Source organism: Puma concolor, chromosome D2 (assembly GCF_028749965.1).
Source record: "Puma concolor isolate L17-30 chromosome D2, mPumCon1.1.hap2, whole genome shotgun sequence".
NCBI lineage: Eukaryota > Metazoa > Chordata > Mammalia > Carnivora > Felidae > Puma > Puma concolor.
In genome coordinates, this window is record NC_141677.1 from 18635832 (window position 1) to 18759437 (window position 123606).

General features: G+C 44.0%; 3 protein-coding genes and 1 long non-coding RNA gene across 5 annotated transcripts; 3 read left to right on the forward strand and 1 right to left on the reverse strand.

The window, feature by feature from the left end:
* Positions 1–4323: 4323 nt before the first annotated feature.
* Positions 4324–7059, reverse strand: LOC147575818 (uncharacterized). Its single transcript, XR_015241593.1, has 2 exons — positions 6497–7059; positions 4324–5311 (listed from the first exon to the last, which is right to left on the reverse strand). It is a non-coding gene; the product is annotated as an uncharacterized LOC147575818 (long non-coding RNA).
* Positions 7060–7201: 142 nt separating this feature from the next.
* Positions 7202–41886, forward strand: ABCB10 (ATP binding cassette subfamily B member 10). Of its 2 annotated transcripts, none has more exons than XM_086679714.1 (13): positions 7202–7932; positions 17704–17904; positions 18762–18964; positions 23238–23372; positions 24425–24571; positions 25592–25727; positions 30915–31010; positions 32389–32595; positions 34632–34711; positions 36196–36376; positions 37803–37846; positions 39530–39564; positions 40014–41886. In XM_086679714.1, the coding sequence occupies exons 1-13, from the start codon at positions 7416–7418 to the stop codon at positions 40231–40233; spliced, it is 2202 nt and encodes a 733-aa protein (XP_086535840.1). In that variant the 5' UTR covers positions 7202–7415; the 3' UTR covers positions 40234–41886. The 2 variants fall into 2 exon arrangements, with proteins under 2 accessions (XP_086535840.1, XP_086535839.1); XM_086679713.1 differs by having other exon boundaries at positions 7206–7932; positions 32386–32595.
* A 4544-nt stretch (positions 41887–46430) lies between these two features.
* NUP133 (nucleoporin 133) lies at positions 46431–104290 on the forward strand. The gene is made up of 26 exons (XM_086679715.1): positions 46431–46690; positions 49239–49357; positions 51362–51465; positions 52810–52917; positions 54561–54695; positions 55566–55736; positions 57603–57758; positions 58068–58138; positions 64243–64390; positions 66182–66329; positions 67489–67646; positions 71200–71291; positions 72903–73066; positions 74304–74398; positions 79409–79633; positions 82394–82516; positions 83097–83193; positions 83877–84128; positions 84779–84912; positions 87461–87619; positions 88452–88587; positions 93077–93195; positions 94183–94263; positions 95532–95596; positions 96861–96949; positions 102333–104290. Exons 1-26 carry the CDS (start codon positions 46509–46511, stop codon positions 102467–102469), a joined length of 3468 nt encoding a protein of 1155 aa, XP_086535841.1. The 5' UTR covers positions 46431–46508; the 3' UTR covers positions 102470–104290.
* Positions 104291–109134: 4844 nt separating this feature from the next.
* Positions 109135–112075, forward strand: ACTA1 (actin alpha 1, skeletal muscle). The gene is made up of 7 exons (XM_086679716.1): positions 109135–109292; positions 110156–110296; positions 110421–110745; positions 110858–111019; positions 111116–111307; positions 111408–111589; positions 111673–112075. The coding sequence occupies exons 2-7, from the start codon at positions 110168–110170 to the stop codon at positions 111814–111816; spliced, it is 1134 nt and encodes a 377-aa protein (XP_086535842.1). The 5' UTR covers positions 109135–109292; positions 110156–110167; the 3' UTR covers positions 111817–112075.
* The last annotated feature ends 11531 nt before the right edge of the window (positions 112076–123606 follow it).

Below are 123606 nucleotides of genomic sequence, written 5' to 3' on the forward strand. Positions count from 1 at the left end.
GCTATTTGTTCCCTTTTCTTTTGATTGTTTTGCTGCTTCTTTCCAATGCTGCTCTTTAGATTTTTTATTTAAAACATTTTTCCTTGGGTACTTATCCATTTAGTCAATTCTTTTTTTTTTTTAATTAAAAAAATTTTTTTTAAGTTTTATTTATTTTAAGAGACAGGATGAAAAGGGGAGGCGCAGACAGAGGAAGAGAGAGAATCCCAAGCAGGATCTGTGCTGTCAGTGGGGAGCCTGATGTGGGGCTCAAACTCATGAACCATGAGTTCGTGACCTGAGCCAAAACCAAGAATTGGGCGCTTAACCGACTGAGCCACCCAGGCGCCCCCTTCATAAAATTTATTTTTTAATATTTATTTTTGAGAGCCGCCTGGGTGGCTCAGTCAGTGAAGCGTCTGAGTGCAGCTCAGGTCATGATCTTGTGGTTCATGAGTTCGAGCCCCGCGTCAGGCTCTGTGCTGACAGCTCAGAGCCTAGAGCCTGCTTCAGATTCTGTGTCTCCCTGTCTCTCTCTGTCCTTCCCCCACTGGCGCGCTCTCTCAAAAATAAATAAACATTAAAAATACTTAAAAATAAATAAATAATAAATATTTAAGACAGCTCCAGGGGACAGGGAAGAGGATCCAAAGTGGTCTCTGTGCTGACAGTAGAGAGCCCAACACAGGGCTTGAACTCACGAAATGTGAGATAACGACCTGAACTGAAGTCAGACGCTTAACCAACTGAACCACCCAGGTGCCCCAGAATCTGGCTCATTTTTTAGTTCTTTTCTTTTGGTCACTGGTTTGGCCCACAAGAACTTTCTCCCCACCCTGCTGCCCCGCTCCATATTTTCATCTTTAAATTCTCCTTCGCTCTCATGACCTTAGGCCAATTTGAGACCCTTACATCACCCTCTTCTCTTGTTTTCACAGTTTTTTAGGAGTCCTCCTGCCCCAGGTATGTTCAAAGCCTTGTGACAGACCTGGACAGATAGCTCTGGTAGAAACTGGTGTTGATTTTTCTATGTAATGGCAATATGAGGTCTGTAATTACATTATAGGTGTGAGATTTGTGTGTCTTTATTTGTTCTTTTTGTTACTCCATAGAGTTTTGGGGAGCAGGTATGAGAAGCTTCATATTTAATCGGCTTCAATTACCAGACGTTTTCCCTGGCTGCTTTATTTTTTTTTTTAGATCCTAAATTCACTTCAGCAAGTTTAGAAATTGCTTTTCATGGGTTTAGTTGGAATTATGTTAGATCTATAAATTAACGTGAGAAAACCAACTTGGCTGCTAGGCATGTGCTTTGGAAACTGATTGCCAGAATTCAAATCCTACTCTGCCATCTACTATTTGTGTGATTTGGGGCAAAATGCCTCGCCTCTGGGGGCCACAGCTTCTTCATTTGTTTAAAAACAAAAACAAAAAACAAAACAAGGGATGCCTGGGTGGCTCAGTCGGTTAAGCATCCAACTCCTGATTTCGGCTCAGGTCAGGATCTCATGGATCATGAGCTCGAGCCCCGTGTTGGGCTCTGCATTGCAGGGAGCCTGCTTGGGATTCTCTCTTCCTCTCTCTCATCCCCTTTCCCTTAAACTAAATAAGCAAACATTAAAAAAAAAAAAAAAAAAGACCCACCCCCTAAAAATGTAGTGCGATTATGTGTATAAATTGCTTAACATAGAACCTGGTACATATCGAGTAGTATTCAGTCTACATATCCAGGAAAATATTGCATTTCTTCATTTTATTTAAGTCTTATTTCTACCTAAGCACAGCTTTATTATTGCCTTCACATTTGTCTTGTACATTCTTTTTAATTTCTTAGGTGTTTTACCTTTTTATTGCAATTATGAATGCCATTTTTTGGCAGTGAATTCTCTACCTTCATACCCAGGAAAACCTATTTTTTGCCAATGTTGGGTTCAACTGTCTTGTAGAATTCTCTTGTCGCTTCATTATATTTTCAGTTGACTCTCTTTGGTTTTTTTAAGTAAAGAAGGATATAATTTGCCTGTAATGACAATTTCATCTTTCTCTTGTCCATAACTACACCTCGCTTATTTTTGTCTCTTGCATTGGGTAGGACCTCCAGCACCACATTTCACAATAGCGGTGATAAGTGGCATCTATGCTTTATTTCTGGTTTAGATAAGATGGTCTCTGTTGGTTCACTAGTAAGTATGATGTTACCTAATGGCTTGATCGAGATGCTTTTTCTCAGGGCACTGATTGTGCAATGTGGCAGTTCTATTCTTATCATGTTAGTTTAGTAATAATGTGTTTTTTCTAAGTCTTTTAATATTCTGTCGGATATGATTTGCCGTGGTTTTATTAAGGATTTATATGTTGATATTTTCCTGTGTTTTGCTTTTGGTGGTGATCTTTGTTAGATGTAAATATTAAGGCTAATGAATTTCATAAAATGGATTAAGAAGTCTATCTTTTTCTTATGCTTCGGAATAGTTTATATACCAGGGGAAACATTTATTCTTGAAAAATTTGAAAGAAGCCTTCGACACAAGTATTTGTAAAACTAAGCAAAAATAAAAAATAAAAATAAATAGCCCTCAACACAAGAGTTTATAAAGATAAGAAAAATAAATTTTAAATGTTTCCTCTTTTTTCTACATAGGAGGCTATCTCTTATTGTTTTCTTAATTTTTTAATAAATACTTTTAGCATATTTTTTAAAAAGCTTTGAATTTTTTTTTTTTTTTTTTTTTTTTTTTTTTTTTTTTTTTGAGAGAGAGAGAGCGTGAGCAGGTGAGGGGCAGAGAGAGAGGAGACACAGAATGCAAAGCAGGCTCCAGGCTCTGACCTGTCAGCACAGAGCCTGATTCAGGACTCAAACCCACAGACCGTGAGATCATGACCTGAGCCAAAGCTGGATGCTTATGCGACTGAGCCACCCAGGTGGCATATTTTTTAATAGACATTGGAAAATCCAAAAAGACACATACCCTAATACCCTGGCCATTCACTTCTCCAAAGAGAAAACCACTGTTCCTTGTGTATCCTTGCAAAGATACTCTGTTAATATATGAGTGTGTGTGTGAGTATATATATTTTTATTTTTTACTCAAATAGAGCATACTATACATGCAGCTCTGCACCTTGTTTTTTTCGTTGTATGTCTTACGGTATGGTTCCAAATTGGCACATGTAGAGTTGCCTCATCCTTCCTAAAGATTGCATGGCCTTCCACTGCCTGGATGTACCCCAATTTATTTAACTGATGCCTAATGCTAGACTATAGTTTCTAGGCTTTAAAAAAATTTTTTTTAATGTTTATTTTTTTAAGAGAGAGAGAGGGAGAAAATAGGGGAGAGGGAGAGAGAGAGAGGGAGACACAGAATCTGAAGCAGGCTCCAGGCTCTGAGCTGTGAACACAGAGCCCGATGTGGGGCTTGAACCCATGAGCTATAAAACCCATGAGCTATAAGATCATGACCTGAGTTGAAGTCGGAAGCTTAACCCATTGAGCCACCCAGGCGCCCCCCCCTTCTTTAAATTACTTTTCCAGTCTTTTGCTATTATAAACAATACTGCAATGAATCTTTGTATAAGTTTATCATTCCATACATGTGAGAGTGTATATAGAATTTAAATTCCTAGAAGTGACACACCCATTGGAATGGCTAAAATCCCAAACAGTGATAACACCAAATTCTGGCAAGGATGTGGAGGAACAGAAGCTCTCATTCATTGCTGGTGGGGATGTGAAACAATGCAGCCACTTTGGAAGACAGTTTGGCAGTTTCTTACAACACCAAACGTACAATCCAGCGATCTCTCTCCTTTGTGTTTACCAAGAAGAGGTAAAAACTTTTGTTTGTATAAAAACCTGCACGTGGATGTTTATAGCATCTTTCTTCCTAATTGCCAAAACTTGGAAGGAACCAAGACTTCCTTCTGTAGGTAACTGGATAAACTTCAGTACAGACGAGGGATTAGTATTCAGGGCTGGAAAGAAATAAGCTATCAAGCCATGGAATGACATGGAAGAAACTCAAAGGCCATTACTAACTGAAAGGAGCCAATCCGAAAGGCTACATACTGTACATTGGACATTCTGGAAAAAGGCAAAACTATGAAGACAGTAAAAAAGATCAGTGCTTCCTGGGGCGAGGGGGAAGGAGGGATGGATAGGCAAAGCAGAGGATTTTTAGGCAGTGAAACAATTCTGTATGATGTTGTAATGGTGGATACGTGTCCTTATACATTCATCCAAATGTACAACACCAAGAGTGAATCCTAATGTTAACTATGGACATCCATCAGTGGACTCTGGTGAGGGTGTTGTTGGGGGCGGGGGGAGGCTGTGCTCGTGTCAAGGCACGGGGCAGGTGGGAAATTCTGTATCTTCCTTTCAATTTTGTCGTGAACCTAAAACTGCTCTGAAAAATAGTCTATTTTTAAAAATCCTGGAAGTGACATTGTGCGATCAAAGGATATATGTATTTACATTGTTAATAGATATAGCAAGTGCTTTCGTGGAGCAATTGACATTTTTCACCAACATGTGGACCCCTCACCCTCATCAAGGCAATGCAGCAAAACTTTTTGATCTTTATTCAAATGATTGAGGAGAATCATGGTATCTGCTTGTCATTTTAGTTTTCATGTCTCCTATTATAAATCAGATAGGGACACCTGGGTGGCTGAGTTGGCTAAGCGTCCAACTGTTGGGTTTCAGCTCAGGTCACGATCTCAGGGTTGATGAGTTCGAGCCCCGTGTCGGCTCTGGGCTGACAGCTCAGAGTCTGGAGCCTGCTTCGGATTCTGTGTCTCCCTCTCTCTCTGCCCCTCCCCTGCTCGTGCGCTCTCTCTCTCTCAAAAATAAGTATTTTTTAAAAATTGATACCCTACTCCTACTCCAATATGGCTTCATCTTACTTTAATTTACTATATCTGCGACCACTCTGTTTCCAAATAAGGTCACATTCTGAGATACCAGGAGTTAGGATTTCAACATATCTTTTTTGGAGGAACACAATTCAACCCATAACAACCTCCCTCTAGAGTCTCTGGGGAGGGGGTGAGAGAGAACGTAAAAGCGAAAGATGCCGTAACCTTCTGCTTACACTGCATTCAGCCTGCCTGAGTCATATTGCTGAGATAGTTACAGCCTCAGCCTTCACTCTAAGCACACAATGCAGATGAGTTACCAAAAACTTCAATCTGGACTTCAGAGGAATTTACAAAACACTTCTGCCCCATGTACATTGCACCCCTTCCTGGTTCATGCTTGAGGGAACTGTATGTAGGCTCATCTTTCAGCCATTGCCTCGCCACTCCAGTCCTTGACTGGATAACCTGCAAGCTTGAATTAAGAGAAAAAGAAATGTACAAAGAAAGGTCAAATGACAGCCCCACCTCCATCCTTATCAGATCAGAGACCTCACACCAGGAAGATTTTTGTTTGCTTCTTGTACTGCCCATGGGGGCGGGGCAGGGCAGGGGTCCTGCTGTCCACCTGAGCTCCCTGTTCGCCCTTTGAGAGGTACAGGAACCCACAGGTGGAACTGTTCTCGAAGTAATTCCACTGCTCTCAAGTTTCCGTCAAAAGACATCCTTTTTGAATTCAACACCTGTTGCCCACTAAACCTATTAAGAGTCTATTCATGGAAGGCCAGATTTTACTGCTTGGTTCAACCACACCTCTACCAAGAGCCCTTTCTGTCTGTCATTGGTCAGGATTTGGACTTTTGTTTGTTGTCTCAGGATTAAGGCACAGGCTTTTCTTGCTTTTCTATGGTGTTTTATACTATACCCTGCATCCTAGAATTTAGACACCGATGAGAGGCTAACCTAAGTCATGGTTAACTTGGGTGGGGATTCCATGCTCCCCTGGGTCTAAGAGGTTGGAATTTAGAGGAAGGCATGCTTCCTGCTCACTTCCTGCTCATCAGGGCATTTGAAGCACTATTTAATTCCACACCACCTTTCTATGATCAGTACTTCCTCTCAAAAGTCCTACACTCCTTACCTACCCAGGGCACCCCAAGTAGGGTGAGGTAAGTGAGGCACTCTCCTGGGGGTGAAACTTAAAGGGGCCTAAAAAGTGTCCGTAATCAAGATAACACTTTCATCCAAAAATAGAAAGAATAATTGGCAAAGTAGGCCAGCTGCTAACTGCCTAATTTTGTAAATAAGGTTTTTAGGGGTGGGATTAACGTGGGAGGAGAGAGGCAGGATTGTGCAAATGCAGAAATGCATTTGAAATTTTGATACATTGCTCGTGGTGGATTTTTTTGCATTAATTTTGATTTTAAAAAATATTGCATTAAAATATTCATCTTGATTATGGAGCTTTAGGGTTTTTTTTTTCTCGAATCCATACATTTTGCGATTGAAGCACGTGTCTCTCACTAGCCTTACCCTCGTATCGGCTTTGTAAAATTACCAGTCAACAAAAACTCAATCCACCTTCTTCAGCCACGCCTCATACATGTTAGAGAATCAGGCTGGACCCATCCCTAATCCCCCAGCGTACAGATGCCTGCACCTTGAAGTCTCCTTGCGTCCCAGTGGGTTTTAAGATCCTCTCCTCTGGCTTTCCTTGCACGTGCATTAAAATACTACATTGCATTTAGATTGGTCTTCTGCACTCTCAGCAGCCGGGGTGTCTCGACCATGTGTTTTTGCACTTCGGCTCAGGTTAGGAAATGATCTCTTCCTTTCCTCAAAGTTATCCAATTTCACGGCTCGCCAACCACCTCCTCCAACCACGACGCCTTCCATAACCGCGCTGACCTGCAGCGGTGTCCTCTCCAGCAACGTTCTGCGTCTCGGTCCGTGCTCGGCCCTGGGACGTAGGGTGACAGGACCGGCCCCAGCCAGGGTCGCCGGGGCCGCGGACCCTCCCCGAGCCCAGACCAGCTCGCTGTCGGGCCGCCGCATCCCTTCACCGGTCATCGTGTAATCCGGTCTGCGCGCTCCGCCGAGTCGTCCGGCGTGAGAAAGGGCTCGCAGGTTTTTACGGAAAGGGACTGAGAAGCGCGAAAAAGCTCCCCGCACGATAGTGCGCAGGCGCAGCAGCGCCCGACGCTTTCTTCAGCCCCGTCTTTGGCGCCGGCGGCTCCGCGCCCCGCGCTCGGCAGCCCGGTGGGGGGCGCTGCGGGGAAGGACCCCCGAGGCGGGAGGGGGCTCCTTGGAGGGGGTGTGGTGCGGCGCCCGGGTCGCCGCCCTCGGGGGCGGGCACCCGTGCGGGCGGAGGGCCGCGGCTAGGAAGGGCATGGGGCGGGCGCGACCCGGGGCGTGCGCGGGGGCCGGGGGCCCGAGGAGAAGGGTGACGGCGGGTGACAACGGGCGGGGCTGCGGGCGGCGCCGCGTTCACGCCCTCTGCTCGGCCGGGCCGGGAGGGTCCTCGGCCTCTGTGCGCGCCGGGCCGGGCAGGCTGAGGCGCACGGGGCGGACGCGGCGCCATGCACGGCCCGCCTGCTTGGCCGCTGCGGCTGCTCGTGTGGCGAAGCCCGGCCGCCAGAACGTGGGCCCCGGGCGCCCGTGTCCCGGGGCCCCGGCCGCAGTTGACGGGCCTTTGGCCGGCGCGGCCTTGGGGCGCGGGGCCGCGGCTCCTCGGGGATGCCGGAGCCGCGCGAGGCCCGCGCCGCTGGACTAGCGGCTACCCGGGCGGGGGTCCCCGCGGCCCCGGGGGCGGAGCAGGCCTCGCGCGGCTCCTGGGACTGTGGGCGCGGCCCCCCGGCGCCTGCAGGTGCTGGGGGCTCGCCGGGCCCGGCGCTGCGCGGCTCCCGCGAGCCGGGCTCCCGGGCGGCCCAGCACTGGCCGCCCGGGTCGGGGACGAGGCCAGGCAGCGCGGGCCGGCTTTGCCTGCGGCCGCGGCGACTCCCGGAGACGACTCGCGAATGCGCTCCGCGGCGGCCAGGCGCTCGGATGCCCGGAAACTTCTGGGGCTGGCGTATCCGGAGCGCGGGAGGCTGGCAGGTAGGGCTTTTTCTCCGTCCGTTCTCTTCCCAACGCTGGTCAGCACCCCTTACAAAGCGCGTGGTCCCGCGACCGCCGAGAGGGGACACCGCGGGGGCTGCAGAGAGACCCTGGGCCACTTGTAACACTGGGTGTAAGCACGGGCTGGCTTCTTACCTGGGGATCTCCACCAAGAAGGGCTGGGTGGAGCGCTCACCTCCCGGTAGCACTGTCGAGCGTTCAGGTTGGCCGAGTTGTGTTTTATGTTTCTCAGCTTGACACATGATACGAGTGGAGCAGTATTTCATTATTGGAACCTTTGGGTCTGTTCTGCTTTGGAATTGCCAGTATTCTCAGAACGGGCCGCGTCCCTCCACCCCCCCCCCCTTCATTGTAAAATTTATTCTAGCCAAAAATATACCTATTTTGTATTATACACTGATACTACTTAAAAACATTTTTTGCCTTAGACAAGTTTATTAAACAGCATTTTTTTTTTTTTTTTTTTTTTTTTTTTTTTTGCTGTGTGAAGTAAAACAGTCTAAACCTTTCAGATTTGTCTCGTGCTTCTTGCCTCCCTCAATGGTAAGCAGGAAGTTACTAGCTCTTCAAAAACAATCAAACACTGCCTACCATCAGTGATCTGTAAACTCCAGAAACTTTGAGCAAACTATAGACCAAACCCCAACTAAATCGTAATTGAGTAATTTTTTAAAGAAATAAAAGTGAATGTTTTTAAATGTGTATTTTTTTAATTATTTTTTTTCAACGTTTATTTATTTTTGGGACAGAGAGAGACAGAGCATGAACGGGAGAGGGGCAGAGAGAGAGGGAGACACAGAATCGGAAGCAGGCTCCAGGCTCTGAGCCATCAGCCCAGAGCCCGACGCGGGGCTCGAACTCACGGACCGCGAGATCGTGACCTGGCTGAAGTCGGACGCTTAACCGACTGCGCCACCCAGGCGCCCCTAAATGTGTATTTTTTTGAGAGAGAGAGCGTGAGCCGGGGGAGGGACAGAGAGGGGGACAGAAGATCTGAAGCAGGCTTCTTGCTGTCTGCACAGAGCCTGACTTGGGGCTGAACCCACTGACTGAGGGATCACGACCTGAGCCAAAGTCAGACACTCAGCTGACTGAGCCACCCAGGCGCCGCAAAATGAATGTTTCAGAACGATTTTCTATAGCTCCTCGTTTTTAACCATAATTCGGGAAATGTTGGCCTTTTAAGATTTAAAAGTTTCTGAGATTCCCCTAAATCCTCATTTCTTTAATAAATATTTATTGAGCCCCCTCAGTGTCTGGTGGGCCATGGGTTGCATGGGTGAGCAGAAAGAAACACAGTTCCTGTTCCTCCTAGGGCTTTCAGCTTAGTGGGGAAGAAACATAAATGAAATAATCATATGACTGGAGAGAAAACTGCAACCGTGATGAGGGCTTGGGATCGAGGCCTGTGAGGTTGTCAGATGCAGCCCTTGAAACAGTGAGAATCCCACACGCTTTGCCGCAAATCCCCTGCTTTAGAAAAGATTTTCCAAGAGAGTCATTTGCAATGTAGGGCAGGTTGGTGCTATGGAGGAGGGCAGATAGGGAGAGAATGTTTCTCTTCTTACTGTTGAAGCTTAGGGGAATTCTTGGTATCACTGAGGTAGAAAGAATTTATGTCATGGCTCACTTGATTGTATGTAGATTTTGATGGAAATAAAGATCTTTTACTCTATTAAAAGAACATTTTGAGACTGGAAGATCCCACTGGACTGTGAGCTGCTTGAGAATGGCGCTGGGTCTAATTCTGTCTAGTTCTTAGCATGTGTGCTGCCTAGAGCAGGGGCTCCGAGTGCCTGAGGTGGAAGAATAAATAATGGTACAACCAGGCCCAGATTGAGGCCCAAACGTAGAGACCCTGAACCCTACAGGGTGTGTCTGCCATTCCCATATGCAACTCAGAGTGAGTGCTAGGAAAACCAGGGGTGTTTAAAGTTTATTTATTTATTAAGAGAGAGAGCGTGCGAGGGAGTGGGAGAAGGGCAGAGAACGAGGGAGAGAGAGAAGCCCCAGCAGGCTCCACGCTGTCAGCACAGAGCCCCACGTGGGGCTCAATCTCACAAACCGTGAGATGACCCGCGCCGGAACCAAGAGTTGGACACGTAACCGGCTGAGCCCCCCGGTGCCCGGTTTTGTTTTATTTCTGAGATATTAGGCGCTGAGAAGGTTTTTTAGGTGTCAGGCTTTGCTGGTGCCCACATGGGCTCGGCACCATGGGTAGCGTAGCCCTGCATCTCGTGTGCCCATCATCCCTGGACCTTCTTACTCTGTTCCCACATGTCCCACCACGCTGGTATGTGGAGAAGTAAAGCAAGAGCTGTGCCGCCTTTTATTATAAGAAGAGCTAGTTTGGGGCGCCTGGGTGGCTCAGTCGGTTGAGCGTCCGACTTCAGCTCGGGTCATGATCTCACAGTTCGTGAGTTCAAGCCCCACGTCGGGCTCTGTGCTGACAGCTCAGAGCCTGGACCCTGCTTCAGATTCTGTGTCTCCCTCTCTCTCTGACCCTCTCCTGCTCATGCTCTGTCTCTCTCTGTCTCAAAAATAAATAAAACATTTAAAAAATTAAAAAAAAAAAAGAAGAGCTGTTTTGATCTGCCTCGCTGAATAATTGTGAACATTTAATCCGAGAAAGGCTGAGGTTGGTTCACTAATTCTTCTAAACAGACAATCAGCATGTGTTGTACCTTATAAGGAAATCTGATGAAAAACCCTTACTAGGACATACGGTTTCCTTAAAAGTCATTGTGTATGATATATTGAAGCCAATCTGGATGTTGGCATTTGTGGGATTAAAAGGAAGTGGGGTGTCATGTCGTCATTAATTTGTAACTTATCATCATAAGGGCAGCCTCAGATGTTGGCACAGCTCTTCGAAATGCTACAGATAAAGAGCTGTGTGCGTGTGTGCGCACGCATGTGTGTATTATAATCAAGAGACCAAAAAAAAAAAAAAAAAAACCCGAGTTGCAGAGAAGGAATTCCAATGTTAACGTGCTGGTTTTTAGGAAAACAAACGCAAACGTCCTTTTTTAACAATTCAGCCATACATCTGATTAACGACATTTTCCTCTGTCTTCAGCAGTTTGCTGAGTATGCCACCTGAAGTGCGTGACCGGGAAAGTTGGATCTTAAGTAATTTGTGTCAGAAACTGTAAAATCAGGGTCTGCCATTTGAACTGTTTCCAGATGTGTGTGTGCAGAGAGCGGTCGTAGCGTCACCCACACCCCCCCCCCCCGGTCTTCTAGAGGCACTGCAGCCCCACACCCGCCCCTGTGCCCCCTCCCCTGCTACCCACTTGCTAGAGGAATCTGCAGCCCATCTTCCTACAGCTGTGGCCCACAGCGGTGCTCTCCGGTCTCACTGATAACTCTTCCTCTTATCCCCTTGGCCAGAAGGAGTCTTCAAAGATACAGGGGCTCACTGAGGAGCCCCTAGTGGACTGCTGGGATAAGAAGTCATTTGTCAGAGCCCCTTGCTGCGCCTGGCAGATAGAGGGGGGCGGTGGAGGGCTCTGACCATCCCATTGAGTTAGGGGCAGGGAGCACTGCGTGAGCTGATCTCAGCAGTGAGGTGTGTGGGCCGTTGGGGTCCTGTGGGGTCGTGACCACAGTGCCAACCTGGAGGTGCACACAGAGACACCTTGCCAGGCAGGTTCCCGGTTACACTGTGCAAGATACACCACACCCCTCCACCCACACTGTTCAGTTGAGGCCTCTGTGGAGGACCTGGGAGGGTGCCTCTCACTTAAAATACTGATAAGGGCTGTGTGCTTTGAGATTAGGGCCATTCTGAGAACCCCATGCCCACCGGGAGCTTTTGCTGAATGTATAAGTTATATTTTATGAAGTGACCAAAAACAATGAAGTGATAAAGCCAGTGAATACGGTAAACAAGGAGCGGATGAGCCGTGCTGAGAGCGACTATTCCCTGAAGTCCCCAGTCAGGACAGAGGCTCTGACAAGGACAGTACTAACTGGCACATGAGGCTACACCTTTGAAATGGGGACTGCTCCAGAAAGCGGGGGATGTTTGTTTGCTCTGGAGACACCATATATCAGAGAACACCTTAACGTTCTGTAGCTGTGCTATGAAACGTGTTAGCATTGATTTAAGTGGAAAGTGCATACCAGTTTTAAAAGAACTTGGTATGAAGAAAAAAAAAAGTGAAGTATCATTGTAGGGTTCGCTATTATTTTTATGTAGATTACATGTTGCTTAATAACTTGGATATATTGGATCAAGTGTGTTGTTAAAATTAATCTTACCCACTCCCTTTTACTCTTTTAATGTGGCGATTAGAAGATTTAAAATTACATAGGTGGCTCAGTCGGTTAAGCGTCCGACTTCAGCTCAGGTCATGATCTCGCGGTCCATGAGTTCGAGCCCCACGTCAGGCTTTGTGCTGACAGCTCAGAGCCTGGAGCACCTGCTTCGGATTCTGGGTCTCCCTCTCTCTCTGCCCCTCCCCCACTCGTGCTCTGTCTCTGTCTCTCTCTCTCTCTCAAAAATAAATAAACATTAAAAAAATAATAAAATTACATGGGTGGCCGTCGTGTCCCCTGAGCAGAGAGTACTGGAGGCAAAGGCAGTCCCCCCCGCCCCCCAATTGCAAATATGACCCAGATGCCTCAGTCTTCAGCACGTGCTGACAGTCTGGAAGGTCTTTGTTCTGCGTGAACCTAAGAAGTTTCCTAAATGCTCTGCTTCCTGCTAGTCCGCCAGCCCCTCGCGTCTTCACTTCCTTCCCCGTCCAGTTTAGATGCCAGGCTTCTTCACCTCACCCTCGAACCTGGAGTATCTTCTCCTTTGTTCCCCATGGTACCCACCTTGCATCCACGGAAATGTCTCCCAGATGCCTGAAAACTCAACATGTCCAAAGTCCAAAGTTGCCTTCCTCCCCCAAACTGCCTTTTCTGCTGCCGCTTCTCTCAGAGAGTGGGCTGCTGTGTGAACCCCTTTGCCAAAGCCAGGGACGTTCTTGACTCCTTGTGATGGGGACAACGGAAGTGCCATCTACTATGTATTGTTTGCTAGATATCGGGCACCGTACCAGATGCTTTACATGTATGTACTGAATTTTCTCCTTGTGGTATCTCTATGAAAGAGGTATTATTTTTATTGCCGTTTTACAGATGAAGAAACTGAGGCACAGAGAGGTTGAGTGACTCACTGAAGGTCCAACAGCTAGATGGCAGAGCTAGGTCTCAGTTTAGAACCTACCCTCCTAACACGCTTCCCAAATCCGGTCAATTCTCGGGTCCTCTGGAGCCTCGTTCCTAAAAACATCTGCAGTCCTTGTCACCTTCCTTGTCCCCTCTGTCCCCACCCTAGTTCCCCCAGGCCCCCTTGCCTGAAACCCTGGAACACCACACCGTAAGCGGTCTCCGTCTGCGGTCATGCTGGCCTCCAGTTCTCTCCTTTCACTCTGCAGCCAGAGCGGGACATTTAAAATTCAAAGCTGCCTGTAGCACTCGCCCGCCTAAAGCCCTCTGACAGCCTGCCATACTGCAAATTCCCTGTTCCGCTTCACAATCTGGAGCCCCCCACCTCTCCACTTTGTTTCTCAGGGCTGCTTTTGTGTCACGAGGTCCCTATTCCAGCTCTGTCCTGCAGCCATTCTGCTGCTTCCTGGCCTGCCCCAACCCCAGGCTCATGCCGATTCCTCTGCTTGGAATGTAGGAAGAAGAGGAAGGCTTTGTGTCAGAACAGGGTTCTGTACTATATGAACTGGGTGACCTTGGGCAAGCGCCCTCACCTCTTTGCTGGAGTTGCCTCTAAAATAATGAGGATAAGAGGGGTGCTGGGAAGATTCAAGGAGATAATGCCTATCAGAGGCTTCAGATCGTGGTGGGGGCTCGTTTTTGTGCTTCGTCTTTAGTCCTGGAACGACACTGGGGATAGCTGTACCGGCCTGATGGTCAGATGCGTCGCTGAAAGATTGGTTCTATGTCCAGCAGCTGGTGGTCATGCTGTAGAGCTTCTTCCACCCACCCCAAAACCTCTGTGCTTTCATGAGTAAACTCTGCATTTTAGGATTTCTTCCCTCCTCCCTTTGAAGGATATTTCACTTTTTGGATGCCGTGGTTCAGTAGAACGAGGATAACCTTCAGGAAGATACCTGAAGAAATCTGTCAAGAGATACATAACAGTTGCTGGGGTCCCATCAGGCAAGAGGCTTAACCATGGAAAACAGTTGAAGAATTTCAGAAGGGTTGCAGTGTCCTTGGCATGTTGGGTTTAGGGAGGAATCTGGAATGATAGTTCTGGTTCAAATCTAAATTATTCACTAATGTCAAAGACAGTTGTAGGGAAGACGTCCATTAAAAAGAATCCAGCTAACTGAAAGCTAAAAAAAATCTTTTATTTTACTTTTGTCTACGTTCATTTACTTTTATCTATTTTATTTTACTTTTGTGTCCTGCATTGTAGGAGAAGGACACAAATGGCAATAAAACAGGCTGATAATCTTTTTTTTTTTTTAATTAAAAGGAAAAAGGGGATATCCTGGAATGAGTTTGGATTCAACTAAATTCTTTCCTCTTTGTAATTGTTATTATGACTGTGTCAGAACTAGGGTTCAGAATCTAAATCATGGGGCATTTCATTCACGAACTCCAGATTCTGATTTGGAATCATCAATTTGAATTAAAAGACGGGAGGAGGAAGGGGGAAATGGACCCTTCTGGCACTTCACATGCATTGCACCCGTGGAGGCGTTTGCCAGAGCGAAAGAGCAGACTGGAGAGACTAGCTAGCTACTGATGACAGATGAAACAGAAAGGCCTCTCGGGTTAATCCCTCGTTCCTCAGGACACCTCTCTCCGGAGCACACCAGCTCCCTGAGGTTGTGCTGGGCAGAATCCCTAGTAAACATTCTCTGTGCCTGGTGGGCTTTCAGTCCCTCTGGGCTCTTGTCGTCAGGAGCGTGGCATTTTGAAACAAGACCCCAGGTCTTGCATCAAAATGAAACGGCCCTTGACCAGGTTCACATTATTCAGTTAAACTGTGGTTGTGCGGTATGAAGCCAGACACAGGAACTTTCTGGCTCTGTGCAAAGAATCATTTCCATGTGGACTTTCCGAGGCACCAGATATTCCGTTCCTAGTTAGGCTCACTGAGGCACTTTGATGTGATAGACTTTTATGCCTTCTTTGCCCCAGTTCAGTTTTTTTTATTCATCCAGCAGATGTTTATTGAACTTCTCCTGTGTCTCTGTCCCCGTAGGCGGTGGGAGTATAGCAGTGGACAAAACAGACAAAAATCTTTTAGGTCCCAGTGGAGAGTAGACAGTAAACAAGTGACACTTTTGGTTTAGAATGCCAGAAGGTGGCAAGTGCTAGCAGAAGAAGGAAGAGGGAGTGATGCAGGCAGTGTTTGGGTATTTGTATTTTAACGAAGGTTGTCAGAAGGTCGTCCGCTAAGGTCTTCTCCAGAACAGGATGTCAGGAGGCCTCGAGGAAGGAAGAGAGCCATTGTGGGAAATGTTCCCTCCCTAAATGCCTCCCCTTTCTCCTAGCGCTCTGCCAGCCAACTAACCGTTGGCACTGAGTCTGCTCTTTGCTCTTTTTTAAACCTAAACAAATATTTTTGATTGAAGTCTAGTTGATGTGCAAAGTTATATTCGTTCCAGGTGTAATATATTGAATCATCAATTCTGCCCTTTACTCCGTGCCCACCGCGATAAATGTAGTCGCCATCTGTCACCAAACAGCATTTAGTACTGTATTCTTGACTGTATTCCTCAGACTGTACTCTGCATCTCTGTGGCTTATTTATTTTATAACTGGAAGCTTGTTCCAGTTCATCTCCTATATCTATCTCTCTCTCTTTTTTTTTAATTTTTTGTTTAACGTTTATTCATTTTTGAGAGACAGGCAGAGACAGAGTATGAGCGGGGAAGGGGCAGAGAGAGAGGACACAGAATCTGAAGCCGGCTCCAGGCTCTGAGCTGTCAGCACAGAGCCCGACACGGGGCTCGAACTCATGAACCGCGAGATCATGACCTGAGCCGAAGGCGGACGCTCAACCAACTGAGCCACCCAGGCACCCCTGTATCTGTCACTTAATACTGTCTCCCACCTTTCCTCTGGTAATCTCCAGTTCTCTGTATTTAAGAGTCTAAAATATTTTGTTTGTCCATTCGTTTTGTTTTTTATGCTCCAAATGTAAGTGAAGTCACATGCTGTTTGTCTTTCTTTGTCTGACTTACCTTACTCAGCCTAATACCCACTCGGTCTATCCATATTAGAGGAAATGGCAAGCCCTCATGCTTTTTTATGGCAGAGTAATATTCCACTGTGTGTGTGTGCGCGCGCACGCGCGTATACCACACTATCCATTCATCTGTGGATGGACACTTGGTATTGTAAATAATACAATCTATATTCTTTTTATTGAGGTTACGTGAAAGTAATACCTTTAACTGCAGTGGTTAGCATTAGACAAAACACCAAGAGAAGCAATTGCTACTTGCAGGGTGTGAGAGCTCCCATCTCCTGGGGTTCCGTCCGTGTCGTGTTCATCTAGGAGCCTCGCCATGACTTTAAGGTGGTGGTACTAGGTGGGTTCCTAATAGGACCAAGCTCAAAGTACACAGTAGCACATACCCTGCCCCCCAGTCACCCTGGTCTTAAGAAGGAACTTTTGTTGCCTGCGTCTGATTACTCTCCTGGAGTTGTCCTGTGTGTACGTAAACTTCGAAACCAACAAGAAAACGTTAACATCTGGGTCCTGGGCTGTTTTCACTAACATTGTAGCTTGGTGACGTCAATACCTATAGAGTCGCCCCCTTCTTTTTAATAACTGTGTAACACTCAGAAAATAAATGCTCCTTTATTGATCTAACTTGTTCCCCATTTGTGGATGTTCCGCTGGTATAAGTGATGCTGTAACGAATGTCTGTGAGGGTACATGTTTTGCATACACTTAGGGGAGTCTACCTAGAAGTTAGAATCTTAGAGGCAGAATTGCTGGATCAAAGGGAATGTACGCTCACATTTTAACCGATGTGATCGCATCACTCTCCGTTGCATTTGTGCCACTTTGCACACCCACTAACATTGCAAATGCCTCTTTTCCTACAGCTTCTTCCAGCACGGTGTGTTATCGATCTCTGATTTTTTGCCAATCCAGTAGATGAAAACTGGAATACCTTTGTAGTGTAGATTTGCACTCCCTTATTAGGAACGCACTCACCTGTCTTATGTGTTGTTCCTGGTTGGGTTGTCTCGGTATCTTCCTTTTCCGTCAAGACTCTATCCCACTGGTTTTTAGACGGATGAACAATTGTGTTATTATCTATTGTCCTATCATGCCAGTACTCTGGTGCTTTATTCCCCAAAGCAGTAAGATTAAGAGGGAACATACCACATGTGTCATGGATGACAGCAACTGCTTCCCAAAGGTTATTTAAAGTTTTGAAATTCTACACATAATTCAGAGATCTACCTGCGTTGCTTGAATTCCTGGCAAAGAAGACACGATCAAACCTGGGTAAAAGCACAAGTCATCTTCTCTGGCTACTTGGGGATGCTCAGTCACCCTCCTCACTCTGTCCCTGGAAGCTCCTCGGTTCTTGCCTTTAGTCAAGGGCCCGGGAGCTGAAAGAAGGAAACCCGCAGCACCTGCTCTGCGCAAGCTCTGAGAAGCGCACGCTCTGAACAGCTGCTGCGGGCAAGACGCTTGGTGAATTCGGCGCCCCGCCCCTCGCCGAAGCACCCCCGGGCCTGAGAACTTCCTGTGTTTTCTAGCCGCAGTTGGGTTTCTGGCCATGTCCAGTGTCATCACCATGTCCGCTCCCTTCTTCCTGGGGAGGATCATCGATGTCATTTACACAAACCCCACCGTGGACTACAGCTATACCCTGACCCGCCTCTGCCTGGCGCTCAGCGGCGTGTTCCTGTGCGGTGCTGCTGCAAACACTGTTCGCGTCTACCTCATGCAGACTTCAGGTAAAAGGGCCCTCACCTTGCCGAGCGAGGCGTTCCAGAGGATTCGCACTGGGGCTCACGTGGGGTTTCGTGCGCTCCGGGCCCCCTGTTCCTCTTTTCCCACAGTCCCGTCCAGCGGGGACAAAGCCCCATGTCTGGCCAGACGTGGGAGCTACGAATATTTTTCGATCCGGCGCTCACTTCTCAGCTCCCCTGGTACGTGGGTGGAAGGGAGGGAAGCCGCCTGTCTTACGGGAGGCACGGCCCGTGGGCAGGAGGCTGGAGTTCTGAGCCTTCTCCAGGGAGCTGTGGAAATCTTGCATGCTCTGTGTTTGTGTTTCCCCTCCAGTGGGCACTGGGGCGATGGTGTTTTACAGCCTTTCCGTGACGAGGCCTGGCTGTTAACAGGCCGGTGACAACCACAGAAATCACAGAGCCCGGGGTGCCCGACTCTTCCGCCGGCTGCTCGCCACTTAGCTCATAAAACGCTCTGCAGATGATTAACCGGCCCTTGCCGTTGCCGAGCTCAGTACAGAAAAGGATTGCCAAGGGGGAACAGAATCAGCTTTGGGGAAGTTAGCGTAGGAAGCCTCATTTGTAAATAGTACTGTTTAAAATGTCTCTCAGCGATCAGCGATCCTCTGTTTTATCCCCGGATCCCCTCCTGCGCATCCACGGTCTCCGCACGGTTCCTGAGGCAGAAAGAGTGCTCGTTACCAGTGTGTGCGTGTCAGTGTGCCGGGGCTCAGGGGGGCCAGTTGCCGGCAGGTGGACGCAGGGCCCCAGACGTGCTGGGAGGAGGTTGACGACAGCCGCCCGAGCCGCTGCCTGTTAGCTGGCTCGACCCAAGCTGATGCCGTTCTTGTTTGCTTTTGCAGGTCAGCGCATTGTGAATAGGTTGAGGGCTTCGTTATTCTCCTCTCTTCTGAGGCAGGAGGTTGCTTTCTTCGACAAGACTCGCACTGGAGAATTGATTAACCGCCTCTCCTCGGACACCGCACTCCTGGGGCGCTCAATTACCGAAAACCTGTCGGATGGGCTCAGGGCCGGGGCCCAGGCTTCCATTGGCATTGGCATGATGGTACGTCGGCCTGGCTGGCATCGGCGCCTTCTGGTCAGGGCTTTGGCCTGTGCCGGGCCTCTCAGTCAGGGGATGAGCTCTAGCTGAGCTGTTCTCATCGCCCCGTAAGCCACTTAGCCAGGAGCGCTGCCACAGAGGCACGGGGGATGTGGGGCTCGCTTCCTCCTGTGCGGCCTCCTGCACCCTTCATTTCTCCAGGATGACTCCTTACCTGGAGCGTGCACCATTAACATTTAGGAAAGATTGCATTATTGCCTGGGTTTTCTAAGAATGTGTGAAAGAATGTTGCTGAAAAAAGCAACAGGCAGAAGGAGCGCTTTGAGCGCCAAGCTGTGTGTTAGAGGAAAGGTAAGTAAGTTACATTCCACCCGCCTTCCCCCGGCCCCCACCAAAAAATGCAGTAGAGCTGCTATTGCTCTCTTGATAAGACCAAGGGATGGTTTCCTTTCCTCTTCGTAAGGAAGACGATAAACTCTATCCTGTACACGAGTGGGTCTGTACTCCACTGAAGTGAGCTCTCTCCACTCCCGCAGCCCCTTTCCCTGCCTTAACCGGGTGGCTTGAGCACCGTCGTCTGTTTGCCTCGCTTCTTCAAACCCTGTTTCTGTTCAGACCTGTGCTGCTGGCCGCTAGAATGTAACGCAAACTACATAGGTCATTTTAAACTTTCTAGTAGCCACGGTTTATTATTATTTTTAAATGTTATTTATTTATTTTGAGAGAGAGAGAGAAAATAAATGTTATTTATTTACTTTGAGAGAGAGAGAGAGAGAGTGCGAGCAGGGAGAGGCAGAGAGAGAGGGAGAGAGAATCCCAAGCAGGCTCTGTGCTGTCGGCGCAGACCCCAAAGCAGGGCTCGATCTCACGCACCGTGAGATCCTGACCCGAGCTGAAGTCAAGACTCTGACACTTAACTGATCGAGCCACCCAGGCACCCCTCTAGTAGACACATTTTATTTTTTTTTATTTTTTTTTTTTTAATTTTTTTTTTCAACGTTTTTTTATTTATTTTTGGGACAGAGAGAGACAGAACATGAACGGGGGAGGGGCAGAGAGAGAGGGAGACACAGAATCGGAAACAGGCTCCAGGCTCTGAGCCATCAGCCCAGAGCCCGACGCGGGGCTCGAACTCACGGACCGCGAGATCGTGACCTGGCTGAAGTCGGACGCTCAACCGACTGCGCCACCCAGGCGCCCTGACACATTTTAAAAAGCAGAAAGAAATGATTTTTTAAATGTTTATTTGTTATTCTTAAGAGAGGGCGAGAGTGAGAGCAAGCAGGGGAGGGGCAGAGAGAGAGGGAGACAGAGAATCGGAAGCAGACTTTCCACTGTCCGCGCAGAACCCGACGTGGGGTTCGAACTCACAAACTGTGCGCCGAAGTCAGATGCTTAACTGACTGGGCCACCCAGATGCCCCCAAGATGAGATTAATTTTAATAATGTATTTTACTTAATCCAGTATAACAAAGCATCAGTTCCACATGTAATTTTTCTAACAATCATTAATCTGATATTTAATATTATTTTTTCATGTTAAGATTTCAAAATCCAATGTGTATTTTATACTCATGGAGCATCTCAATCCGGATGCTAAATTTTCATTGGAAATATTTCAGCTGTATTTAGATTTCCTAACGTTTGCCATTGAAAAGGTAGATTGACATGCCAGAACTTGACCTAAACTTGACCAATAACAATAGAAATGAAATATTGGTTTTTAAGTTTAAATTTTAGTGAAAGCTAAACAAACTTAGGGATTCAGTTTCTCAGTCACACTGGCTGCGTTTGCAGTGATCAGTGGCCATGTGGCCCTATCGTTGTGAGCAGTGCAGTCCTAGATCCCCAGAGTGAAGATTCTAATTGATCCCATCTCCCAGGTGGAGCAGCTTGGGTTTTTGTCCTCTTTGCGTCCACGCAGCGTTCAGTCCAGAGCAGAAGGACGTACTGCCAACCTGAGCCGGTAAGATCTGGTTTATGAAATGAAAAGCCGCTGTGAAATCCCGTGTTTTCTCAAGAAGACCCATCCTGCACTAACGCATCATTCCTAAATATCGATAGTTCTGGGGCTCAGGAAAAGCTGGGAACCTCTTCCTGCAACAGTTTCAGACAGTTCAGAATAAGTCCAATGGCTAATCCGAAGGGGCCTTAGTCTGCTCAGGCTGTCTTAACAAAGTACCATAGAGCGGGTGACATAACCGACAGAGATTTACTTCTTACAATTCTAGAGGTTGGAGTCCAAGGTCAAGGTGCTGGCCAAGTTGGTTCGTTGTGAGTCTCTTCTATTGGCTTGGCTTGTAGGTGGCCGCCATCTTGACATGTGCTCTCATGGCCTTTCCTCAGTGCTTGCGTGCAGGTTCTTAGGGGTCTCTTTTCTTAAGGACCCTGATCTCATCAGGGCCCCACCCTCATGACCTCATTTCACTTTAATTACTTCCTTAGAAGCCCCATCTCCAAATATAGCCACACTAGGGTTAAGGCTTCAGCATATAAATTTTGGGGGGGCACCAACATTCAGCCTCATGAGTTGGCATCACCTGGGACCTGGTTTTTAGCCCTGGAGGAACAAAAGTAGCCTTAGTTTCTCACAAGCTCCCTGGACCTGACCTCTGATAAGTCTGCTGACAAGAACCTAGTAATGTCTATACCAGACTGCAAGTTTAGTAGTTTACATTACGGGATCTTCCTTCCTACAGTAAGATGTGTGTTCCTGGGGCGCCTGGGTGGCTCAGTCGGTTGAGTGTCCGACTTCGGCTCAGGTCAGGGCCTTGCAGTTTGTGAGTTCGAGCCCCGTGTCGGGCTCTGTGCCGACAGCTGAGAGCCTGGAGCCTGCTTTAGAGTCTGTGTCTCCCTCTCTCTGCCCCTTCCCCACTCGTGCTCTGTCTCTCTCTGTCTCTCAAAAATGAATAAACGTTAAAAAAAAAAATGTGTGTTCCTGCTCTTCCAAATGCTCCTTTTTGGTGACAGGACCCTGCATTAGGCTTCAAAGACTTATTACCAAGCACGGAACCAGAGCAGAGAGAGGTGGGTGGTGCCGAGACATTCTGATGGCTATTCCGGCCCCACCGCAGAGGACGCCCCATGCAGTTGGTTTGCTTGAGCTCTGTCGGATTCAGGCGCCGGAACTGTGAGGCCTGCCTTGATTGCATCCCTGCCCCTGAGCATGGCCTGCAGGTGACCTGCTGGACTGCACGGCCTGTGTGCTCAGGGTGGATGGGTCCACAAGTGGTCAAAGGTGCCCACCACCTTCCTGCCTCAGGGCCTTTGGGCACTTGCCCTTGTAAGACCCTATTACACCTGCAGTTATCCTCTGTGTGTCTCTCTCTTTTACCCATCTGCTATCTAGCTGTCACTCTGATAAAACTCCACATGGATCAGCTGTCTCCCAGGTGCCTGGAATAGTGTGAGCTCTCTGTAGGCGTTCAGTAACGGGCTGTTGAATGAACGATTGGCTGATCCATTTATCACTGTACGTTTCGGTCTGCGACTTTTCCTTAGCGTTTTAAGAAAGCCTCATGCCGACTATACTATTTCCCATGCAGATGAGATTTGGCAGATTTTAACCATTTGTTGAAGAGACGCTGGTACCATTGAAAATCCAATCACCGAACTGCAGGGTTGGCAGGAGCCCCATTATGTTATGTCTCTAGAAGTTGATTATTTCCTCCTTGAGCAGCTCCAGTTGCTAGAAACTTCTTATGTTGAGTCCACATCCCTCCTGCCGAGACTTCGGTCCTCTGAGCCCTGGAAACAGCTCCAACTCTTCTTCCACTTGTTAGTCCTACTTTCACCTGATCGTCGATTGATACGGGGTTTTGTGGTGTCTTTGCCGTCTTGGCCATTTCAGTGCGACGTTGCTCTGGTCATTCAGTGCCTTAGAGGGGACCCAGACTTGAATACAGAATTCCTGGTGTGGTCTGGCCAGCGTGGAGCAGCCCGGGCCTCCTTCCTTCACTCCTGTCCTGCCTTCCCCCCCTCTCTCGTTGGACAGCATGGTCTAAGGTGCACACAGCACTGTACCGGCTGTGGTCCAGCACTGGACGGTAAAATATTTCCATCCTTTCTTCAGCAGCTTTGTCCGTATTACCCCTGTGTGGTGTGCTCAGTACTCAGGGGGTTTTATGAAGCTTGAAGGTGTCTGAATAACACACACACACACACACACACACACACACACACACACACACACACACACACCTGTAGTAGGTAATGAAAGTGTCTTGCTGCTCTGTGTAACAAACACCTAACACCTTTTGGCTTTTGTTTTTGACAGTTTTATGTCTCACCTCAACTGGCCACTTTTGTTTTGAGTGTGGTGCCTCCAATATCCGTCCTTGCTGTGATTTATGGACGTTACCTACAGAAGCTAACCAAAGTTATGCAGGATTCCCTGGCACAGACCACTCAGGTAAAAGCCCCTCCCTTACGTGGTCTCCGCTTGGAGGAGATGTGCTTCTGCTTTTCAAAAAAGTACTTCACTTTTCCTTAAGGGAGCCCTCAAGAAGGCTAGAAACCCAGACTAGGTTTCTATGGGCTAGAATCCTATAGATTCTATCCTTCTAGAATAGGCTAGAATCCTAGAAACCTAAAACACTCTGCCTTCTAGACTAGATTACTACCCACACCTTGAAGTAGATCCCACTTGACTAAACATTGTGTGAACTCTTTAGTTCTTTACCATCACTGTTTCTTATAGGATCACAAAGCTCATTATATTTTGAAAATAATGTCTGCGTGACGCTTTGTCCTTCGTTAATTGAGAAGTGAAGCTTTGCAATGCTATCCAGTATTGCATTTTTTAAAAACTAAACATAGCTGGTACATTTTCATGTTACAAAAAACATGGGTGTTTATAATTGAAAACTTGAAAATATCAAGAGAAAAAATAACACATAAAACTCTACCTCTCAGAATGAATGGTATTAACATTTTGGAGTCTATCCTTTTTACCTACCTTTTTCTCTGTATAAAAATATATTTCACAGGGCACCCGGGTGGCTCAGTCGGTTAAGCATCCAACTCTTAATTTCGACTCACAATCTCACAGTTTCGTGAGTTCGAGCCCCGCGCTGGTCTCTGCACTGACCACACACAGCCTACTTGGGATTCTTTCTGTATCTACTCTCTCTCTCGCTCCCTCTCTCTCTCTCTTTCTCTCTCTCTCTCTCTGCCCCTACCCTGCTCGTACTCTCTCTGTCTCTCTCAAAATAAGTCAACTTTAAAAATATATATATATTTCAGCATCTATTAGCCCCTGTTTGCCTTTCTATCTACATATATATGGCGTGTAAATGTGTAAATATAACAAAAATATATTTGTTTCCAAAAATAAAATTGTTCATATACTCTGCTTTGTAATCTATTTTTAATGTCTTAAAAATGAGAGCCCCATTTTAACTTTGCTCTAGAAATCTTGAAATGTGACTTTCCTCCCCTGAAATGTATTTATTATTCTCCCAGCTAGCTGAGGAAAGTATTGGAAATATAAGAACTGTTCGAGCTTTTGGGAAAGAAATAACAGAAATAGAGAAATACACCAGCAAAGTGGACCACGTGATGCAGTTAGCAAGGAAAGAGGCGTTTGCTCGGGCTGGCTTCTTTGGAGCAGTAAGTAGATCATTTTGAAAAGAGTGCAAAGGACAGATGTTACGACTGAAACAGATTTGTATTCCCTTGACTTTGCCGTAAATAGAAAATAATTCTACTCCACTTCAAGATTAGGTCTGAGAGTTCATTTTTGTGAAAGAAGAGGAAACCACTGCATGTGACTAAGCGGCGGTGGGTGAGGAGACCAACACGCGTGGGGGCAGGCAGATCCCCAACATGGCCCAGACCAGCCACGTCCGCCTCACCGGGGAACTGTCTAGAAGTGTAGACCCTCAGCTGCACCCCAGGCCTACAAATCCAATGCTCTGGGGCTGCGCCCAGCAACAATCTGTTTTAACAGGCCTCCAGGTCGCTTCTGATGCAGGCAGTTTGAGACCCGCTGGGGATTAACCAAAATAACTTCAGTGTGTTTCAAGAAAAAAGTATGACAGAAATGATCGCATTGATCACAATGAACTCAAATACAACACTGAACTAGAAACTCACCGTGAGCGGGAAATCTATACCATGTTCAAATGGGAAAGAACTTCAGAGGCGATTCAATAATGGTCATGATTTAGGGACACAGAGGAAACGGGCCCAGATGAGGCAGCATTACCAAAGACCATGTACCTAACAAAGCTCAAGGCAGATCAGAGACAGGACTCCAACTTCTTGTCTAGCCTTTGCTCAGGGCATCACATTAAGATACATAAATGCATATGCTTGCTGTGCATTCGTCTTGTTAGGGAGGGAGTCCTTAATGTTGTGTTTTCCTTTGCAAACCGAGTCCATTGAGTAAAATAGGAATCTGCTGGGTGACTTAGCTTCTAGGTTTTCACGTTGATGAGATCACTTCCTTCAATACTGTGATCTTTCCAAAGTAGTTTTTTATTTGAAATTCAGATTAAAACTTAGTGTTCTGGGAAAACCTTGTTGTGATAGTTAAATGCAAAAAAGAAACTATAGGCCATATTTACACTTTTTGCATTTAGGTTTCTGGCTCCTACCTGAGGTGTCTTCATTTTCTTCATTTGACAGACGGGGCTCTCCGGGAACCTGATTGTGCTTTCTGTCCTGTACAAAGGAGGGCTGCTGATGGGCAGTGCCCACATGACCGTGGGTGAACTCTCTTCCTTCCTAATGTATGCTTTCTGGGTTGGATTAAGCATTGGAGGTATATAATTTAAATAGGCTTGGGAGTTACAAATTAAAACTCAGCTTATTGTCTCTGCGGTAACAATTTAACTTTGCCATTGCACCACCTCTCGTCAGTTAACTTCAACTGAGAAAAACATTTCCTAGAATGTTAGTCCAAATTGCCTCTGAAAGAAGACGTAAAGATACGGACGCGATCTTGCCATGTAGGTGAGCAGTTCCTTGGCTGGGAAGGTGAGGATTTTCATAGGCCTCTCGTGGCTCATTGAGCTCAGGGTCATACTGGAGCCGTATTTTCCAACTTGCATGCTAACACGGCTTGCTGGCTCTGGTCCTAGGAGGTGGGACCAGCAGGCGGGGGCTCTGGGACCTAGGAGGTGGAAGGAAGGACAGTGCTGAACAGGTGCGCACACAAAACCCACGGTTCCTGTGGCTCTGGTAGTTACCCGACCGACAGATCACCGTGAAATAAAATTCCTTTTGTACCAAGTCAACCACATTCAAAGCCGATGAACAGTCGTAAGTATAAATCAGAAAGTGCGTGAAGCAGAGTCGCTTGCCTTGGTCAAGAATCTCTCGAAGTTCAGCTTCTGTTGTTGAATCCTGGCCAAAGGGAAGCAAGTTCTTGGAGACAGAGCTGTGTGAAGTCTATGAAAGTTTTCTTTCCTGTACCTCGCCTGCATGCCCAGCCAACAGGGGACAAATGGTTTCCTGCCTTTTGTTTTCCTCCTTCCCTGAAAACTGAGATAGAAAGGTTAGATAAATAGCTTGAGGTCTGGCCAGCGGAACTCTGGTATCCCACCGTGGCATCTCCACCCAAGACGTTTCTTGTCAGGGTTAAAGCTAGAGGCTTTTCCTTAGACGTTGGCAGGCAAGTGAGGATATTTTCTGGACTGAGATTTTGAGAGATCCCTGAAAAGAGCATGTTAGTTCTGCGGGCTGCTCTGGAAGAAAAACCTGATTCAGACCGGTCAGGGTGCTAAGTGACTTGGGAAGTGAGAGGGTCGGTTCTCGAGGACCCGGTGAGGTGGGGTTGCTCTCCTCTCTACCCCTGGGATGAGCCTGCTGGGCCACAGGGTCTCACACCTGGGTGGTCGTGTTCCTTCAGTCTTCTGTCCTGCCCGAGAGTGGATTTACCTTCTACCACTTACCCTCTCTGCGGCCTTTCTTTCACATCCCACGCTTGACCGCAGTCTGCTGTCCTCCCCAGCCTCCCCCAATCTTCTGTTTTCTGCCACAAGCTGCTTTGATCTTTCTTAGTCCCTCCGCTCCTCGCACCTGCTTTTCTCCAAAATTCTTGACCCGACAGAAGCTACCGCTGTTTTGGGGTCTTCACTGCCTTCCTTTTTGTCCGGACAAGTTCGCAGCTGTGTCTTGTACAGGAGTAGGTGGGAAACACCGTGTACCGGGTGACTGACCGGGAGTTAATTCCCTCCCCCAGTTACGGAAGCTGCTGCTGAGGCTTTGTCTGTGCTCGAGGTTTGAGGGTAACTTTGCTTTCTGAACCACAGGCTGTCCCGTGACTCTGGTCACTGCCTGGTACAATACGTGCCATGTGGGGCTGGAGGGGGGAGAAAAGGTGCGGGTAGATGGGTGGGGATCTGTGACCACACGGTGTCCCCACATTTACAACCTAGATAGGTACTTAAGGCTGTAGGAACTTGATTCAAGAAGCTGAAACAGATTTTAAAGGTTTTTGTGAAGCTCACTGTTGAAAATAATCGCATGATGAATCTGTAAGCAAGAAATCCTATTTTGTTTATTAGAATGTATTTAATAATTAAATGTTAAAGAATGTTTAGATGTTTTCTGCTTAGAATAGCATACTGAAAAACAAATACAACAAATTCTACGTATATTTGAGAGAGGATCAGAAGGGCTGTTTGAAGAAAAGCATGTTTGTTTGTTTTGTGCCAGGGAATGCCCTTACATCTACCTAGCGAACCCCAATATCTCGTTTCTTATTTATTTCTATTGAGGTGAAATTCACCTAACGTACCGTGAACCGTTTTAAAGTCTACAGTCCGGTGGTATTTTGTACATTCACAGTGTTGTGCAACCACCGCCTCCCCTTGGTTCCGAAATATCTTCGTCACCCCCCACACCCCCAGCCCAAAAAGAAAATCCCATACTCGTTAAGCAGTCGGTTTCCATATCCCTCCCTCCCCCAGCCCCTGGCAACCACAGTTTGCTTTGTGTCTTCCCGTCTTTACTGGAGTTCGCATAAAAGGAATCACACAATATGCGGCCTTGTATGTTTGGCTCGTTTCACTCAGCACGTTTTCAGAATTCGCTCACATTGTAGCGTGCTTTGGTCCTTCCTTCCTTTTCACGGCTGACTAATACTCCGTTGTATGGGTGGACCGCGTGTTGTGTATCCGGGGCCATTTTGCTTTGTTTTTATTTTCACTATGTTGAACTACCTCCAACCCCTTCCCTCCTTTTTCCTTTTTTCTTTTTTTTTTTCTTTTTTATTAATAGAAAATTTGTTAGAGGGATTTTAGGCTCACAACAAGATTAAGCAGAGAGTATAGGGAGTTCCCACATGTTCCCTGCCCCTACGCGAGCACAGCCTCCCCGTCAGCATCCCCCACTAGAGTGACACATTTGTTATCATTGACAAAGCAACACCGACAGGTGATTATCACCCAAAGTCCAAAGTCCATCGTTCACATTACGTTCACTGGTGTTGTATATCCCATGGGTTGGAACATGCATCCATCATTACAGTATCATACAGAATACTTTCACCGCCCTAAAAGTCCTCTGTGCTCTGCCTGTTCCTCCCTTCCCTTAACCCCCGGTGACCACTGATCTTTTTATTGTCTCCACACTTTCACCTCTTCCAGAGGGTCATCTAGTTCAGATAGGCATCTTTCATTTCGTAGGTGGCATTTAGTGTTCCTCTGTGTCCTTTCAGGACTTGATCGCTCGTTTGGTTTTAGCACGGACTAATATTGCATCGTCCGACGTACCACGGTTTCTTTACCCAACCCACATTCTGAACGACATCTCGATTGCTTCCAGGTTTTGGCAATTATGAATAAAGATGCTCTAAAGATCCACAGGCAGGTTTTTGTGCCGACGTGAGTTTTCCCCCTCTGTGGGTAAACCCAAAGGAGTGAGATTGCTGGGTCGTAGGCAAGAGTAGGTTCGGTGTAAGGAACTGCCTTCCAAAGTGGCTGTGCTATCTTGCATTCCCACCAGCAGTGAATGAGAGCTCCCAATGCTCTTCGTCCTCACCAGCTTTAGGTGTTGTCAGAATCTTGGGTTTTCGTCCTTCCGTTAGGTGTGCAGAAGTATCTCGTTCTATTTGCATTTCCCCGATGACATGTGATGTCACCTGTAGATCTTTACTGAGGTCTTTGGGTTCAGGTCTTCTGCCCATTTTTTCATCGGGTTGTTTTCTTACTGTCGAGTATGAAGAGTTCTTTGTACATCGTGGATACCTTTGTCAGCTGGGTCTTTTACAAATATTTTCTCCCAGTCTGTGGCTTGTCTTCTCATTCTCTCTGGAGAGCACAAGTTTTTGATTTTAATGAAGTCTAATTTGTCAGTTCTTTCTTTCATGGATCATGGGTTTGGTGTTGTATCTACAAAGTCATCACCAAGCCCAGAGTCATCTAGGATTTGTCCTATGTTAACTTCTAAGAGTTTTATAGTTTTGTTTTTTACGTTGAAGTCTGTGATCCATTTTGAGTAATTTTTGTGAAGGGCATGAGGTCTGTGTCTAGATTCTTTTTTTTTTTTTTTGCATGTGGATGTCCAGTTTTTCCAGCACCACTTGTTAAGACCATCCTTTCTTTATTGAATTGCCTTTGCTCATTTGTCAAAGATCAGTGAACGATATTTATCTGGATCTATTTCTGCCCGGTGCACTTTTAATTCAACACGAAGAGTTTAATCCACTGTATCTTGCACAGATTTCCACAAAAAATGCACAAAAATACCTTAGAAAGAATAGCTGAATTGCATTTTTGTGGTATCCTTACCGCATGTTACAAGTATATGTTCTTGCGGTTGGCATGGCCTAGCGTACTTGGAGTTTGTTTGCTTTAAGTCATTAATTCATTCACACTTCAAAGGTGACTTTGGGGTACCTAGGTGTCTCAGTCGGTAAAGCATCCGGTTCTTCATCTCAGCTCAGGTATTGATCTCGGGGTCTGAGTTCAGGCCCCGTGTTGGGTTCCGCGCTGCGTGGGGAGCTTATTTAAAAAACAAACAGGGGCGCCTGGGTGGCGCAGTCGATTAAGCGTCCGACTTCAGCCAGGTCACGATCTCGCGGTCCGTGAGTTCGAGCCCCGCGTCGGGCTCTGGGCTGATGGCTCAGAGCCTGGAGCCTGTTTCCGATTCTGTGTCTCCCTCTCTCTCTGCCCCTCCCCCGTTCATGCTCTGTCTCTCTCTGTCCCAAAAATAAATAAACGTTGAAAAAAAAAAAAAAAACAACAACAACAAAAAAAAAACAAACGTGGGGCGCCTGGGTGGCTCCGTCAGTTAAGCGTCCGACCTTGGCTCAGGTCATGATCTCACGGTCCGTGAGTTCGAGCCCCGCATCGGGCTCTGTGCTGACAGCTCGGAGCCTGGAGCCTGCTTCAGATTCTGTGTCTCCCTCTCTCTCTGACCCTCCCCCATTCATGCTCTGTCTCTCTCTCTCTCTCAAAAATAAATGAACATTAAAACAAACAAAAACAAAGGTGACTTTAAAAAGAGATTGTTGGAAAATTTAACATTTCTAAATTCCTTTTCAGTTTTTAGCCTAGTAAAAGTTGTATTTGTCGAGTGCTTGAAATGGGGTTTGATTTTTCAGATATGAATTTAAAATGAATATTGGGATGTTTTATATTCCTTTTAAGTAAGCATTATATTCTATTTGTATTGCTGTTTTTTCACTAGGTAGCTTTTCTCTGTAATGTTGTGATTTTAATTCAGTGGTTGATTACTGTGGCTATATGCATTTGTAAATTCCCAATCAAACATGAAATCTGTATTAGAAATCAGTAAAATCGGAGGAGGAGAAGCTGAAGGCAAACAAGGGTATGAGACAGAGGGAATTTTGAGTACAGATTCCCAGGCAGTTGCCTCAAATCCTGTTTGAAAGTGAACAGATGTTATATTAAAAGCAAGTTACCCTTACTGTTTGCAGAGGGCTGTAGCAGATGGTTGTTTCCTGGCATTGGTGATGAGTATGTTTGCTTCTTGTCCTTAGGGCTGAGCTCTTTCTACTCGGAGCTGATGAAAGGGCTGGGTGCCGGGGGACGCCTTTGGGAGCTCCTCGAGAGAAAGCCTGAGCTGCCTTTTGACGGTGGGTATCCCACGGGTTTGTTCTTTGCTGGGATTAGACAAATGTTGCTTTGGGGGTGCCTGGGTGGCTCAGTTGGCTGAGCATCCAACTTCTGATTTCAGCTCAGGTCATGATCTCGCAGTTCATGAGTCTGAACCCCCTCCCTTCCCCTCTGTGCTGGCGGCTCAGAGCCTGCTTGGGATTCTCTGCTTCTCCCTTGCTCGCTTGCGCTCTCTCTCTTTCTCTCTCTCAAAATAAATACCTAAACAGTTAAAAAAAAAAAATGTGGCTTGGGACAGTTAGCCCAGCTCTACCTGTGAAGGCTGAGCATGACAAGGGTGTTGTCCTTGCCACGTTACGGAAAGGGTGATCAGAGGGGCAGGTGGTGGGAGGGGAAGGACAAAGGAAGCGTGGGGGCTGACCATGCAGTGTGTCAGTCCTGCCGGTGACTTGTTACCAAGAGCAGCAGGAAGGAAGCGAGTACCACCCGGGGGTACAGATGGGAAGGGCCCTGGCCAGTCCGCCAGATTTGTCTTCTGTAGTGCTTTTGATGTTTGTGTTGGGGCGAGGGCGGGGCGGGGGGAAAGGCAGGCAGGTCACACGTTAAAAGCCTCCAAATTTCTTGGCTTGGGGAGGGGGGTGGGCTAGCGGATGCTGGTGTTGATTGGCTAGAGCCATCTCCTTCGTCAACTCCTGCCCTAGAAGCTAGCGCTCCGGGGTGCTACGTGACCTAGAAGCAGTGGCCACTCCGTCACTCGCTGACTCCCAGGACACTGATTGCTGCTCAGCCCCAGTATTCTCCAGTGTGACAGGCTGGAGGAAGTAAGCCCAGCTGAGGGAGATGGAGTGGCTTCTCCCGAGTCATCGGCAGGGTGAGGAATACGAGGACAGAGCAGCCCTCGGATCCCTCTGGCTCCGCGGCTGGTGTACAATGCTCAGCCCTCTGTCATCCTTCTCTCAAGACATTTAGAGAAGAGAAGATAAACCCTGCACCCGAGGAACTCGAGGTGGCGGCACAGAGCGGGGAGGCAATCGGCTTCAAAACCAGACTGCCCTACGGGTGGACGGTCGCGCCGCTGCCCGTTGGCTTGGGCAGGCGGTTGTCTCTGAGACTCCGTGTCCCGTCAGTAAAACTGGGACAGTCACCTCTGCCCATCAAGGCCATGAGGCTCAGACGAACGCAGAGGTATCGTGCCTCGCACAGAGTGCGTGCAGAGCAGGCTCTGGGTGAGCGTTAGACAGAGGCCTCTTCCTGGCTTGCCCGGGAAGGGCTCACAGTCTGGGAGAGTGTGGTGGCCTTGGCCCGGCACCGCCTGGAGTCAGACGAGTGGGAGAATGGAGTTCCGCTGTCTGTTCGATCTTTGCGTTAAGTACCTCGTATTCTGTCTTGTTTCAGAAGGGGTCGTTTTAAACCAGGAAAGTTTCCAGGGCACTCTGGAGTTTCGGAACGTGCATTTCGCCTACCCCGCTCGCCCGGAGGTGCCTATATTCCAGGATTTCAGCCTTTGTATCCCATCAGCGTCGGTCACGGCGCTGGTTGGCCCAAGTGGTTCTGGCAAATCAACGGTGCTGTCCCTCCTGCTGAGGTTGTATGACCCCGTTTCTGGTGAGTGGGTCATCGCCTGGTAGGGTGGGAGGCCTCTCCAGAGCCCCCCTACCCCTGTGTTCTGGGAGAGGACCAAATTATGCAACGACTTGTAGTGTGAGACTTCTGGATGCCAGAGGGTTTGTTCCGAGGAAAGGAAGCCCCTATACAAGGGGGTCCCTCTTAAGAGTACACAGAAGCCCCGTCAGGCAGTTTGTAGAGTTCCTGTCTGGCCTCTTCAAGTCCCGAGCGACTTCCTGAATTCTGCCTCCTCTCCCGTGCCGGTGTCTCCTTCTGACGCCCCCATCCTGGGAGAGGACAGGCAGGGCTGCCCCGCAGCTACAGGAAGGTGCCCCACGTGTGGCAGAGCATCACTGCCCAGCAACCGCAGCCGCTCTGTGCCAGCCGCTCAGCTTGTAAAGCTTCTCTGGAAGCCTTCGGGCTGCATCCTCCCGTGAACTGCCCCGTGGCCAGCGTGCAGACCGGTGATTTGGCAGTCCGTGGTTCACTTCTAGTTTGTGACTGCTTTCTTGAAGTTATTTTGAGGTAGTAGGAATTTTTGTAATGGATTTTTCTCGCCCTGGTTTTTATTTTGTTTTTAACTGGATCATAGCATCTTTTAGAGCAGAGAACATGTTATTTTACTTCCTTATGTCCTTTGTCAATTAAGATGTAATTGACATATAATATTATATTAGTTCCGGGTGTACAACCTGATTTGCTGTATGTATATCTTATGGAAGGTCTAGTTAACATCCATCACCACACATAATTATAAAGTCTATATCCTTCTTTATATCAGAGCCTGAAGTAGATAGTCCTTATGTATGGCTTTCATTCTGGATTGAGACAACAAGGATGTTTCTCAACAAGAAAACAACTGCTTGTTAGTAAAGAACCACATCATTAATTTAAAAGGAATACGTCTCGTGGCTTTTGTAGCTGTGCTTTTTGGTTAAAACAACGAGAGAGCTGGCTGTGTGCCAGATAAGTATTTGCCTTGTGGATCCTGACCCGCAGAATAGCCAACTGCATTAAAATGGGTGTTAGCTCCACTGTTTGCCTCTGGAATCCCCGTTTTGATTCACTCTACTTGCTATAAAATTCTGAATTGAGAAAAGTCCTAGCGAAGTGAATGCAAAGCAAGTCAGAATATTAAGCCTGTGGTTTCTTTATCATAAACTGCCTTATCATAAATTCCAGCCTTGGGTAGACTATATATAAATATATATACACTTGTACTTTTTAAGCCAAAGACCTCAGATGTTTGCCAGTTGGCGAACGTTTACAGCTGGCTTGTAGAATCCCACACCACTGAGAAGGAATGGCATTTCTGAGTCACCATCATCGTCATCACCAAGCATTACTGAGCGTCGTAGAATTAATTCTGTTAGCGAGGGTCACAGGGTTACATCTGATTATTTAGATGTTCTGCTCTGGTATCAGATTCTCGGTGGCGGATAATGATTCTCCTCCAACTGCATTTGTGCAGGAAGAGATAGTTTAAGGAAGAATAAAAGAGCTAAAAAAAAAAAAAAAAATCACTGGCGGGGTTAAACTCCCAGGACACGTCTCGTAACTTCACTGCAGAACCAGGCCTTCGAGGTGGTTGCTGATGCTGACGTGGCCCGCAAGCTCCAGGGTGAGGCAGCCACTGTCACAGGCGCCAGCTTCAGAGCTGTGCCACCACCGCCAGCGTCTGTGACAGCCAATGGACACCTCGCTGCTTGCCCCCTTCCGTGTAACTCTCTCCTGAGTCAGTTTCGCACAGGTGCATCTTCTTGTGGGGCCCTGAGTCATTCCAGAAAGGAAGCCATTGCAGCAAAGTGAGCTGCATGGATGAGCGAGGAGACAGGCTGGTCAGCTACCCACTGCAGGGAGACGGGAGACATGGAAGTTCCATGAAACATGTTGATTTTAGATTCCGTTTGGAGATTTTGAATGTACTTGTAATCTTTGAAAGAACCGAGTGTGGAATTTTTCCACCAGACCCTTTCTCTGTTTTCATGAGTCATTGGCCCCGTGACACTCCGTGACTTTCCTCTCCTCTCTACAAGGAACTATCAGTCTCGATGGCCATGATATCCGTCAGCTAAATCCAGTCTGGCTGAGATCCAAGATTGGGACAGTGAGTCAGGTAGGAAGAGAGGTTTCTATTTTTATCGTACTTGTCCTTTCACTTTGCTTTTATTATTTATTTTTGCCTTAGACTGACCCTCCCAAAAGAGAAGGAAGTTTTCCAGATGTACCGAACTGATCTCACCCCCAGGTTTTGTAGATTTGGAAACAGAGCTGTATCTTGCAGACCTTAAACACTTGATCCAATCGAAAACCGATTTTTATCAAAAGCTGGGGACTCATGTTACTTCGTAGAGCAGATAGTCTAGAGGGTGAGGAGAAAACAATAGAACTTTTCTACGTTTTACTGACTCCTCCACAGTTCCCATCTTGGTCACCAGCACAGTCTATGGTTTTCCACAATTGGCTCCAGAGATAGTAAGCAAGCCAAGACTCGGGCAAGAGCCAGCGTCTCCTTGCAAAGAGGTCGCGGATTTCGAGGCAAAATGTTAGTGTAATACGGCGGCTTTGATGGGGCTGTTTTCACGAGACCCTTTGGTGCAGGGAATTTTTGACGCAGTTGTTTATATTTTTATTACCAGGCTATGTGCACAGCAGACAAATCTGAGCCTCCCCTCAGACCTTACCCCTGCCCCCACTCCCCTAGGCGAGGAGCAGGGGCGGGGGGTTGCTTGGTTGTATAAGTATACCAGTAGTGCATATTGTTTAGGGATGAAGAAAAGAAGCTGGAGGTTTATTTGCTTCTCAGGACTGTTCCACAGGGTTCTGTGAAAATGTCATGTTCCCACCTGGTTTGTGTATATTTCTAAAAGTAATGAATAGAGATGGATTCCCCCCTTGATTCTCAGTGGGAAGCCCACAGCTGGAAAATTCAGGTGGACTCGGCATCTTCCATACCTGACAATTCCTAAGGGGAGGAGCTTGCATTTATGAAGTGTCTACCGTGTGCCAGGCACCTGCTGTGGAATCTCATTTCCTGCAGTATAATGATGAAATCAATCCTGTTCATGGAACAACATGAATTTTTTAGAAGTCGGCTGGGCGAATTTATGGAGAATGAGGGAGTAGAATTGAGAAAACAGTATACAGCTGACCCTTGAACAACATGGGTTTGAACTGCATGGGGCCACTCATATGTGGATTTTTATAGTGCAGTACTGTGAATGTGCTTTCTCTTCCTTATGATTTCCTAATAACATTTTCTTTAGCTTGCTTTATTGGAAGAATATGGTATGGAATACATAGAACATACAAGATACATAGTAATCACCTGCTTTATGTTATCAGTAAGGCTTCCAGTCAGCAGTAGACTATTAGCGGCTAAGTTTTTGGGGAGTCGAAAGTTATACTCAGATTTTTGACTGCATGGGGATCAGCACCCGTCTAACCCTCATGTTACTCAGCGGCCGACTGTGTGTTCTTGGGGAGCAATTTAATAGTTTCTTAGATATAAGTACTGTATTAAGCGTCACTATATTTACTAGATATGTTTGAAGTCTGTGTTGAAATTTGCAATAAATATGTTGTATTTCCAATGTGCAGGAACCAGTTTTGTTTTCTTGCTCAATTGCTGAGAACATTGCTTATGGTGCGGACGACCCCTCCTCGGTGACTGCCGAGCAGATAGAAAAAGTGGCTGATGTAGCCAATGCAGGTGCTTTCATCCGGAATTTCCCCCAAGGATTCAACACTGTGGTCGGAGAAAAGGGCGTTCTCCTCTCAGGTACCTTTTTGTTACTGCTTTGTAGCGAAAACTTGCTGTTCCAGAGAACTCTCCAGCATTTCGTATGGCAGTATAAATTTCTAATTAGGCTCTTGTCCTTAGAGTTTATGCAATTTGCCTTTCCATTTTCTAAAATTTCTTCTGTATGTGGACTGCTCCCCAGTGTCCTTCACTTTCTACCCCAAAGGTGTTCCCAGATTCCCACGCAGTGTCCCACTGAGTAATAGCCACAGCAGCTTTTTTCTCACCTGAGAAAAAATGTGTTTTGCAACTTGAAATCCTTGAATTTTGCAGAAAAGAAGACAAACACAGGGTAGCAAGATGATCTGTCCAGGGAGGCAGAGGCTGTGAATCAGGAACAGAACTGAAATTGAAGAATTCTTTATTCCCCACTCTGTACTTTGCCCGTTAGACCAGGAGTTTCATTAAAGGGCCAGAGAGTAAATATTTTTAAAAATGATTTTTTAATGTTTATTTAATTTGGATGGGGAGAGAGAGACAGAGACAGAGACAGAGAGAGAGAGAGAGAGACAGACAAAGTGCAAGTGGGGGAGGAGCAGAGAGAGAGAGAGGGAGACACAGAATCCGAAACAGGCTCCAGGCTCTGAGCCATCAGCACAGAGCCTGATGCGGGGCTCGAACTCACAAACTGCGAGATCATGACCTGAGCTGAAGTCAGACACTTAACCGACTGAGCCACCCAGGCGCCCCAGTGGTTTATTCTCTTGGTTTTCTCCTGTTCTGTGCACGCACACAGACTGCTCCCTGTGCCTGTTGTCCCCCAGGAAAGGAAAGACAAGAGGACAGCATGAGGACGGAAGGTGTCGGGAGTAGCGCCCTGAGGTAGAGCAGCAGAATGACAGGCCCCAGCACCACGGATGCCCTCTGCTCCCGTATCGGCTCCCATCCCCTTCACATACTGTTCAGAGACCCCTTGATGTCTTGAGTTTCTGGTTTCCTTGCCACATGGGATGTTCTGCAAGGGAACCGGTACATGTAGCGGTTAAGAGCATAGGCCTTCGCTGTTGGTTCAGACCTCCGCTCTGCCACCTACCAACTATAGACCTCAGACTGATTATTTTCTGCCTTGGTTTTTCATCCGTGAAAAGGGAATGATTACAGAATCTACTTCATAGGATTTTTTCAAGATTGAACGAGATAACATCGTAACACATTCAGACAATGCCCGGCACAGCAGAACTCCTCAGTAAATGTTAGCTACGATAATAATGTTTGTTACTAATTTTGAGGTTGGTGAGGCGACAGTATATTTTAAACAGAGGTCTCTGTCCCCCGACCCACCTCAGCTGTGACTAACTGGAAGAAGCTGTCTTCAAACTGCCGCGTAGCTGATCAGAAAATCCTATTACCAAGAATTTTTGTTAAGGCTTTCAAGTTTTTTAAAAAAAAACATTGTCATTGTCAGGTGGACAGAAACAGCGGATTGCAATTGCCCGTGCTCTGCTTAAGGTAAGCTTCAAGCCACTTGGCCGGGATTTTTTGTTGTTCTTGTTATCATTTTTAATTAGGGAGCTTATCATTTGTAATTTACTACTCTTCTTCCTTTTGTTTTTTTGGAGGGGGAGGCGAGGTACGTGGTTGAGAGTTCTGGTGAAAGATGGGTGGGGAGTGTTCCACCCGGTACGTCTCATCCCAATTTAACAAGTATTTCTTGGGTATGAGGAGCCCAGGACTATGCTAGAGTTGTTGGAGGGAGAGAAGTTTGGCACATGAACCTTCCATCCTGAAGTATACAGTCTAGTGAGTGAAACAGTGATTAATTCAAAATATCAAACAATACAAGTATGATTCCTTGTATCGTCTATAGTCACCTGCTCAACTTAATAGTAGTACAGACTGGAAATACTTATACAGGACTCCTAAGAAGAGAGGGAAAGCCATTTTAGCTTAAGACCCCAGACATTGTATTTCTTAGCAAATGATAGCCTTCCCCTTTGTTGTATAACTGTTCTCCTCAGGGTCATAGGTGAGGTTTTACTTTAAAACTTTTTTTATGAAAAAAAATTTTGTTTAAGTTTACTTATCATTTATTTTTTGAGAGAGAGTGAGAGTGCATGAATGAGGGAGGGGGCAAAGACTGAGGGAAAGACAGAGATTTCTAAGAGGGCTCTGTGCTGACAGCAGTGAGCTCGATGCAGGGCTTGAACTCACAAACCATGAGATGACCTGAGCCAAAATCAAGAGTCCGACATCTAACCAACTGAGCCACCCAGGTGCCCCTAAAACTTTTTTTTAAATGGTTACTTATTTTGAGAGAGAGAGAGAGAGTGTGTGTGTGAGTGAGGGAGGGGTGGAGACAGAGAGAGAGAGAGTGAGGGAGGGGCAGAGAGAGAGAATCACAAGCGGGCTCCAGCTGTGAGCTCAGAACCTGATGTGGGGCTCGATCCCACGAGTCGTGAGGTCATGACCTGAGCCAAAATCGAGTCGGACACTTAACCGACTGAGCCACCCCGGCGCCCTCTTAGGTAAGGTTTTAAAAAACAGCTATATTGGGGCGCCTGGGTGGCGCAGTCGGTTAAGCGTCCGACTTCAGCCAGGTCACGATCTCGCGGTCCGTGAGTTCGAGCCCCGCGTCGGGCTCTGGGCTGATGGCTCAGAGCCTGGAGCCTGTTTCCGATTCTGTGTCTCCCTCTCTCTCTGCCCCTCCCCCATTCACGCTCTGTCTCTCTCTGTCCCCAAAATAAATAAACATTGAAAAAAAAAATTAAAAAAAAAAAAAAACAGCCATATTGAAGCATACCATAAAATTCACCAGTTTTAAATGTACTTTTCAGCGACCTTTAGGAAATTTACTATTGCTCAACTGTCACATGGTCCAATTTTAGAACATTTCTATCACCCCAGATTCCCTTAGACACACTTGTAGCTTTTCTCCTCCCCACCTCTAGTCCCAGGCCATCACCACTGTAATTTCTATCTGTCTGGATTTGCCTTTCTGGACATTTGAGATCAATGGAGTCCTACAGTTTGTAGAATTTTGGGTTTGGCTTCTTTCACTTGGCAGAATGTTTTCAAGGTTCATCCCGGTTGTGTCACGTATCAATACTTTTTTTTTTTTTTTTTATTCCTGAGAGTTTGTGTTTTCCTAATAAAATTGTGTTCCTTTTCTTTTTAACGTTTTTCTTTCTTCAGAATCCCAAAATCCTTCTCCTAGACGAAGCAACCAGGTGAGGATATCTTAATCGTATGTGTGATTGTATAAGCCACATTCTTCCTTTACCAAATATGACTCGTTACCTCCAAGTGATACAGCTGAAAAATGCTGTTTTCCCCCCTTCCACTTTAAAGTGCCCGCATGTGACTTAACGAGGCCAGTGGACAGGCTGAGTCGTAAGTTGAGTGTTCTAGTCTCAACCTAGACGCGTTTGTGATGAGCCCCGAGTCACTCTACTCAGCAGCAGTCCCGCAAGTTGTGTGGAAATCAAGGGTTCCGAGCTTCCTTTGTAGTATCTTTACACTATAAGAGGTAGATAGTAAACCCAAGAGGTTGTCATTTTGATCGCAGTGGAAGTTCACTGCCGGTTCAGGACAGCTGTGTGTCCAACAGGAAGCACGTAAATACGCAGTATGGGTGGCACTGACAGCTTTGCTTTCTCATGTGGGTTTCCTGTTTAAGTGCCCTGGATGCTGAAAATGAGTACCTTGTGCAAGAAGCTCTGGACCGACTCATGGAAGGTAGGACGGTGTTGATTATTGCCCACCGTCTGTCCACCATTAAGAATGCTAATACGGTGGCTGTTCTTGACCAAGGAAAGATCACAGAACGTGGGAGACATGAAGAACTTCTTTCAAAACCCAACGGGATATACAGAAGATTAATGAACAAGCAAAGTTGAGTCCGCATAAAGAAGTAGTTACCGATGAAGTGAACGCGAGAGACTTTAGAGCGAAACATGGTCACAGGAATAAACGAACTTAGAGAGGATGTGAAATCTGGGCGTCACACTGCAAGTTATCTTCAGTATGCCTGTTTTTTCCCAGGGTGGGTAAAATATTGTTTTGAGATGCACCTGTTCTCAAGACCTTTTTATTCAGAGTTTTAATCATGGTAACTTTCTAAATGTCTCTAGCACTGAGATTATTTTCAGGTGTTTTACTTTCTTTTATCTTGGAATACTTTAGTTAATATAACGTGGCACCTCATTTGTTTTTTCTTACCTGCCATTACAGATTGAAACTATTGTCACATGACAATTTTTAAAAGGGGATTTTAAATAAAAGGCTTAATTATTTTAGGTGAGTTTTCCAATCACTGTGTAATCCTCTCGGTAGTATTCTACCTCCTTTGTGTCTAATTTTACTAGAAGATGAATATCTTCCCTTTTTTTTTAATTCTGGTAATCTCATGAAGTGAACCTCACATACAGACCTACAGAAATCGTAAACATCACGTGACAAGATGGGAACGTTTACATTCCATACTTCCTGTATTTTCAGAGGTATGAGAGTTTAGGAATATGTGTTCCTCTGGGATGAGACTGTTTGAATGTGTGTGGCTTTCAAAATCCTTAGCATGCGAAAGCCTGACGAGTTTTAAAAAGGGTTAAGAAGCCCATCCTTTGAATAAGAAAACTTCTATTTTCATTATTCACGCATTTGTTACTGTGGGAAGTGAGGCATGAACTGCCAGGTATTATTAAGAGGTAAAAATGAATTCTACATTGAAGTCACCCCAAGGCATGTATTTTGACAATTATCTTTAAAAAATGTATAATTCCTCACCAAATGTTACTTTTCATCATTAAATACATTTGAAATTTCACTCAATGAGGCAAAAGCCTAAATAATTTTCAGCCTTAAAACATTTGAAGAAAGCTTAGTTCTTTCTATTCTGTACAACGTCATGAAACGTTAAGAACTTGTCACTCCTAAAAAGAGGACAATAGTCATTTTTATTTATGGTTATAGTTTTATGCACCCAAATGCCTCGGAACTCATAAAGCAATGCTGAGAGCCGTTAGATTTGCCATATTTCAAACCAGTGCTGTTAATTTGCTGTTGCCTCAAGAAAAAGTGGTTTTTTTTTTTACATTGATGATGCCAGAATCTAAGAAATAACTATGTTGATGTAATGAAAATAGAGGTTTTCCCTTGTTCTACATATTTATAGTTCACTGATTATACTGGAAGGAGAAATCACTACTTCATGATAAGCACAGAGTATTAGATTTCATTCTACATAAAGGAGTTTATTATTGAATAAAGTGAACTCAGTGAATGAACGAACTCCATGTTCTTTGAATTAGGAAGCAGTACATCTGTGACAATCATTTTCACAACCTTTACTTGCATTCTGTATACAATTTGCTGTTATGGTGTGGTTCTCAGAAAGCTGACAAAACACAACGACAAGGGTGGATCTCTTTGTGCCATAGAAGTATTGACAAAATTGAATTTGATCATTACATTTTATTCTCTAATACAAAAATGTTCAATTGTGTCTTTAGGGAACATTTTATATCCTGGATTAAAATTTATAGTGAACTTTATCTGTGTCTGTCACTTCTTATAGAACTTTATTACATTCAGTTTCTCACTAGAATTTGGCTTTGGAGATTCAGAAATAAGGAAAAAACTGACATTACAAATAAAGTAAGTAGTAATTACAAGTTCCCTTCATTTCCTCCTTACCTAAGATTGTTACTGTCTTTTTTATTTTCTATTTATAAACTGTTAGAAGGTGAGGGAGGGATAGTAAAGTATCCCCCAAACTGAGACAGCATTGAAAGACTGGAAAACGAAGCAGGTGACTCCATTCAGTTTACACACGGTTTTATTCAAGGTAACTTACTGATGGGGGTTCGGGTGGACGACCATCCAGGCAGCTGCACAAATATTCTCCGCAAAGTTGACACCTTAGTCTAGAGATTTTATAGGGCACTATAGGGAGATCAAAGGGCTTGCATGCACCTGACCGCGAACCTGTAGTTAGATCTCGTGGCACCATCCAGGCGTCGCGCAGGGGAAAGACTATGTCATCTCTACAAGATTTATGGGAGGCCAAAGCAAGCCTCCGTCCCTCCCAGCCTTGGCGGTCATTTCTAAGGTATGTATGTTAATCTCCAAGGGGCCCGGAACACAAGGGAGGTCATGGAGCAAACATGGACAAGATGGAGGGCTAAAGGTGGAATCAGTATTGTCCGTAGTCCCACAGGAACATTGTAATTAGTTGCTTCCGTGCAAGAAATAAGTATCCCCTGCCCCTACCACAGACAAGGAACTGTGCTATGGAGTGGACAGATTAGCACCTGCCCTCAAGGGGCTTCTGTTCAGAAGGAGGGATGAGGCAGATAAAAATTAATTACAAGAAGATAGCTAAATATCACAGAGGTGTCGCTGCCCTTGCCATGGTTCCTACCACTTTGTTTCCTGAGTGTTTGCACGAGTTACCACGTTTGATACTTTGACAGTCCTATAATTTAAAGAAATACCTATCATCCCCTTTTCACAGAAGAGGAAATAAGACTAGGCAAGTTGTAATTCATTCAGCGTTGATGCCGTATACAAGAAAAAATTAGAGAAATAGCCGGATCGTGGCGGGGGGGGGGGGGGAGGGAACCTTCAATATCATGCTGAAAATCTTAGTTTTCATCCTACATGTATGGAGAGCCATTGAAGGATGTGTATATTCATAGGGGAAATTTAGAAAATAAGCAAAAAAGGACATTTTAATCACCTGAAATTTTACATGTGAAGATAAGATTTCACGTTAATGAGCTTAACATTTTGTTGTCCGCCCTCCCAGGCTCATCTCTATGTGCAAGGCCTTCTCTGACCGCGGACCTGACTGCTTCTCAGGGAATAATCACAAGCTAAATAAACCATTATAGGCTAAACCCTTGCAAATAGCTTTATAAATTAGGGCTCTATTTTGGGAAATCCATTCTATTCCATAAAAATGCCCAAGTGGCTAGAAAATAAAACAAACGTAAATGTTATAAAACATTAAGTATATTAATGAAAGGAGTATAGGACAACTACCTTGTAAATGTTCCTTTGGGGGTGTTCTCCGTGATTTATACATCTGAGGCATCATGGTAATCTATTCATTCAACTCATTCAAGAAACATTGATCATCCTCTATTTTGTTAGGTCCTATGCTAATAAAGGACCAGTGCCTCCCTCCTGAAACTAACCTGTGGGTCACCAAAGTGCAGCCTGCTGCCTGATTTGTACGGCCTGCAAACTAAGGACGGTTTTTACAGTTTTAAATGGTTTTTAAAAAATCAAGAAAAATATCTCATAACACATCAAAGTTCTCTGAAGTTCAAACTTCGGTGTCCATAAACAGAGTTTTATTGGACCACAGCCAACTTGTGAGCAGTTGCAACAGACCGTACGGCCTGCAAGCAGGTGCTCTCTGGCCCTTGACAGTTTGCTGACTGCAGAACTAATGGAAACAATATGCGTGCTTCCCCGCTCGAAGGACTTTGAAAGCTGCAACGAAATTTAGCATTATCTCAAAAAAGTTCCACTGGCATTAGAGGGCAATTAAATGAATACCTTGGACACTGGCTGGGGCACGGATGATTTCCATGATGAGTTCTCCATTGTTTCCCTGCCTTTCCATTTTAATATTGTCACCATTATGTTGGTGATAATGGAAGTCTAACAATTCCGCCACAGTCACGGGATGTAGTTCTGGCTACTATCCTCTTGTTCATTGCAGTGATTACTACCACATAAATCAAAGTTTGGTCTTAACTGAAAGGGCAGTACTTTAGGAAGGGTGTACAGAAGGGAGGCACGTGTTGAGGTTGAGCATCTCACATTTGTACTTATATGTCTATACTTAGGAGGTACTTTATCTCAGTTAAAAAAAAATGGGCTCTATTGGACATACTATTTTTTGACCAATCTGCTTTTTAAAATTTGATACTTTCCGGGGCGCCTGGGTGGCTCAGTCGGTTGGGCGTCCGACTTCGGCTCAGGTCACGATCTCGCGGTCCGTGGGTTCGAGCCCCGCGTCGGGCTCTGGGCTGATGGCTCAGAGCCTGGAGCCTGCTTCCGATTCTGTGTCTCCCTCTCTCTCTGCCCCTCCCCCGTTCATGCTCTGTGTCTCTCTGTCTCAAAAATAAATAAACGTTAAAAAAAAAATTTTAAATTTGATACTTTCCTATATCCTTTAAGTATTCATTACACATATCTACATGTAGTCTTTTTAACCATATAGAATTCTATAATGCGAATATACTATAAATCTATCATCGGGTATCCTTCTATATTCCTTGCTATTATAAACAATACTATCTTTGTTATGATTTGTTTTGTTCAGATAAACTTCTAAAACTTCAGATAAATTTCTAATTGCCAAATTTAAGGAGCACATACAAGTTATAAGGCTTTTTGATTGATTGTCTGCTTAAAAGACTGTACTAACTTATAAAAATCTCACCAGAAGTGTATACATCAGCGCCTCTTCCCCCCGCAGCCTTTCAACATGAGCTCTTTTCATTTTTTAAAACCTTCCAGCTAATTCAACTGACAAATAATACTGATGGGTGGTTTGATTTACATCTCTTAATAATTACTAGTGAAGTTGAAGACCTTTTCATTGTTTGTGGTCATTTGTAGTCTTTGACTTAATGCTAGCTCATGCCCTTCGTACATTTCCATCTTTTCCTATTGGGGTAGCTTGCTTTCTCTTACTGATTTTCTTAAGGAGTATTATTTATTGGAAATGCTGGTTTTCAGCTTGTTTGCCCTCACTATGTTTGTGTTTTTTGACATCCACAAATATAGTCATATCTATATTATCTAATTCTCACAAGTGAGTACTATTCGTAATCTAATAAAGGCTCAAAAAGGTGACACAGATAGCAAATAGCAGAGGTGAGATTTGAAGCAAGTCCCATTGGATTCGAGTCTATGCACTCAATTACTACACCAGTCGTTATCAAAATGTCCCCAGACAGCAGCATCACCAACACCTGGAAACTTGTTAGAAATGTAAACACGCAAGCCTTAGCCCAGACGTAGGACTCAGACGCTGTGGGTGGGCAGCAATGCGGCTTAACAAGCCCTCCAGGTGATGAAGCACCCTTGAGTGTGAGAGCCACTGCACTACGCTATCCCCTTCTTCTTGATTTCCCCGTAGGAGAGACTATACTATTTAAAATGAGGCCCAAAGTAAGGAAATGAATTTTTTTTTTAAATTAGGAAATGGCAGCCACTAGGAAAATGTCGCATCCTCGGTAGTGATAAAGAAGCACTCCGCTGCCCCAAGGCATAGTCCTGAGTATCTACTGTTTCACTCGCGGTCCCCACCATACACTGCGGGAGGCTGACATCCATGGACTGTACTCAGGAGCCACAGTGTACCAGCCTGTTGCAGTGGCGGGAAGTGTGAAGAATGACTCTAGGGTAGCGCTCTTATTTTTGACTTGGGTGATCGGCCAATTTTACCAAGTAGGGCAGAGGTGGTAGGAGAGGGGTCCAAAAGGAAAACAAGAATTTAGCAGGTGTATTGTGAGGAGTCTGCAGGACATGCAGGGCAAAGTGTTAGGAGCCCGCAGTTTTTGACCAAGATCCGGGATAGAGGTGGACTTGGGGTGTTACTAGCGTGGATGAGACAGTGCGGGGCTGAAAGGGGAATGACAAACCTAGAGACCAACAAATACAACGCTAAGGGTGAAACCAGTGACAGCTTTTCGGTTTTTCTCCCTTCTCAGCGACGCACACTTTCCAGTTCCCCAAGAGGCTCAGAAAGGACCAGCGTGCAGAGAGGCTTTGCCTTCAGGCTGCTAGCGGGCCAGCCCCACCCACCGGAGTCGAGAAGGGCACCTGGCTTTCCAGTTTCACTTCTCCGGAGGCTAGAGACACCCGCCAGCTGCCTAGAACTCTCCACACTAGTCACCGCTGTGATCACGCCTCGCGGCGGGACACTACCCTCTGACGTCATTACGGCGCGCCCCCTTCCAAACCGCCCCCACCACGCCCCGCGCCTCGGCGCGCCCCTTTGACGTCTAACCGCGCGCTTTTCCCCGCCACCTCGACCACGCCCCGCGGCTCGGCGCCGTGCTTTTACGTCATCAGCGCGCGCCCTCCCGCTCCCGGGTGTTCAAGCTCCGAGCGCGAGCGGAGTTTCAGCCCCACGCCTCTCCTTTCCGTCATGTTCCCGGCCGTCTCCTCTCCGCGGACACCGGGGCCCGGGACTCGAAGGGGCCCGCTGGCCGGAGTCGGGCCGGGCTCCACGCCCCGGGCGACAAGCAGGAAAGGTCTATCCCTGGGGTCTGCAGTCAGCTCCCCGGCGCTCTTTTCGCCGGTCGGCCGGCGTAGCTCGCTGAGCTCGCGGTAGGTGATCGTCCCCGGTTGGGTCTGGTGAACAATAGGCTTACGGGCTTCAGTGGGCCTGATGGGGTAGTGTCTCCAGACGCCTTCGGAACGCGGAGGAGGGGGCGGGGAGGTAGTGCCAAGGCTGGGGGAACTAGACCTTCGCCATCTTTGCGAGTAGTTACTTCAGCCTCAGTTTAATTCATCTCTTAAGCCTTCACTTTGCACTTTTCATGGAATTACCTCTGTGTAGAAGTGAACAAATTGGATTTCAGTCAGTGGTTACCTGCCTCCTTACTACCCCCGTCTTCCATTGTAAGTCAGTCATGATTCATTTGGTGAAATGGCAATAATAGGCGACCTGAGCCTGCTTCTCTTAAGGCCAAATGAATCAATACGAAAACCCTCGACAACGGTGGGAATGAGGATCTCCAATTCTGGAAGGTCATGTTATGCCTAACATAGTTACTGCCATTAATATCTGCTGACTGATAATTACATGACTTTTAGCAAGAGAAGTTATCTTTGTAGCTAAATTAATAGGGGAAAGTCTTTCCTAGCAGTGAGATAAGAATAGTAGTTTTGTTCCCAAATAAAAGTGTGGCACATCAGTCCACATCATTCCTTAAACCATACTCTGCATCCCGCTTTCATAATTAATCTAGAACTTTAGAAGGTAACATGTTTCTGAGCAGTTTCCTCCGAATTCATCTACGAAAAAAGAATTTTCCTTTGCAAGAAAAGTGTAATATTGGGTCTTGAACTTATAGTTAAAATTTATCTATAGATGCTTGCAATACTTTAAAGGAGAAATGATTTTTAATTTTTTTTTTAAATTTTTTTAACGTTTTATTTACTTTTGAGACAGGGAGAGAGAGAGCATGAACAGGGGAGGGTCAGAGAGAGGGAGACACAGAATCGGAAACAGGTTCCAGGCTCTGAGCTGTCAGCACAGAGCCTGACGCGGGGCTCGAACTCACGGACCGCGAGATCATGACCTGAGCCGAAGTCGGCCGCTTAACCGACTGAGCCACCCAGGCGTCCCAATTTTTAATTTTTTTAAAGTTTATTTTACTTACTTTGAGAGAGAGTGTGCACAGGAGGGGCAGAGAGAGAGAGAATCCCAAGGCTCCACACTGTCATCTCGGAGCCCGATGTGGGGCTCAAACTCACCAACCGTGAGATCATGACCTGAGCAGAAAAGAGGATTCGGTTGTTTAACCCACTGAGCCACCCGGGTGCTCCAAGGAGACATGATTTTTAAAGAATTCACTGCATCTTTGACTTTTACGTCTCGAAAGTGCTCTTCAAAGTGGTGATCTTGTCAGTGTTTTTTTTACTACCTTTGAGAAAAGTAAAGCTGTACTTTATTTAATGCGTTTTGTTTCAAATCTCTTTTTACCTTCCAGTGATCATTTAAAGAAAAATCTTTGTTGTAATACTCTCAAGAAGCAAAGCTCACTTAATCCTCATGATAAGAGATGGAATAAATTTTATACTGGTGACTTTACATTATTTTTTGAATGTTGACAAGGTGAAAAGATCTAATTTCTACACTGTATCTGCTATTAAAGAACAGGTAACAGCAGATACTCATGACCCTATTTAATTTCTTAGTTATAGAAATCTGGTAGATTTCATGTAATCCTAGAGCTGATGAGGGCCAAATGGGTGAAGGGGAGCGAGAGGTACAGGCTTCCAGTTAGGAAATGGGTAAATAATGGTGATGAAAAGTACAGCCTAGGGAATATAGTTAACAGTACTGTAATAGGGTTGCGTGGTGACAGATGGTAACTGTCCTTGTGAGCATGGCATAGAGTTTCAAATCACCATGTTGTACATCTGAAACTAAAGTAACGCTGTGTGTCAGTTATACTTCAATTAAAACAAATTCTAGGGGCACCTGGGTGGCTTAGGTGGTTAAGCATCTGACTTCGGCTCAGGTCACGATCTCATGGTCTGTGAGTTTAAGCCCTGCGTCAGGCTCTGTGCTGACAGCTCAGAGCTTGGAACCTGGTTTGGATTCTGTGTCTCCCTCTCTCTCCGCCCTCCCCCACTTGTGCTCTGTCTCTCTCTCTCTCTCTCAAAAATAAATAAACATTAAAAAAAAAATTCCAGAGCTGATGAGAGCTAAAAGATAATCTAATCCAATGTTTGTAAAACTTTTTGGCCACAGTGTAGGATAAATTCTAGTTTATATTCTATTTTATTTTTCAGAAATGTTAATTGAGACCCTCACAATGACCCACAATTTGGAAAATGCTGATCTAGTCCAACCTTTGTATTACATAGCGAAGGATAGAGTTATATAGAGTTTAAGTGAACGGAGCACGCATCTGATTACTAGAGCATAAGAGTCAGAAGCCAAATTTTCCTATATCCTGTCAGTCTTTTTTTAATGTAAAATATATTTACACAGTACACATGAGCCAGAGTTTTCTTTTACTGCTACAGCTCATTTGTTTTCTTGTTTATCGAAGATGTTTTCTTTACATGAAAATAGTACATAAAAGTAAGCATAACGGAAAATTTTAAATATGATGCAAGTTGTATGGTCTCTTTTCTTTAGAGGAACACCTACACGAATACTGCCACACCACTGTGTAACTGAGTCTATGAACTATGATGTGAAAACATTTGGATCTTCTCTCCCTGTTAAAGTAATGGAAGCCCTAACGTTGGCTGAAGGTGAGTGTCATTTCCATTTGCCTATATTAGCAATTCAAAATGAAGCCTGTCCCTGGGTCCGAGATTGAAATTTGTGCTTTTTCTGGTATATACCTTCACTTAATGGGGTAGAAACAGGTAACATTTGGTTTTCCATGAATTGCAAAATATAATAAATTTGAGAAGCAGAATGAGTCCATTTATAGCACAGATTACTTCTTCAATGGTCGTAAACACTGCATATGCAAAACTCAGTCCAATTTCAAAATCTGATTGCGAGTGTGAAGCTTAGCTTAAAAGACCACTCCGTCATGTTATGAGTATGGGTATAATAACGTTATTATAAGATCAAGTCTTACCTCCATTTCTGGATCCTTTGTAGTATCCCAGAGGCTATATGTACACATTTATGTTATCAGTGTAAAGTACCTTCAGGAGATTCTGTTGGCAGAGAATTAGAGTGGGAGTTTGGAAGATGCAGTCACGCAAGCGTCAGAAGGGCAACAGTAAGGGTAAGGGGTTGGGTGACTGGCAGAACAAAGTTCACAGCATCCTCCATGATCTGCCCAAGTCATTTTTATTTATGATTCAATTCTAGATTTCTGTGATTTTTTTGGAACAGTGTTTTTCAAACTGTCTGTAGTGACTGAAATCAGTTTAGTGGTTCATGGCCAGCACTTAAAAAAATTGAAAGCAAAGCATCAGAGTGCATTTTATGTCATAATGTTACATAAGTTTGGTGTGTTTTACTTAAATTACATGTGAATGCATCATGATGTAAAATGTATTTCATATCGTGAATGATGGTCAAATAAGTTTAAAGTACTCCATTCTAGAAGGAATATTTCTCATCAACTTGAACTACGTATCTTGCCTGTGAGTCCTTGGGAACCCAGGTACAGAGGTTTTCAGACAACTAAACTTCCACTGTAACCTCCATCGTGTACTTTTCTTGTTTTAATTATATATAGCATGTATTATATTTTTCTTTAGTCCTCTAAAAATTTCAGCTCAAATAGTATTTAAGCCTTTTAACATACTCCTGGTTCATGCCACCAGACTGTTAATAACAAATAGTACACAGCCTCAGAGGAGAGAGTCCCTCGAAATCAGGATGTGTAAACTTAAGGGTGTGTAAACTTGAAGAACTTTTCCGAATATGGAAACCTACCAAGTGCTGTGTGTTAAGTCAGGGACCTCACAGGTTTACCAGTAGAGTATTTGGAGCTGCTATATTGCTTTCGGGAAATGAAAATATTGAACAGATACTCTAATTCAGCAAAAGCCCACACTTAGCCTAGGCATGATTTAGTATTTTAGCTTATAGATTATTAATGCCTTTTATTTTGCCCTTCTACCCTGCTTTAGGCAAAGAGCAGAGCTCAAATTAATTAAGTTTCCAGGGCTAACACACTTAACTGAAGTTTACCACCACCAGTGCTTATGACAGCAATTTACTAATTTAGTTTTGTCACTTACTATGGAATGCAACCCTTGATGTCTATGTATAATAAAGTGATTTATCAAACTTTTAAAGAAGGTATTTGAAAGTCATGTTCTTTTGAAGGAATAATTTTTTCTTGAAATTCTTTATATATTTAATGAGAGAGATTATTATTTGCATTACTGTATCAAAATAAAATTATGAATGTTACTAAATATTGTAGAAAGTAAGATACTTGTTTATGGCCAATATTAAAAGATAGTAAACCTAAGGCCAAAATATACCTTTGCCTTCAGATACATTTCTAAAAGTGGTTATCAAAGTTAAATGGCTCTCTTGTTTTGGATATTAATAACTCTAACTCTTGAATTACACAAGGGCATTTTTTTGATATGAATGAATCTTTTTTATCTGTGGTAATTACTTTTTTTTTTTTTTAATAAAGAATGTATCCATAAAGAAGATCTTGGTATAAGGAATTTTAACAGTTTTTCTTTTCTGTTTCTTTTTTTTTTTTGTTACAGTTTTTCTTACTCGTTCTTTGAGGTTAAATATGTAAGTTATGTACTTTTTTTTTTTAGTTGATGATCAGCTGACTGTTCACATAGATGAAGGTGGATGGGCTTGTCTGGTCTGCAAAGAGAAACTCATTATTTGGAAGATTGCTCTGTCACCTATTACTAAGGTAATGGCTCTTGAGAGAGCTAGAAGGAGAAGAGGAAAGGATTACCAGTTGGCTCTTAATTTTTACTCTAAATTTTTAGAGTTGTTGGAGGACACAATCTGAATTTACTCATTAGATTTGCATTTTCGTAGTGGTATGAATTACAGAGCATACATTCACATTTTTATGTTGGGAAAAAAAGTTTCTCCCCTTTCATAATTTTAAATAGGATCCACGTTATTAAAATTTTTAGTGAGTGTTAGGAATGCCATACCGGTCTGCCTAATGAAGTTTAAGAATAAATGCTGCCCACATTAGCTAATGAACTGAGCTTATTTCTTTTTTTAATTTTTTTCTTTTGAGAGAGAGAGTGAGGGAGAATCTTAAGCAGGCTCCATGCTGAGTGCGGAGCTCAATCCCACGTGATTGATGCTGGGCTCAATCCCATGACCCTGGTGTCATGATCTGCGCTGATATCAAGAGTCCGATGCCTAACTGACTGAGCCCTCCAGGCGCCCCTGAGGTTATATATTTCTAAGATAGGACTATGATTCACTGAATCTACTAAATGGTGTTTAATGGGAAAAAAATGATACCAATTTTAGCAATTGCTAGTTTAACTTTCAGTTGTCGGTTTCTCACATGGGGTTATCATTTGCATTTCTAGGAACTTATCCTCAGCAACCTATTTTCCTGTCTGTTCCAGATGAGGCATACTCTCTTGCAACCACTCACTGGTCACTGTTACTGGGCCATTGTTCTGTTGGACCTGGGGATTCTTGCTTACTTAAACTCTTCATGTCTGCTGGCCTCTGTACTTCTGCCTAGAAGATAGTATTTGTAGTTAAGAGCATAGGTGAGGGAAAGTTCTGGGGGCCATGAAGAGTTAGCAGAAGGAGCCTGATAATTTGGCTGAGGCTAAGAAATATTTTCTAGACACCTTGGTATAATTAATTGCTCTGTAGTCATGCTGATTTTAGATGTCAAATAAATCAAGACTAGACTGGGAAAATTCCATAGGAAGCCTACATACTTCTTTAAGGGAAGTATGACTTCTCTTAAGTCTTGCAGAGGTTTTTTAGTCTAGAAAGATACTGGGCTAGTTGAAGTTCAGAGTTTGGTCTAGCTCTTAAGTTTTTCTGATTCTATATCTCTTAAAATATCTTGCTTTAAAATGACCGAAGGGCCTGACGAAAACCTGATCAAAAAGATGTGAGAAAAAAAGTACGTTTGTAGAATGGTATTTCCAGCAATGACTCAGATTCTGAAATGTACAGGGAAGGGAAATCGTGAAGTCGGGGTGCATATGCAAAGAATCGGATTTGATGTGAAAGATTTTTTTTTTTGTTTGGGTTTTTTCTTTAGTTATCTGTTTGCAAAGAGCTTCAGCTGCCACCAAGTGACTTCCACTGGACTGCTGACTTGGTGGCTCTCTCTTATTCTGCTACCTCAGGTGAAGCACATTCTACTCAGGTAGGTGACTTAAATGCTTGATATATGTGTGTGTGTGTGTGTGTGTATTTTTTTTTTTTAATTTAAATAAGGGAAGTTGTAACATTGGAGGAATTATCCAATCAACATTATCCAAGTTGATTCAGTGACAAAACTGTAAAGCTACAGGAATCAAGATACTAGTATTGGCAAAGAGGTAGACACCTAAGGGCACTGAACAGAATAGAGAGTGCAGATACAGATCAACAAAGAGGTGCCCCTTTGGTCTTTAACAGAGCTGCAGTAGCAATTCAGTGAAGTCAGGGTAGTCTTTGCAGTAAATGGTGCTGGGACCATTGGGCATCCTTATGCAAAAAACAAAACAAAAAAACACCTCATACCGTATACAAAGGTTAACTCAAAATGGATCATAGGTCTAGATGTAAAATGTTTAGAAGAAAACAGGAGAAAATCATCATGACGTGGCGTTAGACAAAGAGTTTTGGGAAATCACCGAAAGCATGATTCATAAAAGAAAAAAATAGATAAGTCGGACTTCATCAAAATTAGAAACTTGGTGTCAGAGACACTGACAAGAAAATGAAGAGACAAGCTACAGACTGGGAGAGAATCTTTCCAAGTTATATATCCAACAGAGGACTTATATCTAGAATGTAAAACAAACTCTGAAAGCTTAATAAGAAAACAACCCAATTTAAGAACAGGGTACAGGACTTGAACAGACACTTTATCAAAGAGGATGTAAGGATGTCACAGAGATGTTCACGTCATTAGTCATTAGAGAAATGCAAATCAAAACTAGAGTGAGGTATCACAGTACTACCTATTACAGTGGCTGAAATACAAAGTACTTGAACTGGCAAGTGCTGACAAGGATGTAGAGCAACTGGAAATTGTACGTTGCTGGTGGGAATGCAAAATGGTACAGCTACTTGACTTTCACTTTGTAGTAGTTAAAATACACTTGCTGTTTTGACCCAACAATTCCATTCTTGGCTGTTTACCTCAGAGAAATTAAAACTTAACGTTTACACGAAAAACAGTACATGAATGTTACAGTATTCATATCACATTATTTATGATAGCCAAAGGTGGGAACAACCCAAATGTCCTTTAGCGAGTGAATGAATAAACGAATGGTTTCATCCATAGAATGGAATAGTACTCAGCAGTAAAAAGGAATGAACTCTTGATACAAGTGACAACCTGGATGTATCTCAGAGACATGCTGAGTGAGATCAACTAGTGCTTAAAGGCTACAGTCTGTATGGTTTCATTTGCTGGACATTCTCAGAAAGATGAAACTATGATGGTGGAAATAGTGGTTGCCAGGGTTAGGATAGGGGAAAGGTCTGATCATAAAGGGATAGATAGCACTAGGGAGTTTTGGGTGTTAATGGAACTGTGCTGTATTCTTATTGTGGTGGTAGTTACATGGATCTTTGCGTGTGTTAAAATTTATAGAACTGCACAACAAAAGGAAAAGAAAGTCAATTTTATAGTGTGATAATTTTTAAAATACAAAAAAAGAGGTGTTTTTTTTTCCCCCTAATTTCTATTAAATAATAAATTGCCCTGTTTTCTTTTTATCAGTGTCACCAAATTGCTAGCTTTAGGGTCCTTCTTTTTACGGTGATTGCTCAGTGTTATGATCTTGTTTCAAGGCTGTTGCTGTCATGGTTGCCACCAGAGAAGGATCCATCCGCTATTGGCCAAGCCTTGCCAGTGAAGACATCTACACAGAGACCTTCGTGGATTTAGGAGGTGATAAGACTTACAGTTTCCTAACAGCAGTGCAGGTATACAATAGATATTCTTTTATATTTATTGGAAAGCTGTAATTTGACTTGGAAGTGAGATGTGAACAACTAAAAATACAGGGTTTTGAATAGACCATACAGGCCAGAGAGGAATTCAGGAGCCAAGAGAAGAATGTAAGGGTCTAGGATTTGAACAGTTGGACAAAGGAAAGCCCTTCTCCTAGGACTCTGAAATACCAGTATCGGATAGTAGCCAGCGGTATTCATTTCTTTCAGAAATATTTTCTGATGGTGACTTTGAAGCCCTTAGACGTTATGAAGTCTGGTTTGCTAAAATACACTCTGTAGGTCGACCAAAGAATAAAATGTGGTACTTGATTTGTTGAACCTGTAATGTGATGAACCTGTAATTTAAAAATCAGAATTCAGGGGCGCCTGGGTGGCACAGTCGGTTAAGCGTCCGACTTCAGCCAGGTCACGATCTCGCGGTCCGTGAGTTCGAGCCCCGCATCGGGCTCTGGGCTGATGGCTCAGAGCCTGGAGCCTGTTTCCGATTCTGTGTCTCCCTCTCTCTCTGCCCCTCGCCCGTTCATGCTCTGTCTCTCTCTGTCCCAAAAATAAATAAACGTTGAAAAAAAAAATTAAAAAAAAAATAAATAAAAATCAGAATTCAGACACTCAATGAAAAAAACAGAATTGCAACTGAAGGTTTCCTATGTAGAATTAGTAGTATTATGTGAATGGATTCATAAGTAAATCATTTTAATAAAGTTTTCTTTTTTTATTCTTTTAAATCTGTTTTAAGGGAGATGCTAGATCATTTATCTCTGTATCAAAGCATTTTTTGTTAATGTTCTTCATCTTAGTTATAGAAGCTTACTTAACGAATTTCACAATATTTGTTCATAGGGAGAAAGTTTTATTTTGTCCTCATCGGGAAGCCAGCTGATTCGACTGATACCTGAAAGTTTAGGAAAGATTCATCAACATATCCTGCCTCAAGGACAAGGCATGCTTTCAGGAATTGGTCGGAAGGTTTCTTCTCTTTTGGGAATTTTATCTCCAAGTACTGATCTCATCGTAAGTTGATGAAATGACGTTGTTTTATGAGCCTTTTCTTCATGAAATCATTAAGTTGGAAGTTTCCTATGAAGTTGATAATTGCCTCCGTATGAACACTAGTGTATATGAAATAAAACCTTTGATCTTTTCAATGATGCATATTTATTGTGATCAAATGAGATGCCATACTAACCCTCTCACACTACAACTAATGTTCTTAAATAAATCGTATGGATTCTTTTGAATCTTCGAATTAAAACTGTTTTGTAAAATTATAAATGTGCTTAAGGACCAGTTTTGCTTTTTAGACTTAACCAAAAGTGTGTTCACTCCCATTACTGCAGCTGTTTGTGTGGATGACTCAAATCTGGGTCTGTTGGTTGGGCTTGTGCCTCAGGCTCTGGACTAGTGAAGGGAGGCAGATGGGAGCTCACATTTATGGAGCATGTACCCTCTGCTGGGTGCTCTGTATTTGTTATCTCAAGTAACAATTACAATCACCTATGATGTAGAGAGCTTTCTCCCCAGTTTGCCAATGAGAATACGGCCTCAGGGATGTCATGTAAACTGCCTGAGGTTATGGAACGACTCCGTGCCCAGGCACATTAGAATGGAAAGCACGTTTTCTTTCTACTGTGCTCTTTCCTTCTAATTTCAGGTTGCTCTCATCACCTGCTTTCTTGATGCTCTTTGAACCTAAAACCTGACCTGTCTGAAAACAAATGGCCCATATTCCTTTTTCTCTCCCATTTTCTACACCAAAAGTGTATATAAAACTTACTTCTCTTGGGGCGCCTGGGTGGCGCAGTCGGTTAAGCGTCCGACTTCAGCCAGGTCACGATCTCGCGGTCCGTGAGCTCGAGCCCCGCGTAGGGCTCTGGGCTGATGGCTCGGAGCCTGGAGCCTGCTTCCGATTCTGTGTCTCCCTCTCTCTCTGCCCCTCCCCCGTTCATGCTCTGTCTCTCTCTGTCCCAAAAATAAATAAAAAACATTAAAAAATAAAAATAAAAAAAAAATAAAACTTCTCTTTTGACCTGTTTATTTCTGTCCATGACCCTGTTTTTTCAGTGACCCAAGTATAAACCTTGATTGTGTGTGTGTGTGTCTCTGTCTCCTTCTTACTTACCAGATACTGTAGATTTGATTTCTGTCATGTCTCATTTTCATCCCTGTCTTCTGCTTCCATTGTTATGCCCTAATCTATACTCTTGCTAAATTTCCCCTAAGCTCTTGGTGCCAGTTCCGTTCACTCACCATCAGCCTCCTTACCCATTAGTGGCCAGAATCATGGTGACAAGAGAAACAGAGAAAATTAGGGCTTCAGCTCAAAACAGTCATGTGCCCACCTTAAAAAAAAAAAACACGTCTGTACTTCATAACCAAGTGTATACTTGAAAAGGCAAAATAATCTGCCTACATGTAACTAACTATACACATCCCTGCCACATTCACTTTCCTGTAACACAGCTCTTGAGTTCAAAAGCCATTGAGAATATCTCCCTTGCTTACTAGGTTTACAAACTCATATAACCGACTCTCTGCCATGTGTCCCTCATGTTTCATTTGAGCATTATTTCTACTTGTAACATTGAGCATTATTTCCAATGTAACAGGACTACTGGTTGCTCTTTGAAAGACCTTATAACTTTCCTAACTCCCAACTATGCTCTTTGTGGGCTGTCTGCTTTTATATTTCTGCCTATGAAAATCTGACCTGGCTTTCAAGGTCCATTTTAGGATCACTCCTTTCTTTGAATCCTAAATGAAGAATTCTGCTTAGAATACTCACAAAATATATAAAATTTAGATTTCAGAAAAATAGTTCATTAACATTAGAACTAAAAAAAAATCTATAAACTTAACCTTTTTCTTCTCTCCATACAGCTTTCAAGTGTCCTTTGGGATAGAGACAGAGCAAGTTTTTATAGCCTGACAAGTTCAAACATCAGTAAATGGGAATTAGATGATTCTTCAGAAAAACAAGCACATAGTTGGGATATAAACAGAGCTCTGAAGGAAAACATTACTGATGCTATTTGGGTAAGGAACAATAATATTCATTTCTGTAATTCACATTTATGGTTATATGAGAATGCTAGTTTCTCTCATTTAGATGACATTGCAATGCACTGTTTTTAGCCATCAGATAAACAGAGAGGGCGCATTCAATCTCTAGAAATGGTGGAACTCACTGATTTACCTAATAATTTTTAAAATGCATCCATTATTTTTATTTATTTAATAACTATTTGAACCGTAGTTCAAATTATTTTAGTAGGTGCTGGGAATACAAAGTTGAAAAGAAATCCTTACACTCCAGGAACTTACGTTATTGATGTTTTCACGTAGGGATCTGAGAGTAACTACGAAGCTATTAAAGAAGGGGTCAACATTCGGTATTTGGATTTGAAGCAGAACTGGTAAGCAGTTAGTTTGTCTCATAAAGAATATAGATTGTTGTTTGGGAAAATAATGTTTATTATAAAATGATGAGCAGTCTTGCTATTTGTTCTTCTAATGCTAATCCTTTCATACTGTTATACCTCACTCAATGATTTTATGTTCTTTGTCTAGAGACGCTGGTTCATTTGACAAATGTAGGCAGTTCTCAGCCTTCAGCTGTGTATTCTTATATTACTTGCCTGCCCTAGTTCAAGACTCATCTTTCCTGCTCTCATGGCTGGAGCTTCTCTTTCTTCGTGCTAAGAAATGCCCTCCCTGCTGCTGTGGGTGCTCCGTGCTGTCCTCCTTCTCTTCTCAGTGGAGATACCAGGCATACTTGTCCACATCTTTTGCTTTAGTAAGCCTGTGTTTGTGGCTGTATTGGAGAAAGGAAGGTGGGGTGAGGTTTTGTCTTGGCAATACACGTTAGAACTCAGAGTTTATAGTCCCAGTGAATTTCCTCTTAGAAACAAGGCTCTAAGTGGTGCTTAAGATCCCAGGTTAGTCTGATAAAGTTAATATATCCTGTCTTACTTAGTTTTAATACCAAAGGTCATATGGAACTTAAAAATCATTCGTAACATGGCTTCCATGAGAAAGTTCGTAATCAGTGCCAATGTATGACTTGGAATCCTTCAGAACACAACTTACCAGAAGTTAAAGGCAGTTTTTATGTGTTTTAGGGTAATTTAATTTAGTAGAACAAATTCTTATTTCTTGGAAGGATATTATAGTTTTGCTGTATCATTTTTCTCTCTCAGTCTCTTGAGAATGTCAGTAAGATCCTTCTTTATAGTTTCTGAAAACCTTATATAAACTATCAAAGAGGTATAAACAATAGTATATACTGAATTCTCATGTATGGTTTAATTAAATATAGTTTATCTGTTTTCCTTTATCTTTACCAGACTTTCAGAGATTTAGAACTGCTGGTAGGACGCAACCCACGTGGGCATACGATGCAGACATTTTTCCACATACACTTTTCAGAATGGAGACGTGGGCTGAAAACAGAAAAGAGAAACATACTTAGGAATTGCTGTACTGGGCCAAACCCCAAGCTCCTTTCCCCCATTTTTGTCATGCTAACAAGATGCTTGTGGGGTTTGCAAGACACGGCTCTTGTTCTCCTTCTGGACCCTCTAGTGATCCATATGGAGTATCCGTGTCTGCATATGTTTCTTCACTTAAGAATAGTGTTTGTTGAGGCACCTGGGTGGCTCAGTCGGTTAAGTGTCTGACTTCGGCTCAGGTCATGATCTCACGGTTTGTGAGTTCGAGCCCCCTGTCGGGCTCTGTGCTGACAGCTCAGAGCCTGGAGCCTGCTTCGGATTCTGTGTGTCCCTCTCTCTGCCCCTCCCCCACTCACGCTCTCTCTCTTTTTCTCTCTCAAAAATAAATAAAAACATCAAAAAAACTTAAAAAAAAAAAAAAAAAGAATAGTGTTTGCCTTCCCAATGCTTATGGATGCTCCTTGATCTGTTGTTCATTTTGGCCAGGTTTGCAACCAAGGCTTATATTTTCAGTGAGCAGGCTTATAAGTTCTTTTACTAGATTATTACTGACACAACTCAGATTCATTTTATTTTATTTTATTTTATTTTATTTTATTTTATTTTATTTTATTTTATTTATTTTATATTTTTTAAGCTAATTTATTTTTGAGAGAGAGGCACAAGTTGGGGAGGGGCAGAGAGAGAGGGAGACACAGAATCTATAACAGGCTCCAGGCTCTGAGCTGTCAGCACAGAGCCCAGTGCGGCGCTTGAACTCACAAACCATGAGATCATGACCTGAGCCGAAGTCAGACCCTTAACTGATTGAGCCACCTAGGCTCCCCTCAGATAGCTTCATTTCATTCCATTCCATTCCATTCCATTCCATTCCATTCCATTCCATTCATTTTAATTTTTTTTTTTAATGTTTATCTTTGAGAGAGAGAGAGAGAGAGACAGAGTGCGAGTGGGAAAGTAGCAGAGAGAGGGAGACACAGAATCAAAGCAGGCTCCAGGCCCTGAGCTGTCAGCCCAGAGCCCAACGTGGGGCTCAAACTCATGAACCGAACCACAAGATCATGATTTCAGCCAAAGTCGGACGCTTAACTGACTGAGCCACCCAGGCACCCCTCAGATAGCTTCATTCTAGATATGAAGTTGGATTTTTTAAATCATAAATGTATTATGTATATACTCACATAAAAATTTGTTAAATTTTTGCTGGTTTGCAAAATTTTCATTATCTATTGTTCTGTCATCTCTACTACCTAAAACAGCTTCATGTTTTTTAGAATGTGACAGTGTTTTTCTAAAGATGTCAAACCTGGCCTAGCACCACTCTCTAAGGAATTCTGTTAGATGTGTCTCCATGACTCGGTGCGTGCTCCTTATCACTCAATGATGTAGTCTTTATTTTTATTTATTTATTTTTTAATGTTAATTTTTAGAGAGAAGGAGAGGTGGAATGAGAGGGAAAGAGAGAATCCCAAGCAGGTTCCACACTGTCAGTGCAGAGCCCAACATGGGGCTTGAACTCACAAACTGTGAGATCATGACATGAGCAGAAACCAAGAGTTCGACACTTAACTGACTGAACCACTGAGGTGCCCTGATGCAGTCTTTAAAGTAACTTCAACGTAGAGTCTTATCGGTGTAACCAACTGTACCTCCGTCCTTGGTATTTTTAAGACTGCATTCTCCAGGAGCTCGCTCAGTTCCTTTTTCGTGTTGTGTTTTGGCAATACTTTTCATCTCTGTGACTTGTTTATTGTATAACTGAAAGTTTGTACTTCTTAGCCCGCTTTATTTCACCCATTCCCTCACCCACCTCCCTTCTGGGGAGTCTTCTTTTGTTTTTGTTCATTTGTTTTGTTTTTAAGATTCCACATGTAAGTGAAATTGTATGGTATTTGTCTTTCTGTGTCTGACTTATTTCACTTAGCATAATACCCTCTAGTTCCATTCATGTTGTCACAGATAGCAGGATCTCATTCTTTTTTATGGCTGGGTAATATTCCGTCTTCTTTATCCATTCATTTGTTAATGGGCACTGGGGTTGATTCCATATCTCAGCTGTTGTAAACAATGCTGAATTAAACATAGGGGTGGGGCGCCTAGGTGGCTCAGTCAGTTAAGCATCTGACTTTGGCTTAGGTCATGATCTCACGGTTCGTGGGTTCGAGCCCCACATTGGGCTCGCTGCTGTCAGCACAGAGCCCGCTTCAGATCCTTTGTCCTCCTTTCTCTCTGCCCCTCCCCTGCTTGCTCTCTCTCTCTCTCTCTCTCTCTCTGTCTCAAAATGAAATAAACATAGGGGTGCATATATTTTTTGAATTAGGGTTTCGTTTTGTTTGGATAAATACGCAATAGTGGAATTATTGGATCATATAGTATTTCAATTTTTAATTTTTCAGGAAACTTCTATACTATTTTCCATAGTGGCTGCACCAGGTTTGCATTCCCACCAACAGAGTTTGAGGGCTCCTTTTTCTCCACATCCTTACCAACACTTGTTAATGCTTGTCTTTTTGATTTTAGCCATTCTGATAGGTGTAAGGTGTTATCTCATTGTGGTTTTGATATGCATTTCCCTGATGATTACTAATGTTGAACATCTTTTTATATGGCTGTTGGCCATCTGTATGTCTACTTTAGAAAAATGTCTATTCAGGGGTACTTGGGTGGCTCAGTTGGTTAAGCATCCAACTTTGGCTCACGTCATGATCTCATGGTTCGTGGGTTCGAGCCCTGTGTTGGGCTCTGTGCTGAAAGCTTGGAGCCTAGAGCCTGCTTCGGATTCTGTGTCTCCCTCTCTCTCTGCCTCTCTCCCTCCCACACTGTGTCTTCCTCAAAAATAAATAATAAACATTTTTAAAAATGTCTATTCAGGCCCTCTACCCATTTATTTTTAAATTGGGTTTTTGGGTTTTTGGTGTTGAGTTGTATGTCTCCACATATTTTAGGTATTGACCCTTTATCCGATATATTATTTGCAAAATTCCATTCAGTGAGTTGCCTTTTTGTTTTGTTGATCATTTCTTTTATCATGCAAAAGCTTTTTATTTTGTTGTAGCCTCAATAACTTTATTTTGCTTTTGTTTCCCTTCCCTGAAGAGGCATACTCATAAATATGTTGCTAAAGCTGCTGCCCGAGAGATTACTGCCTGTGTTTTCTTTTAGGAGTTTTATGATTTCAGGTCTCACATTTGGGTCGTTAATCCATTAGTTCCTTTTTATGCGTAACATTCTTCGATGTCCTGTATTAGCTCTCCAGGTCATTGCCCGTATGTTACAAATTTGGACCAATATTTTTAGATTTCTTTCAAGAGTCCAAGTAGAAGTGATAAAGGTTCAGGAATTGGGTGAAGAAAACAGTGGAAAAGGAGTAAGAGCCACGTTAGGACTGCTTGGTTTGGAGTGGTGTGTCACTGAGTCCCTGGCTCCCACTTTCTTGGTTTTTTCGTTTGGTTCCCCACCCCCCTCCCCACCCTCCGTTTCTTGTTTTTAGTTGTCAGTAGAGGGCGCTTACCACCCTGTTAATATTTCTGAGACTTGAATGGAAGTGGCTAATAATTAACACTACTCAAAGTTCCGGAGGGGTTAAGGGTAGAGACCATTTAATTCTTTTTGAGGGCAACAATTTTGATAGACTTGAGAGGAACATAGAAGCTTTAAGAGAGAAAAAGGTTTGTCTTCACATGGAGATTTCTGTAACTGACTATTAAAAACAAAATGTTCTTCTGGACCAAAGTAAACTTCAAAGAACAGATTAGGCCAGGGTTTGGCAACCTTTTCTGTGAAGGGCCCCAGACTGGCTATTTTAGGCTTTGGGGGCAATTGTGGCCTTCACTGCAATTATTGTACTCAATCAGTGATAGCACAAAAGCATCCATGGACAGTATAGAAATAGGTGGACGTGGCTGTATTCCAGTAAAACTTCATTTATAAAAACTCACTTGGGCACAGTGAGGCTTGAGGGTTATGCTTTGCCAACCCCTGAATTTGATGATTTGATATTTTTAAAAATTTTTTTGTAATGTTTATTTTTGAGAGAGAGACAGCGTAAGTGGGGGAGGGGCAGAAAGAGAGGGAGACACAGAATCCAAAGCAGGCTCCAGGCTCTGAGCTGTCAGCACAAAGCCTGACACAGGGCTCGAACTCAAAGACCGTGAGATCATGACCTGAGCTGGAAGTCGGACGCTTAACCGACTGACCCACCCAGATGCCCCAATTTGGTGGTTTCTTAAGTCAGATTTATTGAGCTTATTTTATATACAGTAAAATTCACCCATTTTAGTGTATAATTCAATGAGTTTTGACAAATGCACACTCATTTGGGATACAGTCAAGAAGAGGAATAGTTCCATCACCCCAAAAATTCCTTCGTGCCCCTTTGTAATCAACCCCTCCTCTTCTTTCAGCCCCTGGCAACTATTGATGTGTTTTCAGTCCCTGGAGTTTTACCTTTTTCAGAATGCCATATAAGTGGGATTATATAGTATTCGAGCCTTTTGAGACTGGCATAATGCATTTGACATTCATTCAGTAGTTTCTTCCTTTTTATTTTTTTTTTTTTTTTTTTTTTTATTTTTTTTTTTTTTTTAAACATTTATTTATTTTTGGGACAGAGAGAGACAGAGCATGAACGGGGGAGGGGCAGAGAGAGAGGGAGACACAGAATCGGAAACAGGCTCCAGGCTCTGAGCCATCAGCCCAGAGCCCGACGCGGGGCTCGAACTCACGGACCGCGAGATCGTGACCTGGCTGAAGTCGGACGCTTAACCGACTGCGCCACCCAGGCGCCCCGTTTCTTCCTTTTTACTGCTGAGTAGTGACACACTGTGTAGAATTACCAGGGCTCATCAGTTCAGCAGCTGAAGGATCTTGAGCTTCCAGTTTTAGGCAGTTACGAATAAAGCTACTCTACCTATTGGCACACAGGTTTTTGTGTGAACTTAAGTTTCTGTTTGTCTTGGGTAAATATCTAGGAGTGGGATTGCTAGGTCATATGGTCAGTGTATATTTAACTATATGAGAAGACAAGCTGTTTTCCAAAGAGCTATAGATCTTTCTTTCTCATTGATTAGTGATGGGCTCCTGATTTTGGCAGCTGCATGGCACCCAGCGGACAGTCCATGTCTCATCTATTACTCTCTGATAACAGTAGAAGATAATGGCCACCAAATGTCTGATGTAGTAACTGTAGAAGTCACTCAGTATAATCCACCTTTTCAGGTAAGATTTCTATCGTAAATTAAATTACAGATGACAGTAACATCAGAGTAACTCAACTCATTCGAGTTGTTTGTCTTAACCATTGCAGGGTCAAATCTCTTTAGGAGATTGATCTGCGGGGCTTGGAAATATTTTTAAATAGCCAGTGTTTAGGCATTGCATTTTGTTTGCCATCTTAGATTCGTTCCTTTGCGCAACCTTAGCTAAATGAGAGTGGAAGCAGCTGACAGGAAGCAGTTGTTTAATATTGTAAGTATTGTTTAATAATGATACCTTAACAGGGGTGGCTCAGGTGGTTGAGCATCTGACTTCGGCTCAGGTTCATGGGTTTGAGCCCCGCGTCAGACTCTGTGCTGACAGCTCAGGGCCTGGAGCCTGCTTCAGATTCTGTGTCTCCCTCTCTCTCTGCCCCTCCCCCGCTCATGCTGTCTCTCTTTCAAAAACAAAGATTTAAAAAAACAATGATGTCTTAACTGTAAATTCATTTCATTTGACCTTACGTGGTATAGTATCAAATTTTGTTAAATTCTTATTCTTAATATGACTGTAACTAAATACTGTAAGGAAATCATTTAATTTGTTCTTTTATTCCAAATAAACCTCATAGTTCTGATTATGCAGGAAAAACATGCTCATTGTTAAGAGTTTTTAGGCAGTGCAAAAGAGGTATAAAGCAAACAATTTCAGAATGAAATCACAGGATATCCCTTTTCATGTTTTATTTATAAAATTACTTCTTTAATAACAGTATATATTTGCTGATTTCATTTAATTAGGTCGTATTTCTATTTTTGCTTCTGACTTTATATATGAACAAATGAACTCTATTTTCTTGTGCTTAATATCTTCACAGTGAAGTAAGAACCTAAATGTTTACTGGGGATCATTTATAAAGTATTTGCCAATTCTAAATCAATAATATAATTAATTTTTTTATGTCTTTTTTTTTAATGTTTATTTTTGTTTTGGGTTTTTTTTTTCATTTTTTAATTAATAAATTATTTTAAATCCAAGTTAGTTAACATATAGTGTAATAATGGCTTCAGTAGATTTTAGTGACCCATCATTTCCATACTACAGCCAGTGCTCATCCCAATGAGTACCCCTCCTTAATGGCCAACACCCATTTAGCCCATCCCCCACTCCCCCTCCCCCCAGCAACCCTCAGTTTATTTTCTGTGTTTAAGAGTCTCTTACGGGGGCGCCTGGGTGGCGCAGTCGGTTGAGCGTCTGACTTCAGCCAGGTCACGATCTCGCGGTCCGTGAGTTCGAGCCCCGCATCAGGCTCTGGACTGATGGCTCCGAGCCTGGAGCCTGTTTCCGATTCTGTGTCTCCCTCTCTCTCTGCCCCTCCCCCGTTCATGCTCTGTCTCTCTCTGTCCCAAAAATAAAAAAAAAATAAAAATAAATAAAAAAAAAAAAAGTCTCTTACGGTTTAGTTCCCTCTCTGTTATCTTATTTTTGCTTCTCTTCCCCTATGTTCATCTGTTTTGTTTCTTAAATATTTTATTTCTTTTCTCACATTTGTTATAGGCTTTTAGTTAAAATCACCGTGGAATTATTTTCAAAATTAGCTAATTATTTACAACTCTCATTTACAAATGATTTCTCCAATTGATGTTTGTAAACTTATTTTATAAATCATCCCAAGGGTAGTGTTTAGGTTTTCATAAGGACAATCTGAATTATTTTATCATTTTTATGAGATAGTAAACAAAAATGTAAAGAACAAAGTTATACAAACAAGTATTTCTGTTCTAATTCTCATTAAATATAATCTTTCATTTTCAGTCTGAAGACTTGATTATGTGTCGGCTGATGGTCCCAAACTTTTCAAACCAGACTGCTTATCTGTATACTGAGAGTGCCGTCTATGTGTGCTCCACTGGAACTGGGAAGTTTTCTCTTCCTCGGGAGAAAATTGTCTTTAATACACAAGGTATAGTATCAGCTTTAGAAAGGATGATTAACGACTCATTAGTCATTCCTAGCAGTTTTTACTGTCTTTCCATAAGTGTTATTTTAAGCATGATACCTCCAAGTGTTATTGAGACATTCATTCTGTACGATACCAGTGGTAGCTGAAGTCCTAACCCTACTGAAAAACCAAAAGGGTAGTAAATTCCCAAAGTGTTTTGGGCAAAAAATAGTAACATTTTCTCCAAAAGAAGCTAGGAAGGAAAGAACCAATGGTAAGAGAAGTAATTGCTTATTCCTAGTTATAATAACTTATCCTGAGTTGCTGTTCTTTAAGGAAGTTTGTCCAGATCTCTGGATAAGAAGAATCCCAGGTGCTGGACTCATGCAGGGGGACTGGAATGGGGGCGAGGGGAGCCAGCCAAGAGTGGAGGAAAAAAAAAAAAAAACAACCAAGCAGGTAGTCTCATTAGGAATTTTAATCTAAAGAGATTGGGCATAGTGCAAAATCCAATTTGGGCAGTAAGATGGAACATAGATTTTCTAGTTTAAACACAAGAGCCTTGACTTTGGGTAGGGAGATTGTTATTAAGGCATTGAGCAAGCGTAGACTTTTTTTCCTTCCCCTTTGGCTTACTTAGTAAGTAAAAATACAGGGCACCTAGGTGGCTCAGTCAGTTGAGCATCTGACTCTTGATATTGGCTCAGGTCATGATCTCTCAGTCGAGGCATCGAGCCCTAGATCAGGCTCCACACTTGGTGTGGAGCCCGCCTGGGATTCTCTCTCTCCCTCTGCCCTTTCCCCCTGCTCGCTCGCTCTCTCTCTCTCTGTCTCTCAAATAAAGTTTTTAAAAAGCTGAGTTCTAAGTAGGAATATTGTAAAGGGAAAAATTGTTTTTATTATAGCAAAATGATTTTTTGCTTAAGGTGGTAGGTTATATTTATATTTTATTTTTTTAGAGAGAGAGTGTGTGTGCAGGGGAGGGGCAGAGAGAGAGTGAATCTCAAGCAGGCTCTGCGCTGTCAGGGCTCAATCCCACACCCCTGGGATCATGACCTGAGCTGAAAACAAGAGTCAGATACTCTACTGAGCCATCCAGGTGCCCCTAGAGTGGTAGATTTTAGAAAACATTTTTTTTTTTGTTTTGTTACGTATTTTTGTATATTTTTCTTTCTTTTAGGAGATAGTATTTTAGGAGCTGGTTCCTGTGGTGGTCTTCCTATTCTTTTTTCTAGAAACAGTGGGTTGGTGTCTATTACATCAAGGGAAAATGCATCCATATTAGCAGAAGACCTTGAAGAATCCCTAGCATCTTCAGTTGCTGGACCCAGCAATGAGGTAATGCAGTTCCATAAGACTTTTTAGTTTTTATTAGAGTATTCCTTTAAAAAAATTGTTTTAATGTTTATTTTTGAGAGACAGACAGTGTGAGCAGGGAAGGGGCAGAGAGAGAGGGAGAGACAGAATCCGAAGCAGGCTCCAGGCTCTGAGCTGTCAGCACAGAGCCAGACGCGGGGCTCAAACTCATGAACCACGAGATCATGACCTGAGCCGAAGTCAGACGCTTAACCGACTGAGCCACCCAGGTGCCCCTAGATATTTCCCACAAATGTTTTAGTTGAACAGTTTAAAAGAGTTGTGGTGAAACATAATTCTTTTATCTCCCTTATCTCCTCTGTCCTCCTTTACAGAAGCAACTCCTTTTAGGTCTTTGAGCCGTGTCTTCTGGTGTTTTTTTCCACATTTCTAAGTAACATCGTATGTTGCTATCTCTTAATTTACCAGTTTTAGACACCTCTTGATTTCCTAGTATAGAAGGTAAGGATTTAGGGTAACTTACACTCCTTCCTCTGCCTATATTGTCCCAGTATAAATTTTTTTCCTTTAATGGCAATGTGAATATTTATGGCTCACTGAGTCAAGTAATGTACTGATTACGTTTCCTTCGTTATTCAATTTTATGTGATTCTTGGAGTTTTTAATGGACTAATTTTGTATTTGCTTTCATTCTTTAGTCTCTGGCCCATCTTCTAACAGCCTCCAGCGGCGGTTTAAGTGCCTTTCCATATGTTTTTCCCCATAGTCAAATCTCTAGAAGTTCTATGTCTATGATCATCTTGGAATTTTTCTTTTCATTGTCCACAAATCCCCACCAGGATCTGTCCCTGCACCACCCACACCGATTTGCTTTGTGTCCTCTCTGCTCTTTCATCTGCCTTTCCTTCTTCTGGTTTTTCCATCGCCATGCGTTGTAGTCGGAATCACAGATGTTTGGGTGGTTGTGCTTCCTGCTATTGTGGGATTATTTTGAAAGGGAGAGTGGGATACAAACCATCAGTTTTTTTTCTGTCTTGAAACACAGAATACCCTGATCTGTAGATTTGTATCATTCTCGTACAGAACACTAAATTAATATCATGTGGGGCAATTTCCATTTGAATAGAATGTGAAATATATAGACTATTTCTGTAATTCGAAATTGGAATGACTTGGTAGTTTCAACGGAAAGTAACAGTTTTTTTGCTTTTATTCTTTTATAGCCTTGTGGTTTTGTAATACTGCCTTATGTTCTGAAGCTATCTTAGAGTATTCTACTTCTTTAAAATTTTTCTAAATCCCTGTTTAAGCCTGAAATCAACCGTTATTGTTAGTAATATACATTGTGGTGAACTGTGTAAGAGCAAACCTATGAGAGGTTGTGTGGCTTATGATGAAACCCCCAGATAGTTTTACTCACAATATAATCCCTGAGTTATATATATCTTTTTTTAAAAAAAAATTGTATGAGTCGATTCATATTCTTTATTTTTATTTTTATTCCAGGATAGTTAACATAAAGTGTTACATTAGTTCCAGGTATACAATGTAGTGATTCAGTAATTCTATACATTACTCAGTGCTCCTTATGATAAATGTGCTCTTAATCCCCTTCACCTGTTTTACCCGTCCCCCCACTCACCTCTCCTCTGGTTACCACCAGTTTGTTCTCTGTAGTTGTCGAGTCTATTTTTCACTTTGTCTCTTTTTTTTCTTTGTTCGTTTGTTTTGTTTCCTCCACGTGAGTGAAATCATACAGTATTTGTTTTTCTCTAACTGACTTCATTTAGCATTATACTTCCTAGATCCATCCATGTTGTTGTAAATTGCAAATATTCATTCATTTTTATGGCTGAGTAATATCCCATTGTGTGTGTGTGTGTGTGTGTGTGTACATCTTCTTTATCCATTCATCTGTTGATGGACACTTGGGCTGCTCCCATAATTTGGCTCTTTTAAGTAATGCTGAACTAAACATAGGAGTTCATATACGTTTTTGAATTAGTGTTTTGTATTCTTTTGGTAAATATCCAGTAGTGTGATTGCTGGATTGAAGGGTAGATCTCCAAGTGTGTTTGTGAGTGGGAGAGGGGCAGAAGGAGAGGCAGATCTTCAGCAGGCTCCACACCCAGTGCAGAGCCAGACTCAGGGCTCCATCCCAAGAACCGTGAGATCATGACCTGAGCCGAAATTGAGAGACAGACACTTAAACTGAGCCACCCAGGCACTCCAGGGTAGTTGTACTTTTAACTTTTTGAGGAATCTCCATACTATTTTCCACAGTGGCTGCACCAGTTTGCATCCCTACCAACAGGGCACGGGGGTCCCTTTTTTGCCCACATTCTTGCCAACACTTGTCGTTTCTTGTTTTTGATTTTAGCCATTCTGACAGGGGTGACGTTATATCTCAGTGTGGTTTTGATTAGTATTTCTCTGATGATGAGTGATGTTGAGCATCTTTTCATGCGTCTGTTGGCCATCTGTGTGTCTTTGAAGAAATGTCTGTTCATGTCTTCTCATTTTTTAATTGAGTTGTTTGGTTTTTGGGTGTTATTCAGTTCTTTATGTACTGTGACTAGTAACCCTTTGTCAGATACGTCATTTGCAAATGTCTTCCATTTAGTAGGTTGTCTTTTAGTTTTATTGTTTCATTTGTTGTGCAGAAGCTTTTTGAGTTAGTCCCAATAGTTTGTTTTTGCTTTTGTTACCTTGGCCTTAGCGTACATATCTAGAGAAATGTGGATGTCAAAGAAATTACTGCCTGTGCTCTCTTCTAGGATTTTTATTGTTTCAGGTCTCACGTTTAGGTCCTTAATCAAACTTTGAGTTTATTTTTGTGTTTAGTGTAAGAAAGTAGTCCAGTTTCATTCTTTTGCATGTAGCTGTCCAGTTTTCCCATCACCATTTGTTAAAGAGACTTTTTCCCATGCATATTCTTGCCTCCTTTGTCAAAGATAAATTGATCATATAATTGTGCATTTACTTCTGGGCTGTCTATTCTGTTCCATTGATCTGTGTGCCTGTTTTTGTGCCAGTACCATACTGTTTTGATTACTACAGCTTTGCAATTTTTTTTTAAATGTTTATTTTTGAGAGAGAGAGAGAGAGAGAGACAGAGTGTGAGCAGGGGAGGGGCAGAGAGAGAGGGGTGGGGGGCACACAGAATCTGAAGCAGGCTCCAGGCTCCAGGCTTCGAGCTGTCAGCACAGAGCCCGATGCAGGGCTCGAAGCCACGAACTGTGAGATCATGGCCTGAGCTGAAGTCGGACACTCAACCGACTGAGCCACCCAGGCGCCCCTGATTACTACAGCTTTGTAGCATAACTTGATAACTAGGATTGTGATACTTCCAATTTTTTCTTTTCCAAGACTGCTTTGGTTATATATACCATTTGGTCCATTTTATCTTGTTTCAATGTCTTAAGTATATAAACCACTGGTATAAAGTGTATGGTAAACAGTTTGTGCATCTGTGTTGTTGCTGTCATAGGTGGGTCCAGTTTCTATTCTAAATTCCAGTACTTTAGAATATTCTGATACCTTCACCTCTAAATTACAGTTTTTTATTTGACAGAGTATGGTTTTTGAGGCTTCTACAAAGAATGAAACCATAGCCCAGGAAGATAAAACTAAAGTGTTAAAAGCTGCTTTTCTGCAATACTGCAGGTATGAAAAGTTTTTTAAATTATGGCTTAGTTGATGTCTGAGCACACATTTTATTGACGTGCGTTCCTTATTTGTTGACTGGTGAGCAAGTTGGAAGAATGCTGCCACCAAGGAGCGGATGTTTTTCTGAGCTTCGGTGCTTTACCAAACTTACTCTGCACTTGGTAGGCACAAGAGGCTTCCAGCTGGTCTAGGAAAAAACATGGTGTGACAAAGCCTCTCCGCTTAATGGGTAACAACGTGCTGTTAAAAATGGTGATCGTGGGGGGGCGCCTGGGTGGCTCAGTCGGCTGAGTGACTTCAGCTCAGGTCACGATCTCGCGGTTTGTGAGTTGGAGCCCCACGTCGGGCTCTGTTCTGACAGCTTAGAGCCTGGAGCGTGCTTCGGGTTCTGTGTCTCCCTCTCTCTCTGCCCCTCCCCTGCTCATGCTCTGTCTCTCTCACTCTCAAAACTAAATAAATATTTAGAAAAAAATTTTTAAAAAAAATGGTGATCGTGGAAGACCTCTTGCAAACATGTTTTATGTGTACTATGAAGGCAAATAAGTTGCATACAGAGGTTTAGCGATGTTATAAAGAAGTGAGACTTGGCCTATTCATTGGGTTTTGTTCTGTACAAAATCACCCAAGAACTTAGCAGCTTATTTAACACAGCTCATGATTCTGCAGTCTGGCTGTTCAGGGGCTGGGCTCATGTGGATTCGCTGTCTGTGATCAGCTGCCAGCCACCCAGGCTAGACTTGCCCACATTTAGGGTCTCTGGCTGGTCATGTCTCTGCTCGTGTGCCCTCTCATCTTCTAGCAGGCTCTCCCCCCTGGGTGTTCTCCTCCTCCCCGTGGCCTCAGTTCTTTCCTAAGATGCAGACATTCCTGCTCATGGGGGTGAGGTGTGTTCTCTCTGCCACCGTGTGCCCTTCCTCATAGTCCCTCGGCCTCGCTGCTCTTCTTCCTTGACTACAGGCCTCTGCTTATCCGTGTCTTCCTCCAGGAGGTTTTCCCTGCCCCTTGGACGGTTTTGGTTTCCCTTCGGTGTGTTCTGTAGCGCTCCCCTTTCCTTGTAACGGGGTACGTGTGACTGCTTGTTTAACTCTCTGGCTCCTTGTGACACCGTATCCTTTGTGAAGCCTTGGAGTGTGTTCTCAGTGTCCTGTCCTTCTGCCTCCAGTCCCTGGTGTGTTGTAAGTACTCGACATATATTTGTTGAACTACTAAATGCATAACAGGTGTCTCTCTTTTATTTATGTTTTTAATGTTTGTTTAGAGAGAGAAAGAGATAGCAAGCGGAGAGGAGGAGAGAGAGAGGGAGACAGAGAATCTCAAGCAGGCTCTGCACTGCCAGGGCAGAGCCAGACGTGGGGCTCAAACTCACGACCCATGAGGCCATGACCTGATCCAAAATCAAGAGCCAGACATATAACCGACAGAGCCAGCCAGGCGCCCCTCGTGTCCCTTTTAAAGAAATGTTGCTAACTTTTAATAATGTTGTTTTAACGTTTTAATAACGTTATTAACTTTGGGCTAAAATACGGGAGTTTCCCAATGAATGTTTATGTGGTGAATTTTGAGAATGTTTGCCTCCTTTAATACTTCTGTGTTCCCATTTTATTTCAGAAAAGACCTAAGTCATGCTCAAATGATGGTTGATGAGCTCTTTTCCTCCCACTCTGACTTGGATTCCGACTGTGAACTAGACAGAGCTGTTACCCAAATCAGTGTGGACCTGGTGGATGACTACCCGGCCTCAGACCCACGATGGGCTGAGTCTGTCCCTGAGGGTGACAGCTGCTACTTTCCATGTTATGAGTGATCTGTTTTGAGAATATTCTGGTTCCTTTTTTAAGCATCTCTTGAAGCGTGTCTTTTTTAGTTTTTAAATCGGTTATTTATTATGTTTTAAAAGGTTGTAATTTACCTTACAGTAGATTTTGGAAAGGGCTCAGAACAGATCTGCCTAATAAAAACTGAAGGAATATTGGAGCAAATCTTGCTTGTTCTACCTGAAGCAGATTAGCCCTACTTAGCTTCCTCTCACATTTTATTTCTAAAAAATTGGTAGCATAGGTAAGCATTTGGCATCTGTGTGTGTGTGTGTGTGTGTATATACGTATATATGTGTGTATACATATACATGTATATGTATGTTTTGTATACATATATATTTTTTATATATACGTATATATTTTTTAAAGTTTATTCATTTATTTTGAAAGAGCGTGCGCAAGCAGGTCAGGGGCAGAGAGAGAGAGAATTCCGAGCAGGCTTCACTCTGTCAGTGCAGAGCCTGATGCGGGGCTCAGACTCACGAACTGCCAGATCGTGACCTGACCTGAAGTTGGACACTTAACCGACTGAGCCACGCAGGTGCCCCTTTGACACCTGCTTGTTAGCCCCCAAATTAAATGATAATTCTGGCATAATCACTGTATTTGCCTAATAGAAGGTATACATTTTCCTAAGAGCTGCATTGAGCAAATCTCAGTGTATAGGAGTGGGCGTGTCTTGACATTCGGTCCAGGGTTTTCCTCCCTGCCCTGGGGGACTGTCCCTCTTAGACTTCTACTGCAGCGTCCCAGCAAACTGTCCAGACCTCCATTTCTCTCCCTTATTTCTTACTTAGCAAGTTTGTTAAGCCTTATTAGAGGTTTAGGAAGGAAACGTCAGTGCTTACCTTTTTTCTTTGACTTTATTTTGATCTGTCAAGCTTAGAATGATATAAATGATTAAGCTATTGTTAGCTTAATGTTTTTGTGTTTTGAATAAATACTCTATGAAATGTATCAAACTCCCAAAATTTCCCTCTAAATTTTTTAAATTCTTGGGTAATGTTACAAATGATTGCATTGAAAGGTTGGTGGTTTCCTTTTGTATAGATTTTTTTTTGGTTTTATTTTGTATAGATTTTTTTGTATAGATTTTGTATAAGTTTATTTTGTATAGATTTTATTTTAATAGCAGTAGTTATTGTAAACCCAGTATATTATGTGTTTAAATTTTGTTATTGTGTTTCAACAGAAGCACCTGGGTTTAGCAATACATCGCTGATTATTCTTCACCAGCTAGAAGACAAAATGAAAGCCCATTCTTTCCTTATGGACTTTATTCACCAAGTAAGCATCTAGTCGCTGTGAACAGGGATGGCCAGGACCCTGTGTCTTTTGTCAGCTCTAAGGCAATGGGAGATCCTTGCTTATTGTGAGATGTTTCATTGGGTGGGGACATGACCAGTGTTCTCATTTTCTTTGCTGACTTAAAAGTAAGTAATTCCAGGGCTGGTGGGGGTGACGGGGGCGAGGTATTCAAGTATAAATAGTGCATTGAAAACAGGGTGAAAAGAAGAAAACTAGTGTCTTTCAGCAGAAATGTTTCAGTTTTTCTTATCACTTTCTGTGATGTCCCGCTTTTCATTCCGATCTGTTGTGTGCTTTTATGTAAACTTAGGTTTTCACGAATTGACTTTGTGTTGTTAAAAAGAGTGAACCATATTAAGGTGATGACAGATTTTGATACATGGGCTTTTAATTTTGAAGTGCCATTAGAATCAGTTCCCTGTTTAAAGTGTTTTCTTTCAGGAGTATTCCCGTTTATATTGGGTCTAAAATTAGAATATTAAAATTTGCTGCTAGACAGAATTGTTAGGCAGAATCATCCACCTCTGCTTTGTTGATCAGTAGTGGCTTCCACGCATATTACATATCCACATGAAGAAATTCAATCCCACTTTTGCTTACTTTTTCCAAAATCAGTAATGCCTTGACATTAAAGAGATTCTGATGCTGTCTCAGTAGAACTTCCTGTGGTGACGGGAATGTTCTGTACCTGTGGTCTTCTGTAGTCACTAGTCACAGGCAGCTGCCGAGCACTTGAAATATGACTGATACAACTGAGGAACTACATTTGTTTTTAATTTAATTTTAATTAACTTAAATTTAAGTCACCATTTGGTGGAGAGTGGCTCTCTTATGATTCCAGAAATAGCTTGATTGTTCTTAATTCCACATTCTGCTTCATTATAATGCATGGTTTGGCTCCTGACTACTTTTATTGTCTTGGCAAGAGAACTGCATTTAAGTCGCTCTCTCTCTCTGTCTCTCTCTCTCTCTTTTTTTTTTTAGGGGTTTAGGTGGACTGCAGATTAATGGGGAAAATACAACATCTTCTCCTGATATAATTGTTTAGTCAAGTATACTAATTAACTATGAGTTAACTGTTAGTACCTAACAAACCACCCCCAAATCCTCAACGTGTGGTGGATTAAAACAGTTCTTTAGGGTACCTGGGCGACATTTCTGTTGATCTTGGCCGGTACCGCTCCTTGAACTGCATTTAGGGTAGCTGGGCTGGAAGGTCCCCAGGCTTCTCTCGCCTGATGGACAATTGGCCGTCAGTCGGGCCACTTGGTTCTTCTCCACTTAGTCTCCAGTCCTCCTTTCGTCTGGACTGGCTTCCTGTGGTCTCGGGGCAGCACTCACCGGGGATGAACTTAGAAGCTGTGGTCTTGCTCAGGTCTTACCTTAGATGTCACATCGTGTTACTTCCACCAAAGTGACATTGGTCAAAGCAAGTCACCAGGCCAGCCCAGATGAAAAGGATTGAGAAGTGGATTGCACCTCTTGACGGGAGGAGTGGCGGTCACGTGGCAGGAAGGTGTCATACCGGGATGGAAGGAGTTCATGCCTTAACATGCCACACCGAGGACACACTGACTGATCAGAGGGGGAGGGAGCCAGGGGGCAGGAGCAGTTACCGCCTCTTTTGGCACAGCCTCCCTGGGCTTCAGACTCCTGCTGGAGTCACTGCGCTCTTGGAAGCAGTGTGCATTGCAAGGTAGTGTCTAGCTGGATCTAAAAATCCCATTCCGGCTATGTGTTTATACTTGTTACCTTATTAACGCTTATTATTAATTTATATTAATAATCAGGAAAAACGTGTAACCAGATACTTGTATCTAAGGAAATAATTCTGAACATAAGGCTCTCCTCCTCGGGCCAGATTCAACACCAACAAGGCCATATCTCATTCCAAAGGGGAGGAGAATTAGTATCCGGGCCTCAGGACAGTATCTTTGCCTCTGGGTTTCCGGTGTTGAGGGAAGCATATATTCTCACACCTAGTGCAGAGAACCTTAGAAGCGGGGAGTTAATGTGCTCCTCTTTGCTGTGTGGCTTGAGTGACGTTACTGTGTCGTTACCACTTCACTGGCCGTGCTGCCGCACTGAGGCAAATAGAAGCAGACGAGCAGAACGCCCTCATGTAAAAACTACATTTGCGGTATTTGTGAGGGAGCCAAGAAGGGAATTCAAATCAGAAAGGACAAATGGAACTCTTATTTTAAAATAGCCAGGTGAGCAGGTTGAATAAATTAAGACAGATTGATTCAGTGACCTGTTCCACGGTCACTAAAAATAATGGGTAAAAAGAAAAAAAATGAATATCTAAGTGCGTTGTGAAAAATAAGATGCCATCAAAACAAGGTACAGGGGCCCCTGGGTGGCTCGGTTGGTTAAGCGTCCGACTTCAGCTCACGTCACGATCTCCCCATTCGCGGGTTCGAGCCCCACATCGGGCTCTGTACCGACAGTTCAGAGCCGGGAGCCTGCTTCAGATTCTGTGTCTCCCTCTCTGTCTGCCCCTCCCCCACTTGTACTCTTGTGTGTGTCTCTCAAAAATAAACAAACATTTTAAGAAAACTAAAAAGCAAAACAAGGTGCTGAACAACATATATAATGTGACTCCTTTGTGTTACAGAAACCAAAATGTCTTCCAGTGTAGAAATGCCACAAAAGCATATAAAGATCTGAAGGAAACAACTGCAGGTCCAGTAGGGAATGGGCGGGGGACTTGTACCTGTCCACGCTATTAAGTTTCCTAACCATGTGCAAGTCAGGCTCTCTGCTTTCACCGTGGACAGTGTGGTGGAGAGATTTCCGGAGTGGTGACCCACACCCGCGCCGTTAGTTGAGCCTCGAGGGGAGGAGCTTGTTGGGAAGAGAACCCTTTGTTAAATATTTTGTATTGTTCTCTTCCGTGGGTTAGAGCCTCACGCCCTCTTTCCTGACTTTGCTATTCATTTGGGATGGTAGAGAATGTTCCCGAGAGCCTTGAGGTCCAACCTACAGTATTATCCTTCCTTATGGCCTCGGTTTATCACACCCACTCTCTTTTGGTTGCATTCTCTGAAGGAAGGGTTCTTGTGTGCTGTCCCCTTAGTCGATGTGTCTTTATGTATGATTGCTGTACGTTCTCAGAAGTCAGGGTGCGGCTTTTCTTTAAGCAGTTTAACGAGTGAATTTGGCAGCAAAGTGGCAAGAAATGGTTCTCCAGCCAAGAGAGGTCCTGTCCGTCCTCTCGTTACCCAGGTTCTCTGCTCGCGGAGGCAGGCAGTAAGAGGTGCCGGCAGCACGCTGGACACACAGCATTTCCATGGTCATTCCCGGTGGAGAAACCATCTTCTCCCATTTAGAAAAAGGGAAAGAGCATTTTTACACAGAGAAAAAGGAAAAAGACGCGTGAATGTCATCTTTTATCTTTTGTTTGCAGTTGGCTGATGTTGGAGTGTTTGTTCTTGACGTGTGCTTGTTTTTGTGTTTTTAAAAACATTTTTTAATGTTTATTTTTGAGAGAGAGAGAGAGAGACAGAGACAGAGTGCAAGCAGGGGAGGGGTGGACAGAGAGAGGCATAGAATCTGAAACAGGCTCCAGGCTCTGAGCTGTCAGCACAGAGCCTGACGCGGGGCTCAAACTCCGGATCGGCGAGATCATGACCTGAACTGAAGTCCGATGCTTAACCGACTGAGCCACCCAGGCACCCCTTGACATGCACTTGTAAACCAAGTTTGTTTACAAAACCAAGTCTTGCCAAGACACAAGTTGTTTTGGCTTTTCACTGTAATTACCTCTTGTTCTTCTTGTCTTGACTGCTGATGTTCCTAAATGATTCTATTTTGTGGGAAGCAGCCTTCCGCCCTGGGTTTCCTTTTACACACTGCAGGGCTGTCTTTATACTTTAAAAAAAAAAAGAAGACGACTAACCTCATGGGGCATTTGCAGAAAACCATTTAGCAAAAGGTAGATTCCTCATTGTTTTTTTGAGCTCGTTGTAATAAATCTAATTCAGAAAAACATTTTTTTTTCTTTTTCTTAATTTTTTTTCTTAAAACAAAAATTTTTTTTTAATGTTTATTTTTGAGAGGCAGAGTGTGAGCGGGGGAGGGGCAGAGAGAGAGAGAAAGACACAGAATCTGAAGAGGCTCCAGGCTCTGAGCTGTCAGCACAGAGCCTGACACGGGACTCAAACTCACAAGCCGTGAGATCATGACCTGAACCGAAGTTGGACGCTTAACCGACTGAGCCACCCAGGCACCCCCCAAAAATTTTTTTTCTTAACCATGTGCATTCATCGCTTCTGTCCATAGGAATTCCCTGGGGATTTGGGTTACTGTTTATTTTTGTTTTCTTTGTACTTTATTTAAAATAAACCTCAGCATATAAAAACCAAGTCACTTTGTTAATGAAATAGATCACACTTAAAATGTGGAAGAGTATTCAGTATTTAGATGTCTCTTGGCTTCCTAGTTGGGATGTAACGCTTCATCAAATGAGAAAGCTTAGAAGTCCTGGAACCTAGCAACGCCTGAAACAGGCATCAGGCAGACCAGAGGTAGATAGTGCAAAGGATTAAAGACTCTCCCACCCTCCCCATGGCTTTAAGGTTCTGGGAATCAGGTGCTGAAGATGGAAACTGCTGAGTGTCTAGTTCCTGAGGATCTTGAATGTAGGGAAGTTATGTAGAAAAGAACAATTTTATGATTTTCATAACCATAAGTAAGAAATAAGATGGAGTGATGGAATGGCCCTGATCTCAGAAGAGGAACCATCTGCCCTTTCTTATAGGTGCTCACAGCTCTGGCTGAAGGGTGTGTGTGTGTGTGTGTGTGTGTGTGTGTGTGCGTGCGTGTTCGTGTTCAAAACAGCAAAAAGGAGAGGTAGCTGAGGTACTTTTTTGGGGGCAGATGAGGCCAGTGGCTCTGTACCCAGTGTGCTTCTGGGGGAGATAAGACTGCATTACTTTGTACGTTACTGTAAATGCTTTCTAAGAACATGTGTTTGTGTTTCACCAGGTTGGCTTATTTGGACGTCTTGGCACTTTTGCAGTTCGAGGGATGCCCATGGCAACTCGCCTGTTGCTCTGTGAGCATGCCGAAAAGTTATCAGCCGCCATCGTTCTCAAGAACTACCACTCGAGGCTCTCTGAGCTCGTGAACACAGCAATAATGATTGCTTTAAATAAGAGGGACTGCGAAATCCCATCCAACCTGACCCCCGCAGACGTCTTTTTTAGAGAAGTAAGAGTTGTTATTTTGCCCTTAATGTGGCTTTGTAGAGCTGGGCCCTTGGCCGATCATGCCCCCAACAGAGAAAAAGCTTGAGGCCAAAAAAAAATCTCATTGAAATTTTAAATAGGACTCCATATTTATTCGTCACTTTCCCTACAAATCAGAGCTTGCAAACTTGACTAAGAAGTCTTCCCTACTGTCTGCTGGGTGTTTTCCTTTTGTCTCTCCAAATCCACTCGACTCTGCCTCAGAGGGCACCTTCGCCAGTGGGTTCCTTTGCCCTGTGGCTTCTTGTTGCCTTTAACAGAGGTGAGGCACTGTTATTCTCTGTTCTGTCATGCCCCCCTCCCCCCAGCCTCATTCCCTCCCTGCTTCCACTGCAGTTTGCTGTGCCTTCTGTCAGAGACTGCGGCTTCCCTCTGGCTGCTCTCCGCGTTCCCAGTAACTGCTGCTTCCCGGTGCCCCTTCACAGCTGGGCTTAGTGGTGGCTTCCCTGTCGCTAGCCCTGGGTGCCGCCCCTTCCTCTGCAGATCCCCTTCCTCTGCCAACCGTCCCTTCACTAAACTCTTCTCAGGCGCCTGCTAGGATCCTACTATCTACCTTGCTGTTAAAATCAATTTATTTTCAAAGGAAAAGAAAAACCTGCTGTAAACTTTGGAGGGAGAAAAGAGGAAGATGCTGGTCAGCTGGCCATTGTGAAAAAGAGTACTTTTTGGGAGGGAGAGGTTAGATCTGATGCCAGAGCTTGTCCAAAGAGTTGGGGTCTATCCCTAAAACCCTGCTGGAGAGCTGTCCAAGTTAACTGTTGGGAGTGTGGGTGTTGGGGTCAGTCTAGGTGGAGGTGAAAGGTCTTGGAATTCTGAGGAGATGGGAATAGTGAAGAATGTGTTCTTAAGATCCAAGTCCGTGAAGCACATGGTGGAGGATGGCGTGGTGGAGAGGAGGGTACATGGATTGGGGCCAGCGGCCTCAGGTAATTCTGAGATCCTGAACTAGTCTGTAAGAACCATCCGGCTTTTGGAATGGAGGGACTGGAGTATTGTAAGGAGAGTTAGTAGGTTTTAATACATTTGAGGAAGGAAATTCGGAAATGGGTCGTAAGCCTCACAAGGCCTCAGCTTTGAGAGGATGTTGGGGTTTTGAAGGGAAAAAGATAGGACCCTTAAGGCATATAGGTTGCTTTTGCAAAGTGTTTGTTGTAACTTTTGTGTCTTTTTTTTTTTGTCTTTGTTCATACTTAATTTTATACAGCAAAACAAAGTTTATTTTAAAAAATTCACAAATTATTTGAAAGAATTAAGAGTCGTGTTCTTTTTTCTGCATTCGGATCAAAGTGGAAAGCATACTAGTTAATTCAGTATATATTTTCCAGATAACTGGAAAAAAAAGGAATGATTTGGAAATCAGAAAGGATTATCAGTTGGATACATAATTCAGGAATAGTACGTTAGGAATAGCATAGGACAAAACCAAAAACGTGATAGGTTTTTCAAAAGAACACTCCATATGGGAAATGGTAATGTTTAAGACTATGACGTTTACTGGCCTTAAGCTTCCTTTGGGTGTAGTTCTGAATCCCAGGGTTCCATTAAAGCAGAGGTAACTGTTTAAGGGTCAGACTTTCAGGTTAGCATATGAACAGAATTTGAGACCGCTGAGTATGTAACTCCTATCATAAAGGTGTTGAGCAAATGTTTTGACAATAATTTTTTGCTATCATATCATATCATATATCATATCATATGTCATATCATATATGCTTTCCCTATCGTTTTCACGTTAACAGTATTAAAAAAAATTCTTAAGTTTGGGGCACCTGGGTGGCTTAGTCAGTTAAGCATCTGACTCTTGATTTCAGCTCAGGTCATGATCTCATAGTTCGTGAGTTCAAGCTCCTCATCGGGCTCTGCCCTGGCAGTGCAGAGCTTACTTGGGATTCTCTCTCTGTCCTGCTTGCTCTACCTCTCTCTCTCAAAATAAATAAGCAAACAAACATGAATTAAATAAGTAAATACTGCACCCTAAAAAAAATTCTTACAGTTAATCTTTTAAATGAAATGAGCCAAAAGTCTCTTGCTAGGGCTGTTAATGTGCCTTTGACTAACATCTGAGAAGGCAGAACAGGGTTTAAAAGACAATGATTGTGTTTGGGCCACGGTTTGTGTATAGGTCTTGCTCCTTCAACTAGTTTGTATACTTAAGGGCAGCAAACCTGATTTCTGTTTTTCCTCATCTCTGAGTGCCCAATGCTATGCAAACTCTAGGTGTATTAAGTAGTAAGGTAGGGAAAGTTTAACTGTGGGCTGAAACTGGAAACAAGGGTTTCAGTGCTTTAAGAACAGTTTTGCACCGTTACCTCCGTGTGTTAGTAATGACAAAAATTAGAAAAGAACAGTTAGAAATTATATAATTGACCCTTGAACAATGTGAGGGTTAAGGGTGCCCGACCCCCCATGCAGTCAAAATGTTTTTAAAAAAATCCTGAAGAAGAAAAAATAAATTTATAGTACTGTAAGGTATCGAAAAACATCTACATGTAAGCAGACCCACGCATTTCAAACCTGTGTTGCTCAAGGATCCCTTGCACAGTATTTTCTCTCCCTACTTCTTTTTAAATGTATTTTTTGCCATCAACTGTTTTATTCTGAGTAATGAGCTAAGAATATGACTTTATGAGAAAAGCCCGTTGAGTAGATTCTGGGCAGTTGTGATTATTACCCATCGCCATGGTTTTTGTTAAAAGTAGTTGCCTTCTCTGTACTCCCTCAGGTGTCGCAGGTAGACACCATTTGCGAGTGTTTACTGGAGCATGAGGAGCTGGTCTTAAAGGAAACATCTTTGGAATCTGTTGAATGGGCTGAAGTGGTGATCAATGTGAACAGTATTCTCAAGGTACAAAACCACGGTGAAGATTTCAGCAAATCAAAGACCGGAGTGTGGCTGGAAGAGAAAGTGGTTTCCATATTCCAACTCTGTATTGCCAGTAATTTAAAAGTGTTTAGCATTTAATTCAAAAAATTTAGAAAAGTACAGTCGTTTTATTTATCAAGCATTTTGAATGTCTTATGCATATTAAAAGTTTCTATAATGCTGGGTTCTGGATTATAATAAAATAATAACCTTTTATCTGGAGAAAGATACATATATCATGGCAAATGTATTAATGTTATAGTAACTAAGTGTCTTAATTACTCAAGAACTTAATAGTTACATTATTGATTAAAATGTTCCATTTAATCTTAGATAATGTTCTTTATAGCAATGGTTTTCCTAGTTTGGTTAGTAAGTTTTCCAAAATTAAAGTTAAGTTATGGAGTAAAACAAATTTCAAATGCAGAAAGAACCAAAAGAGTAATTCTTACAGACTTGAGCTGAGTATTTTTTTAGTATTAATAGACTTTGATGTTTCAAATTATCTTTAAAAATACTGGGACTCCTCACTTTCTGCATATGCTGATGCATTTTTTTCTAGGACATGCTACAAGCTGCCTGTCATTATCGACAGAATAGAAACTCCTTATATAGAAAAGAGCCGGTAGAACAAGAACCTGAGTATGTTCCTTGGACAGGTGAGATTGCAAGCTCTGAGTGCAAATGTACTGGTTTATTATTAGCAGTCGTTCAAAATATATTTCTAATGGCCTGTCGTTTCTGGAAGCTGTATTATTCCATTAGTGTGGGTTTGTGAGTGAAATGAAAAATAAGTGCCACCTCCAGAATGAGTAATTCTTGTGAAAATTGCCTTATTCTCTTAGAATAATTTGTAGATTTGTCTGTAATTTATGTAACTGATACTTATTATGCGTCCACTAGATTTAAAAAAAAAAAAAAAAAATTTCAGTAATCTCTACCCCTGACGTGGTGCTTGAATTCACGATCCTGAGATCAAGAGTCACATGCTCTACTAAGCCAGCCAGGCGCCCTTTGTCTACTAGATTTTAGTGCATATGGTTATTCAAAGAAGGAGGTCCTGGCCTTAGAGGTATTGACAATAGTTAATGTTGATTTAATACAAGAAAGTAAGTGGAGTTAGCACTGAAGGAATTTAGAAGGGAGAGGATCATGTTCACCTGGCTGTGTTGAAGTCTCCATAGAGAAGATGGGATTTAAGCAGGACATAGAGAGGGGTCAGCTGAACCCCTATTTGGTTTATTTTTCCAGCAGCGGTGACATGATAGTTTTTAGGCAGTTGGTCTTTCCCCTAGCCATTGTAGAACCCGTACTTACCATATTACTTTATGTGATTTCATAGCAACGAGTGGTCCTGGGGGCATCCGAACAGTAATCGTGCGCCAGCATGGGATTGTCCTGAAAGTGGTATATCCTCAGGCAGACAGCAACCTCCGAAACATTCTGACAGAGCAGCTGGTAGCACTGATTGATTGCTTCCTGGATGGTTACGTTTCCCAGCTTAAGTCTCTGGACAAATCTGGTGATCAAGAAAGATACAGCAGTCTGGAAATGGAATACCTACAGAAAAGATCAGATCTCCTATCTCCACTTCGTAAGTGCATGATATTTAGCAATGACTATGGGTCTTTGACGTGGCGGAACGGGTGACGGAGTCCAATCGCTAATGTAGCATATTCAGTGTAATATCATTAATCTAACTGTAACCGAGAACGTAAAGCAAAGCATGTATGTACAGCTTTCTGCATTCATTCATTTGTTCGACCTTGTCTTCACACCTTTCCAGGTACGAGTACCATAGATGGTGCTGAAGATGATTTGAAAATGAATAAATTAAAAACAACTGGAGACTGTGCTCAAAGAGCTTATCTCAGACTTTTACATGAATAAGTCGACTGCACAGTAGAGCACGATGAGGGCGGTTAGAGGGTACAGATGGAACAGTGTGGCTGTTCGGCAAAGGACACATCATTTTGATAGCTAGAGTTAGGAGAAGTAGCTCGTTTTGCTAGTATACCAAGGAAGGGACTAGCATCATGGGTAGGCAGTGATGAAGCAGGGGATTAAATTTGCCTCTCTAATGAGTTTATAAGGATTATGAAACTAAATGCCAGTAAGTGGAAAGGTTTCTATTCTGTTATTTTTTAGAATATAATATGAATTAAAGGTAAAGTTTCAAGTAATACTTTTTATCACATAAGTTTTCACTAACAGAAATTTTTCCATCTGTTCTCATTTCTACAGTCACACTAGGCCAATACCCGTGGGCTGCTTCATTAGCAGAAAAGTACTGTGACTTTGATATCTTAGTGCAAATGTGTGAGCAGACTGACAACCAGACTAGACTCCAGCGCTACATGACCCAGTTTGCTGATCAGGTAACGAGTGTTGGGGACATAGGAAATTGATGCTGTTGTAAGGTTTTACCATTTCAAATCTTTTTTTTTTTTTTTTTTATGTTTATTCGAGACAGAGAGAGAGAGAGCACGTGTGGGGAGAGGGGTAGAGAGAGAAGGAGAGAGAGAAGTCCAAGCAGACTCGGAACTGTCAGTGCAGAGCCTGATGCGGGCAGGGCTTGAATTCATGAACCGTGAGATCATGACATGAGCAGAAATCAAGAGTCAGACGCTTAACTGACTGAGCCACCCAGGCGCCCTCGTTTCAAATCTTACTTGGGTGTTTTGTTGGAAGATGATATATAGTCGTTTTGTAGTTAGCTTATATACTAATTTGTGCATTAGGTTTCTTTGTAAATTGGCAGATGATTCCAAATATTGTTGAAAGGTTCTGTGACCTTTGACGAATAAGTTAAAATTTTCATTTCTATTCATATTTCCAGTCATAATTAAAAGTACTTAGGTATATGAAAATTGAGAGAATTTTTAAAATTTGAAAAGAAGATCTTAGGAGCACAGGATGCTGCAGCTTTTAGAGAACTCAGTTTTCCATACACCAAAGATTTGTTTTCTCCTTCTTTGACATCATGCTTCTTTTTTTTTTTTTCTAATTTTTTTTTTAAATGTTTATTTATTTTTGAGGGAGAGAGAGAGAAAGAGCATGAGCAGAGAAGGGGCAGAGAGAGAGAAGGAGACACAGAATCTGAAGCAGGCTTCAGGCTCTGAGCTGTCAGCACACAGCCTGATGCGGGGCTTGAACTCATGAACCATGAGATCATGACCTGAGCCGAAGTCGGATGCTTAACCGACTGAGCCACCCAGGTGGACCACATGCTTTTTATTTTTCAAAAAACTTTTCATTATGACACTCTCTAGGTGAATTTAAGCTAGTTGATTGTCAAGTAAGCACTGACTTTTTTCTTACTATAAAAGTGAACACAGTATAAAATTCAGAAAGCCCCTATAAACCGGAAAGATTTTAAGAATCATTCAAAATTTCACTACCCAGAGAGGAAGAACCCTTCGTAACATTTGGTTTATGTTGTTCTAATCTTTTCACGCCATATTATTGTGGACAAATATGTTTTGCCAGTTGCTAATCACAAACATTTGTCCTGATATCATTAAATATTTCACAATGTTTTGATGGTATCGTGGTATTTCATGGCCTGGATGTAACTTGCCTTATTTGATCAGGGCCTGATTGTTTGACATGGCTTATTTAGTATTTCACGATAGCACTAAAGTAAATATTTCTGCATCCATCATGATTTCTATTCTTTTGTGGATTCTAGTTCTTTGTTAACATTTTTCATCCATTTTTTCTTTCTTTTATTTTCTTTAATATGTTCAGTAGTTCTTTAAAAAATCCTTCTGTACTACCTCTAAAATCTGATCATCCTCAGATTTGTTTCTCTTGCCTACTTCTTGGTCATGTTTTTCTGCTTATTATGTCTTACGAATTTCTTGTTGTATTTTGGATATTGTGTGTAAAGGAACCTTAAAGATGAAAATAATGTTTGGTTTTTTTTCTCCTGAGAGGCAGATAAAGTGAGAGGTAGGTCACTCAGTTCATCAAGAACAGAGGTGGGCCAAGATTTGGTTGAGGCTTTTGTTACATTCATTTCATTTCTGGTTTCAAAGTCTTGTGGGACTGGTGTGTTCATGGCAGAATTTCCTTTAGTGGAAATACCTCTTAAATACTGTGTGACTGTAGGACATTTTAATCTTCCCTTCCAGCCTAGCCTTCCATGCTACCCCAGCATCCGGCAAACATCAGGTGGGGAAAACTGGCTAGGCATTTAGACCCTCTCTAGAATCCTGTTTATCATTCCAGTGCACATGGCCTTCTGGCACAGAATTGAACCCCTGGAGGTGTGGAGGCAGCGCCTGGGTGGCTCAGTCAGTTAAACGTCCAACTTGGGCTCAGGTCATGATCTCACAATTCGTGGGTTTGAGCCCTGCATCGGGTTCTATGCTGACAGCTCAGAGCCTGGAGCCTGCTTCAGACTCTGTGTCTCCCTCTCTTTCTGCCCCTCCCCTGCTCATGCTCTGTCTCTTTTTCTCTTTCTCAAAAAAAATGGATAAACATTAAAAAAAGAATTTGACCCCTGGGAATCTTTCATTCTGCAGTGTTGCATAGAACTTTCCTGTGTGTTTTCTAAGATAGGACATGGGGCACGTTGAGCACCTGATGTGATTAGTGTGACTGAGGAACTGAATTTTAACATTTTAACTACGTTTAAACAGCTGTACATAGCTAATGGCTGTCAAACCATACCACGCATATCTAGAGTTTACATGATCTTAAGCAAGATCCCCTTTCTGAATCTGCATTCCTCTTTTGTTAAACTAAGTTAAGGGTTTTTTTTTTTGAGGATCCTAGTATATAGAAAATAAATGTTTAAACAGGATCTCTGTTCTGGAATCTAAGACCTTTGAAAAAAATATTAACGTTTTATTATCAGAAATATACTTTTTAAAACTGTATTAATAAATATTGTTCGATTCTTTGCTCTTTTATTTGTAGAATTTTTCAGACTTTCTCTTCCGTTGGTATCTGGAGAAAGGAAAGCGAGGCAAATTATTATCTCAACCCATTTCTCAGCATGGAGAGTTGGCAAATTTTTTGCAAGCTCATGAACATCTCAGCTGGTTACATGAAATTAACAGCCAAGAATTAGAAAAGGTAAGAATTGAGTTACATGGAGCAGGTTTAGGCAGTTTTTTACTTAGTTTGTTTTTTTTTTTTAACTAGTTTTTATTTTATAGAGAAAGAGCACAAGCAGGGGAGAGGGGCAGAAGTTCAGAGAGAGAGAGAGAGAAAATCCCAAACAGGCTCCATGCTCAGCACACAGCCCAATGTGGGGCTCCATCCCATGACCCTGGGATCATGACCTGAGTTGAAGTCAGGAGTCAGATGCTCAAATGACTGAGCCACTCAGGTGCCCCTTTAGTTTTAATTAGTTTAGTTTATAGTGATTAAAATGCTATTTAGAAATTATTTTAAGCATGTGTCTCCTTTTTCTGACATAATTTGAATAAAGTATTCTTGTTTATTTATGATGGCATTGCTCGTATTTTTAATGTCTCAAAAAAATGTAGCCTGTTGTGTTTTGACTACTATTAGAGTAAAATAAAGCACAAAAATTGTATTAACATGTAAATAACCGTTGACCTTTATTTGCAATGAGTATTAAAATGTTCAAATTATGAGTAAAAACAATACACGAATTAATTTTAAAATTTGTCCTTGACAGGTCATTGAAGTGACTCTGTAATTGTTACAGAGCAAATGTCTTATACGTGTTTCTTTTCCCAATAATTAGTGTCGCTGGTTGGTATTTTATTGTGTAATTACTCTTGGTGTATAGAACCAATTAGTTTTTAGGTTTGCTAGTACTGACTTGATCTTTCATTGATATAAATTAGGGGGGAAAACAAGTTTAGGTCGTGCATTAGCCTGTATTTCAACTTGAATTAGTACGCAGGGTCTTATCACTTTTCATGTTTTGTTGTAGGCTCATGCAACACTTCTGGGTCTGGCAAACATGGAAACACATTACTTTGCAAAGAAAAAAACCCTTCTTGGCTTGAGTAAATTGGCTGCGTTGGCTTCAGACTTTTCAGAGGATGTACTGCAAGAAAAAATTGAAGGTAAAAGAAAGAATTTGAGCATCAAGCATGCTATCAGTGAACTTTTATAATGCATTCCTAGTATTGTTCAGTGGTATTCATTAGACATAGGACCCATCTCTTCTTTAAGAGGAATGCTTTCTATTCAGTGGCTTTAGACAATTACATAAGTACATATTTGGGATTCTATTTTTTAGAGAAAGTTTGTATGTTAAATAAGAATTCCTTAAGAATGAAAGTAAATGATTTGACCTGTGCTTTGATTACACCCTTAGTGACTCACATTCTGAGAACAGGAAGAACTGCAAAGAAATCTTTATTCAGTGGGTTTGTTGTAGGTAGTAGTTTGTTAAAGCTACTGGTTTCAGAATTCAAAGCTTTTTGGTGTCATAATTGTGAGACTTTTGTTATGTTGTCAGTTAAGAAAATGTTTGGATATATTCTTATTTTTGAGAACCAAGGGGAAGAGGGAGATGGAAATCTAGGAGGAGGATGAGGAAGGGCCCTGGACTGTACTTGAATTGGAGATTTCAGATGGAATCACGATTGTTCAAAATTAAAGTATTCCTTGGGCTCTGTCCACTGAAAAGGCCTAAAAGCAGTGACACCCCAGTGGCAGGAGCATGCCTAGTCCTGTATCATGGCTTCTAACTACTATTTCTCAGTAAAAGGAGATGAGGGTTATTGAGGAAATGATCCTGGGGAGTCTTGTTGGGCCAGAAAGCAAGCTTAATGTAGAGATGTCAAACAATACGACAGCCACCACTCGCCAAGTTTGGGGATAATCTAAACACCAAAAAGAATGATAGTAAAACATTTTATTTCACAGTTTAAAAACAAAAAAATCCATAAATCTACAGTGAGACCCATAAGGGGAGGGGTCAGTGAGAGTTTCCTTTAGAAAAAAAAAGAATACCAACTAATAAGTGTAGAATGGGACTTGGCAGATCACCACCTGCGACCATGGTGACTAATGTGTCATCCAAGGACGCTAAAGCCATTGAGTTTAGGGGTTAGGGGAAAAGGATGGCCTCATGTTTTCAGAGTATCATGACATGGACCTGACAGGTACCATCATCAGCACTGAGACAGGCTCACCGTAAATACTTCCCAGGGTGATGTCATGTAGCAGTGTGGAATACCACCTTGTGCTATTGTCGTGTCAGAAATGTTCAACCTGAATCTAACCACAGGGAAGTGATTATTAGATAGATCCTGTTTTGGGGCATTTTGCAATATAATTGGCTCCGACTCCCTAATTCAGCAGCATGAAAGACAAAAAATTTAAAAAAACAACAAAACAGGAGGCTGTTTTAGATTAAAGCAACCTGAGAGCCATGACAACCAAATGTAGGGAGAGAGGCTGGCTCAGCTCCTCGATCATCCCCCAAATAACCAACCATGATGCACGTTTTGGGGACAACTTAGGGGATGTGAACATAATTAACATTAGATGATATTTCTGTATTTATGTTAAATTTTTCAGACCTGATAATGATATTGTGATTGAATGCCCTTAGGAGGTACATCCTAAAGTATTTAGAAATGTCCTGATGTTGCAGCTTTCATTTGATTTAGGAGGAAAAGCAAATAGGTAGATTGGTAAATAGGTAGATAAAGCCAAGATGGCAGAATGATAACAGGTAACCGTAGGTATACAGGGGTGCACTGTATTGTTCTTTAATATTTTCTCTAGGGGCGCCTGGGTGGCTCAGTTGGTTGAGCGTCTGACTTCGGCTCAGGTCATGATCTCACGGTTCGTGAGTTCGAGCCCTGCGTCAGGCTCTGTGCTGACAGCTCAGAGCCTGGAGCCTGCTTTGGATTCTGTCTCCCTGTCTCTCTGTCCCTCCCCTGCTCGCACTCTGTCTCTCTTAATTTTTCTGTTAAGAAAAATTGTTTTAATTTTCTGTGGTGTTAGAATTTATTTTTATTTTTCTAATGTTTATTTATTAAAAAAAAATTTTTTTAATGCTTTGTTTTTGAGAGAGAGAGACAGAGTACAAGCAGGGGAGGGGGAGACACAGAATTTGAAGCAGGCTCTAGGCTCCGAGCTGTCAGCACAGAGTCTGACGCCAGGCTCGAACTCACGAACTGAGAGATCATGACCTGAACTGAAGTCGGATGCTTAACCGACTGAGCCACCCAGGTGCCCCTGTTTGGTTTTTTTTTGTTTTTTTTTTTTAATTTTTTTTTCAACGTTTATTTATTTTTGGGACAGAGAGAGACAGAGCATGAACGGGGGAGGGTCAGAGAGAGAGGGAGACACAGAATCGGAAACAGGCTCCAGGCTCTGAGCCATCAGCCCAGAGCCCGACGCGGGGCTCGAACTCACGGACCACGAGATCGTGACCTGGCTGAAGTCGGACGCTTAACCGACTGCGCCACCCAGGCGCCCCTGTTTGTTTATTTTTGACAGAGAGACAGAGTGCAAGCAGGGGAGGGGCAGAGAGAGAGAGGGAGACACAGAACCCAAAGCAGAGCCTGACTCAGGGCTCAGACTCACAAACCACAAGATCATGACCTGAGCTGAAGTAGGCTACTTAACCAACTGAGCCACCCAGGCCCCCCTAGAATTCTTTTCTAAATAGGCTGCATGCCCAGCATGGAGCCCATTGTGGACTTGAGCTCACAACCCATAGATCAAGAGTCGTACACTTAACCAACTGAGCACCCAGGTGCCCCAAGTTTGGAATTTCTCAAAGTAAAAATTGGAAGGGGATTTTAGCTCTGTGATCAGGGGTGAAAGGTATACAAACATAGATACTTGTATTTGGTTGCAGGGCTTATCCACAGAGGCCAGCCTTTGAGGTATGGGTTCTATTTATACTACCGTCTTTTTTTCTTCAAGGAATGGGAACAATGGAAAGAATCTTGACAGAAATTGGACAGATCTGGTTTCATATGTTTTCTCTGGCTTACTAGCTTTGTGACCTTGGATACCCTCTGAGCCTCAGTTTCCTCAGCTATAAAATGGGTAGTTGTAAGGAGTGGAGACACTGTGTTCCTTGAAAAAAATGTCTTATACGTATTAAGTCCCCAATAAAGTGTAGGGTTAGCATTTAACTTTTATTATTAAAACTATTTTTCACTGTTTATAAAGGAGATTTTCAATCTTATTTTTAAGCACTAGTAGTGTTTATTGTTCTAGAAAAGTGTGTATATATTCTGCAAGATTGGCTGATAGTCTGACATGGGAAGCCATATTTTAGCCTAGTCACCAGAGATAGACCATGTTATTCAAATCCAGATGGTTGTTTTATCTATTTATTTATATTTGAGAGAGAGAGAGAGAGAGCGTGCTTGTACGAGCTGGGGAGAGGGGCAGAGGGAAAGAGCAAAAGAATCTTAAGCAGGCTTTGTGCTCGGCTCAGAGCCTGACACGGGGCTCAATCCCACAAACCGTGAGATGACCTGAGCTGAAATCAAGAGTCGGACACTTAACTGACTGAGCCACCCAAGTGTCCCTCAAATCAAGGTTTTATTTCTTGCTCCCCCCACAACCCGCTCACCAGAAATCATTGGAACTGTGGTCACCATTTTACATTTGATCACTTCTTAACTTCTGCTTTCTTAACACAATGGGAATGTTTTTGGGTGTCAGTAATTACCTGCAGACTATCATCACAATGTATCTAATCCTAGGGAGTAGATTTTTTTTTAAATTTTCTGGTTATATAAATAATTCCTTACTGAAATTTGTAAATTACCAGGAAAAAACATAACAAATAGTCTATATAATCTCACTGCCCCAGAGAGAACTATAGTCACTGTTTCGTGTACCCTCCCAGTCTGCTTCTCTATGTATGGAAATCGCACAAAAATTATTTAATTTTTACAAAATTAGGATCACGTGGAAGGATGTCAGTGTTTGAATGAGCATATTTATGCTTTGGTCATTGTATCTGGCGGTGACAACTGTGTTTATGAGAATACGTAGCAGTTCTCAGTCCTTGTCTCCTGCAGTCCACATCTTCCTGGGCAAAACCGGGGAATTGGGCTGCAGCCTGGATGGCTGATGTCACCTCATCCAGTAGAGCTCACCATTGCTAATTAATAGGTTTGGTGCATAATCTTCCAGGCTTTTTTTCTTGTAATAACTCATGGCGGCTTTGAAATAGATCATTTCCCTTAGTGCAAGATTCTACTAGAAACTGGTGGGAAGAAGCACTTTCTTGAGTTAACATAAAATGGGACCGGGTGGCCCCAGATTTGGGGGACTTGTGTCTGCGAAATAGCCATCTGTTCTCCAGGCAGTAGGTGTATTTTCATAGCTCTTCTCTTCTCTCCTAACTCTCTGGTTACTGTGACTGTTTATATGACTTGGATCAAATCATGAACATGTTTTAACATAATCAGGAATCAAAGGCAAGCAGAATTAATAACATGTTAAGATCATCAAATAACGATGAGATTACCATTAGAGGTGTTCCTTTTTTTTTTTTTAATTCAGATTTGTTTTATGACAGAGCAGAAGTTTACTCCCCTCCCTGCCTCTCATTTTGAATTCTAGAAATGGCTGAGCAGGAGCGCTTTCTGCTGCACCAGGAGACCCTGCCGGAGCAACTGCTGGCAGAGAAAGAGCTGAGTCTCAGTGCGATGCCGGTGCTGACTGCACCACAGCTCATCAGCGTACGTCTTCGCGAATCCTTGCACCATTCCTCAGTCTCAAAACAGCGTCAGTGTCTCTTGAGTCAGATGGACAGTTCCTAAGAGTAGTCCTCTTTCCGTTCCTATTTTTCTGGTAACTTTCCCCTTCCTCTAAAATAAGTTGTTAGAAGCTGCTTGAGAACAGGATGCCCGTTGGCAGGAAGCGGATCAGCCTCTGCCTCCCATAGATCTCCAGCTGTTCCTAGAGATGCTTTATCCAGGTGACCAGAAGGAAGTACTTGGATTTTCTTTTCTGGCATAGGGCATGTACATACCATGAGGTACAGTTCAGTCTCTTCCATAAGAAAAATAGTTTAAGGAACTAGATTTACATAGCCTGTGATACTGTCCTCCCGCTTTTGTCTGGAACACAACACATTCCTGAGGGCAGGAACACAACAATTCCCTAGATAATGGGCTACAGCCTCCATGAGACAGTCTCATTGTTATGTACTGTACTTGTAGCCTTAACTCTGCTTCGCTCTTTGCCCTTCAACAGAGCATCCCAATACAAGAGTGATGTAGGATCACTTTGAAATCGCTCTAATTATAGTAACAGAAGACAATCCCAAAACTTCAGTATTTTAGTCATTATTGGTAACAGATTTCCTGTAATTGAGCCCACAACAGCCTCTCTTTATATAGCATATTGCAAAGAATATGCCCAAAAGAATACTGAAGTGTGTTACATTATATTGAACCTAAGAATATGAATTTACTGACATTTTTAAAGTATATATACCAAATTACACAAATTAAGTACTGTTGAGTGTAGGCATGTGTTAAAAGAAAGTTGATCGTGAGGATAGATGGAATGTGATTTCCAGATGTGACAGTCTTCTTAGTATAAAATACAAATACCTGTGACTGACTTGGAAGACATAATGACTTATTTTCTCCCTAAATGTCTCTAGTCTTAGTTATATGATTACTTAAAATAATCCTCATCCTTATTTGAATTTCCCATAGCTATATATCTGTGAAGAAAACAGAAGAGCTAATGAATATGATTTCAAGAAAGCTTTGGACTTGCTGGAATATATCGATGAGGTGAGTAAAATCCCTGGAGACGATCAAAGGCAAGTATCACAATTATATATTTGGTTTGCTGTAGAGTTGAAAACGTATTAAAAAAGAAAAGATAACTTCTTTTAGCCAATCATGACAATGTGTTAATTAAAAAAGACTCCCGGTGGGGCGCTTGGGTGGCTCAGTCTGGTAAGCGTCCGACTTCGGCTCAGGTCACGATCTCGCGGTCTGTGAGTTCGAGCCCCGCGTCAGGCTCTGTGCTGTCAGTTCAGAGCCTGGAGCTTGCTTCGGATTCTGTGTCTCCCTCTCTCTTTGCCTCTCCCCCCTCACACTCTGTCTCTCTCTATCAAAAAATGAATAAACGTTAAAAAATTTTTTTTTTTTTTTTTTTTTTTTTTAATTAAAAACAATAAAAAAGACTCTCGGGTGCCTGGGTGGCTCAGTCGGTTAAAGCGTCTGACTCTGGCTCAGGTCGTGATCTCACAGTTCATGAGTTCGAGCCCCACATCAGGCTCTGTGCTCACAGCTCAGCCTGGAGCCGGCTCCAGATTCTGTTTCCCTCTCTCTCTGCCCCTCCCCCACTTGTTCTCTTTCTCTCAGTCTCTCTCTCTCTCTCTCTCTCTCTCAAAAATAAATAAATGGTTTTTTTTTTAATTTTAAAAAAGACTCTGGTTCAGCTATTCCTAACTCTTGGAATGTGTAGCTCTTTAGAAAAGTTGTCAGGAGAGTCGCTTTCCTGATAATTCTCACATGTTCCCTGGTGTCTTTTTCTGTGCACGAATAAAAAACACGGCTTTTCAGAGTCCTGAGGTAATTTTTTTCTTTCATTTATTAAGTCATTATTAGTTCTTCATTCTGATACGTTGCTTTATCAATTTGTTTTTCATAGTATTCACCCTAAGAGGAGCTGTTTCTCAGCCTTCTTTGGGGGGAAAAAAAAGATTATGATGATAATTCTCTAGGATAAGAATTGGCCTTGCAATTGAAAGTAGTTTGGTAGATTTAAAAAATGTAATGGATTGGCTTTTATGTTACCCTGTTTAAAATCTTAACCTTTTCAGGGTTCCTGATAACATCAGATTATCACAGAATAATCAGAAACTGATTCGCACAGAGTTATTAATTGGCTTACTCTTCTGCGTATTAATGTCTTAAAAGGAAATTTTTTTTAATTATGAATCAAAAGTAAAGCAATATTTATGTAGAATTAGAACCTGATACAACTCAAATGTAAGCATGTATTTCTTAAAATCAGGACTTAATGAGAATTTTTTTGTTTCACCATAAAGGAGGAAGATGTAAATATAAATGATCTAAAACTGGAAATCCTTTGCAAAGCTCTTCAGAGAGATAAGTAAGTTCCCATAGCATGAATCTAAGGTACGGTTTTGGGAAAGGATTCTTTAGGAAGATTATGATACCATACATCAAACGGTCTTGTAGCCTAATTGTTTTACAACATATACTATGAAAATTGTAATGGTTGCATTAGTAATCTAAATTTTTCATTCAATAATTAAGGGAGAGTTTAAGGACTTAGGACCACTAGTATAATACGTCTCTCCTTTTGATTTTAAAATTTAGACCGTCAGTTTGCACAGAAATGCCTATGTTCCTGATTTTCACACAAGTTGGGCCAATTCTGCCAAACAAGCTGCTGTCGTTTCAAATAAAAAGTTTATTAGAGTATCAGTACTGTCTTGTAAGTTCTTGAGACCTCTCACGTTATCTCCTTCTTAAGGGGGGAGATTTCTGCTGGAAATGGTGGCAAAGAGAGGTGGTGGCTGTGAAAGACTGAGAATCAAATTGCTTCGGGGAAAAAGAATTTTAAAGAGAACGTGACTTGAGTGTTAACGTCCTTCCCTACCCACAACTTCCCTTTTTATATCGTGCTGAGAAATTACAGTAGAACTATTTTTACTAAAGCATTTCTTCCTCTGATCACTCCCAAATGGTTCACATTGTTCTGCTTGGTCTTGGAGGTCACGCTCTGAAGCATCTAGCTCTGCCACTTGATTCTCCTTCCTAATCTAAAAAAAAGTATGCCATCATTTGGCTGGAATTCTTTTCATGGCTTTATGTTTAAAAACTTTAAGGTATTGTGGGATATATCCATTGATGATACAGAGTAGTGGTTCTGTGTGTGTGTATTTCAGCAGTGGATAATCTCATCTAGATAAAACTTACATTGTATTAGACACCATTTACCCTTTTACTTTTATGAAAAGCAGAGTCTGTTACAATATACTGTAACTATTGTGCTCCGAAGATCATACTTTGGAGTCCTTACTAGATTTGTTATATATTTATAGTGTTTTTTGGGAACAGATACCTCACTACTTGGTTTTGACATCACATAGGTATGGTTACGTTGGGCAGGTAGCTACTTGAGTGTAACATCTTGTATCTACTATAAAGACTCTAAGTGTGTTCAACATTTAAAGCTCCCTTATTTTAATAATTTGAAACAGTATCACAAAAACTTAAGATTCCCCACCTGACCCCCCAACCCCTCCCCAGCACAACCATTAGAACAAGACTATGGTAGCAAACAGAAGTCCTTTATTTCAGATACATTCACGATTTCATTTTCTTCCCATTGCAATTTTGTTTTCTAGCTGGTCCAGTTCAGATGGTAAGGATGATCCAATTGAAGTATCTAAAGGCAGTATATTTGTGAAAATCTTACAGAAGCTTTTAAAAGATGGTAAGTAGTTTGTTAACACTAGAAATTCTGGTATCGCTCCTCAGTTTTAGAAATCTGAGAATGGGATTTGCCAAGGTGTCAGTGCGAGGGCAGTTCAAGATTAAACAGTACCATACTCAGAATTCGATTTGTTTAAAATGAAGGAAGGGTTGGGCTGCCTGGGTGGCTCAGTCGGTTAAGCGTCCGACCTCTCCTCAGGTCATGATCTCACGGCTCATGATTTCAAGCCCCGCATCAGACTCTGTGCTGACGGCTCGGAGCCTGGAGCCTGCTTTGGATCCTGTGTCTCCCTCTCTCCCTGCCCCTCCCCTGCTCACGCGCTCTCTCTCAAAAATACACAAATATTAAAATGAAGGGTTTTTTTCTTTCCTCTCCAATTGGGGGAGCATGTGTCAAGGTGAAGTCTCCATCCACATGGATCCTGGGGGACTCCAGTGGGCAAAGTCTCCGTGCTGATTGGACAAGGAATAGATTCAAGTGTTGGTTGTGATACCAAAAATGTATATGATAAATGAGATGTAACTTTTTGTTACATAACTGACCATACTATGCTTAAGAATAAATTACCAATGCTTTTTCAAATCCATTTTGGATGTTAATACTCTAAAATTCATTTTAGGAACAAAATAAAAAGAAACAAGAAGGGAATGTGTTCTGCACATACTCCCATACTAAAGCAGTGAGCAAAATTCGATTTGCTGATTGAGACACAAATTAGGTAAAGAAGCTTTTATGGACAAAATGCTGTTCTTAGGGAGGTGTATGAATTAGAGGATGCAGTTGACCCTTGCACAGTGTGTGGATGAGGGGCACTGATCCCCAGCACAGTTGAAAATCTACGTGTAACATTTGACTCCCTAAAAACCTAACTGCTGATGTTCTGCTATTGACCAGAAGCCTTACGAGTAACACAGTTAACACATATTTTATATGTGTGTTATGTACTGTATTCTTATCATAAAGTAAGCTTAGAGAAATGAAAACGTTCTTAAGAAAATCATAAGAAAGAGAAAATACAGTCATAGTACTGTACTGTATTAAAAAAAAAAAATTCGCATGTAAGTGGACCCTTGCAGTTCAAACCTGTGTTGTTCAGGGATCAGCTGTATTTTTACTTTTACCATTTTTTATATTACTGGGAGCTTAATATATGGAGAATGTTAGGTAGAGATGAGCAATTTTGCACATTTTATACCTATGTGACTCGTATTATAGAATTATATCAAAACGTATGCTACTAAATTCAGGCAATGTGCAAAATAGGCTAACTTAGTGTTCACCAATCTTTTCAAATATAAGGACACTCTCTTTTATATCAAATGGAAAAAATACACAGTGATAAAAAGTTGTAAATTCAGTAGTCCTTCTAAATGGATGGGACTTCAGGGGCGCCTGGGTGGCGCAGTCGGTTAAGCGTCCGACTTCAGCCAGGTCACGATCTCGCGGTCCGTGAGTTCGAGCCCCACATCGGGCTCTGGGCTGATGGCTCAGAGCCTGGAGCCTGTTTCCGATTCTGTGTCTCCCTCTCTCTCTGCCCCTCCCCCATTCATGCTCTGTCTTTCTCGGTCCCAAAAATAAATAAACGTTGGGGAAAAAAAAAAAATTAAAAAAAATAAATGGATGGGACTTCTATCCATCATACTGACATTTACACACATTTGAAAGGTTTCTATATATACATATGCAAGGTACATTATTTAATCTACGAAAACATGCCAAATCCAGTCTCTGATACATAGTAGTCACTCAATAGACGTTTGTCCTTTGAATGCCTGGAAGTATTTTGCAGATTCATAGGACTCATAGCCCCAACTCCTCTGCAATAGATTGTATTCTGCAGTCCTGGCTTTTAATTCTTTTTTAACGTTTATTTATTTTTGAGAGAGACAGAGCGTGAGCAGGGGAGGGACAGAGAGAGAGGGAGACACCGAATCCGAAGTAGGCTCCTGGCTCTGAGCTGACAGCACAGAGCTTGACGCAGGGCTTGAAACCACAAACCACGAGATCATGACTTGAGCCAAAGTCGGACGCTTAACCGACTGAGACACCCAGACGCCCTTACAGTCCTCTATTTTAAAAAATCACTGGCTTAACCAAGTGAAATGAAGGAGGACCCTTAGAAAAGTTCTATGGAATTAACCACACCAACCAGTATTCTGAGTGAGGTTAAAGAGAAGCAAACTCTCAGTGTTTGTGTGTCAGAAGGTGTTTTTTTGTTTTGTTTTTTTGTTTTTGTTTTTGTTTTTATAGCCCATCTGTATGGGTCTCCTAGCATTAGTTTTCAGATTTTTAGTCTCCTTTTATAAGTGATCCAAAGAAAATGTAATTCTGTGACTAGATTACTTGGAACTTGCTCAGAAATGATTTGAACTTTTCTTCATGAAAAAGGAATACTTGATTGCTCCATATTGATAGATTTAATAGTACATTCATTTTAAAAAATGAGCAAGTAATACAAAGGTTAATTAAGACTTTACATTGTCACAGAATAAATAAAAACTAAAAATGAAAAACGGAATCTAGCAAAAGAACCTATTTTTTTTCTTGAAAGTATTTGAAATGCTTGAAATTCCAAAAGAGCTAAAATGCACCAAAAGGCTTTCTCTTTTCTGTATTTGGAAACAAAGAAATGATATGGTTGACTTCATGTATGGTTGAAGAGTTGAAGAGTTGGAAACCATTTGGACCCAAATCCAATGCTGTCCATGAAATTTGTTCTTCTAAAAGTGCCACAGAGGGGCACCTGGGTGGCTGTCGGTTGAGCATCTGACTCTTGGTTTTGGCTCAGGTCATGATCTCGCAGTTCGTGGGTTCAAGCCCCACTCCGGGCTCTGCAACTGGTAGCATGGAGCCTGCTTGGGTTCTCTCTCAATCTCTCTCTCTCTCTCTCTCTCGCTCTCTCTCTCCCCCCCTCTCTCCCTCCCTCCCTCCCTCCCTCCCTCCCTCCCCCCCTCCCCCCCTCCCTCCCTCCCTCTCTCCCTCCCTCTCTCCCTCCCTCTCTCTGTCCCTTCCCCACTCAAGCTGTCTCTTTCTCTCTCTCTCAAAAAAAAAAAGTAAAAAAAAAAAAAAGTGCCACAGAATTGAATTGTGGCTAAGTAAGTGGTGCTCTTTAAAGGTGACTTTGCGGGGCGCCTGGGTGGCGCAGTCGGTTAAGGGTCTGACTTCAGCCAGGTCACGATCTCGCGGTCCGTGAGTTCGAGCCCCGCGTCGGGCTCTGGGCTGATGGCTCAGAGCCTGGAGCCTATTTCCGATTCTGTGTCTCCCTCTCTCTCTCTGCCCCTCCCCTGTTCATGCTCTGTCTCTCTCTGTCCCAAAAATAAATAAACGTTGAAAAAAAAAAAATTAAAAAAAAAATAAATAAATAAAGGTGACTGCTGTTTTTGTTATTCTTAGATCTCACTCATAAGGACAACAGGAACGTAAAGTTGTGAAGAATTATTACACTGTGACCAAAGGACAAAAACAAGTAGAAATATTATATTATAGAAATATATATAAGTATATATAAATATATATAATACATATATATATAATACATTCAGACACATTTACATACATACATACATGTACAAATTAAAGGTATATATATTACATATAACAAGAAGCCAAAGACATTTATTTTTGGAACCTTTTTAATAATATAGTTACTATATACAGTGGTAAATATTTTTAAAGACAGATCCTGAAGATAGAGAGTTATAGATAGCCTCATATTTCGTAAGCTCTGACAGCCAACAGTTACTTCAGCTTGTGGAAATGTATTCATCCTCCAGATATATTTAACTTACCCATACAGAGCTTTTCAGTTTGTTTTTATATATTATTGAAGTACATTATCCACACAAAATAAAATGCACGTATCATTATATATGGAGTTTAAATTTTTTTCTAATTAGTCACCAGTATTTAATAGTTGAGAAGAGTTCTTACAAAAGTCTTCTTTTCTTTTCTTTTTTAAATTTTTTTTGTTTGTTTTTTTTGACAAAGAGACAGAGCATGAGCAGGGCAGGGGCAGAGAGAGAGAGACACAGAATCCGAAGCCGCCTCCAGGCTCTGAGCTGTCAGCACAGAGCCTGACGTGGAGCTCGAACTCACGAGCTGTGAAATCATGACCTGTGCTGAAGTCGGACACTCAACCGACTGTGCCACCCAGGCGCCCCACAAAATTCTTATTTTCTTAATTCTCTTAAGAATCAAACTATTTGCCTAAACTGAACTGATATATTTATCTGGCAACAGTAAACTGAATCTGATGAGCACTGCCCCCTTTGGATGAGGCATTGGCTCTAAGTTTACCAACATCCCCGAGGCCACCTTCCTCATACCACCTGCCGGAGTTTTTGGCCCCAGCTGTAACGAAAAGAAATCCACCAAATGTTAGTTCTAAACAGAGGGTGTGCCCCACAAAAATAGAAGCCAAATAAGATGTTACATTTTTTTAGAGAATTGATCTTTTAGAAACTAATGTATTTTCACAAGTTTAATACTGTTTTACAGATAAAAAGTCTTTATTGAAAGTATTTTAATTATAATAAATGATGTATAAATATTTTGAATTTAGCCTCATAACATTCATTAACCAGATTTTTATTATATTACAATTAAGTACAAAAAAACGGTGCTGGGCCTTTGATTTTGAGACCCTTATGCTAATGTAACAGATTATAAAATACTGTCTTATATGAAAAATTTTTTTTTCCAGTTTTCTTTATCAAGCGAGAAAACTGTACATGCCTTTTTGTAACTACACAGATCTTGATTTCAGCAGTTCTGTCTCATCAGTGCTCATTGGCTTTCTGGCTTTTAGAGGACTAATGAAATGGTTCTTCACCTATCTCACTTTTAACTATAATATATATTTTGAGAGACTGTAGCTAGCTTTCATGACATTGCATTTACTGAATTATTTCCCTATACATATAATTGGATACATATTTAATATATATAACTATCGAAATATTTGAATATGTAACTATAAGATATTTGAAATACCTGAATACATAATTGTTGGAATATATAATTTTTTGAAATATTTGTTCTCAGGTGATTGTTAGTTAAAAACTCCCACGTTGAAGAAATAAATGACTTAAACTGTAGAGAAAAATGAAAATATTTCAGGTCTTATTAAAGACTTTAATTAGATTGGCTGTTTTGACCACTAGGGGGAAAAAACACTCAAGCAACCTCTTCTAAGTAAAGCATGTCGTGTTGTTAGACCTGCAAGTATGTTTGACCGTGGAAGGAATTTAGAACAGAGTATTTCCCAATAGTGGAGTGACATTATATTTTAAATAGAAGCACAGATGCTGTTATCATCAATCATCTTAATTCATTTGAGAGTTTTATCAAAGTAAAAAAGGACTTTCTGTGTTTGTGTTTATAGGCATTCAGCTCAGTGAATACCTGCCAGAAGTGAAAGACCTCCTACAGGCAGACCAGCTTGGGAGCCTCAAGTCTAATCCTTACTTTGAGTTTGTTTTGAAAGCAAACTATGAATATTATGTCCGCGGACAAGTGTAACTTCTTCTGAAAATGGTCACTGCTGCTAAAAATTTGTACAGGCTCGTCCTTAGAAAAATCTTAGACCTTAAATATCTAAAAGTTTGTACAGTTTTATAACATGAATTACTGAATTTTTGGTACTTTATTTGGAAACAGCCGTGTGACTGTAGTTTTTTGTTTTTTAGTTACAAGATCTTTTCTCCTTTTGCCATCGATTCATCACTTGTTATTTCCCTGCTGGCTACCCTTCTCATTCCATCAAGGGCTCTGGAGTTCTTGTTCTAGTTGTTGCTATTTGTTTGCACAAAGCACTTCTAGGCCTCAGTCCCTGTAACTCTGAACATGACAGGATTGCACTGATTGTCTCTGAGATTGCTGTCGCTCTGGAGGTTGTGCACTGAGGAGAATTGGGAGTCTGGTATCCGTTTGGGTTAGGGCTGCTGCGAAATGTCCAGTAAGACAGATGTCAGATTTGGTGACTTGCTGTAGGACCGAAAGACAAAACAAGTGGGCATAATTCCTGTGAGTTTGAGAACTGCTTAATTCACTGGGAAAATATCATACATTTCCATGTAAATAGAGTATTAGAGTAGTGAGTAAAAACACTTAAGTGGTAACCTGCCTGCAAGTTACCATATGGTAAATTTGTAGTATTAAAGTTAGTCATGGCCTTTCAGTATGGGGATTCAAGCTGTATTTTCAAGGTGATTTACACTGAATTCCTGCTTTGCCACAGTCTGGCAACATAGAGCATGTGTTACGCTAGAAGCCGTTATAGGTTTTCTTAACACGGCATCTGATTTACTGAAAAGTAGTGGCTCTCAGAGCTTCATTGTTCTGACTAGTGTCATTACTCAGTTTTTCTCAGCTTTAAATAAAGACTAGAGGTTGGACAGGGTGTTGCTGGCATATTCAGATTCTGGCCCAGTTGAATGCTCACTAAACAACTTGCTCCAACAGCTGAAAAGGTCAGAAGTTAAATATGGTAAAGAGTCCGGTGCCTGGTTTCACAAAGTGCGGCCATCGTGCTTCTCTTCCCGTGCCCTCTTCCCCTCTAGGCTTCAAATCCAGCCTTTGAACATGTTGGCAGGAACAGGTTAATGGAGCTCGTTACATTAATAACCAGAGGAAAGACACTATCAGTCTTGCCTTTTTCTGTTTGCAGCTTGTGTGCTGGGACAGCATGAGGGTCCCGGTTAGGAGTATATGGAAGGGTGCGGTGCTAAGGGAAGGTAGGAGGAACTTGTCAGGTGGCAGGGAAGAAATGGTTGAACTCTTGTGTTCTAAGCCGAGGCTTTGCTTTTACATAGACATTGACAGTTCTTGCCTGTATGATCCTTTTTAGATACTCGTGTGCTCTGGGAACACAAGACTGTGCCCCCTTCACATGCTACCACAAATCTAAGTATCCCTAATGTGACAGGAAAGCCAGTCTGACGGTGACCCTGGCCCCGTTGATTGCCTGATGTCAAATTGCTGCTCTCACGGTGTAATGCATAGTTGTCTTATGTTGAGGGAGGAGAAGCCTCACTCTTCTAGCTCTAGCTCTTAGCGTGGCACCAAAATGGTGGGGTTTTTTAAAATTAATAAAATTAAGGTCTAAGGTTTTAAGTAACTTTTCTAAATTTTAAAAAGTTGTTTCACAGTGTAGTCTTTATCAAAGAATTACTGATTTTTGTATAAATTGAGTAATAAAGGCACATTATAAAGGTGAGCGTGTTTTCTAAGGAAAGAGAAACTGCCTTGGGAAGGGGTTTTTCTCACCCCTGTCTTTGCTGTTCTGAAAGTCACAGTTTGCAGCCTCAATTAAATGAAGCAACGCGTTTTTGATAGCAGCCAGCTTCGTGCTCCGGTATGTTTTGTTTTAAGACTTTGTGAATGTATCAAGGTTGAAGGTAGAACTTGAGATACACGTAAGGGACTTGCTGAAACCCTTAGCGAAGTAAAAGGCTACGGACACCCTCTGTCACAGGGGTTTTGTTTTTGAAGAAGCCCTCGAAATTGGATTCTTTCTTTGACTTCGGGGTCTGAATCAAAATGCTGAAGTCTGTCACCCACCGAGCACACGAGGCCCGCGCGAAGGGCACACGGCACATTTCCCCTTCGAGGTGGATCGCTCTCTCTAGTAGCGGGAACGGACGGAAAGCCACGTCAGAATGTCGTCAGGCTCCTCCTTGATCTCTTGTGATCCTTCACACTTGTACATCTTGAGGCTGATAACTACAGAAAAAGGTAGTCCCACCTTTTTATTCCTGGACCTTTTATTAGAGAATGCCTGAAGAGAAAGTAGTTTTACGTACTCCTGTGTAAAATCCACTCATTAAATACAAAAATGCAATTTTAAAAAATAATTTTGTGTAATTCTAAAATTATGAAAAGCTGTAGAAAATGTAAAACCTGTTTTTTTTTAAAGTATGTGGAAGAACATAAACCCCTGTAATACCACCAGCCAGAAATCATTTCAGTTACCAGCTTAGAATGCATTTTAGAGGCACCTGGCTGGCTCTGTTGGAAGAGCGTGCATCTCTGGATCTCGGCGTCATGACTTCGAGCTCCATGTTGGGTGTAGAGATTACTTAAATAAACTTAAAAAAAAAAAAAAAAAAGAAATGTATCTTAGACTATTTGGGACTGTCCATATTTTATAACCCAATATATATTATGAGCATCTCCATATATCCTTAATCCAATGTTTCCCAACCTTTTTCCCATTGGCATCCCTAAGGGATCTTTTTAGACACTTTTGCCCTAATCACTCCACCCCCATCCCTCCATGAAAATTTAATACTGCAGGGGCGCCTGGGTGGCGCAGTCGGTTAAGCGTCCGACTTCAGCCAGGTCACGATCTCGCGGTCCGTGAGTTTCGAGCCCCGCGTCAGGCTCTGAGCTGATGGCTCGGAGCCTGGAGCCTGTTTCCGATTCTGTGTCTCCCTCTCTCTCTGCCCCTCCCCCGTTCATGCTCTGTCTCTCTCTGTCCCAAAAATAAATAAACGTTGAAAAAAAAAAAATTAAAAAAAAAAAAAAAGAAAATTTAATACTGCAGATAGATAGACACACACACACACATCACACACACATATATAATGAACTATGCCTTTGGAGGCCACAAATCATTGTAATATCTAAGTTTTTTTCACACCCCCAAGAAACAGTTTCCCCCCTTTGAGAATGCATGATTTTTCAAGATACAATTTTCTAATGAGTGCCTGACACTTTACCACATGGCTATGCCATGGTTTATTTAACAGTTTTCCCTTAATGATCTTAACATTTGAGTTCATGGTTTGGGTTTGGGTTGGGTTTTTGTTTGTTTGTTTGTTTTTGCCATTTTAAATAATAGAATAAATCTTTCTACAAAAATCTTTGTGCGCTCCACGTTCCTTTAAAATTACATGACTTTTCCTGTTCAGTTTGTGATGATGCTTATACACGTTTAGTGAACAGTTGTAATCGTTTTGAATGTCCTTTGCTCACCTACCCACCTCACCACCCCCCACCCCACCTCCTCCAGACACTCAGAAGAAAGATATTGTACTATTTATTGAGTACTTCTGTCCCAGGCACTTCTGTCCAAGTCAGTCTTAAGGAGTAGGTAGTACCCTCCGTTGAGAATACAGAGTCTTCCTTGAAATGACCCGCCCAAGGCCACACAGCCATTCAGAAGGGGTGAGGGGCATACCCAGAAATGCCAAGTGCAGATTTTTCACCAGGTTCTTATGCCAGATATTAGGAGGTAGTGGGGGCAGAACGAGAGGGGACGGCCCTCAGAGGTGGCGAGGGCGGAAGCCGTGACTTCATTTCTGGATGTCCTTGGCTCCTGCTGGAAAAGATCCCTTGAGGATCTTTTATATTTCCAGAACGAAACCAAGTGTTGGGGAGGATTGAAGGAAGGGAGAAAGGGGTCCCACCCCCAACTGCTCCTGGTGGGAGGGGGAGTCGCCCAAGCCCCAGCTGTGGGACCCCGGGGGCCCTGTGGTCTGACTCACCGAGCCTTATTCTGAGTTTTAACATTGAATGGCACGACTAGTACGGGTCTCATTTCCCTCAGAATAGTTACAAGCATCCAAGGGAGCCATGTGAAAGCACATAAAGCATGAATTCGTATTTGAATCAGTAGGAAATAATGGGAGGCTGAGACCCAGCAAGGTGGCTCACAGATGAGTGAGGAACCGAGGGGACAGGGCTGTGGAGAAGACAGCTGAGCGGCAGCCCAAGGCCCCGTCAGAGTGTCAAGAGCCCAGGGAAAACTTAGAAGCCGACGCTCTCTGTCAAGCATTCCCTCCGTGGCTGAGCTTTACTTGGCGACAGTTCTCAAAAGGCTATGCGGGCAGCCACCCGCTTACTAGGCGAGAGCAGAGCACTGCTGTGTTCCCCAAAACCGTACATGTATGGAGGTGGCCTTTGCACTCACCCGTTAGGTCTATTCCCTAGGCCAATGAGAACTCAACAAGACCAGGATGGGATTGGGTGGCCCCGTGGTGACCCGTCAAGAGACCATTTAAACAGCCCCAACCGTGGGCGGAGAGCAGATGCCCGGCCCTGTGTTCTCGGGCCCCAGCTCCCGAGGTTTCCTTCCCTTGGGTTTTCTTCATAGCTTTTCACGTGTCTTTGAAACCGATAGACTCCGGGCTCAGAAAAGCTTGCTATGGGAGAGAGAGGAACCACACCGAGCAAGAGGTTTGGAAGATAGTGGCAGCCCAGTTCCCCTTTTTAAAAAAGCAACAAATTCTTAGGTATCCTTGCTGCTTTTAGGCCAGAATTTAAGCTTTACCCTCAAAATTGTGCACACAGTGCATGTGCAGGGTTTTTTTGGATTTTTGGTGTTTTTTTTTTGGGGGGGGGGCGTCTTTTTGTTTGTTTCCTTCCTAGCATCTTCACTACCCACGGACAGCAGGACAGAAGGTATTAAAAAGGACCCGTAGCTCTGTCTGTTACTCACTCGTTCTCTGCAACAACTGAAAAAGCTATATGTGAGAGAAACTACAGCAGCTTTCAGCTGACTCTTTATACTCACGACATAGGCCCCCTGCTAAACAAACTTCATTTTTGAATGGACTTTGATGGTTTAGGAAGAGTTGCCATGATGTGGGCTACCAGGGAGGGTTACATGTGCCTTTATATCCGTCCTCCGGAGAATCCACACCTGTCCCCCTTGCCCAGCTCCACGACCAAATGCAAATTGCAACTATTTTGGGAACACTTAAGCACATCAGAAAAATGAATGATTCCATTCGCGCTGGCACCACAACACCGATGTACCCGCTCCAAGCATGGCACTGAGTTCATCACAGAAAACGGTCTCTCCTTCTGCCTTCGATGGCAGGGTTAGGACTGCGCTTGTTCCCCCACCCCCACCCCCACCCCCACCCCCACCCCCGCCGAAAATGCGAGTCCGGCCCCGACTGGGTAACCTCTTCTGACCCTCGCTCCACCTTACCATAAGTAGATCCAAATCCTTCTAGAAAATCTGAAAGGCATATCCCCATGTATCAGTGGTATAAATAGAACCGCTTCAGCAGGCTCTGGTAGAGGGTGAGTTGCTCCAAGGTGGACTGGGAAGCAGCCTGGCCTTGGCAAGGCTGCACCCTCTAAATAGAAAGATGAGTTTGTTCAGCCTTTGCAGAAGGAAAAATTGCTACCCATCCTAGAGTGCAATGTCCTTGTCCTCTTTACTGGGAGGAAGGTCGAGCAAGGTCTCATTTAGTAAGGGCGCTTCGCCCATTCCACCACCGGGTCGGGAGTTGTGACCCCTGCCTTTCAGCCCCAGGACAGGGACACTCTTAGTCCCACCAGGGAGGTGGCGGTGTGGGGGCTCAGCCCAGCCCACCCAACCTGGGGCGGGTTCAGTCCGGGAGGAAGAGAACACCCACCACCAGCACCCCCAAATTCACTCCCTTCACGAACAGCCAAGTGCGCTGCGTGTCACTGAGAGGAACAGCTCCGGCTGCCCTGGCGTCGTGCCTGGCGCGGCCAGGGCCGCCGCCCCGGCCTGTCCCCGGGAGCCCTCCTCCTCCCCCTCCTCCTCCTCCTCCCCGCCTCTCCGCCTTCTCCTCCCGCCGCCAGCTGTCTGGCCCGCGACAGCTGCGCGCCCTCCCGCCGCCGGTGGCCCTCTCCGCGGTGGGGGCGGGTCAGCCCTCCGAATCGGGGAGCTCAGGGGTGGGAAGGGAGAGGCGAAGTTCACCGGGGAGCGGGGGTCGCCTTCCTTCCCTTCCTGGGACCGCTTCTCCCATCCTCTCTTGTCCCACCACTGGGACACGGCTCCCTCCTCCCTGTAGCCGCACGTGGGGCTCTGAGGGTGTGAGTAAACCCAAAGGAAGGATGAAATGTGGGAGGCACCCTCCGGAGCGCCCTGTGCGAGCAGAGCGGACAGGGTGGGGAGGCCTTGCGGACAGGTGCAGCTCCGGGAGCGCAGGCGCACACGCGCACCCACTGGCGCTCGCGGTGACCCTCGCCCCACCCCATCCCCTCGGGCGGGCAACTGGGCCGCGTCGGGAGGGGCCGACCGGCCGGGGAGACACTCCATATACGGCCCGGCCCGCGTTACCTGGGCTCGGGCCAGGCCGCTCCTTCTTTGGTCAGCGCAGGGGACCCGGGCGGGGACCCGGGCCGCGAGCCGGCTCGGGGACGGGGCTCCAGTGCCCAACACCCAAATATGGCTCGAGAAGGGGAGCGACATTCCTGCGGGGCGGCGCGGGGGGGGGGGGAGCGCCCGCGGGCTATATGAAAGCCGAGCGCGAGGACCAGCGGCCACCGCAGCGGACAGCGCCGAGAGAAGCCTCGCTTCCCTCCCGCGGCGACCAGGGCCCGAGCCGGAGAGCAGCAGGTGTAGCCACCCGCCCAGGTAGGGCGGGAGTGGGGGAGGGGGCCGGGGACAGGAGAACAATAGGACAGGGGGACAAGGTGACAGGGCACCACCGAGGGGAGCCTGGAGAACTCCGGGGTAGAACCCAACCGACTCACCTGATCAGCCCCAAGGCCTGCTTTCTGCCCGCCCACCCCGTGGCTTGGTCCTCAGAGCCACACGCGCTTTATAGAGGAGGCCCGAGGCCATCAGCTTTGGGAAACATCTCCAAGCTTATCCCCAGCCCCTTGGGGCTCCTTTACCTGGCGTTTCGTATGTGCCGGGTGGATTAGAGGTTTTGCTTTTAGTCGTCCCAAGGGCAATGCCTTCCCGAGGAAGGCCGGAGCCCAGGAGCAGCAAAGGCCGCAATTCTCTGGGGTCGCCATCAGGCGAAACGGTGCCTCTGTTCTGAGGTTGGAATGTCGTGGGGGTCCGGAATGGGCCACTCCTCTCGGCACGGAGCACCAAAGCCCTTCCCACGGGCATCTCCTTCGGACCCCGCGCTCGCCCGGCGAGCAGGTATCGCCCGCCTCAACCGCCCAGACGAGGCCGCCGAGGCGCCGAGGCCTGGGGCGCCGGCGCCCGGCTCCTGCGTCAGGTAGCCTGCAGCGAAGGCAGAGGTGTCCCGGCGGACACTGTGCCGGGGTTCCCGGGGTGGAGAAATTCTCCGAGATTCTCCGCAGCGCGGCCCTGAGCCCGGGGAGCGAAGCCCGCCAGGGTGCCCTCCGCCGCTCCCCTGGCCGACGGCGCGCGGCTCGGGGCTGGGGACGTCCGTCGGTCCCCGGGAAGGGAGGGCGCTCGGGCCGTCGGGGACTCCCGCGCTGTCGCGTCGTGCGTCTCCACGGCCTTCCTGTCCTTTACAGAAACCAGACACCATGTGTGACGAAGACGAGACCACCGCCCTCGTGTGCGACAATGGCTCCGGCCTGGTGAAAGCCGGCTTCGCCGGCGACGACGCCCCTAGGGCCGTGTTCCCTTCCATCGTGGGCCGCCCTCGCCACCAGGTCAGGCTGCCCGTCCGCGGAGGGAGCCGGGCGGGGGTCCCCCGCCACCCCCCCACCCCCCCGCGTAGGCCAGCCGCCGTCGCGGGAGCCGCGGTAACGTGGGCGTGGTGTCTCCGCTCCGCAGGGCGTCATGGTGGGTATGGGTCAGAAAGATTCCTACGTGGGCGACGAGGCGCAGAGCAAGAGAGGCATCCTGACCCTGAAGTACCCCATTGAGCACGGCATCATCACCAACTGGGACGACATGGAGAAGATCTGGCACCACACCTTCTACAACGAGCTCCGCGTGGCCCCCGAGGAGCACCCCACCCTGCTCACCGAGGCCCCCCTCAACCCCAAGGCCAACCGCGAGAAGATGACCCAGATCATGTTTGAGACCTTCAACGTGCCCGCCATGTACGTGGCCATCCAGGCCGTGCTGTCCCTCTACGCCTCCGGCCGTACCACCGGTGAGTGCGCGCGGGGCCGCCCCGCTCCCCGGCTCCCCCGCTCCCGCCCGCCGCGCGCGCCCGCGCCCGGCCTCGGGGGCGCGCGCTCACCCCCGCCCCGCCCCCCGCTCAGGCATCGTGCTCGACTCCGGCGACGGCGTCACCCACAACGTGCCCATCTATGAGGGCTACGCCCTGCCGCACGCCATCATGCGCCTGGACTTGGCCGGCCGCGACCTCACCGACTACCTGATGAAGATCCTCACTGAGCGCGGCTACTCCTTCGTGACCACAGGTGCGCGGCGCTCCGGGCTCCCCGGGCGGGCGGGGTGGCGCGCGGGCCGCGGGGCCCTGCGCTGAGGGCGCCTCTCCTGCCCCTGCCCCCCCACAGCTGAGCGCGAGATCGTGCGCGACATCAAGGAGAAGCTGTGCTACGTGGCCCTGGACTTCGAGAACGAGATGGCGACGGCCGCCTCCTCCTCCTCCCTGGAGAAGAGCTACGAGCTGCCCGACGGACAGGTCATCACCATCGGTAACGAGCGCTTCCGTTGCCCGGAGACGCTCTTCCAGCCCTCCTTCATCGGTGAGTCCCGCTCGCCGGCCTCCCCGGGAGCCCCGGGGCCCCGCCCGGACCCCGGCTCGGCTCGCACACGCCGGCTCACGCTCCTCCCTGCGGCCCCCAGGCATGGAGTCGGCGGGCATCCACGAGACCACCTACAACAGCATCATGAAGTGCGACATCGACATCAGGAAGGACCTGTACGCCAACAACGTCATGTCGGGGGGCACCACCATGTACCCGGGTATCGCTGACCGCATGCAGAAGGAGATCACGGCGCTGGCCCCCAGCACCATGAAGATCAAGGTCGGCGGCGGCCCGCGCCCCCTGTCCGCGGGTGGGCCCCGGGGTGCGGCCCTCGCCGGCCTGACGCGCTCCCTGTCTTACAGATCATCGCCCCGCCTGAGCGCAAGTACTCGGTGTGGATCGGCGGCTCCATCCTGGCCTCGCTGTCCACCTTCCAGCAGATGTGGATCACCAAGCAGGAGTACGACGAGGCCGGCCCCTCCATCGTCCACCGCAAATGCTTCTAGACCCCATTCCACCAACAGCGTGCGAATTCTCCTCAGGACGACAAATCTGCTCAGGTTGCAGGTGGCTGACCTCGAGTCACCGCGCAGCAACTTCGTCTCTAACAACTTGAGTTGCCGCAGCCGCAATCCGACACAATGTTTATAACGTGTACATACATTAACTTATTTACCTCATTTTATTATTTTTAAAAACAAAGCCCTGTGGAAGGAAATGGAAAACTTGAAGCATTAAACTCAGCCATTCTGTCTGTTGCGTAAAGTCGTTCGTTGTGTTTATTTGCCGGGGCGGGGGGGCGGGGAGTCGCAGGGGGCAAGGGAGGAAGAGGGACCCCACCTTCCTGCGTGACTTTTCACAATACTCGGAATGAGCGCGCTCCTTGCGACGCCTTAAAGTCTTCCCTTGCTCGCGGTCTCCCCCTCTGGATCAGATCCATTCCCAAACACTGGCAGGCCCGCCCCTCTGGTAGGTGGTGAGGCCATCTCTCCCACCGCAGGCTCTGGGGTGGCCGCCGGCGGGCGGGTGGCTCTGGCCAGCGGCCGGCGGCGGGCGCTGTCCACGGTGCTGGCGCCGGGAGCCGCCCCTCAGAGCGCATTTCCGTCCCACCTTAAGGGATCGGCCTTCCCTACTACATCTGGAGACCTAACTGAAAAAGTGGTGCGCTGCATTTAATGAACCAGCTTTCATCTGCAAGGGAAGGCGGTCACTTCTCTTCCCGACTGGGAAGTCCTTCGCTTCGTGCCAAGGCGACGGAAGTGCCTCTTCCAGGGTGGGGGCTGGGGAGGAGCGCCGCCCAGAGGTGGGAGGAGGGTAAGGGACACATGCGCTTTCCAGAAAGGGCGGCGCGTGCAGGGCTGGGCCGGGCACGGAGGGCAGCCCTGCAAGGAGGGGTCTGCGGGGAGTGGAGCTGAGACTGGCACTGGCACTGGTGCCAGTGGAGCAGGAGTAGTGAAGAGGAGTAAACAGGGAAGAAGGAAGACGACCGTCCTCCTTCCCAGCACTCGCAATGTTCCAAAAGGCACGAAATATACTAACAGAGTAGGAATTTCTATGGGACAGCACAGCCGTCTTCTTTAAAACAAAAACAGAACTACCTTAAAGTCTTCTAGTCAAGATTACCAAGGACAGTGGTACCTAAATAAAATCGATTTTGACTCAAGGCAGGTAATAAACTCTTTTGGAGATAGGCTTATAACTAGAATTAAGAATATGCAATGTTATATGCCACATAGCCATGTGTTTATTCATTCTCTCCTTTCCTTTTTGAAAAGGTTCCTTGGGGCACCTGGGTGGCGCAGTCGGTTAAGCGTCCGACTTCAGCCAGGTCACGATCTCGCGGTCTGTGAGTTCGAGCCCCGCGTCAGGCTCTGGGCTGATGGCTCGGAGCCTGGAGCTTGTTTCCGGTTCTGTGTCTCCCTCTCTCTCTGACCCTCCCCCGTTCATGCTCTGTCTCTCTCTGTCCCAAAATAAATAAACGTTGAAAAAAAAAATTAAAAAAAAAAAAAAAAAAAAAGAAAAGGTTCCGAAATCCTTGAGGCCTCTAAGGTGGGAATGACTGCCAAATGCAGAGATCAAGAAAATCAATAATTCGGTAGAATTTAAAATGTTGATAAAACAAGCATATGATACTATGTGTTATTGCCCACCAAGGGTGGATAAATGTTTAAAATGGGCTACATCCTAGTCTCTCAGAGGAATCTAGGTTTTACTGATAACAGTAAATATACATAGGCATATATGATCAAACAAAACACACACACAGCCCGAATAATCATGTAGCCAGCAGCCTGGAAAAAATGTCAGAATTACACGAGTTAGCTAATTGTCATGTTGTTGTTTTTTTAATTTAAAAAAGATTTGTTTCTGAGAGAGAGAGAGAGAGAGAGAGAGCGAGCACGAGTGGGAGACAGGCAGAGAGAGACGGAGACAGAGGGTCCAAAGTGGGCTCTGTGCTGACAGCAGAGAGCCCGGTGCTCAAGTTAAGTGTTTTTTTAACCAAAGCCCAACATCACTTAATTAAGACTTCAGTAAGGTGTGTAAGGGGGTAACAACAGATTTTCCCGGTGATCATAATCATTACATAGCTCATGATCATTTAGGATTCACAGAAGTTTTCAATATAATCTGGTAACGTTTCCTCATGCATTGCCTCTGACATTTCTATGGACAAAACGTGCAAAAACTATCAATTGCGTGGTTTCACTGGGAATGTGCCAAATCTAAAAATTACCTTTCCTTAACTGACACTTCTAACAAACAAACAAACAAACAAAAAACAGGCATTTTATTGGCGTTCTGTACTTTCCTATCAGGTCGTATTACCTATGTTTGTCCTGAAAGAGAGTGGTGGGTGTGGTGTAATAAAGAATGAGTCTGTTGAGAATATATATCTAGAGCGTATACAAATGTCTGTGCCGGGTGAGGGGAGAAAGAACTATTTCCAGCAGCTCTGTGAGTGTCTGTAGTAGTAACAGTCGAGAAGTCCCTGTGTGGTGGCAGTACCCTTAGCGCTAGAGTGAATAATGTTACATCTGATTCCCCACCGAAAAGCCATCTCGGGGAATCCATTGCTGGAGCAGTGAGAGAATTGAAAGCAGCAAAGAATCCACCCCCCGCCCCACCCCCCGTTGCTTTTGGTGTGTTTCCCTAGACTTGGCAGTAGGCTTATCGGGGATCTTATTTCCTTCTCACAAACCTTGGTAAATTGCCACCAATTTGTTTTCGCTGAATCTATGTTACCAGTGTTCTGTCGAAGAAGGAAGGAATAGAGAAGAAAATGGGCAAAGAGAGTGTGTCGGGATTGAAATGAAGGATGAGGGCGCCTGGGAGGCTCGGTCAGTTAAGCTTCTGACCCTGGATTTCGGCTCAGGTCACGATGGCACGGTTTTGTGGGTTCGAGCCCCCCGTCAGTCTCCACAGTGTGGAGCCTGCTTGGGATTGTCTGTCTCCCTCTCTCCCTGCCCCTCCCCTGTTCACGCTGTCTCTGTCTCTCTCTCTCTCTCTCAAAATAAATAAATAAACTTAAAAAAAAAAAAGATTAAGGCTGAGAGGGAGAATTGAAAGTAGTCAGTACCACGGCACATGCTAGGCTCTATCACTTAAACCTTTGGAAGCTCGAATTAGACCGGGGAATATCAGGGTCCCTCCCAGCTGCATCTGTCCTGTGACCCATCACCCCAGATGTGGTAGAACCCACCAAAGGTTAATAAAATATTTTATTGCCCACATACCATGTGCAAGGGGTACAGAGAGGGCTAAGATATGGTCCCATCCTTACGCGTTTGGGGCCCTGATCCCCAGGATCGCCAGGCACCTTATGCCTTGACTCTGATCACCACGAAGGCTGTTGGAGCCGCTCTGCGGGCGGTGAGGGAGGCCGGCACACGCCGCACTGGGAGCCATCAGATGCTGTGGACACAGTGGCTGTTTTGTTGCCTGTTCAGTCAATTGCCACCATAAGGCCGGCTTCCCTCCCATTGTTTTCCGACAAGGCTCGATGGGTTCCAAATATGGTGCTTATGGGGATACACGTCCCTCATGGTGCTCAAGCAGGTTGTCCTGCCTGTGATGTTGGGGACACAGAGTAGCACGGCCCCTTACCTGGGGGTGCCTCAGCCCCGAGGGCGGGAGGTGGGGAGGGGCTCATGGCACCAGACCGGCACGGCCATGTGGGCATTTGTGTGGTCAGCCTGCCTACCTGACTGCCTCCTTCTCCTCTTCGTCTCGCTTCTGTCACTTTCATTTCCTTCCTGCCCTGCACCGTCCTTTGGAAGGCATCCATTTTAGCACCATGGAGATGTCATAGTTCTTTTGTGTAATTACCGTAAGCCGATGATAAGCCCTGAGACCTCTAAGTGACCCTTCCCCCATTATCAGTTTCTTAATGGCTTATCCTGACGTTCAACAGGTCCTGGGGGTGATTAGTGAGCGAGTAAAAGATGGAGGAAGGTACAAAGAGGACATTGGTGGTTCTCGTATGTGTCAATAGAATCAGGATTGCCTTTTATGTGATAACGATTGGAGTTTCTTAAGCCTCATCATTGTGCAGAGTTGCTGGTCACCACAGCTGGCCTCAGGAACGGCAGATTATAGCATGGGTCAAGGGACAGCCGTGACACCCTTGGATCCTCATCCCACCGTGTCCTCACTTAGTTCCTTCACGGTACCTATGTTAGGCTCTTGTGGCTGCTGTAACAAATTACCACGAAGTAGGTGACTTGGAACAACAGGAATTGCCTTCTTCACAGTTCTGGAAGCTACAAGTTCGAGGTCAAGGTGGCGGTGGGGATTGGTTTCTCTCTCCTTGGCTTGTAGATGGCCATCTTCTCCCTGTGTCTTCATTTCATCTTCCCTCTTTCCACGTCTGGGTCCAAATTTCCTCCTTAGAGAACACCAGTTATGTTGGATTTAGTGTCCACCCTAATGACTTCATTTTAATTTAATTATCTCTTTAGAGACCCCCATCTTCAGGGGCCCCTGGGTGGCTCAGTCCGTTAAGTGTCTGACTTCAGCTCAGGTCATGATCTCACGGTTCATGGGTTCGAGCCCCACGTCGGGCTCTGTGCTGACCGCTCGGAGCCTGGAGGCTGCTTAGGATTCTGTGTTTCCCTCGCTCTCTGCCCCTCCTCCGCTCACATTCTATCTCTCTCTCTCAAAAATAAACATTAAAAAAAAATAAAAATAAAGACACCATCTCCAAATATAGTCACATTCAGAGGTACTGGGTGTGTTAGGACTTCAACATATGAATGAGTGAGGATACACAATTCAGCCCAAAATAGGGAGCAACAATTTGACCCACTATGGTACCTAAGAGGCCCTATAACAATTAATTTATATTAACACCAATAATTAATTTTATTTTTTTTTAATTTTCTAGTGTTTATTTTTGAGGGAGAGACAGAGTGAGAGCCATTGGAAGGGGAGGGAGAGAAGGAGACACAGAATCCGAAGCAGGCTCCAGGCTCCTAGCTGTCGGCACAGAGCCCGACGCAGGGCCCGAACTCATGAACTGGAGATTCTTACATGAGTCGAAGTCGGACACTTAATGGAGGGAGCCAACCAGGTGCCCCTACATTAGTAATTCATTATAATAGGTCCTGCAGCTCTTACGCTAATATTGTGTCTTATGCTATATGAAGCATCTTCAAATGCATGAACTCATTTGAGTTTATAGGTAGCTAGAATAGAGAGTACGGTTCCACTTTCATAAAGGATAAAGGTGAGGTTTCAAGATTGAATGACTTGCCTAAGTTTATAAATTAGGAAAAGTGAGGGGCGCCTGGGTGGCTTAGTTGACTGAGTGTCCGACTCTTGATTTCAGCTCAGGTCCTGATCCCAGGGTCATGGGATCCAGCCCCAAGTTGGGCTGTGCAGTGAGTATGGAGCCTTCTTGGGATTCTCTCTTTCTCTCTCTCTCTCTTTCCCTCTGCCCCTCTCCCCTGCTCTCTCATTCTCTCAATAAATAAATAAATAAATAGATTAATTAATTAATTAATTAATTAGGAAATGTGGTAGAGCAAAGACTTGAACGTGGAACTCTTGACTCTATTCTTTTATTTTCAATATATAAAACCTGGTGTTTTATAGGTATTTCTTTTTTTTTTTTTTTTAATTTTTTTTTTCAACGTTTATTTATTTATTTGGGACAGAGAGAGACAGAGCATGAACGGGGGAGGGGCAGAGAGAGGGAGACACAGAATCGGAAAACAGGCTCCAGGCTCTGAGCCATCAGCCCAGAGCCTGACGCGGGGCTCGAACTCACGGACCGCGAGATCGTGACCTGACTGAAGTCGGACGCTTAACCGACTGCGCCACCCAGGCGCCCCCATAGGTATTTCTTATAAACAGCATATGGTTACGTAGTTTTTCCAGCTTGACAAATTTGTCTTTTAATTGAAACACTTGACCCATGTGGTATCTGATGTATTTGCTGACATATTTGGGTTAAGTCTACCATTTTATTTTGTTCCATTAGATTCGGCTGTTCAAAGTCTAAAATTAATCACTTCTCCCTCCTGGTACAATATGAGACCCTCTGAGGACTGTCATTCCAACAATTTACCTTCCTCCTGACTTGTCATGTATTTTCATTCTATCTTTTTAAACCCCCAGGCGCGCCTGGGTGGCTCAGTCCATTAAGCGTCAGAGTTTCGCTCAGGTCATGATCTCCCGGTGTTTTGTGAGTTCGAGCCCCACACCCAGCCCTGTGCTGACAGCTCGGAGCCTGGAGCCTGCTTCAGAATCGGTGTCTCCCTCTCTCTCTGTTCCTCCCCTGCTTGCACTCTGTCTCTCTCAAAAATAAATAAAGATTAAAAAAAACTATAACCCCCCAGACATTATCATTTGTTATACATCAGTCATGGCTTTAACTTCCTCAAAGTATTATAATTGTCAGTTTAGATTTACTTGTATATTAATAATTTTCTTTGCCCATTTCTTCCTCTTTATGGATCCTTTCCAAGTGGGATCGTTTTTTTCTACCCGAAGCACAAAGTCTTTACAATGTCTTTCATGAGACTCTGTTGGTTGCAATATATCTCACTTTTTGTTTGTTTCTCCCTCATTCTTGAAAGACTTTTTTTTTTTCTGAATACAGAATTCCTGGTTGACAGTTACTTCTTTCAGCATATTGAAAATGACATTTCTCTATCTTCTGAGTGCCATTTTTGCTGTCGAGAAGTCAACAGTCATCCTGGGGTTTCTTTGAGGCAATTTGCATTTCCCTCTCCCTGCCTCTCAGTATTTTTATTTTGTTTTGCTTCGTTTTTTTTAAGATTTCTCCTTGTCTTTGGTATTCTGCAGTTTCTCTATGATGTACCTAATTGTGGATTTATTTTTTTACTTCCTTAGAATTTATGAGCTTTTTGAATATGTGGATTGGTGTCTTTTCAACACGTGTGGGAAGTCACCAACCATTATTTGTTTCAAATACTGGCTCCGGTCCCATTTTTTCTCTCCTTTCGTTCTGAAGAATTGATCAATTGGGCTTCCCCAAAATTTAAATGCCTGTTCATCAAAGGACACCATTTAAAAAATGAATAGCCAAACCTAATACGGGGAGGAAACGTCTGCAAAACATATTTGACAAAGGTGTGATATCCAGGCTATAGAAAGAACCCCTACACTTCAATAACAAACAGATAAAAATGCAATAAAATGGGCAAAATAGTTTGAATAGACACTTCACAAAAGAAGATCTGTAAATGGCTAATAAGATAAGCACATGATCATACTTGTTAGGATGGCTATAGTAAAAACACACAGAAAACCAACTACAACAGAATAACGAGTGTTGGTAAGAATGTGGAGAAACTGGAACTCTTGATCATTGCTGGTAGTACTGCAGAATGGTGTAGCCTCTGTGGAAAACGTTATGGCAATTCCTAAAAAAAAAATTAAAGATAGAATCCAGCGATTTCTATTTCTGGGCACATCCCCAAAGCAATACAAGCAGGGACTCAAAGACGTATTTGCACAACCGCGTTCATAGCGCCGTGGTTCACAAGAGTCGCAAGACAGAAGCAGCCCAAGTGTCCATTGATGGATGATTGGATACACAAAATTTGGTATATGCATACAATGGAATATTATTCACCCTTAAAGGGGAAGGAAATTCTCACACATACTACAACATGGAGGAACTCTGAGAGCATTACACTAAGTGAAATAAAACAGTCCTGTGAAGACAAATACTGTATGGTTCCACTTATATGATGGACCTAGTGTAGTCAAATGCACAGAGGAAGAAAGTGAAAGGGTGGTTTCCAGAGACTTGGGGGACAAGGGAAGGGAGGGTCAGTGTTTAATGGGCACCAAGTTCAGTTGGGGAAGATGAAAAAGTTCTGGAGATGGATGGTGGTGAGGGCTGCACAATAAGGTGAATGAACTTCATGCCACAGAACTGTACACTGACAGATGGTTCAAATAAAACATTTTATGTTATATATATTTTGCTCTAATTATTGAGGGTGAGCACTGTCCTCAGAGCGGGCTCTTCCTCAAGTCCCTGCCCCCTGGGCACTGTGTTTGCCATACCCTCATCCCAGCCCTGTGCTGAGTGTCTGTATTTTTTCCAAAGGGCATTTTGGGTAATTCCTCCAACTGATCTTCCAGTCCACTAATTCTTCCTCTTACTTAATCTATCATGAAGTTCCTTCGTTCACTTTCAAGTCTCTGTTGTTAACTTTCTCACTGATAGAAATTTTTAGAAATTGCTTTGTTCTTTTCCAAATCAACGAGGTCATGTTTTTATATTTTCTGTTCCCAGGGGATATTTGTTAGCTTTTCTCTTACTTCTTTGATGGAGCACGCATAATTTTGTTTCGTTTTGTTTTTGGTTTTGTGTTTTCACAATGTGTACCTAATAATCCCAGTAGCTGGAGTCTTGGAGTTTGTTTCTGTTATCCGTTGTTTTGATTCTTGTCCATACTACCTTGTTTCCATGTGTTTTCTTGTTAACAATGCCATGTTCACCGTCCTGAAAGAATTACTTGTAGAATACTTGGAAACAGAATAAAAGTGACTCTCTCCAGAAACGATTTGTATTTGCTTCTGCCAGAGAGCTCCTAGGCTACTAGTAATCTGCAAGGATGGTAAAATTCACAGCCTGAGGTCTTTTGGTCCTCCCAGGCGATACAGATTGGGACTACAGACACACGTGAGGGCTCAGCTGTGTTCACAATTTCTCCGAAATCCGCACCCCACACCACTACCACCACATGCTCAGTGTCAAGGCCACTTACCTTCCGGGGACTTGAGTGTCAGCGCGGGGTAGGGTTTACTTCTGGGTAACTCCTTCACTCCCACCCTGTGGTGTAGCCCTTAGGGGCCCCAAGCTTTACAAAGCTGTTAAACCTCAAGTGCAAGGTAATCAAGATAAACCCTCTCTAGGAAAGAGCTGTTCCTAGAATTGCTGCGTTTCTGGCTTCCCTTGGATTTTGGCCCTAGTAATTCTTTACTATCTTGTCAACTCTTCAGGGCCTGTAAGATTTTTTAAATACTTTATCTGGCTTTTTTTTTTTTTTTTTAAGCTGTTTTCAACAGGAGTGTTGATTCTGAGAATTTAGCCTGCCATGTTCTCTAAAAATAGAACTCAACGTCTCTTACTTCTCAGGCTTGGCTTTAGCCACCTCTGAAAAACAGCACAAACCTCATATACAAGCTTCAGGAATTTTGCCTCAAGTTCTGCTGCCTTATTTTAAGGCTGTTATTTTTTCCTTGGACCTAAAAGTGCTCTGGCTCTGAAATATTCCCCAGGATGACAGGGTACCAGCTGGGAGGCAGAGGTGCCTGGAGCCCTTGCAGCCCCTATGAGAACGTGCCATGTGTCACCAGGGATCGGCTGAACCACGAGAAACAAAACAAAACAAAAATGAATGAAGGGCGACAGGGACGAAGGAACTAGGTCAAGGTGGTAAGTCATCGCAGCAGGTTCTGCAAGGTTGATGTTGGTGGGCGATTTGTTCCCCTGCCTTTTTTATGTCTCAATATTTCTTCCAACTTTATTTTTCTTCAGGAAATGCATATTATGTCAATATTAAATATAGTCAGGAAGAAAATGAAAAACAAAACAAAACAAACAAACAAACAGAAGAGGAAAGGCCCCCATAGCCCAGTAGCCCTGGATAGTATTTCCCGCAGCAGGGACAAATTTGGGCAGATCCATTCACAACCCGGCTGGTGACCAGAGGCTGGGCTCCTGAGACAGATGGAGGAACCTTGGGGTTTGGGCTGGGCAGTGGATCACAGGGCCGCCGTGTCATACAAGAGCCCAAGGCGGCACCTGCTGAAAGGGGCTAAACTTGCTGAGCTCCAGAGCAGTCCTGGGTGAACTTGGCAGACAGCAGTGAGGAAAGAGTCCCTGGGGTCCCAGACACTGAATTCTAGTCCTGGTTCCAAATGCTTAAAAGGGATGCCTTACATGCTTCACATCTATCTCTGGAAGCTTCTCTGGAACCTGGATTTGCCTCTAATTTTTTAGACTCTAGAGTGTAGTGCCGAGCACACGGGTGGAGAGCGGGATGGCGGGGCGGGGGGTGCGGGGGCGTGGGTGTAGAGTCAGGTGCGCTCAGACCACCAGGGACACTGAGGCTTGAATCTGCTGGCCTGGGTCTGCCACCTCAGGAGAGCCCCGTGTTTCTTCCCACACCGCACGGGCACTGGAGGCCAGGAATCTGAAAGCCAGGGTCTCAGGGCCTCTCGAATTCAAGGGACTTCACAGAGGAAGACACTCTGGTCTGGGCCAGGATGAGGGGGAGCACTGTCCTCAGAGCGGGCTCTTCCTCAAGTCCCTGAGCCCCGGGGCATTGTGTTTGCCACACCCTCATCCCAGCCCTGAGCCGAATGTCTCTATTTTTTCCAAAGGGCAATGTGGCCACTGTGAGGCAAACAGATTTGTCCCAGGCCACGGGAGAATACAGAGTCATGGTCCACTGCCAGGGAAGTATCCTTTTCCTCCACCCAACTTCCTGGTTGTCCAAGGACACAGGCGTCGGGGCTGTCCTCAGAAGTCTGAGAAATCAAGACATCCCCAACCTAGTCCTGATTCTTTTTTGTTTGTTTGTTTGTTTGTTTATAATTGCATCTTGCCTTTTTACAAAAGGTTTTATTTATTTTTGAGACAGAGAGTGTGAGCAGGGGAGGGGCGGGGGGGGGGGTGGTGGCGCGGGACAAAGGATCTAAAGCAGGCTCCCAGCTGAAACCACGGAGCCCCATGAGGGGCCCAAACTCACAAATTGTGAGATGGTGACCTGAGCTGAAGTCGGACGCTTAACTGACTGAGCCACCGAGGGGCCCCCTGCTCGTTCCTTAGCTCCTTTTCCAAAAGGATCCAGAGCGCTATCACTCGACTATTGCCTGCTTAGGGGCATACCCACCAGTCAGCAATTAATGTGCTGATTCATTCAACACTTACTGAGCACTTCCTGTGTGCCAGGCATGGTGCTAGGGGATAAAAGGGTGAGCCAAAGGACTCAGGGGCTCAGTCCTCAGGGGCCTTACAGTATCAGGGTGAAGGGAGACATGTCAGTTACATAACACAAATCAACGTAAGTCTGTAAATCTGGCACATGCGACAAAAGAGAGGTGTGGCGTGTGACAATACAGAGCGAGCCAAGGGCCACACAGAAGGGTTCAATGAGCAAGTGCAGGTGGAGGTACGTCTGAAGGGTCGAGAGAAGTTAGCAGGCGAAGGGCAAAGGAGCAGCTCTTTCAAGACCAGGGTGGGGTGGAGGGTGGAGCCCCCAGCCCCCAGGAGGGCCGGGCGAGGCTGGGGTGTAGGGCGGTGCGGGGTGAGGGTGCAGCGGGAGGCGCCCCCAGCTTGAGCAGACCCTCCCTTGCAGAGGATGTAGTTTTTCCTTAATCTAAGACTGGAAAGCCACTGACATGTTTTAGGCAGAGACAGAGAGAAAACCGGGCATCACCGGAGGCGGCGGGACAGACGCCATGACGGCTCTCGGGCCCCTGACCCACATTCACCCACAGTCATGGGAACACGGGAGCCAGTGTGAGCTGCGGCTGGTGCGGCAGCCAGGCAGTTGGCGGTCCCGAAGCAGGGGCGGCAGGTGGGGAGGGCAGGGCGGGCCTGGGGCCTGAGGTGGGGGCGGGGACTGGGGCCTGAGATGCGGGTACATCCTAGGTCCTGAGTTGGGGATGGGGCCTGGGTCCTGAGATGGGGGTACATCCTGGGTGCTGAGGTGGGGGTGGGGACTGGGCCGTGAAGTGGGGGCGGGGACTGGGTCCTGAGATGGGGGCGGGGCCTGGGTCCTGCGGTGGGGGTGGGGCCCGGCTCC

Excerpts from the sequence above, each read along its gene's own strand:
- NUP133 (XM_086679715.1), top strand. The coding sequence starts at position 46,509 with ATGTTCCCGGCCGTCTCCTCTCCGCGGACACCGGGGCCCGGGACTCGA. Across the intron at positions 52,918-54,560 it reads GTGAAGCACATTCTACTCAG|GCTGTTGCTGTCATGGTTGC; the intron begins GTAGGTGACTTA and ends TCTTGTTTCAAG. Across the intron at positions 96,950-102,332 it reads ACAGAAGCTTTTAAAAGATG|GCATTCAGCTCAGTGAATAC; the intron begins GTAAGTAGTTTG and ends TTGTGTTTATAG.
- ACTA1 (XM_086679716.1), top strand. The coding sequence starts at position 110,168 with ATGTGTGACGAAGACGAGACCACCGCCCTCGTGTGCGACAATGGCTCC. Across the intron at positions 110,746-110,857 it reads CGCCTCCGGCCGTACCACCG|GCATCGTGCTCGACTCCGGC; the intron begins GTGAGTGCGCGC and ends CCCCCCGCTCAG. Across the intron at positions 111,308-111,407 it reads CTTCCAGCCCTCCTTCATCG|GCATGGAGTCGGCGGGCATC; the intron begins GTGAGTCCCGCT and ends TGCGGCCCCCAG.
- ABCB10 (XM_086679713.1), top strand. The coding sequence starts at position 7,416 with ATGCACGGCCCGCCTGCTTGGCCGCTGCGGCTGCTCGTGTGGCGAAGC. Across the intron at positions 23,373-24,424 it reads CCCTGGCACAGACCACTCAG|CTAGCTGAGGAAAGTATTGG; the intron begins GTAAAAGCCCCT and ends TTATTCTCCCAG. Across the intron at positions 34,712-36,195 it reads AGATTGGGACAGTGAGTCAG|GAACCAGTTTTGTTTTCTTG; the intron begins GTAGGAAGAGAG and ends TCCAATGTGCAG.